We start from the raw sequence: 129,298 nt of genomic DNA on the forward strand, positions 1-129,298 counted from the left end.
TGTCTAGACCCCATCTGCCTGTGTGCTTGTTTCCATACTGGTTGATAGCCAGGGTTTAAGACCGCGGTATCAGCTGCATCAGCCTTTGCTGCCTGCCTGGAGAGGGGAGAGGGTTGCCACGCAGGTCTCTGTACAAGATCTGGTGAGAGGCAGGGTGGCAGCCAGCACATGTAGCAGAAATGCACACTTTAATTGGCCAAAGTTGTTGTGGTCCCCCAGGCATACAGACTCAGAGAGTTGCTGAGGTTGGAAGGTACCTCTGAAGGTCTCTTGTCCAACCTCCATGCTCAGAGCAGGGTCAGCTACAGCAGGTTGCCGAAGGCCATGTTCAGTTGGGTTTTGAATATCTCCAAGGATGGAGACTCCACAGCCTCTCTGAGCAACCTGCTCCAGTGTTTGAACACCCTCATAGTAAAAGGGTGTTTGAATGGAATCTCCTGTACCTCAGTTTGTTTCTGTTGCCTCTTGTTCTGTTCCTGGGCACCACTGAGAAGGGTCTGACTCTGTCTTCTTTACTGCCCCATCAGGTATTTATACACACAGATAAGATCCCCCTGAGCCTTGTGTTCTCCAGACTGAACAGCCCCAGCTCTATCAGCCTCTCCTCCTATGGCAGGCTTCGTGGCTTTCGCTGGATTCACTTCAATATGGTCACGTCTTCTACTGGGAAGCCCAGACCGGGGCACAGTAGATTTTGGTGATCTGGCAGTATTCAGTTTAAGCTCTCAGACCACACCTTGGTGCACACAGCCCAGGCAGGCAGGATGTTGCCTTTCTAAGCTGAGAACCATGTAGAAGATGGATTCAGCAGCTGTCCAAACCCACACGGATGTCTCTCTCCTGAGAAGGGGTGCGATAATACCTCTGGCTACATTAATGCCTGGTTGCCCCGTGCTAAGTGGGTAGCAGTAGTCCTCTGTGTAGTGCCTGCACATCTCTGGGGGTACCCCAGTGCAGCTCTGACCGTGCACGGAGACCACTAAAGACATCTCGCTACTGCACCTCCTGGTTTGGCACTCCCCTGCGTGGGCAGAGTGCGGCACACAGCAGGGCACAGGGTGCCGTGTCCCCCCTCTATCAACATCATTCATAGCTAACTGTTGACTAGTCTTAACTGACTGGTTATTCTAAAACTATTATTCTAGCTTCAGATTAATCTTTTGACTGAAAGTATTTCCCCTTTATCTTTCTCTCTTTTGGTTAACACACTTCTAGTCCTATCTTAAATTTTCTTGGACACAAGCCATGAACAGAGCTGCCACTACCCCTCCTGGTTCCTGATGAAGTATCTGAGTGGTAACATTGATGGAGAAATGATGGAAGTGCTTTGAGCACAGTGTTTGCAATGACTGTCCATAACATGGAGGAGGTAATACTCAGGATACACCTGTTCCTCCTTATGGACCACCTGTCTCTCTGAAAAGGTGTAGTCTGAGAGGGTGAAAAGAGGCAGATGTGAGCTTGCTTATACATGTACTTCATGCTTATATGGTTGAAACACCTATAAAAGCTGCATTTTGCCTAAAAAAGGCGGCCTTCTCTAGAAAGAAAACGAACCCTCTTCTTTCATTGGTATGAAGTAATTGAAATGCTGTTAAAAACCACATTAGCAGGATCAATGGCAGTGTGGGGTAACTATCCTCATGTGAGGCAAACCGCACTTCTGAAGAAAATAACCGTGCATGCTGATCAAGGGTCTGTCAATAGCAAGTGGTTCAAATTTTTATGGTCTGCCTCTCCTTCATCCAGCACCTCCACAAAGCCTCACGTCCCAGCTGCACCCTGTGCTCTTCGGCTTTTTCATCCATGCACAATATCACACAGCTTCATTCCCCTGAGATTTCTTCCCCCATATACCCTCTTCCCACACTCCGCTGCCCACCCCAGTGCCCTTCTCCTCCCAGTGCCAGGCACCATGGCATCACAGCCCACCAGCCTGTTAGCTCTGGTCTCCAGCTCTGCATCCGCACCGTCTCATGTGTAGTTCGGCCAGTACTGCATCCACCAGCACTTGTGCTATGCAGTCTGTGGAAGAGACTATCGCCTGACAGGAGAGGCAGGAAGGAGGAAGGAGCAAAGCAAGCATCCCCTGGTCTGCAGAGCATTGCAGGTCCCCTACAGGTCCCCATCTCTGTTTCATGGGATTGGGAACTGAAGAGAAGCGGCATACTGGAGACACGTGAAATAGGGGCAACAGTGGAGCTAGGCCAGCACTGAACCTGAGCTATGATCGGCAGATTTAAACACAATTTTACTACTGAAAATAAAATGAAAATGATCACAAATTACAGATTGCGAATGTAATATTCCAAACCTGTTTCAAATCTGGAAGCACTCCAAGACCAAAAAAGTGCAATTTTTTTTTCTTATCAGTTAGGATTGCTCTCATTCTTTCAAAACATGTCTTCCTTTATGAGGTACTCTGAATTAAGAATTTGGCTATAGGAACCAAGCTAAAACAGAAAGGAATGAAGTTCCAGAGATTTAAAAACAGTCACAGAGAGAGCAAACAGAAAAAGGAACTTGAAGCAAAATGCTGAGTGTTTGAAATTATTAGTTTATACTGGGGTATCAACTAACAATTCCAGTACTGTGACTACTAAGCTCTCTTGGACAGGAAATTTCACGATGTTATTTTAAAATATATTTTAGAAGGACTTTACTAATAGAGATGTAAACACAGCAGGTCCGTAGAGGCAGAATGGAAAATCAGCTATAGATGTTACAGCAAAATAATGACCACTGATACCACAGATGAGTTGGATCCTAAGGCAGACATGTTGTTAAGTGTCTGATGCATGATGTATAGAAATAGACAGTCCTCCTCAAGACTACAGGACTAACAAAACACTGCACTTCTCCCTTTATCACAGAGAACATGCAGGATGAATGTGATCTGCCAATTACTTTATTCTCAAGACTGAATTAGCAAATATCATCTGCTCCTTCCTGCTTCTCTACAGGAGAACAAAAGACAGGGATCTTGTTCCCCCCAGCTCATAGTTAGATTTACAGTCCGTCCCAGCAGTTTACAGATTGAAGATGTTGCATGAGGAACACATGTGTATGAAAGTCAGTCAGGAATAGGGCAGGTAATCACAAGTGGAATTGTATGAAGTACTTCAGGGTGGAGATGTACAACTGCTCTTTAGGTAATACTACTTTTCATTTCTGAAAAATCTCTCCATCCATAGACTATCACAAATGAATTATTGCTATAATCACTATAGTCTGTTCAGGCTTCAAATGTTTGAAATAGCAAGTCATGTCCCAAGCAATCATGACTTTAAAGATCATTCTTTGAGATTATAAAGCATGGTTACCAGATTGCACAGAAAATGCAACTCAGTGGTGGAACAGGACCTTTCCAGTCCTCTGTTTCTAAAATCATATAATTTTTCTATCAGTTTACAGGTTCAATCACCCCAGAAGCTGCAAGTGGTACAAATCTGATGCCATCCAAGGGATGTTATGTATCACTCTGTGACACTCTGCCACTTTGCTTGTGGACTAATAGAGACCTCATTTCCTGAACTGACAAGCAGCAAGGATTTTTAACTATATGACCTGGTCTACAAATGAAAGCCTAAGTTTCATATTTGCTAATGGCTCTGTTTATATAAAGTCTGTGATTTACTTAACAAAGCAAAAAAATGTGCAAAAAGTACCTTCACCAAAAACTTACAACTATTAAATGTAAGTAACAATTAAGGGATCAAATAATTTTGTCTCTCAAATAGAATATAAGACAGTGTATCCAATTAGTGGGATATACTTTGTGGGATTTAAGTGAATGTACCGGGTGCGGCTTAATTCAGCATTGTGGAGTTTTTAAGAATTCCTAAGATTTGGCTGCATTTTTAAACAGTGACAGCATCACAATCAGAGCATAATGGGGATAAAAAATATTTACCATCGCCAAGTCAGAGCAATGACACAGACTTTTATGACAACCTGTGCAACACTATGAGCCACTCTCCTCTTAATTCTTAATCACCTGAATGTATCCAGCACAAAAGACCTCCTTACTGGAAAACACATTAGAAAAAAATGAACCAAACAGCCATTTCTCTGCTTTTGCATGTCACGCTCTCCAGAAATGCCATGGAGCCAGAGGATTGCCATTAAAGAAGGAGTTTCTCCTCAAGTTACCTTTCAAGTCCCTGGTGAGAGCTCATCTTGGACTTCTATACACCCATTCTGGGAATGAAAAGAATGACCTTGCTCAGCCATCTCACTCCAAAGCGGTTTCCTTGCTATTGTGTGAGTGTAATTGAGAAGCATAGCTCTAGAAAATAGCCTTTATCGTTAAGAATATCATTAAGAATATTTTGCTGTATAGCATCTAGGAGTTTATGGCACTGCAAATTGTTGATACTTTTGCAAACCACTGTAAAATCAAAAATGTAGCGGTTGCATTAATTTTGGTAGAGGCAAATGCTTTCATAAATTACCAGGCTTGAAAAATCAAGCTGCTACTTTCAAGGCTAAATTTTTAAAGATATGTCAATGTATTTTCCATTAATGCTGTCACAGTTATTGGGGGGTTGGGAGGGTTTGCCCATAATTTCTTCTCCACTCGGGTAAGCCACAGACTGTATATAAGCAATACTATCAGTATGCGCAAATTGGATATGAGGTGCACCATCTGTAGATGCAAATGACAATTAAAAAAGACATATTCAAACAACTGTGCATGCACAGAGGCAATATTGGAAAAATTGGCCCAAGATTTCTATATCTCTTACAGAGGTAAAAACATCAGATGCCATACTCCCCTAAGAACTGTGAGGAAGTCAAACTTCTGAATGTAATGCAATTTCTCCTCTTTCATTATTAAGATTTAATACATTTTGAGGTTGGAGAAGGCAATATATCTCATTACAGACTGGTTAGTACAGAATGTAAAAAAAAAAACCCAAACCTGCTAAGTATTGAAATAATGAGGCCATTTTCCTCCTTCTACATGTAAATTGTCTCATATTCCAATTTATTTCCATACAAATTCATTGTTGCATATGCTAATACACAGAATTGAAACAAGAAAAAAATAATTAAATGCATTGTAAAACATATGGAAACATACAGATTATGTGATCTTTACTAAAAATCCATCTTAATGATGAAAGCACCATTTAGCATCCACTCTGGAACTGCACTCCTTCATTTATTTATGAGACACTACTTTCTGTAGACAAAGAAAGTATCTTCCAAAAATAGAAGTGCCATATTTTCAAGGCATACTGTATATTTTATTTTTGTAACTAGTAAATGTCAAACAATATTCATACACAGTATTGATGCATTAATGTTTTCATTCAACAGTGAAGATACCTTTCCTTGTGACATTATATATTTATGACACACAGAGCTGTCAAATAAATTATGTCAAAGCAGCTAAAGCCAGACCTTGTGACACTTGAATCATAGAATCAGGGCAAATAACCTTTAAAATGAAAGACATCTGATGAGAATTAGAAACATTTAATTTGCATAAATATAATGTTAACAGTCTTTTCCTTATTACATATTTTATGCCTAATTTATAATTGTCACTATATTCATTTCTTAACATCAGTTTGCACTCTATTTTTTTTCCTCATTGCTCACTTTGTTTTGGAATGTGTGAAACACAAATTCTGTAAGAGGCATATGATCAGATCCCCATTTTAATATACTCTGATTAGCACATCTTAAATTTAGCGGAAAACTCTTCATTCACATAACGTACTATCTAACATTTCGAATTAATTCCTAAAATAGCTAAAAATTCCTAAACACATCAAGCAAATATAACATCTCAGAAAGTATTGGGCCATCTCTTGAAAACAATCTTGTATGAATGTTTTCCTATGAAGTGCAGAATACACTGAAATGTGTAAAATTGAAGCACTGATTTTCATAAGCTAGGTGATTCATATATTTTTAATTTAGGAAGGTAAAATCTAAGCATCTAGGTACACATATAAGAATCAAAGTGAATGGTTAGAGTTTCAGAATTGCTTGCTATTCAGAGTAGTAAACTCATTGGTTTCATTAGTTGAAACCCATTAGAAAATGAGAGACTTCCTTGGGCCTCTGCTGGAGGGTGCAGTCTCTCTCTCACACCTTCAGGAATCAGTAAGAACAGAGAGAGGTCTGCACTTTGCAGGATCCTGCCCTTATTGCTAACACTGCACAAGCTTACGTATGCAAGCACAGTTAATAAAACTTTGCCTTATTCTGAAAACTCCCTAGGGATATTCAAGTGAATAAGGCTGGAAGGTACAAAGATGAAGGTCTGCCTCAGGTGGGCACAATAACTAAACCCCTTATTCTTGCTGGCTGTAATTCACCTCTGTGTGGATAGTGAGACCAGGACCTGTACCACCGTAAGGAGACAGACTTAGTGCAGTCTCTTTGCTACAGGGCGAGTTTGGCTTATTTGCCCTTCTGAATCAGAAAAATAAATATGGTTTATTCTATTCTATAATATCCTATTATTTTATAGTAACAGCAGTTGGACTAGATGATCGTTGTAGGTCCCTTCCAACTGAACTATGTTTATTCTATTCTAGTGAAGCTAATTGAGATGTTTTGGATTAAGCTCCTATATATTTACATAGTAATTCTTCCTGAGAGCCAGAGGGAAGCCAGTGGACAGTCTATACAAAGAAGCATTGAGGAAAGGGTTGAAATTGCTAGTAAACTCCAAAAGTTAATCTGGAAGGTTTAGGGTGTTTCCTTAAATCTTCACCAAAGAATTGAGCAGTTGTTTGTCAGTTGATTCGGCAAGTGAAGCAAACTTACCATCAGCAGAGATTTGCAGAGAGCAACTCAGGCAAGATGCTAAGCAACTCCCAGCCCACCAGCAGAGTGACCAGTGATGTCCTGGAGGTCGGTCACCTGTGCATGAGATCTGATGGCATGTCATCCTGGTCATTTGAAGACAGGCAATGTGTAATCACCAGTTTTAGTAAATGTCAGTAGCTCGGAGGGGTGGTGGTAGAGAAATGGAAACTGCAACAGTAGTGAAGTAATTTGCCCCCCTAGGTCAATGGTGAAAAATGAAATTACCCTCCCTCACCCACTAAACATGGTTCTGTAAAGCAGTTCTGGTCTGACAGAGCTTAAACTAAGTACAGGTGTTTTAGAAGCAATTGAAAGGGCAGCTATCTTCATGGGTCCCTTGATCACTCTGTTCTGCTGAGAAACAATCCTAAGTGTTGCCACTTGCCAGAAAGGGAATCTAATTAACAATGTATATTCTCAGAAATAGAAAAAAATTAGGCTAATTATACAAGGTAAAATACATTACAGGACTATTTTAAGTGTCCCAAAGCCCATTTTTGGAAGGCTAGGAAATTTAGAGTTGTAATTAAATGTTTTAAGGGAAGAAATGTATTTCATCCCTTATTCTGCCCTGAGAGACAATCAAGCAGTAATCACAGCATTAAGACATTTTGCATTTGAAGCCTTACACTGATGAAACACTTTTTAAAGTGACACTGTCACAAGAAGGTCTTTGAGCTAATGGGAGATAAATTTCCATCCCAAAACGGCCATTTAGCTGTGGAAAAGTTATTCCTATTGAAAGCAGTGGAAATTGGAAGCCATTTTGATTAGCACTACAAAATTGTTAATTTGATGCAGAGATGCAGAGGGTTTCATCAAGGGCTAACACCACAAAGAATTTTAAAAGTATCTGTGTTGTTCCATTTATAATATCATTCAGAACAAACCCGAAAGTCTCCTGGTAGACGCTATCTTTGCTAAAGACCCTATTTGTAACGATTTCATTCATCAACTTATCTGTAATTTTTCAGAAAAAAAACATTTAGCCATCAAAGAACAAATACTGAACTTAGTAGAAAAGATACCATTTATTCATTTATTCATTTTGCAGTTGAGATCTCCATTCAGCTGTGACATAAAATTGATGCTTCTACAATTAAAGTACATTGTAAATAGTTTCTGAAGTGTTAATAAATTACTAAAACTGTTTGAGGAAATTATTAATCAAATGTTATAGCCTGTTATTGAGTCTGAGGATGTAATGAGTCATTTGCAATCAACTACAGCATCTGAAATGAATGTGCTTGGGACAATGTACAGAACTTATTTCTCCTGCATATAACAAGCTTCTCACAGTTACTAATCAACCCTTTGCATAGTAATTATGAAAGCAGTCTCAGAAGAACATGTACAGAACACTTCTGGTCATCTGTGGGACAAAGTGGGGAATAACTCCAAGAGTTACCTATAATTGAAAGGGTAAAAAAACCCATGGCTCTCTCCCATTATCTTCTAGTACTGTGGAACCACCAAGACCAGAAGAAAAGCCTATCAATGCCTTAACATAACTATGCAGATGTGAAAATCACTCCATGAGCCACCTCATCTACTGCAGGCAGCTGCTTTGGGCAGACAGAGCAAGGAGAGTTCAGACAAGCATACATATGTAAGTGCTGCTGAAGAGGATCCTTAGCATTAGATTTTGCCTATACATTCCAGCTGCACAAAGCACCCTTGCACTTCTCTCTTCTCTGTAGTACTAAGATGGCCATTACGGCTGTGCCATGCTCATTTACTTTTTAGCTTCCATAGGTTTTTTTTAAGTTGGTGAGGAAAAAATCCTACTTCCTCATCCTTTCTCATTTTTTTGATTAATTTTTGCTCAACTCACACTTTACAGCTAGTGTTCATGTATGGCAACAAAAGCAAGAGGAAAAAAGTCATACATGTTGCCACATAACATGATACTGATATGACAGCATCATCTAATGTGATTGCTGCAATCCATAATTACAAGCCAAATACTCAAGCCATGAATTCCTCCACCCCATTTGTGTGCTTGCACAGAGTACTGCATGTCAGGATTGGGGCTGAAATGTGGCACACACCTTATGTGTCTCTCCACTGCCGTCTCTCAGCTGCCACAGCTGAAGATTTCAACAACACCAAACAAATCACAGCTCAAACTGGAAATGCAGACTACTCTATGCTGGAAACAAGAACAAATTTTGGAAAAATATTACAAGTTTTTCCTCTTTGAGCTGAGCTAAAGAATACCTGTGGCTTTGAAAATGTAGCAAACCATAATAATAACTCATGACAACTACTAGAGGGGGAGACAATCCAGTGCGCTTAGCCAACGTATTCTGCCTTCGCTGAATATACAGTGCTCCTGCTGACGTTGGCAGGCATTAAAAAGCATACAAAATCAAGTACGAAAAATGGAAGCATTTGTTAGCCGTGATATGACGCTGTTATTGCAAATGGCTGTCTTGAACAGAAGAAAGGGTAAGAAAAGCCATTAGAAACAATATGCACTGGTATATGGCTTTCTGCATATACTGTACTAATTATAACACATTGTTTTTAAGAATTCATAATGTCTCATTATTCCATACACAAAACTACAGATGCGTATTACAACTAGTGTTACAATAGAAGATATCTAAAAGAATATACCTCACTGGTAAACACAGTCAGTACCTCATGTCTGCTTTCTAATAATTTGTATCTAAATGTATATAAAAATATTATATAAAACTACTATAGAACAATTGCATGAACATTCTCTGAGTGATGGCAGCTGAAAGATTTTTTTTCTGAATGGCAGATCAGTCATTACTGAATGTAGTAAATATATATGGCATACAAAAGACCATCTATGAGATCCCCTGGAGAAAAAAGCTAGGGAGAAACCATGATGTAGTTCATTCTGAATATGAGCAGATGAAACTAGCCATATTCAATGGGTTGACATCACACTTCACTCTGTTCACTGAACTTGCTGCAATTCTAAATTGGGAGAAACAGAAAAAAATGTATTATAATGTTTTCCTAGAATATAATGTAAAATTAGCAGATGAAGCAGTGCTAGCTTGAAAATGCCACCATTATAAAGACTAGTAAATCAAAAAGTTATTTATGATAAGGATGAACTGCGTAAAGCAACAGATGAGTTTCTTATCAACTTATCAACATAAAAATGAGAATTACACAACATTATCCTTGGAGGATGTAGATAAGAGCACTTTTGCATTTCCGAACAGCAGCAGAGATGAAAAGGAACCACAAAGTCCTCTTGCCTCTACCTTTCTGCCAGTGAAAGACTACTTCCTGCTCTGGGGGGAAGCTGAAATGTAAATCGGAACAGATCACTTTCCATAAATCTCCAACTCCTTCCTCCTATCCTATCCTATCCTATCCTATCCTATCCTATCCTATCCTTTCCTATCCTATCCTATCCTTTCCCATCCTTTCCCATCCCATCCTACCATTTTTCATTTATGTAAACACTCAAAACTCCTACTGACCTCAGCATCTTAAAAGGCACAGGAAGAGTACATAGACAGTGTTAGTTACAATGTGGTGCTGCTATTGCAGTAACCCTGGCTTTTTACTCCTGTTCATTTGATCTCCAGGTGTTAAACACAAGGAACACATAAAAAAAAAAAAAAAAAAAACAAAAAAACCCCAAATCACATACTTTGAATCCTCTGAAGAAGCATCAGCAGCATACATACACTGTTCACAATTACATTTAAAATTTGAGGCAGTGTGCAAGCCTTTCGGACTAATCTGCTAGGCCACTATTCTGCTTTGATTTGCCTCGCAGCTCTGGTAGAAACATGGGATCAGTTCCTAGAAAAGTGGGCTTCTGAGCTCTAACTCCCCTTTTTTAATTTGAACATTTGTCCTGGTCTGTCCATGTCCCATTTACATAAAATGGGAATGCTAGTACATAACTATCTTACAAGAATGTTAGGAAGGTTAATTAATGTCTATAAAGAATACAGACAATTTATAACACAACAATCATCCTAATTCATCTAATCAGACCCAGACAAAATATACAATAGCCATCCCCATTATTTTTGCCCTGCAGTTACCATTTCAGTAAATTATTTTTTTGCAGGGCAACAAAATGAAAAATGTTGAAAAGCTCTGAAGAGAACATGTTTTTCTGGTCAATCCTCTAGACCAACTGTGCCATCTCACCTTATCTGGATAAATCAATGGAAACTGATTTTGTCCATAGGCAACTCTAATTTAATTAGTAAAATATAAAGTGAAGGAGAAAAAACCCAAAACCACAGACCATGATGGGTTTAATGTCTCTTGAAGAAGGCTGTGAGCCAAGCTCTAGCCGTGTTTGGAATCATAAATAAAATCATGGGAAAGCACACTACTTGTAATGTACACTCAGTTACACTGGGATTACAATGGAACAGGCTCACACGGTTTATGAGGAAAGCCCAGGTTTACAGCCTTTTAACAAGGAATGCAAGAATTATTGGGCAAGTAAATACATGTTCAAGCAAATGCATGTTCAAGCTGCAAGCCTCATTTCTGAGCAAAGCCTTCCTTCTCCCTCAAGCTCTCTCTTCCACTTCACGCAGTTCCTCTACCTTCTTTCCACCAGTGAGCCGACACAGCACACTGCAGTGCATGGTAGAGGGAAGCTTATTAGCTAGAAACAAACTTATTAAGGATCCAGAAGTGTTTCGGTCAGAACAGCAGTGCTATATGAAGTAGCTTTAAGCAGCCCAGGCTGAGGAATGGAGGAGTGTAGTTTCAGTAATGCAGAACTGGGTTCGAGTTAATTTGCCCCACCAAGAGGCTATGTTAGGTGTTTCTAGATGACATTACGCTTTCCAGTGGAGAATGCACCCAGATTAATGCACCACAACACAGCGCCTCTAGATCTAGCACAGAAGACTGAGAAGTTGTTACTAAAGGAGAGACGGTGACAGGAAGACAGTGCTAGCAGGAAAAACTTGGTAACTGCAGTCCAGAGGCTGAAGACCAGTTGTAGAGAATATACAGATAAAAGATTTCTACACAAAAGGTTCACTGGGTAAATAAGATTTCCCCAGACTTTAACAAATTGCTGTGAGCATCCAGGCAGCCCTCCAGACTTCACCTACCCCTGCTGCAAGTCTCACCCTGTGAATTTGAATGGCATCGATTGCTGAAGAAATAGATTCAAAGAAGACAGGGTTTTCAGATTCAAGATTTCCACCGTACTGCATTGCTTTTATCAAGGAAGCTGCAATAAAACAAACATATGAGCACTGATAAGGTAGTGAGGATATATAAACTGTCATATTAAAAATTTTGCTGTAAGCTGATACTTGCCTTTGCAGTGTGCTAGCAACACATCGATGTGTCTGTTTTTACAGTCCATGTAAATCTATATGTGCAAAGAAATGGAAGTAAAAAAAACTGTTTAAAATACCAGCAGAGAGTAAAATACACAAAAAGAACATTCAAAGCACTCACAGCAGTGCTGCTGTTGAAGCTATACTGCCAGCAGCCACCAGAGTGAGCCCTTCTATAATGCAAACACCACAAACCCACACCAATTTCCTCCCCCCTTCTCAAAGTATTCTACAGCTCTGCTGAGAATTAAATCTGAATTTGATTAACAATTTTGCATTTTTTAGGTTTTTTTTTTACTGTTCTCCTTTTTCAGCAAGTTTTCGCATCTCCTCTCCATATGCTTACCTACCAGCCCACAAAGACAGGAATCAGACCTAGGAAACTTTGAGACTTCCAGCAGTCTATCAGAAAAGCACCATAACCATCAGGCTACCTTCTGCAGTAAATTGTTCTTTATTCTTTCTTTGAAAATTTTCAGCTTCACAGAGACTAAATATTCAATAAGCTAGAAAGTAAAAAAATAGTGAAAATAACTCTAGAACTAGAGTTGGGCCTTTTTCTGGCAGAGGAGGAACAGCCAAAGCAGTCCCTGCTTCAAAAAATGTTTAAATAATCCATGTAAAGTGGAACAATTTTGAGAGAAGAGATTCAATAAGAACCACATCAGAATACCCTATTTTTAAAAATAAACAAAAAGCCTGACTCAGTATAAAAATCCCTCCAACTCTAGCAGCAGTGATGATATTTCGGGAAGGAATGTAAAATGAGGACACATTGAGTGTGTTCTTCCTCTGAGTAACTCAGTTTTGGACCAGTCATTCACTCAGAGGCTGCACTCCCAACCTGTCCACTTCACAGCCCATGATGGACTTACCTCTCACAAATTTCTTGAACACTTCTTTGATGTAATTTGTAGTTCTGAGGTCTCTAAGATCTTTTGGAAATCAGTTTCACAATTATTTTTTTTAATTAATGCTTTATTGAATGCCCTATGTTTTGAGGGGAGATGTAATAAAGAGTAACTCCCACTAACCTTATTTTTCCAGTTTTCCTTTTGACTATCTCCCACCTATATATGTAGTTTTAATTTAACATTTTTAAGGCAGCACTTCACTGCTTAATCACTGCAGTAAACTGGGAAAATGGTTAGGATAAGAAAAGGCCTGGGCTGAGACCCAAGTTCAAATCTAGTCTTCTATCTTACTCAGAAAAACTATATGAACCAACCCTTGCATACCCACTTAAATCTGTACCCACTACACAACTATTAAATGTCAGACCCAATGGAAATGTAAGAAATAGCTTTTGATCATAATTATTAATCCACTGTATAGAACTGCTCATTATGTGGAATCATAGAATCGTTTAGGTTGGAAAAGACCTTTAGATCATCAAGTGCAACTGTTAACCTGACACTGCCAAGTCCATCACTAAACCATGTCCTTAAGCACCACATCTACACGTCTTTTAAATACCTCCAGGGATGGTGACTCAACCACTTCCCTGGGCAGCCTGTTCCAATGCTTGACAAACCTTCCAGTGAGGAAATTTTTCCGAATATCCAACCTAACCCTCCCCTCGTGCAACTTGAGGCCATTTCCTCTCGTCCTATCACTTGTTTACTTCGCAGAAGAGACCAGTACCCACCTCACTACAACCTCCTTTCAGGTAGTTCTAGAGAGCGATAAGGTCTCCCCTCAGCCTCCTTTTCTCCAGACTGAACAGCCCCAGTTCCCTCAGCTGCTCCTCATAAGACTTGTGCTCCAGGCCCCTCACCAGCTTCGTTGCCCATCTTTAGATGTGCTCCAGCACCTCAATGCCTTTCCTGTAGTGAGGGGCCCAAAACTGAACACAGTACTGGAGGTGCGGCCTCACCAGTGCCGAATACAGGGGGACTATCACCTCCCTGCTCCTGCTGGCCACACTATTTCTGATACAGGCCAGGATGCCGTTGGCCTTCTTGGCCACCTGGGCACACTGCTGGCTCACATTCAGCCAGCTGTCAACCAGCACCCCCAGGTTCTTTTCTGCCAGGCAGCTTTCCAGCCACTCTTCCCCAAGCCTGTAGTGTTGTACGGGGTTGGTGTGACTCAAGTGCAGGCCCCGGCAGTTGGCTTTGTTGAATCTGATAGAGATGGCCTTGGCCCATTGATCCAGCCTGTCCAGATCCCTCTGTGGAGCCTTCCTATCCTCGAGCAGATCAACACTCCTGCCCAACTTGGTGTCTTCCGCAAACTTACTGAGGGTGCACTCGATCCCCTCATCCAGATCATTGATAAAGATATTAAACAGAACTGGCCCCAATACTGAGCCCTGGGAAACACACTTGTGACCAGCTGCCAACTGGATCTAACTCCATTCACCAGAGTAACCAGTGGTTACTGGTTTTAGTCTTCCAGGAGCTTCTTGGAGCTCCTGCAATGCCTGAGGAATCCAGCCTGCTAGATATGTAACCCACAGGAGAAAACATGGAGATCATTAAGACCACTGGGTTAGCAGAAAGCAGTACATACAGATAAAATCACAGAATTAAAAGCTGAAGTTTTAAAGGGGTAAATCTACACTTGGCTCCACTGCAACTGACATGACAGGGTCAAATATGACCTAAAATAACTTTAAAATTGGAAAAAAAAAAAGGTTCAGAAACTGATTTGTTACATACAGATATTTACATTTGCACTGTCACCCAAAATCTTTACAATTGGTTTTTTATATAATTCTATATATAAACACAATGCAGTTTAATACCAAACCTGTGTTAACCTTTTCCACGAGTGACATGTTTATCCACTGATATATGAGGTGACTAGTAGTTGGCCCAAAAACTCATACGTGTAATTGTATTTCTATGTACGGAATTTGTCTGATGCCATGAATACCTGAAGCAGCACTGAGACTCCAGTGTAGTCAAAGAAATTCAGTCCACTGCAGTCTAATATCAAAACACGTCGCTCACTGTGACATGACTGCAACGACTCACCTACACATTTGATAAATGAAAAACTTTAATTAAAGTGGAGAATAGTCAAGGAATGCATGTAAGAATAATGATAGTTCAACAAAATAAGCCCAAACTATCACAATAAAAATTCTACTATTATGTACTGGGGTATCAGTCAACCAAATGACACATTTTAGAAGCACAAATGAAGGACCTTCAGAGCAAGGAGATGAAGTGATGATGGACAGAATGTATTATTAGTGAGATGTTTTAGACAGTGTCCTGGTTTGAACTGGAATAAAGTTAATTTTCTTCCTAGTAGCAGGTATAGTGCTGTGTTTCGGATTTAGGAGGAGAATAATGTTGATAACACACTGATGTTTTAGTTGTTGCTAAGCAGTGTTTATACTAAGACAAGGACTTTTCAGCTTCTCATACTGCCCTGCCAGAGGAGGCTGGGAGTGCACAAGAAACTGGGAGGGGACACAGCAAGGACAGCTGACCCAAACAAGCCAAAGGGGTATTCCATACCATATTACATCATGCCCAGTATATAAACTGGAGAAGTTGGCTGGGCGACACTGCAGCTTGGGGATTTGCTGGGCATCAGTCAGCGGGTGGTGAGCAATTGTATTGTGCATCACTTGTTTTGTATATTTTTTTTTTCCCCTTCCTTTTCTGTCCTATTATTTCAACCCACAAGTTTTACTGTTTGTTTTTTTTTTTAATTCTCTCCCCAATCCCACTAGGGGTGGGTGGAGTGAGCAAGTGGCTGTGTGGTGCTTAGTTGCTGGCTGGGGTTAAACCATGACAGACAGGAATAGTATCTGAAGAATTAAAGAATTGCTTCTTCAGATTTGAATTTCTAAATGAGTCAGGATAATATCTTGGCTTGTTTGGAAGAGTTTACATGGGATACACAGAGAATATATCTCTCTTTTAAGTTCTGATACAACATTCATTTCTGTAGCACCTAAACACCTGCCTATGGCTTAACTAATATCCACCCACAAGGAAGAAAAATATGTAAAAAGTGGGGTGTTTCACTTTCCTAAGGTTTTACTCTGCTATTTTTTGTTTGGTAAATTTTTTATATACTATTGCATATTGATGCTGGAGAAAAAAAGATGTTGGTAAGAATTGTGAAGGTCTTATATTCATTCTTCAACCTCAGGCCATCTTGTGCTTAAACTAAGCACACTCTGTACTAAATACATCCTGTACTAGCATCTAGATAAATGATTCCTGGCTTCCATAAAGTGAAAACCAGAAAATAACACACATCTTATTTACTTTACTCTGTGAACAAATGTTAGTTATCATAATGCACAAAACTAAAAAAAAAGTACAGAGGAAAGGAATTCTGAATGTAAAGATGGGTTAAGCTAAATGTTTTTGACGGAGCTGAGGTAAATATTTTAAAGTTTTGAGAGGACTTGGAATTTCCCCATGGTATAGATTTATAATGGTGTTAATTCCTTTCTGACAGTAGTCCGAGAGCCAGAGCCTTTTGGACTTGCACCTCCAGAGATTTACTGTCTTTGTACTGTCCATCGTACATTAATAGATATATACTAAACAAAAATACAGAATTTTAAAGGAAACCTCCTGCCTGACATTACTATAATGGAAACCCAGAAAGGATATACGAGACCTCCTAGGCTGCTCACTGTCATCATTTCTACACACCTCCTCTGCCTCCAAACCAAAAGAACTTAGTCTTTCTCCCTGTTACCTACTCCTGCTACCTTCCCACCCAGCTGGCATCGTGCATTGCAGTAGAGGCTGCCTGGTTTCTAAATGGAGGGGGTAGCTACAGACCTGCTCCCTCTCTGAACCAGTGGCAAGGGCAACAGCAGCTGTTTAATGTGGTGCTGATACAGACCAATGGCAAATCAGTTTTCCCCAGAGGGAGAAAGGAAAGATTTTGACAAAGATGTAAGTTGCCATGCTTTCCAGGACGACTGCCATAAGGATTAAGGTTTATATCCTCCTGCTCCCCTTTTCCTGAAAATTTAAGCCCCACATTTTGTTTTTCTTTTATAAGGATTTTTCTTTTTTCTCTCTGTTTTTTATTTTAAACCCCCCATGAACAGTCACCATAGACTGGTTTGTACAAGGAACAACAGAGCATTTAAGTCCTCAAGTCAGGACTTAAACAACCAGAAAAGAGGTCTTGCGCTGTCTGTCATTTCTGTAACATGAGAAACCAGTTCATCTAAAAGAATACTGAAATACGTACTGGCAAGATCTTCTCACACATAGGGTGCTGTGCACTCTTTTAGTATTTTACCGCATAGCGCTGTATAGTCTTCAGTAGCCATTATCATTATATTGCTATGTGTTACAGCAAAGCACTCTGTCACCCCCAAGTAAACTAAACACTGTAGTATCATAAAAATGTCATGAGTCTAGTTAATAAATGTAAGCATTCAGACAACAGCCTCCAAATCAGATTCTCTACTGTGGCCTTAATGCTTATAAGTGTTTTAAATAAACACAGTGTTTTAATTCCATCTACAATGAAGTCATCTGTATAAAGTATCTTCTGCAAAAGGTTGCTGCAGCTCTCCCATGGGAATGCATGTGCTCTGTTTTGATTTAAGTGTTATAAAATGTGGGAAGAGTGGAATTAGCCAGCTTAATCCTTAATTGAAAACAAACCCTTAGGTTTTCTTCTTTATTCTATACTGTATTGGTATACTGTACAATATTGGTGGCCATTGTGATAATTCAGTTGACATTTTCTGAGATTTTCACCTAAGTGGCTTTAAAGATCTCAAAGATTTAACATGGCTCTAATCTTATTTTTACTTTTGCATACTAATATTCAAGTCCCACTGTAAATGCAAAAAACCAAGACCAGAGATTAGCAAAACAGCCTCCTAGTCATTTGTCTGAAGACCAATCCAGACAGTAACGCGGGAAGTGGTTCCCCTTACTGCCTACCTGTCTCAGTAAGCACACAGTGGTTCCTGTGAAATAAGCAGGGACTCCTGCAGAAAAGGTATTTTCATGGGTTCCCTGCTTTTGAAATCTTAAAAAGTCAGTCAAGAACAGAATAAAAATAGCACTTGCTAGGCCAAGGTTAACAGAGTTTAACACTGTTTAGCACTCATGCTTCATTGAATGTTTGGTCTAACTGAAAATATTAGTTTCCAGACAACTTGACTTCACCTAGAAATAAATAGAAAAGTGTTCAGCCATTTTGCACACTTACATCCATCTTGGTTTTTATATCATTTAAAGATAATAAACTCACCATGACAACTTCCATTGGAAAATGAACAGAGCAATGTGTTCTGCTCACACTGAAATAAAACCAACAACCATTAACATACCAAGGAAAACTAGTCCAATGCATAGTAACCAGAGAAAATCAATGCAATACATAAGAATTCTGTTTCTCAATATCAAAGTTAACTCCTTCTCTCCAAAATCATTTTCTATGAACAGCCTGTTGGATGTATAGTATTTGCTGAGTATGTCTCTCAGTATTCTTCTAAAGTTATACCAAACTGATACTTTGCTCTTCTTTTTAGATGACTCAACCTCTGTCATGTTTGGATCCACTTGAAAGCATATTATAAACATGATGTTTTGGGGGAAGCAGGGGTTGGTTAAGAAGTGGTCAAAAGATGGGAAAGATGTTCTTGAAAAGATAAATTATAGTCACTGATTTCATAAGATTAACTTTTGATTAATTTTCTACTTGCTGCAACCTCATCTGTTACACTAATATTTTAGTGAGAACTTTTTTGACATGTAAATTTATTAAAGAATTACCTTTATCTGGAGAATTTTTTTATAATTATTTCAATATGAATGTTAAGTTCTCAGTAGAAACATGAATTAAAACCAGAAATAGAGCACAGAAACAAAATCCAAAGTGCAATTTTTTTCACTCCCATTATGTGCTACAGAAAGACCTTTATTCCACAAAATAAAATTTATGCACGGTATTTCAGGCAGCTGTACTTTCAAGTACCTTACATAAGAGACAAAGGATAAAATCTCCCTCCTAAGTAACTTTTAAATTAACTTATTAAATTAACTTATTAACTTTTACACTTATTAAGTTAACTCATAAATTAATTCCATGCAAATCCTAAGTAATTTCTCTCTGTTTGGGGGTTTGTTATCATATTAATCCAAATCAGTTAGTCTAGCAGGACCAAGGGAAAAAGGCAGCACAGTTTCTGAGCTGAATTTCTGAACAACGAGGGGAAGCCACTCATCAAAGTAGGTACGGGTAGCACAGCTCTTTGGCAAGAGGCAGCAGAGGTGGAAGACACACGCTGTTGAACACTGTCTTAACAACCCATCTAAGAAATGGCTGTGATTGTCTCAGCCCAATTTGCTAAACTGGATGAAATTCCCTACAGTAAGCATTGTATGGTATTGGAATGACTTCACTGTAATGATAGAAAAATAATAAGATTTCTTTTTTCCCTTTTAGGGAGTGTTGTAGGAAGTTGCAGTAGTTATGTGCAGATAAACTCAAAAAATACTATACTTCTGGAGATTTTCTCCAAAACTGCGTTATGTATAATTTGTACACTGTTTATTTTTCCAATACAATCAGTGTAGAAAATGAAAAAGAAACACTATCTTTGAGAAAAACTTTAGCCAGTTTGTACCTTCTTCTTAATTCTCCTGGAATTTATAGTTAGAAACAGAAATGTCTATCTCTCATGGACTCATCTCCAGGAAAAAAAAATCACATTTTATTCAAGTAGACTTGTAGCTACTCATTGTCTTTTTAAAATCACAACCTTATATTAGTTGAGGTTATGTAAGTTCTGCCAGAAATTTTGAAGAGTTTTGAATCAGTGTTTTAATGTGTCTTACAGGATCATATGCAGAAATAGTAGAGATATTCTTTTCAAGTAATAATACGAAAATAATTCATATTGAATCTGATGAAGATAAGGATTAACTTTATTCTATTCTAAATTAATCATTTGCAATATTACCTTTTTATATCTGTTTCAGTATCTGATTGCATTCTCTAAGAAATGCAAGGAAAGCAATCATGATCTTCAACACTGCCACCATGATTACTGAAGCATATAGCACATCCTACCTTGTTTACATCTTCACATGCCTGGCTGCTTGTGCTATCCTTTTGGATTATCTTTATCAGGTCAGCGTGAAATTTTCTGGCATTCAGAAAGACTAACGGGTTGTTGACTGAAACTATCTTTACCTGTTTTAATGATTCCTGTGGAATGAAATAAACATTATGCTGAAAAGGTTATCTTAGGTTGGAAGACTAAAAACCAAACTAATTTCTTTAAAAATCCTGAAAATTCCTGTAAATCAACCTATTGAGAATGTGATTGAGAACCTGTGAGAAGGATTTAACAGATAACTGTCTTGATCAGTCTTCACACACAACTGAAGTAAAAAACGAAATATAAGTAACATATAAGGAAAATTATCCTTAATTCAAGTTAGCATGAAAGAAAAATCATATTCATCACCATGCATTATACTAAGAAATATTACCTGGCAAATAATAGTAGCACTGTTTCAATAGGTAGGATCCCCAAACATAGGCAAGACAAGGTTTGCAGACAGGGAATATCTTTTATTAGACAAACACATGTATTGGAAATAGTACACAAGGTTTTGGGGCAAACACTGCAGGTGGTTTGGGGAATGCTGAAAATATTCATCTCAGTCATCTGAAGATGACTCTAGTACAAGAGGTTATTTCTCTGTGGAAATACTTAGTGGATCCAGACCAAGCTTGAGTTATACATTTAAAACTCTGCCAGAACATATCTACAACCAACACAATAATCTCTAAGAGTACCATCAGCCACCCCCAATCCTGTCCCTGCACTTCCTTGAATAAGTTTCAACCAGTTCACCAGGTACCTTCAATGAAACTGTGTAGCTCAAAAGATGTTACACAGCAGAACGATTTCTGAAGGACACCAGATAAAGCTCAGAAATCTCCACGTACCAGTGGGGAACATTTCCCACAAAACAGGCACTATTTCTCTCATTCTCAAGGTGGACTTATAAAACACCTTCAAAAGCCAGTATGAAAATTAATATTTCTATATAAATATATTGGATATCAACAATCACACGCTCAGCTGAAATATTGGTTTTGTAGTTAGGTAGAATTAAGACTCAGCAGACCATGATGGCAGATCAACACATCTGTTTCCAAGAAGTTCTCAAAAAGGATTTCAGTCCACAAAAGTGCTGTATGCAATAAAGTATCCTATTACTAAGTGCAAAAAGGGGTCTGGATACAGAAAATATCCATTTACTACTGAAATAAAATACCTGATTTATGTGAGTATCAGCTCTCAAAAATTAATTACTTGTGACAATGGGTAACAGGAAGTAAAAACTAAGAATTCCCAAGAGAATACAGGTTCAGAAAGCCTCTCTTCTTCCTAACAAAAGTCAGAGACATGTAACAAGGTCACGCTCAAACAAAAGTAAGTGGAGCTGACACAGACCATTTTTTAAGTAGTTCAAAAAAGCGTGGGATTGCATTGAAGATACGCAGTTTTCCCAACAGCCTTCAAGCAAAACAGGAATGGAAATCTTCACCACAAACCACACAAACTACCTCCTTATTGTAGACTGTTATTCAGACTTCTGGGAACCAGACGATCTCTCAGACACCACCGCAGCAACCATCATACAGACTAAGGAAACATTTTAAACAGCCAAAACTGAGGCAATGAACCCCAGACTATGTGTAGGGACTTTGCACAATTTACCTATGAATGTGATTGTGGTAAATATCACATCACCAACAAACCTTGGTCAGTCAAGTGGCAAAGCCTAACTGGCTATTAAAATGGCTAAGATTATACAAAAGAAAGCTCTAAAATAAGGGCAAAACAGAGGGCAATATGTGCTTGAATAGAGAATACTATGACATCCCACAGATTCCCATAAAAACTATGCTACACTCAGCTTGGTTTGGAGACAAGTTGGTACTTTGGTACCATACCAGGACTGGCAAAGTGGAAGACAAAAATTAAGAAAAAAGGAAGACTAATGTGCAAAGATCAAAGCCTGTGATGATCAAAAAGCTAATAAGCTTCCAAAAATACAAGGTGGAAAACTTGAAAGGCTCAGATCATAAGGCCAGATCAAGCAGATGGCAGACTTAGGTATAATCTTTTGTCCAGGATGGGCAAGGACAATTGTGCCAAATTTGGCTCGGTTATTCCTGGCTGTGGTTTGGTTCTAGCTCCTTTGTTAATAAGAACTGTTCCGAGAAAAATGGACTTCCTCTTTGTTGTGTCCTTGCTAAGAAAGAAAGAAAATTATCTCAGGTGGCCTATCCCCACTGTCACTTAGAAGGATACCAGCAATTGCCCCGTGCACTCTGTACAGCACTGTTTATGCTTGGGTAAGAGTTCAGTTCAGTGAATGCCTATGATGCAATGTGTTTCACATAAGCTTCTAAATAGCCTCTTGATTTTTTCCATATTAAAGTGTCTTTTCTCCTATTGATGAAATAACCCCTATAAATCCACAGACCTTAATGGCAGGGTAGATCATTAAGCTTGCATATTTTCATGTTTTAAGGTCCTGTTGTTTATGTCTAAGCTGTTATTTACCAGGGGAACTTGGATCAGTCTAACATTCATACATTAAAAATTACCCTAAATGCCTGCTGCAAACCAGTGACTCTAAATTCAATTAAAGGCATTTTTCTAAATCTTAAAAATATTTTCCTTCTTTGTTTTGTGTAATAAGCTCTTGAGCAATTTGCTTTCTTAACAAAATGTTATTTTCCCCACTGTCTGCAGACACTAGTTTGTTATTACTTGGTTAACGGCGTTAATCTTAATGATTAAGGAAAAAAAGCAGGGGAGCAGTTCGCTTAAGAAAACAGACGCATAAGGATTTGTCCAAAATATTTTATGAACTGATACAGAAAAAAGCAGGCAAACCAAATTTTGGTTACCCATCTCTGACAAAGTTACTCCAAAATTTTTCTTAAGAATGAAATGTGATATAATAATTGACAGCTGGGCCAGCCTCAACAGCAGTGTTTTTAATTCACATTTCAGAGTCCTCCCTATTCTCATGTACCTTTCACATTCCAGCATTGTTCAGCATGCCAAAACAGTAAACGTTCCTGAGCCAAGTCCAGATTTTGAGCCCAAGATAGCTCTGATGGAAAACATTTGCCAGAAAAAATAAATTCTTTAGAGGAGAGCTTCTTAATGGTGAGGTAATAACTGCTGAGCATGGTGCTTACTGATACGTAAGACCCTTCATAAGCATTAGGAAAGGAAAGAGGGCATAGTAGAAACTGCCACAGTGGAGAAGGCAGGACGTGCTAGTGAGGGGACTCAGTGCTGAAAGGACACATGGTCCTACCTTCTCGGCTGCTGACCTACCATTTCATCTTGGAGGAGGGAGTTCACCTCTCTGGGTCATTACCCTTCTCTTCTTACCATAGACCTGACCACAAGCAACTTCATGATAATTACAGTGAAAATAACTGAAAGAATTAAAATCTCTGACTAGTGGGTTTAAGTTTGTAAGAAGCCAAATTTCAAAAGCACAGTCTTTGGGAGAGATTCTTCCATCCATTTTTCACGTGAGGGTACCCTTGTTTGAGTACAGGTGAGATGTGTGAAATACTCTCTGACAACTTCATGCTGCTGTCCCTCTTTCCCCAGCCTCACACGGTGTCCTCTGGGACAGTCCGATCATAAGGGGCTGGTGGAAGAAAAGGGGTCAGAAAAGAGATCGTGGATGATAAGAATATCAAAGAACTTTCAGGAAATGAGGAAATCTGATAAGAATATAGAGACAGCTATTGTCTGCGCAGATGGCCCTTGCTGCCAAGAAGTTTCCTTAGACTTAGGAAACTTTTACAAAGAGCAATTCCTAACTTAAATGTAACAAATAAACTAAGATAGACAGATCTAAGAGGACTTGCCTAACTTCACTTTGCAGACCAGCAGCAGAACCAGGAAAATATTCCAATTTCTGATGCCCAGACTAGGTTTGTGTTTATTACGTCATACTGGCTTTAGATTTCAAGTGGTCATATCGTAAAAATGTTCCATTGACTCACTGATTACAATCTGGTAACCAAGTAGAGAAAACTAACAAAACTGAATTAGTGGAACAAACACACAGACACACATAAAAGATAACTTAACTTACACAATTATCTTCTGTTTTGTATTTATATTCCACTTCTTTCACATTTTTCAAATTCAGTGTCTTTGCTCTGTAATCAATACACAGAGAAAATCTGTAAGGCAAATCATTAGTAGTCTTGAACAGAAACAGGAAGACACACACCCCAAAACTACAGCAGAGAAGTTTAAAGTTGTGACGATGCAATCTGTACGTATTTTCATGCATATAGAGCTTATTTTTTGTGATAATGATGTAGTTAAAGAGTAAAAAGCACATTTTAAAATTATATCACTTTGAAAATATGAATAATGGACATTTTTGGTAAATAAAATCTTAATTTTAAGTTTCATTACTGTTTTGTAGCTGGCCAAAGACTATTCTCAAGTCAAGGTAGCTAATATATAATCTACAGCTTAAGAAGTACAAAGGTTTAATTAATACTTTTTACCTGCAAAATCATATTGTAAGGAAAGGAAAAAAACTAGCTATGGGTCATAAAAACTAAGGTTGTTTTATTTGTCATTAAAATTGGCACATCTTTGTATGATGAAGCAGAACATTGCACTGTAACTATGAAAGTGGGGGACTTAACTGGGAAAGCCAGTATCCCTACGCTCTCTACACAGTCAGTGGAAATAGAAAGTTGGCTTGAAAAGGCAGCTCAGCGTAGGACCTTCTGCTTCAATACATCATTTGCAGGAACACATTTAACTGCAAAACAAGACGACTATGAAATTAGCTATCATCTGAGCTCTGTGCCTAAAGCTAGGCAATGGAAATAATCCCAGAATACAAACATCGAATAGATGCGTCAATGTGCAAGGAGTATTTGCAGGTACTGGGGTTGGCTAAATGAGGCTTGCAAAAGTCAGCTGTTCTCTGCTGTTTGCATAAATCGGGCTGTAGCTGCTGCTGGTTTTAATACATTCTGATACATAACATGTACCACATCCAATGCTCTGGCATCTGAACAGAAACTTCACAATAAATTGTCTACGGTATTTTTCTTGCTTCACTTTTGCTGACGCTTTTGCCCACGACTGGATGGCTTACGACATGTTCTCTTGCTAACCTCATCTGCGCAGTACAGATTTTAAGGCTATTAGCTTGTTCAGTGCCTTCAGATTGAATAGGCAATCATGTGCAACCTGACTGAAGACCACAGAAATCACTGGGAAGAGTCTTATTTACTTTAATTAGTGCAGGTTCAGACTGAGGTCTCTGTTGGATCAGAAAACAGAGGATCATGCTCTTTTGTGTCAGATATCCCTCCCTTTCTGCTGTTGAGAACCTCAGACATCCAGGCACAGGGTATAAACAACATGAAAACTTGCCTTTCCTTTACTAGAATTTAACGAAATTTTAGATTGCTGAATAGCAGAAGGTTATCAAAAAGGTACTGATTGATTCAAGTAGAAAACATGTTCCATAATTTGTAATTGCCTTTCAATTTTGAGCTATCTTCACGCTGGTTCTGCAACTTATTGTATGAGAACAGAGCTATGCACAAATGGTTAACACCATTAACTTTAACACACATTAAATTGACCTGCCTATATTGTGCTTAATTCCAGTGGGATTCAGTGTTCATGCAAACAACTGCCTGCAAGCAGCAAGTCATTTCCAGGAATGGTGAGCTATGCATTAGTTTTGTAGCACAAAATGATCGTGAACCTCAGCTGATATTTTCCTTTACTCATGATCCAATGTAGCAACTGTAATATATACAAAAGAATATATGAATTTGTGTCTCCCGTAGTTTCTTTGTCCTGGCTTTTCTGATTCATACACAGTATTTATACCTTTCATTAGACATTAGAATAGTTGTGCAGTTATGTTTAATATATATTAGCAGTGCAAATATCAACTATCAACTCCTGTGCAACATGGTATCTAGGAGTTTATAAAGGTGCTTAGTTACTAAGGCTTGTCAGTCATACTTTCTCCTTAAGGAGCAAATAAATATCTAATGGAAAAAAAATTATATTATTGATCTTACTGTTGATCTTATGCTACCTTCATCTAATGAGTCATACAGATGTCTAATACTAAGAGAAATGACAAAACAATGCCATACTATGGAATGTTTTAGAGATCCTTAGCCTACAGTAAATGCACAGGTGTGACTTTTCCTTTTAAATTGTCTTATCTTGTAATTTTCTGCAACTAAAAAACTGAAGTTTCATTGTTAAATTTAGTATCCTGTATGTCTATCCTGACTGTGAAGCAATATGCCAGAAAGAGGACATAACGATGTGCTGCTAGAACATTTCAATAAATTGTTTCTCACCTGGGAAAGCGGAAAATCACAATTACTATAGTGCAGACAACGCCATACAACAGTCCCACGTTAGCAGCAAAGCATATTGTAAACACGTAGGTACTAACCCATATGCTCTTTAAGGAGGGAAACAGAAAGAGGTGATTAGTTTTAATTTTTGTAACAATGTGCATTTTATGAATCAGAAATAAAGATTTTTAAAACTAGGACAGTTTCTCAGAGGTGAACACTTGGATCTTTGAACTGGCAAATATTGAAGACTGAATTAACAATTTAAAAAATGCCTCCCCATGGGAGAACACATATGACATGGCACTACTCATCCCAATGCTCACAGAGGTTCTTAAAATAGCATATGTAGTTGCGCTAAATGCATAGTTCAGAATGAAATCAGTTGTTTTGTAAAACCTGTATTTTATTTTTCACATTGCAAGTTTTTGTCACCTTCACTGCACACATTTAAAATCCTCCTTTCCTTTTACACAATGAGGTACCTTAAAGATCACATAGAGAGTTCTCCCACTAATTCTGTAAGCGGGAATTATAATTTGCAAGGAGGTTAATTAAAAGTGGCATTTATCAGAGTACAGCTGACTAAACTAACTCTATAACAAATAAAAATTATTGGGGAATGAATTTCTTCACATGGAAATGGTGAGATTTCAGATTACTTCCCCATCTTTCAATATTTGATTAATAAAACTGGATTCATTTTAAATGCAATTTAAAAAAATACAAAGGAGCGTATCTGAAACAAAAGTCACTCTGAAAAGGCATTTAAAATATTAAAAAAAAATTTTAACATTTCAGATTTTTTCTTAATTATTTTCTAAACAGAAATGATTGCTTATATTTCCATTCTACAATTATGTATGTGGTTGAGAGATACCCAGATTTAACAATTAAAAGGACAAAAGTACAAATTATTTGATTTCTTATACCAACTTAATGTCAGCACATATTTCTTTCCTTGAAGGAGCCTTTGCAAAGACTGCCACCTAATCTTTAAATCAAAAGTGTTAAAGAAGAATGGAAAGTCTTTTCAGTCCTCTGGATATACTGATCTCCACAGGTGCCTGTTTCAACAATTACATTTCTTCTTGTTAATGTTTGCAGAGGAACAGATCACATTACAATGGCACAATCAGTGTTAAAATTATCCTTTCTGATGCTTTGACTTAGGTCAGGAAAGCCAGAGACAATAGAATACTTTCAGCCTAACCACAGGAATTTTGCTCGAGCAGATTTCAGAACTATTATTTTATGAATTATAAAATGTAAGTCATACCATACTAATTTGTGCTTCGCAGAGGGCAGAGTGTTACGTGACTCTACTGAGAAAACTTTTCCTCCCTCATCTTCAAAATTCTAAACTACCGCAAAAGGTTTTACAGTCTCTTCAACAGCACAGCTGCTAGATAAAGAGGTAGTTCATTCTTTCAAACAGTGCTCAGTCTCCAGCTATAATTTAAAATGACATCTTATACAAATTGTGTATATATTTGCAAAGAATACCTCTATGAGCAACAAACATTGAGTTCTGATTAATCAGTAAGAAAGTAACTAAGATTTACAAATCCAATATGTATTTATAAAGGAGCTCGCTGGACATGAAAGGGCTAACAGAAGTACTACAAACCTGAAAGTCAGGCAGGATCAAGAATTAGCCCATCCTGATGAGGCTGAACCCTTGACAACACCTGAGATCAAGCAATCCACTTCAGCTGCAGACCTGAACCTCATCACATCTAACTAAATCACTACTGCAAGACCTGCAAAATTCTTCTGTCTCAGAAGAAAACAGAAAACATGAAAACCCCATACAAAGTCTCCATAGAAAGAGTCAAAGCCAAAAATGTTTAAGTACTGCTGAGTACTGAGAAAGCTAGTTGAGTGCCTGTTTAGCAGCCTAGTGTCTTACATCTTAACTGTAACCAGAGACTGCCATTGTTGTAGAGGATGAGCCAAAACAATCATATTCTCATTTGTCAATCACCCATTCCGTGCTTTGTATTGGCCTGGAGTCAGTACTTTTTTAGGTAGGGTAGCATCAATCTTGTAGAAAGATCTGATGTTGATCTGATAGACATTTTTTTAATTCATGGGCTGTTGCAAGGTTCAACAAAGAAGTCATAAAAATATCAAAGTTTTCTTTGGCAACTTACTACAAGATGGCTATTATATATCCAGGACAGATAGAATCTAATCATTTTTCAAACCTTAGCAATAATGTGTTATAGGCACATGTTATTCTCAAAAGTCAAAATAAAATCCACCTTCAAAGTATGCTTGTACTGTACTAATTTTAAAAAAAAATCTAAAGAGGGAGAAAAGAAACAAGCAGAAGATGTGGATTTGTGTTGAATCCTGCATATATCAGAAAGTATCGGAAGCACTGAGAGGTACAGTGACTGTGTATATATAGCAGCTGCCTCCAAAACTCTGTGGACAGTGTGTTTCCATCTAGACCTTTTCATTTCATAGGGTCTACACATCCACCATTGAGGGGAGTCTGAAGTGGGAACTTGGTAGGAAAAAAAGCATATAAATAGGAGAAGTGGGAGAATATTCTCTGAGCCAATGGCTAAACAATGCAATACTACGGTACTGTGATGCTAAATGTTTCTGTACCACTTTGAAATCAGATTATAAACTTCCCTTTTCATTGCCAATGGAGAAGATGATCAGATATTGCCTGAATGGGTAGGGTTCATTTCACTTAGCATTAACTATCTATAGCACAGATGTCTACAGCTGGGTGAGCTGTCTAGATTCCCACCATAATCAGTGGAGATTTGGTTATCAGAGTGAGGGGAATTTAGGACGCAGTTCATCTAACTCCTACCTGATTATGCTGGTGCCTACTTGAGCAAGACATGAATCATACCCTGACATGACTTGACTGACTAGCTCTGTACTGTCTATAACATGAGGCTGTGATGACTTGCTCAAATAGAGGCCCATGCTGCAGTTACCAGCACATAGCCAAAAGAATAATCCTATTAAAGTCCTGTTCATTCAGGGAGTGCCTTGGCAGGGAAGATGCTGGAGGTCCTGGAGGAGGCTCTGGCTCCAAGGAGGCTGACTAGCATGCCCATGCTTCCACATTCTTCTGCAGACAAATGACTGATGTGTCCGTACATCCTCAGGGCACCCCTCATCAAAGCTTACAATTCAAGTGCTGAAGTGAAGACCACCACAGCCATAGAGCAGGAACTGCTTAATAGTAAAGTGGTATGGTAGCTCTTTAATATAATTTTTCACAAGCATTCCACACACAATTGTTGAGACGGTATTTGTTTGCAAACTGCCTTAGAGACAAGTGGACTGATATAAATATTATTCTTTAAAAAGAATTTATATGGCAATCATACCTTCAATGGATTAATCATTTGTAAATTCTTTCCCACCCCACTGAGACTAACTACAGCAAAAGTACTATAACTCAGGGTAGCTTATTCACTAATGCAGGAAAGGTAGAAAATCTCCCTAGGATGTCATAAGCTAGAAGCATTCATGTAAAATTATTATCATAGAAGAGATGGCTTCCTACTCTGTGGGAAATTGTTTATGTAGCAAAGCCCTCAGAGCTCTCCTAGCCCTTTCATGAATCAGGGCCCCTGTGTGATGAATACCTGAACAAATCTAAAAGGCCATCTCCCTCCTGAGGACAATATGTTAAAAAGTTCTAAAAATACATGAAATTGCACCAGTGAGCTCCACAATTCCATGGAAGACCCTCCTTGGACCCCCTCCTCCAAACTATTTTGACAAAATAGACTGACAAGGTGGTGGATCTGTTTCTCAGAAACTCACATTGGCAAGATCTTGGAGGATACTTGTTGAAAATGAGGCCTTCCTTGTCGGTTCTACTTTAATTGCTGAATTAGTATCATTCTTTACACCCTTACATATTAATATATGTGCATACACTTACAATTCATACATCTATAACTGCCTTTCACATCATGACACCATGCAGGAAATGTGTAATTTTTACCATAAGTTGTTGCCATTCTTTCTGCTTTACAAGTCAGGCATACATCTTATCTTTGTCTCATCTGTGGCCATTTCCTGGCCAAGTCATTTGTACAATTTTTTAACTTTTTTTTTCTCTTTAAATGCCGTAATATTTCTCTGTTGAATACCCCAAATCCCTGTTATATAATTAACTCATGAAAATAATCCTTATTCTATCGTCATTTTTCACTTAGAGCGTCACCTTCTGAAATACTTTTCCCCATCTTTGGTCACTTTCAAGTCCACCTGTTAACAGCAAAAAGAACACTTTCCTTCAGCAGTCCATTACCAGGCAGTAGTCTTTGCCTAGCTTAAATGGCTGCAGCTTATCTGGGATGCTCAGCCTTAAAAACATGAGCTAACAAGAAATGCACTGGCCTTTTTATTGATACTATCAAAGTGCACTGTCAAGCTGGAGAATAAAAAAAGCAAGTTAGTCAAGAAGAAGGCTTGCGTAAGAAATTAAGCTTGCAGGCAGGATATGGAAATCAACTTTTTATCTAAGGATCTGAGAAGTGAGATACTTTTACAGACAAATTCCAGATCAACATCCTGGTAGTTCCCAAAAAAGAGGTAAAAATTCAAAACAAATTGTTCTCAGGTTAATGTACAAAACACAGATAACACAGGAATCAACACCTTGGAAGAAACTGAAAGATGAAGGCAGCAGAGGGAGGACAAATACTGTTATGCATAGTTATATATATATAACATATGTAGTAGAATAGAGCAATTATTGATCTGAAACTGTTGAAGTTGTCCAAGAGGGTGTAGGGACTGACAGAAGACCTTAACTGAAACAAGAGACCTTTGAAGTTCATATGAACGCTGTGAATGGCAGGAAAGGGCTCTCTAGAGTAAGGGCAGTGGGGTTCTAGCTGGAAAGAAATTGAATGTGATTTGAAAGGTGGGATGTAAAAACAGCACATTACTGATGGTTGATAAAAAACAAGTTGAAAGAAAACCAAAACAAATATATGCAATAATATTCAGCTGATAATATTTGGTATTAGCTACTTAGGCCTGTCAGCTTAGCTGCTCCTTTGAATTCAGCTGTTCCTAAACATTAAATTTGCAAGTAAAAGCAATGCATAGCTGAAAGGAGAGATTTCGTAGAATCACAGAATATCCTGAGATGGAAGGGACCCATGGGGATCATTGAGTCCAACTCCTGAGCTGTACCTTTCAAGCTATACCTTTTACATTTAAAAGGATTGTGTTTTATAGAGAACAAATCAACAAATAAATATTACTCAACCTGTTTGTGTTCAATGAGAAGCTTAAAGAATTGTGAAGGAACAAGGTAACAAACACCATGATATTCCGTTTCCATGCACTATCATTTGCCAGCCCTATAAGCATAACAAACCTGACTTCTATGCTACATGACACACACCCTTCGAAGAATCAGTTCCAGAAAGGACAGCTGCTAATTGTTTCCAAATGTTTTGTTAGAGTTTCTATCTTCAAAACACTTTGGATAACCTGGGTAATGGAACTGATACATTTCCAATGTGATGTCAATTGCTGGGGTGAATCTCTTCAGGCCAAAATCAACACTAGTGTAGTTACTCAAATCACTGGGCTTGGTGGGGCTCCTCAGACCAGGCAGCAATGTAAGATCAACATTTACAGCCTTGCTTTAGATTATGCTATTTAAAGCAAGATGATTTACCCTGTCAGGCTAAGGAATAATGGTATACTCTCTACAACCTCTCTCAGAAATAATGGCAGATGTCAGAGATGTAATAACTAACTACTCACCCATTCTTTTCTGCCAAAACCACAAAAGCAAAAAAATCAATCAGGCTAGTCTATCTGTGAAGACGCATCAAGTCTAGTGAGATTACAGAATACCCTGCTGGAAAACTTAACTACTTATTATCTCAATGCACTGATAGAGAAGCTATATCTCTCTCCCATAACTACCAATTTTCTCAAGTCCACTGTCCCCAAAATAATTCTTGATCCACATCATCCACCATTTGTGTCAGTGGCAATATGGGTTAAGCTGAAGACAAAATGCAGTACAAGTGGTAGAACATATTTTCAGAATTTTGCTGCTTGAAGAACATAAGATGTCATGAAAGACAGAGCTTTTCTTCTGAATGACATAAAAAAAATAACTTTAATCTTCTGTGACGAAATGTGAAAAATCTCACATAGCCAAACTTGATGTTGTTTACTCAGTTCTGCTTTCCATACTGAAATCCAGTACTCTATTAAAAAAAATGGTTTATTCTGTCTAGACTTACCATTACTGCTGTAGAATACTAAATCACTGGTTGAGTTCAACAAAGTCTAATATTACCTCCAGTAACCTATATCTGCCACCACAGAGAAGTAGGATATGGCCGAAACACTTTACTGAAACTGCATAAACAGAAGTTCCAAAAGCTTTATGGGGTGTCAGTATGTATTTATGTAAGTGGTTAGAGGTTTTAATTCCACTAATTGGCCAATAAATTCAAAAACTCCCTCAGAAGAGAAACGTAGGAGTCTTCCTAAACATGGACTCGTTTTTAATATTTGCTAGGAATTCTGTGCAAATGTATGTCAGACTATTCAGACTTTGCATTAAACTAGATTTTCATGCTATGTCTCTTTCCATCTGTCTGCTTTTTCTGAGAGTTAAGGCAATTTACCTATAGCACCCTAGGACATGTATCTTTCTGCATGTGTAGTGTTTCCCATTCTGTTTGTCCTGTACAGTCATTCCATATCCCCAGAGGACAAAGATACCAGAATCTCTTCAATAATACTACAATAGCAAAAGCATGCTAACCAGCTAGAGAAGGCATACAAAATTAGACACACATCTGCTCAGATTAACCTGATCTGTCTGTATACACATCTTTAGCAATAAATTAGGTTTGATTCTTCATCATTTGCTAAAATTCCATTTTTTAATGCAATTGACATTACAGATGCTGTTATTCTGAGATAGAAGATAAGCCAATAGTATACAAAAACCCTAATAATAATGGCTTGCACTTATGTCTTCTAGGGCCTCAGAACTATTAATGTTTATTTAGCAGGTATTTATTAAAGGGTCTCAGGAAAACCTCCTTAGATTAAGTTTCACTTACCCAGTCTATTTTATCCACATTCCAGTATTTTTTTAAGTCACGGAACTGCATTAGCATCCCCTTCAAGCCCACAACAATAATGCTTGCTAGCACGCACTGCAAAGAAATAAGAAACAAAAACTATTTGCAGAATTGGTAGTGAAAACAAATGCTCTTTCTTCAATTTAGCAGTCAATATTATAATTAAATTATCAAAAAAACTAAAGTTAGTGTTTCAAAAATGGGATAAGCACCTGTGTCCTTGTGACACAAACGTAACAGTATCAAACCCAATTTTTTTTCCTGAACACAATCAACAGGCCACCTAATTGTGAGAAAAATGACAGAAACTTCAGGACTTCCCAAGACTCTCCATGCATCACCAGGTGAACTGCACTCTGCCATAGTCTGGGGAGACTCAAAAGCATATCAGCACTCAACTTCTACATAGTGAAGAATTTTAGTTCTCCTTCTTCACCATCTAAAGAAGGCCTCTAGAGGAAAAAAAATCCATTAACTTTGAGGCAAACAAAATAATTTATTGCTCTCCAAATCGGAAAGGGGAGAAGATGGATGAAGAAATCATCTGGAGCCGAAAAGGATGGAGTACAAAGTGATGGACTTGCAGTGCATAGGTAGGGAGGGCTGAAAAAGCATAGTAAAAAGGAAATAAAATATCAAGAAAGCAACATAAGAAAAGTTTTTTTAAAATATGGGAAAAAAAGCCTACAGGCAACCAGTCAAAATTTACATATAATCCATATAAAAAAAGGAAGGAATGAAAGCAGTATAGTAAAAAAAGGACATATTGTGCACTCCTCTTCAAATGTCCTTACTTTGCATGGTTAAAATTAGCTATAAAAGGATCTGTGTTTGAAAAGTGAGAACCTTCATGTGACACTATGTAAACAATGGCACAAAGTAAATTTAAAACACAGTTGTGTTAAAATTTCATGTACAAACATGGCAGAATTATGGATCATTTTGGAGCTGTATTTTGCACCTTTGACATGCCTCTAGTTAAAATTAACTATTAATATGTAATACCAAAAGCTAGATATAGTTTATGTGAAAACACACCACGTTGCTTTACCGAGTCTTAGTATAGAAGATGTATTCCATGACAGAGATATAAGAATACCTCATAATCCTTCTGTAATTAAGCTTAGATCACTATCTACAATCATTTTTGTCAAATTTATTTAAAAAGCAAAAAGTCGTACATCATATGCATAACTGGAGAAAAATTGTGGATCTTCATTAATTTCTACCACACTTCGTCAGTTTGCAGATCCACAGCAATCTGGATGTATATTTTTCATAAACTATGTGCCAAAAGTAAGTAGAAGAGAAATGCTTTCTTATATACTTATGTGATAGCCTATATAAGCAACTATATATGTGTAAAATCTGTATAGTATTATGTTGTCACCTCTGTATTTTATGATTTTGAGACTTGCTGTGCCCTTACTGCTCTCTCCCGTTGAAATTAAATAGAGCTGTTTTAGAGGTAGTACTGTCTTTCCCTGAAAGAAATTAAGTCATTAGAAAATGTTTGACATCATAATCTTTAAAAAAGAAGATAAGTACCGTACCATAGGCAGCCAGTACAGCATAGGTCCAATTGCATAGATCACCACAAGAATTAATACACAAGAGATAAGGCAAGCCACCTAAAACAATAAATAAGAAAAGCAGATCATTCAGTCTAACAAAAAAATACATTAAAATGTGTGAAAGGGACTAATTACTAAATATTGTAAATAAAGCCAAGAATGAGATGTTGAAGATGTTAGCTATTAACATATCTATGGATTGCAGATGCATATCATTTCAGTTTTAATCTCTGGTGATTACCTTCAGCCAACCACAGTGAAAACATTGTAAGAGATCTTAACATCTGTGCTTGACCCTGCTGACAGCACACAGACACAGACCACAACATCACTTACACACTTGGTTATTAAATAGAGCGTGTGCGTGCAATATCTCATCCCAGAAGTTTTGCAGCACCCACTGTCATTCTGTAACATATTTATAGCCATGCACCCTATGTTGCACTAAATAACAGATCTGTCATAGCACTCAGCAAAAATTACATATGGAGAACTGTGCTGTCATTTTTGCACAAGAGAAGATTTCTAATGTCTTTTACTGGGATCAACACTAAAAGGAAACTATTGTGTTAAGTCAGAAACCTCCAATGATTTCACATTTCTATCAGTGGACTTGACTTTAGAAAGTGTAGGAACAATTTTTTTTAATATAGTAAATATTATAATTAATGCAGGTACATGAATCCAGACAAATATATGGTCTAAGAATTATATGTTTCTTCACAGTATTATATGGTATTAATCTGATGGAAAACTACAGTAAAATTGCAGTCTCCTACTCCACTCTGACTGCTCACAAAGTAGAGTACTTCTGGTCTCATTAAGATACGGTCCAGATTCACAGAAGGTTTTTGATGATAAGTAGACAGATGCTCACTTTATTTTTATATTGATAATATGTTTCTTTACTAAAATAATTAGGTTTCATTTTAAGAGACAAGTTGTTAAAAACAAAACCAGACAAGTTGTTAAAACAGTAGAAAATTAAAGCCATGGTGTACTTAAAAATACCATCAAGAAGGATAGACAGAGTGTTTACAGAAAAAGGGACACAAAATCTGCTGGTAAAGTCACAAGGAACTTTTCCCTCTTTCCGCCTTCCCAAAAAGCAAAAAAAAAAAAAAAAAGTGTTGATTCTATTTGAAAGATACAGTCCCTCACTTCTGTTTTCTCCCAGGAAAGATATCACTGAAGAATAAATGACATCACTGAATCCCAGGTGTAGATGTTGGGAGAAAAAAGGGCAGCTCTGAGCCCCTGAAAGGCTCTTTGCATTTCTTTCATGACGTATGCCAAAGTAAACTGACTTCTCTCTATGTAGTCAAAGCAACCCCTCACTCTTCTTTTTGCCTATGATCTGACCAACATTTATTAGTGATGTTCTTCTCATCTCTTCATCCTGCCTAGACAGCTCCAAAAGTAGAGGATTAAGTGGATGTGTTGCTTTCCAAAGAGAAGGCAGGAAAGACAATTTTATGTTTATTAAAGTACTGTCATAGTGCTAACACATGGCCACACTAACTTTTGGATGCAGGCTCTGCTATACTGTGAAACCAATGGATAAAACCAAGAAGGTACTTGTTATTTTTACCATGTATTTCCTACCTTGAAATCAAACTATGGTGGTTTCTTTTTCCATTTCATACGATGAATAACCTTCTATCAGGGCCTTTGCCTACATGTACCAGAGTCAAAGTGCTTAGATACCCTACATGCCTGCAGGTTATAGGTCTTCAGGTATAGGTCTTCAGGTTACCTTAAAGCTTCCTTGGAAAAGCCATGATGAAGAATGACTGCAAATTGTACAATCAATACATGAACAGGTAACAGAAGAGGATGTCTGTGAGGATGAGGGCACATGGTATGATATTGAATCCAACTCAAAGATTTGAAATAGCTAATAGCAAAGTGGTAGCTAAACTATTTGCATTAAAATGCTTTTAAAGATTATTATTGGATGAATTATTCATTATGATTAATTGAGTTCAGAGTACTGTGTAGGCTAATTAGCAAGTAGTTAATATGTAAAGTTTTGAAATACAACCCTGTATCGTTTCTTAATATCGTGGTATCTGCATGATAAATAATTGCAGGACATGGTCAAGAAGAAACAGTACCTATAGACTGTACTTAGCTTTGTCAGTTGTACCTCGTTACCTTTTTCCTTGGAATTTATGTCCTTCACACAGGCGAGAGCAAAGGTTACAAAAAGACAATAGCAACAAACTCCAAAGGACATAACATGTATATGGCAGGATGCCACTGATGGACTTCATCAGTGAGGATGTTTCAGAGGAAGGAGGGAGAGGCAGTGCTTAGGGGGCTGCCCCAGGGGTGTCCCAGCTGCGGCATCACACGCAAAGGTCACAGATAAGCAGTTTGCTACCTCTCTTGTTCACGAGCTCAATTCGGACAAGTAACAGCCTCGCTGGGGCACAGCTACCATTTTCATCAATTGCAGTTCCCTCTTTTCTGAGCTACTGCAGTAAGAACTTGTGGGTTTAGTTTCCAACAGTAGAAAATAGCCCCAAAAACCCTCAAAAATCTGAGTGTCATCTCTGTGGGCTCAGCGTCTACAGAGCGACAGGACAAGTACATCATGTCACAAGGCAGAAGTTGGGAGGTTACTTGGGTTTTTTTAACAAGTATCTCTTAAGGTTACTTTCCTTCTATTTTGAAAATCAGATAGAAGCACTAAATTAAATCTGATTTTCTTCTAAAACTTCAGTTTGGCCTGCACCACTAAATCCATTAAACACCATTAGAGGGCACTTTTGCTACAGTACTGACAAATTCACGTAAAACTGAAAGGGCTTGTATGTAGTTTCCCGCAGTCTGAAAACACAACTCATAACCTCCTTACTGCCACAGACTTTAGAGTTTATAATGAATGAAACAGGTAAAAATTAGTAAGTGGAACCTTTAGCTTTTCTAGTAAGACAGTTGCTGATCAGATGCAATTCCATGCAGACTGGAAAAATGGCAGGGCAGAGTCATTTCCCAGGATAGAAGAAAAGGAATAATAGGGAAATGCAATGGATAAATCAGTAGAAGTTCCAGTGAGCAGTATCATAGCCTTAATTCTCCTACGTACTTCACTCTAACCCATTACCTGTGTTTTGGCTCCCGTACTGTATAAAAGTGCCGTCCGTCCCATTGCTGCAGCACTTGGTATGCAAAAGAAAAATGAAGGAATCACGTTGCTGAGGCCATGAGCCAAAAATTCCTGCAAAGTTGTTAAATAGAATATGTTGTTTTCCTATTGTTCTGTCATTTCAATGCTTCTTGCCAACAAAGGAGTCCCCTATGTAAATATTAGCAATGACAAAGGATGGCCATACTTTTAAGGGAAAAAAATCACGTATGTACATGATAAAAGATCTCCCAACATAATATATCTTCTCACAACTCAGAACTAATTTGAATGATAGAGCTCCTGAACCAGATTCATCAAAAACAGAAGGCACATTTTGTTCACAGAATAAATGGTATTGCTAAGTTTTGAAGATGAAGTTCAGCCAAAATATTTACATCTTGATCCACATCTGCTTTTTAACAGGCCAGAGTCTCAAATGGTGGGATCTGGACAGTGTCCAGGTTGTTTCTGGCTTATGACTCTACTGGAAAAAGACAGCCACCAATTTTTTGTCTTTTAGAGCATGCTTTAGTGAAAGTGAAGTATGGTAGCCATACTATCTGCATGCCGTCTTTCATGACAAATATATTTGGTGTTTATTCACAGTCAAAATGCAGACATGTCTGAACAAAGGTCTCCAGAAGAGAAAGTGGAGAAGCCACCCGGTATCTGCAGCCTAAGCTGAACAGTGTTTTCTGTGAAAGTGCCCCAACTTGGCTACCCAGCACCAGTCTCCTTCCCCAGACTACAAGGAGCTCATTCATCTGCTGAGGGCAATGTGTAAGAGAAGACTTCAGCACTGCTACAAGTGCTTAGAACACAAATGGTATTGTATCCGTCCAGGGCAACACCTGATCATAAGTTTGCCTTCACAGCACAGGACAGCACCACCTTAAAGCTCCCCAGACAACCTTGCACACCCACATGCCACCATGCGGAGCCCTGGGCCTGGCCCCTGAATGCAATACAGCTACACCAACCTGCTGCCATTGTAGTCTCTGCTCTCATGGAGGCTTTGTTCTTTTGCTCCATTATTTGATGCAGACCTACACATAGTTTCCAACACCGTAGTAATTAAGCTGTGTAAGCTACAAGATTTCCAAAGGTGCAGAAAGACATACAGCTTGCTGTGCTCCGTTTAGGGCCCTTGAGACAATGCAGCATATCGCCCTGAAGTCTGACCTGTATTAAGCTCAAAGAATTTTCCCTCTGCTCCCTAGAAAACATGGCTCTGAAGCATCAACAGAAATTCATGGCCCAATGTATTCATTCTGAAAAATATTTTAGAGACCTGAGTAGCCAAGAACATTCCCACCATATTTTCCAAGGACATAAGAGTTGTAAACCGACAGAAAGACTGACCCGTCTAGATAGGGTGTTCAAATAGACCTCCAGCTGCAAAACCAATTGTTCTTCATTCAACCTTACGTCATTTACCCCAGATCACTTAAGACAAAGGCAGGGGCAGCATTTTCATCACACAGCACTATTGCCAGTTATCTAAAATTGAGCATTTCTTACCACAGTGCTTGAATTATTCTCTCCACAGATTTCCCGTTGGCTTGGAGTTACCCACCTGCCATGACCAGCAGTGGGGTAGTGCAGAAAGTAACATACCATTTTTATTTAAGCGTGTCTACTGTAAAGTGGAACTCTGTACGGAAAGCTCCTATGGCTGTAAATTTGGCAGCACTTTCTGAACCCATCCTGTTTCTTTTATACAAATAAACCTTTATTTCAAATGAGACTTCTACTTTGTGTAACTTCATTTTATAACATCAGATATGTCCTAGGGCTATAAGTACCTGGTTTATTTTTAGAACTGCTTTGTTTCTTTAGTCAGTGGCTGATTTAACTTCTTAGCTGGTCTTTAAGAGCTCAGCTGCCAGAGGAGAAGCTGTCTTGTCTTAGAGCACTGGAAAAAGCATTAACACCCAAATACTGCACCGAATGCAGCATTATGGGATTATCCTGAAGGATGTGCTTCCCCAAAAGGAGCAGCTTAACCAATTAGGCCATACTGCAGAGCTGATTTGGACTAGATTTGGGGTTTACTGTAATTACTGGAAGGCTTCAGGATGCTGTATGGAACTCACCTTTTTGTACTGGGCGTTCATCTAGAATACATTTCCAGAAGAGTGAAGCAATTGCAAGACTAACTGACAGTAAGGAGAAAGAGCTTTACCTGGTTGTCATCCACAGTGTACTTAAACTTTTTAGCAGAGCCTTGGGCTAGAGCTAGTGACGCTACATAACCAACCAGTGCTACTCCAAAAGCTTCAGTGACTACTTCAGGCAGGACATTCATGGGTGGTGTTTTTGGTGATGGTAACCTACAAAAAATATAGACAGTCTTTTTTGCAAAGCCTGTTACATAGCCTCAGTAAACCTGCAATTCATGAAAACACAAGACAAACTATCTTTGCATGCACAGCTAATTTTTTTAATATTTGTGAAGTGACATTTTTCAATATTTTAGATTAATACCATCTCGGTCTGTTGGGAACTGCGAGGGAGAATTTGTACAGGAAGATGAAACAGTTTCAGATGAAGTCTTCCATTTGCAAACTTCTATTTGAGAAATTGTGAAGGGATCCTTACAAATTAGCTCCCCAACTGACAGATAAAATCATCAACCATTCCCTAATTTTGTAATATGCAATAAAAGAAACTCTACTGAATATTTTTTTCTTTTTTATAGTTGGCTTTCCTGTAAAGTTTAATTTAAACCTTTTAAACAGTTTAGCATTCCTGTAGGTTATGGACAGTGTGGACATTTATTTCATCTAATGGAGACCTTCTAATGGGGACTGCAATGAAATGCCCCAGTTAAGTACCGCATCACCCCAGGTTGCCTCTGTACTCCACACAAAGACTTCAGCCTCTCCAGAGCACAAATCACACTGCCTAAGAGCCAAAGTGCATTCTGAAGGTTTCTAACACTCTCCACTGACAAGGCAGTTAGATATTTCAGGTCAGTGCTTAAAAATACATAGGAATGATCCAGGCTTCTGCTTGTGTTTTTCAACACTACAGAATCTTCTCATGTGAGGTTAGACAGAAAATAAGCTCCAGATTAAAGCTGCACCAATACAATTTAGCTGTTCATAACACATATCAAAAGACAATACTTAATCCTGTTTTAACCTCAGATACATAGCATGTAATAGCATGCCCTACATACTTAAAAATATTTTTCTTTCTCAGCGACTTCCTTTTTTTTATTTCTATGAGTGCAAGCTGCCACACATACACGTATGCTGTCTTGGACTACTTAGAGTCTACTTTGTGAAATTTAGGGAAACCCTACAATTTCCAAAAGGGAAATTACACAACAGCTGTGTTATTCCCTACCAGCCAAAGAAGTTTGAACATTGACTCTGACACCCAATCTAATTTCTCTTTCCAGCTAATTACACTGAATATTTTTTTTTAACTTCTCTTCAAGGTCATGGAGAAAAATGGATCACTATCTGTGGTCAGAATGATCTTTTCTAGATCAAGCATATCTAAATCCTTTACATTTCCTTAGAAACTACATTTCCTAAAATTACTATATAAGCAAGTGGAGAAGAATGAAGTGTAGTAATCTACAAGCCTTATCTCATTGCATGTCCTTTCTGCTACAATAATCCAAGGCAAACCTTAAAAAGCAGGTTGCAATAATCTTGTCGAGTGCTCTGCCCTTCTGTCATACATCCAACAGCCATCATCAGGTACTTAGTATCTACTTTTTATTCCATAAAGTAATAAAAAACCTATGAAAATGTACAAGAAAGTCTGCATTTTTACAATTATATCTATACAGATATACCTTGTTAACATGGGGTTGAATTCTGAGAGAGTATTTGAGGAGGTTGGAAACGGACATAATAGATTTTTGCCATTTCTCATTTCAGAAAACTACTTTGACCTCTTCAGAGGCTGTTCTCAGAAGTAAACATATTTAAAAGCCACAAGCTAATAAAAACCACATTACCCTTCAGGAATATGTCCCACAACTTCTAGCCTGTAGACGTATTCCATATCAGCATAGTAGCAAGCAACGGATGTAGCAATTATCTATTGATTCAACACAGAAAAAGTTGTTACATTTCTATTGTTTTTAGCTTCTCACATGGTCATTATTGCCATACCTAAGCACATGACAGTGTTCATGCATTTATCCTTAGATCTTTCTAGTAAGACAGGGAAGTATTATTACAAATATTTTTGCAAATGTGGATGGTCCTTATTATTGCCATACCTAAGCACATTGACAGTGTGCATGCATTTATCCCTAGATCTTTTCAGTAAGACAGGGAAGTATTATTATGAATATTTTTGCAAATGTGGAAGAGAGTCAAAAGAAACTCAGATCTGGACACAATAATGAATTTAGAAAAGATGGCTGAAGAAGGACTATGGTGAAGTTTGTGCATTCTGTGTTCATGAAAGGGATCTGTACAAGTCTCTGTAAAGCCTCAGAAACCTTGCCAATTAGTGTCCAAGCTGCCTCTATGCAGCACGTGCCCCAGACCACTGCCATTCATGTGAGCAGCTTAAAATAATTCATAATTTAAGTACTCCTGAGAGGTCTAATTCAGCTGCTGCTCTCTGAGCACATCTAATCTAGACTGGCAGCGTCGACTTCAACACAAAACACAGCAGAAGATGTGGTTGCCTCTTATTTTTATGTTCCAGCATGTATAAATGTTGCTGAGGGAGTGGAAAATTTGGCCCTGAGGAGGTTCAAACTCACTTCCCTTACTTTTTATGAGATGAACACACAAATCCCAATAGAACAGGCACAGGTTCCAGTCCATGATCCTCAGCTTGCTGGTACATTTTATCCAGTATTGTTTAAAAGGTAACACAGAAACAGAGCTTAGAGTAGGGAACAGAACTACCTCCTTTTCTAGCATTTTGCCCAAGAAAAATTATTCTTTTGTTAATAACTTTTTCCAGCAAAAGAAGAGTAATTGTGATGACCCACTCTGAAAAGCACCCACCCTTCATTTTTTAAATTTTCTTTTAGAGGTCTAGAGAAAAACAGAAACCTTCTGTCCTGGTGCTGATTATTTGACTACAGCTTAAGCCTTAAAGCAAGGATTTACAACGCAATAGCTAATTTCAATTTAGCCTATGCCCTGTGAAAGGAAAACTTTAAGTAAAAATATAGCAAACAATAGCATAGCTATTTAACTTTGTTGCAGATAAATAACAAGCAACATCTAAGCCACAACTACCCAGCTCAAGACTTGCCTGGAGTTACAATGTGCCGGTTATTTTTCATTTTCTATTTCAAACTTCTTACACTTCAACATTCTAGGCGTCATGTTCTTGTGATTATGTAAAAAGTAGTAAACACATGAAAAATATTATACAAATTGGGAACGTATGTCAGTTCTTTCTTAATTATTTAGCCAAACTGTTTCCTGTTCTTACATTTAACATAGAGCCATGAAAATTAGCTATCCATTTAATAAGTGGCAGGTGTGGCTGTGAGTAACTATAGACAACAAAGTAAACTTCAGCAGACTACTTGAACCACTGAAAGCTTTGTAAGCAAAACGTCTGATATTTGATTTTGTACTTACCAAAAGTAGATCGATGGGAAGAACAACTTTAATGATTCTCTGAAATTTCTCATTCAGTTCTTTGACAAGAACAAGCACCACTATGCTCAGCAAGGAGAGAAGTAAAGCTTCCAGCTGAACTGATCTGATATTCTCAAATATGTAGGCATAAATCTACAGTGAATGGCAAATAACAATCACAGATCAAAAATTGTATCATTTTGGGTCACATGCTATGGCATATTCTACATGACTTCAGACATCTTAATCTGTGAGAGATGAATCAATATTGCAAGAGCTGAGTCATCTGACGAACTGGCCTACACTTAAGATTTTGCAAGGAAGAAAATCACCAATTTACTACTACTATGGACTTTTGAAAACTCAAAAAATGCAGTCAATATTTGTATATATGAATTTATAAATTTCTATTGGTAGAAGCAAGCAAGAAAATTCCAGTCTCATTAAATTCAGTGAGATAAATGAGTGTTGTACAAAAATGTTGAGAGAAACTTCCATACACAAAGATTTATTTTCAGTGTCCACAGCTCATAACATCCATCAACTCTAATAGTAAAAGTTAATTCTGAGCACAAATTTTAAAAGACGGGAAGGAGGGGGGAAAGAGAAGGAGACAGAGGAAGAATGAAAAGGGAAAGAAAAATGCAGTAGTGGCTGGACAGGAAGAGAAGCAACAGGAATCCTCTCTAGGTGGGCATCCTCTTCAGGACATCCTCTCCAGTGCAGGAGGGGGTCCATCCGAATACTTTTCCAGAGTAACTGTATAGCTTCAACAGGGCACACTCAGTCTCCCTGTTGGTTGCTCTTGCCCATTACACAAACGGTGCTCCATGGAGCATGCTTGGATCAGGTCCAGATGCTGCACATGCTAATTAGCTGTAGAGCTTTGTGTACATATCTTATTCGCTATTTAAATAACTAATACTTAGCCCTGTCTTTTTCCCTAGCAAAAAATTATAAATTAAAAGCTGCAAATCAAGAGGTAAAAAAGGGGTAGGGGAAGAAGAGGTGTTTCACACATCAGTGGCAAGTGCTTTCCAGGGGAAACCCTCCACAGCAAGGTGCAGGAATTCCAGGTGCAAGGAGTGGGGGTGCAAGGAGTGGGGCATGCTGGACCACGAGGTTCAAAGTCCTGCCACGGCAGGCTCTGGGAGGTTGGGGAATGGCTGCACCGCTGCACGAGAGGCAGACTGCAGTGTTAAAAGAGAAAGAGGAGACTGGAGCAGAGCTACGCAGCTGCAAATGGGAGGCCTTCAGCTTTTCAAAGGTTAGGGTGTGGTGCAAAATGCTGTAAGACATGGTGAGAAAAATATAGTTGGGTCTATGATGAAGAAAGGAAATATAGTGCTGAATATAAGGAACATGTGAAGTAGAAATGTGGAATAGGAATAGAATGATCAATGGTGATGAGTAACAGGCATCTCTGGTGATGAATACAATGTTGTAAGTAACAGATTCAGAAGAGTGCGGTTGCCTTCACACCAGCACAGATGACAGAGTGAACTGTACTTTCAGTACTCTGAATTTGAGTGTCCAGAAAATGAGGCATAAATCAGTATGATAACAAAATAACAGAAAGTATTGAAAAAATTTACAAGTTTACAGGAATGGTCAGAAGGGGTGAAGAAAATTAGAGGGAACTTCTGTTCCGATAAACAAAGAAATAATCAGATCCCTATCACGAGTTATTTTCAGGCCTCATGAATAACAGGCAATAGTCTATTGCCTGGAAGAACAGAGCGGCACGAAAATGGATATAATACACATGCTCACTAAAGCTGCAGGGGGAAAAAAAACCAAGGTAGGCTCAGTCCCTTGAATTCTGCATTTATATTCTGGTAACTATTGTGTAGCCTGAAATGTAAACCACAGAGAGAACAGAAGTTAGAATCTAGGATGTAGATTTAGACTGCATCACAAGTAACTTCTTTTTAAACCACAACATTAAGGATAAAAAATCAAGCAACTGAGGCTTGAAATAATAATAATATTAAAAAAAAGGTGTTTTCTCTGCCAATGCTTAAGACGACCACTAAAATAAATGAAAAGTGACACTTGTAGTTTTATCAAAATAAAGATTAATAATTTTCTGCCCCAGAGAACCTATTCTCAAATACATGTATAATGCTAACAAGGTTTGACAGTTTGGAGCTTAAACACATATATTTATATTGGACAGGAAAAAGTACTAGAAAAAATTATCTTAGGAAAGATCCTCGTTCTAGCAGAAAGGTGGTCAATATGATGACAGAATTTTTTTCTACTGTTCTGATTCTGTCACTTCTTGAAGAGATGATCCTTGTTTTGAAGAATGAGTAAATTAAAATAACTTCCTAATTTTTTCTCTCTCATACTTTCTAAGAATATTTTCATCATCTATAAGGGGAAAAAAAATTTTAAAAACCTAAAAATAGTTACAGAAAAAGAAGCAAAATGTAATTTTCCTCACAAAGAGGAAAATTTTGTCCAGTCCTTTGAAATTTAGCCCTTGGACGTTTGATTAAGGATGCACAGTATAACCCAGCACAAAGGTTTCTCAGAACCCAGGTAAACATTTTAAAATGTTTAAATGTTGTTAAATAATATGATCTATATATGTCATAAATCTGAAGAATGGTAATCAAACCACAGTTTGTAACCACATATTGCCCCACTGTAATCAGACAATATGTGGATTGTGTCTTGAGCAGCTTGGGACTAGCCTCTGTACTCATAATTTTCCAAGAATGCATTTTCAAGGGAGCATTTTCAAGGACTTGGCTCAGTGCCCAAGCAGAAGCTGTGATTAATTAGGACAAAAGGAGGCAATCTAGAAAACTATATTGCAAAATGTGCCCACAAACTCACCAAAGGCTGAGCTAGATCTAAGGTGAAGCAGTAAGAAAAAGGAAGAAATGGATTGATTCCTAACTCAGGAAATTAAAGTCAAAGAGATGTGGGTTTGTTTTGAAATGAACGGTGTCTATTGAAGTGTCATCCTAAATGTAAGCACCAAAAGCTCAAGCTTTAGGCACTGGCATCTGATTCAAAAGAAACATTTACAAATGTTATCATCACAAACATCATTATGAATTCAGTATTTTACATATTTTATTGATGCACTTACTGAAATAATTTAGAAATTGTATAGCAGAATTTAGTTTGATATTGCAGTGTATGAAGCAATTTTTTGTGTTATTACATAATTAAAAAAATTTAAAAATACATCAATAATATATTAATTGAGCTGTTCTCCTCTTGTTTTTTACTTTTATTGCTAGTTTTGTGTAAAGGTTTTTAAAGGAAATGATGTGGCAACATTATGAGGAATCAGTGAACTTCTTGCCAATCAATGCAAGTTTGCACATAACTGAAAAAAGCAATATTCTAACTTTGGACACGTATATGTACAGACACTGAATGTCCCTATTCCCATGGAAAATTAATGGCTTTGACTTCCACTATATTTTCACATACCTTCATAGGGTAATAATGAACATTTTAATAGTTTATATTCTAGAAAGAATGTGTATTCTGATATATTAATGAGATACTCTGAGTTCTTTTTTTTTAAAGTATACATGAAACCCCAAAAGATTAGTTCTGAAATGAGTATAGAGGCTGAAGCAAACAAAAGAATTAAAGGAAGATATTAGTTAAAACACTTAATACAGTTTAAGAGTAGACAACCTCATTGAATTTTCAAAAATGTTTCATTCTGATGTTTGTTAGACAAATAAAACACGCTGTGGGAAAAAAGTATAGGCAACTACTGTGAACTGTATAGGCAACAAATTGGAAAAAAAGGAAAAAAGAGGACTGAGAGAAGGAACATGAAGGTTTTTTCAGATAATTGCAGTACAACCACAAGGATTTTGCAACAAACTTGCAACACAACCACGAAAGACCCCATTTTGCAAAGTAGGTTTGTTACGTTGCAGTTTATTTTGCAGTGCTGCATTTTCTCAGAAACTTGTGGAAGGATAAATATACCTATGCATGCATAAAGGGCAAATATAGATATGTTTTTCTGGTTTCAGATACTAAGTAAAACTTGATGACACTTTTCTTGTCCCTTGTAAAAATTAGATCTCACATGTAGTCTTCCCTCACTATTTTTCTTCTTCACCTTCACCTTGCCTTTCCCATTTGCAAAATACCAATTGATGATGCAATATGCAGCTCAATTGCAGTGTTACAAACCATGTACAGGGAAAATGAGATTTAATAAATTACATAAACTATGTGTAAACACAAAAATCCCACAGGCTCAACACCAGTGTAGTAGATTTGTTCTCCATATGCAAAGTTCATTTTTACATATTTAATCATGATCTCACTTGCTATAAAGAATCCATTTCACTGGCTTGCTTTACTTTCAACTCTCCTATCACACTTTATTAAACATTCTTATTCTTGCTTTGCCAACCCAAAGGCCGCCTGAGGCGGAGTAATCAACTTTGTGAGTGGGAGGTGTTCTGGAGTCGAGAAAGAAAAAAAAAGGTAAGCAAAAATACCAGTCTTTGGGTTTCAAGAATTTGGAGAAATGAATATGTCCAGAGACATGCCAAATTTGCCTTTCACTCTCTAGTTACACGTGCACACTAACATATATCTAATTAGAATAATTTTCATATAAAACTACCACCACAGAAAAAAATGATTGTTAAAATCTAAATCTGGTGCTTCTGACTGAGATACTGGACTTTCTTAAAGCAACCCATAAGTCTGAACAGGTACCAGAAACCTTTTAAAATACTTGTATGGTAAAGTTGTCCCTTCTAAATATGGAGCGGTTTAAATTATTTTTCTGAGTTGTACAGAGGTTTTTTTGCTTGTTTATTTGTTTTCACACAATCCTACAGAGCAATTCAGAACCTTAAAAAAATCAGGAAAATTTTTTTTTGGAAAATGTTCAAAGAGATTTGATTTCAAAAGTGAAGTGAAGGGCAAAGAACTTGCTTCAGATTACATTAAAAAATACAAGGGATAAGGGAATAGATTTCTTTCAAAGCATTTGAATGACCTCATTTATGATATCATCAGCACACCAACATGGAAATATTTCTTCGTATCACTGCTGTTCTTTATTATTGCTCATAATGTATATTTTGATTATGTCTTGGCTGTGGTACGTAACACCAGTCATCTGTACAAGATGACAATATTCCTATATGTAAGTATAGTCTCCATGGAAACTCCATGAAAAAGAGGCTAGTCACATTTTATATTAAGAAGTATTTATGAAAAGGTTTTTAAAGAATTAAAAAATATTTTAATATCATGAATAATTTGTAATAGTCTCAGAGGCCAACTCGTAAAAATGGCAATGACACTTTTAGTTATGTCCCTACAAGATACATTACTTGTGTTTATTACATGCCCCTAATTCTCATTAATAAATTGTTCCTGTAAAAAACTTACCAATGGATTATCCATACAAAACGCTATCAAAATTGTAAAATAATATGAAACAACATTCTAAAAAGCAACATCTTCTTATCACAGAGTTCACATTAACAAATTTCCAAAAATAATAGGAAAAAGTAAAGAGCAGAGCAGTGCAAGAAAATATAGTCAGTACTTTTAAATAAGGTGTCCTAATTTATTGGCTAACTAGATGAAGCCTCGCTTTGTCTGGTAATCATTTATTGCTATCGGTGCAATGTAAATATCATCACCTCAGCAAGTGAATAAAGCTTTATTATGAGCAAAATATCATTCTGACATACTATTGTCATACTACTAACTCTTCTGTCAAGAGATTATGCTCACAGCACCTAAACTCAGGGTTTGCTGGAATGTTACCATAAAGAATATGTTCTCATATCTTGTATGCAATAAGATTATACAACTTTGCCCTTTAAGGTTTCAGCCAACAACATCTACTTTCCAAAGGGAGTAACCATGATACTGTATGAAAGGCTGTACGCATTTTATAAAAATTACCTTAAAACTGTACACTTGCTGTGTTTATGGCAAAGTAATATCATGTCATAAAGCAATAAGTAATGTATCTAGGGTAATTTTTGCACAGGAGATCCACAAATCATGGGTCATTTTCCTTTTACCACAATGATGGTTAGGTTTCATTCAGCAAAAAATGAAGAAAATATGTTTAGAATTATATTTGGATATATCCCTCCCACATGCTGATCCAGAAAGAGTTAACCTTCCCCGTAAAGTTGTGTAATTGCGCAGGATAATAAATGGAATTATTGATGCTGTAATACACATTTTAAATTGATTCCTGTATCCTTCCAAAATAAGACCCATTCCTGCTAATTCTTCATCAAGTTTTCCTAATCTGTTCTTACAAACACAGACCTAGCAAGATGAAGGTTTGGGTATTACACCTTCTGTTCATTCACACGCATGCATAACAAACGTCTTACACTTATACATAGCTAATTAGCAGAGTTAGTTAAGAAAATGTTAGCTAATGGAATAACCCATCTCTCTTAATGAACTCACATGAAAAAATCCCAGTGGTCCCGATATATACGGCATTTTCATTCCCAGCAGATACTTCACTTGTGAAGTCACAACATGTGTAGCTGCTCCTGTCGTCATTGCACTTATCACTGGTTCCGTTAACAAGAAAGTGGCACTGCCCAACTGCAGCGTAAACATCGCTACCTAAAAGGCAAAGGCATGAGTATCAGCAATTATAAAAACGTGTGGCTTCCTGGTGATAGGACAATGACAATTTTAATAAACTGTAAGATAAATGAGATAAAAATAAAAAGCAAAAGTCCTTTGAAGGACAACTATAGCTGAAAATGGAACCCATTGAAACTCTGTGGGTTTACCTGCATTATCTTACTCGCATCACCAGTTTACCAGACTCTAACACTAGTTCAGTAACAAAAGCAGACTCAGAGAAACTGTCTTCATGGAATTCTCTCCCACTCAAATACATGAGCACAATAAACGCTATAAAAACATCAGCTCAGCACAGCAGCATGAAGTAAAGCAACCCAAAAGGTGATGGTGGTGCTAAGACTCGTTCCTGCTCCCCTGCTATTCAGCCCGAGTAGGCAAAGGGGTGTATCTTAGTCCAGCTTACCAGTTGCCAACATGTCGATATCAGGATTCCCAATGTTAGTAATTTCAACGCCTACCACATTTATTAGGTGCTAAAACTACGGAGAGATGAGTCTCATGGTGAGAGCTCCGTCATCCCTCAGAGCCCTGCCCTGCCCCCGGCTGCTGCACCATCAGTTTTCCCTTCCAGTGCAGTCACACAACTGCTTTGCCCCTCCTGCGGACCCTTAGCCTCCTGATAGTCCACTGACCCTCTGCATACGGTTCAATATACCATGACACTTGGTGCTCTCATGATGCAATATCATAACATCAAATACATCAAATAACACCAGTCTGCTACCTCTAGTTACATCAGCTTCGTATATTGAGGTTTCTGGTTTTACAGGTATTCAGATAAGGAATCAACAGAAGTTGCTTCAGAGGGTGGAGGATATAAAAATATTTATCTTCTTTACAGAGAAACAGGGATATTTATATAGTTATGTCTTTTGTATGAACAAACTTTATAAACTTATAGTAAAAGTAAACGATTTTAAGGAACTTTAAAATCTAATTCCTAGGTATTTGGGAAATACCTGAACTAACTTAAAGTAGAATATCTGTATACAATCAGAAAATTTTTAAAATGGAAGAAAAAATTCAACATCCAATTTCATAAACATAATCCCATATACAATTGGATGGAAAAAAAATAGACTGGCTCAGCTATATTTGACCTTGAAGATTATTTCAGCTTTGTTGCAACTTTTACAGAAGTTATTTTGAAGTACAGATATAATGAAACAATAATATTCCTCTCTAATCCAGGAATCTGGACTACAGCTGAATCTATAACTACTGTAGATACTTCGTAGGAATACAGAACAAACACCCAAAGTATTCTTGTGTCCTCCTGTGTTTTCTCTCCTTATTCCAGACTGCAACCACTCTTCTTCTCTCAAGAATGAGATTTGACAGCTCTCAATTCTTTGAACAATGTTTTTACATACCTATAGATGCTACTGTGGTTTGCATAACACTTAATCATTTTCTGATCCATATTAAGATATTAAGTTACATTTAAATTATCTCCCCTTACAATGAGTTCTGCAGATTCATTAGATAAAAAAAGCAGTTTCTTACTTCTGTAGTCTTCTGCATTTGCTATTCTTCTGCCTGAAAAGTTACATGCTCTTGGCACAGAGTTGTTTGTTACAATACTTTCCAAGAGGATTATTTTGTGTTTACCATACTAAATATCATCCTTTTGGAATATATCACAGTCTCCTTTGCTTTATTTTGTTTTGTTCTGAAGCTAAAAGAATAGTTTCCAAATGTTATCATTCTTTACGCCTGAACACCATTTATTTTTTCACCATGAATCTCACCTGTATGCAGTAAGGTATGAGTATAATAGCACAAAAGAAAACAAAATACCAAAGTGAATGGCTTTTAATTTACCACAAAAACCTCTAGTGAGCAATTTCCTCTTCCATCTGAGAGATTAATTGTGAGATTATTTTTTTCTATTTCCCAGTAATAGCATGTGAACAGCTCTCTACTACGAACAATCAGAACATTGATTACCATTCAAGATTGGATCCCAATAATGATAATTACTGTTATACCCTCAGTGAGTAGCAATTTAGTTAGTCAGGCCTAAAACAGATAATTACTAACTTCAGATATTTTTGTTTAGCTGTTTGTTCTAACAGTGTGCCTATTCATATATTTAAAACTTGTTCACAGTAGGGAAGTTCAATAAGAATTAAATTCTCCCTTCCCTAGTGAATTTTTGTTTGTTTTCGAAGATCAGTTTGTGTTGTATAGATGTGAAATTTCTAACTGTGTAATAGCTTAGTTTCCAGAGAATGAGATGGATGGTTATTTAGCTGTGGAACCAAAACCACAGAGAGAATTCTATGAACTATGTAATATCACAGAGAAATATTAGTTAATATTAGCATTTCAGAGAAAGTTATTATGGTGAATTACAGGGAAATGTCATGATTGCAGAACTTAGCAACTTCAGCATCACTCTCATTTACTTTTTTTTTTTATTTTAATTTTTTTACTTTAAATCTTCAGCATTTTAGGTGGATGTTTCACAGGTAGTAACTAAAAGGTCACATATCGAACATAATTTTTATCGTTTGTTTATAACCGTGGGCTATGTGAAATACATCCAAACCATGAGTATGGCTTCAGGTAGGCAATTTCTGTAGCCACTCATTTAAACAAGCAGCAGCCTACCCTTGGTCCCCCATCTCTTACTGCAGAAGGTAGTTCAGGACTTGCAGAAACAAAGGCAATGCTTCATCAGCATGTAGCTCCTACTCTTTGTTTACATTATAGTTAAATAAATATAATGTGCACCCATATATCTTCCGCAGTGAAGATCTAACAATGAAGCAACCAGAACAGAAACATCTGGGGAGGAGGGTGTAATTTTCAGCATAAGCTGGTATGGGAAACTCCTGCAGTCCTTGCAACACGAGTAATGTAGAGAAACTGCTTAGATCAAGAGGGGGCAAAAAGTTTTATTGAAACAAGCCTTCCAAATCTGGTTGCATGTGACTTTTCTTGATAGATGTACTTAAAATTTTTAGCATTTATACAAGTCCAGATCAACTCTCCAGTTAACCCTCTGTGCTGGGCAACAGGCATATAGCTTGGCTGCCACTGCTTTTTGGAGAAACACTGTTTGAAACTAAGCTGACTGACAGCACACAATTACATCACATTGCATTACGTCGTAAAATCCTTCACCCACAAAGCAATAACCAAAATGTAGTAAGATCAATATTCTTAAAGAAATTTCTGATAATCTACTTTATCTTCGCTGTGGTTGTGATGCTCATTTTTGCGGGTTTCCCATCTTATTTTCTGATACACTGTATGATTATTCTTCCTTCTTGATGCAGAAGAACTACAGGAAAAACTTACAGTGAAGCGTCAGAACAGCAAAAACTTAAAGTACAAAAAAATGCCAAAAGCAAATAGTTTTCTCCTTTCATTATTTGTACTAATACCGAGCTTTCTTAAACTGTAAAAGGAACAAAATTTTCACTTATTTTAGGATTGTGTCCAGAATTTTTCATTTTTCAAAATTTAGTTCCTAGGGGATGAAGGAATATTTCCGAGAGAGAGAACAACAGTAACAAAAATGGTTTGAAAGGTGCATGGCTAGTTTCTTTGTGCTGCTTTTTTAATACATCACACTATGTTAAAAGGCTCATTAAGAAGTAGCTATCTTGAGATGAGTTTTGTTTTCACCAGGTATACAGTCTTGATTAAATTCATATGAATGAAATCAGGAGCTGTCATAGAAAGGAAAAAAAACACAGGAGAAAGTGAGGGAAAGCAGCCTTGAGTTAATGCACAGTAAAGGAGAAAAGATCATGGAAACAAATTATAAAACCAAGGGATTAGACAGAAGCGTTGGAAGGTGGGATTTAAAAAATAAATATAGAAACAAAATGAAAACTGAAGTTGAGAATGGAAGAAAGATAATGCAAAGGGAACCTTTTCTTGCAGCTCTCTTTACTTCTCCATAATTTTACCCTGACAAGTAGAAGAAGAGAATGGGGATTTAGCCAGGAGAAGAGAAATGAGTAATTGCAAAAACCAAAGCTCTCATGTTCATTAATTCAAGCCCTTTTGGTTCTTGTCCACTTTCAATACTTTCTTCCCATGACAACGTGCTCAGTTTATTATTGTTAAAATTCCACTCTCACTGTGTAGTCAATCTAACTTTATGGCCAGTAAAAATTTTTATGATGTAACAGGCACTTTGGAAATCACTAATCTCAAACTTTCTGTCCACAGTAATTGAAAGGCTATCATGTTACCTGCTCCATGAATTCGGTTTTGGAGAAAGAATTTTAAATCCCTCAAAACTCCACATTCTGGAAGGTGCAGCTTTTTTTCACTGTTAAACCAACCAAAAAGTGGTGGTACTCTTTCTGATCATTTGCTGCATGGGCTAAGAAGACGGGAAATATCTCTTGGCAGGAGGCAGTACAGACCGTGAACCTCTCATTTAGTATGTTGTATCGGTTATCTCAAAATCAGAGGCTGCAAAAGTGAAGACATCTATGGACTGTCTGGAGACCAACAGTCAAACACGCACAGTTCAGCTTGACTGAGTCACCAATTTAAAACTCTTTTTGGCCTGTTTCAACAGACATTATAATTGGGAGCTTTTGGTCTTTTGAGTTGCAGCTCTTAAGTTCACTGTGGGTGGCTTGAGAGTGTTTGGTAGCTTCTGACGGTGTGTGGAGTGAGCTTTCCTCACCCCAGGACCTGAAAAAGACTTCTTTCTGTGGTCTTTCTGGACTAACACATAGCATGCTGTACCGTAATTGTGGGAACCAGAACTCACATCCGGCCTAGTTGTACTTTTCAAGATACAGAACATGAGCCTGCAAGAAGTTATTTCCACCGTGAAAGAAAAATGAACTCTTTTCCTGCTTATCACTGTATAATAAAGACTCATGTTTGTACCTCATGAAAAACTATGCATAACAGAATAGTGCAGCATAATCTTCCCCACAGGGAAACAAAGCTTCAGACAAGAATATTAGCCTTACAAAAACACACTTCATATTCAGATGTGCTCCCTCATTATTAAGCAAACTGATAATAGACCATGTAAATTTGTTCTCCTGATAACCAGAAATATTTTTTATTTCAACTACTCTACATAAGCAACTAATTATATATAAGTTTTAAGAATATAGTAGCTGAAAAACTTACCAGTAAAATGTAGAAGACTGGAATGCATTAACCAGCTATTTCTCATTCACAGAAGAGTAGCACAACTGAAGTCTGTAGCACTACAGTCCTTAAGAGAATAAAGCTTTTTTCCTAGGATAAATTTTTTTTTTCTCACTTTGAACTGCAAGCAGCTTTCTTCTATTTAGTCAGCAAATTTAATGTCAAATTTCAGTTTAGTATGTTGAGGGTTTTTATAGACACATATATTTATGCAAGCATTCTTGCACATATAATAAACTAATAGGAAAAAAAAATCCAAAAGCTTTTTTTGTGGATTTTTTTGGTGCTATAAAGGCATCATCCAATTCTAATTACAAAATTCTTCCATAGGCATCTGTTATGTTATGTCATTTCCTCTCCCCATCAATACCTACAAGGTATTTAGTATCAGGGAATAATTCCATTGACTTGATTAGCTTTCCATGCCTTGTTTATCTTTATGGCCCCTCACTACAGGAAATACATTGAGGTGCTGGAGTGTGTCCAGAGAAGGGCAACCAAGTTGGTGAGGGGCCTGGAGCACAAGTCTTATGAGGAGCAGCTGAGGGAACTGGGGCTGTTTAGTCTAGAAAAGAGGAGGCTGAGGGGAGACCTTATAGCTCTCTACAACTACGTGAAAGGAGGTTGTAGTGAGGTGGGTGCTGGTCTCTTCTGTCAGGTGGCTGGAGATAGGACGAGAGGAAATGGCCTCAAGTTGTGCCAGGGGAGGTTTAGATTGAGCATTAGGAAAAATTTCTTTACTGAAAGGTTTGTCAGGCATTGGAACAGGCTGCCCAGGGAAGCAGTGGAGTCACCATCCCTGGAGGTATTCAAAAAGTGCGTAGACAAGGCACTTCAGGACATGGTTTAGTGGGCATGGTTGACGGTTGGACTCAATGATCTTGAAGGTCTTTTCCAACCTAAATGATTTTATGATTCTATGATTTATAAAGTTGCAGTTACACAAACATTAAAAAATCTGCATTATACCTTCTGTTCTGCTTTTAAAAATGAAATAGTCTCTGTGAATGCATTATATTAAAAGGTTTTGGTAATTACAGTTTTTATTTTATGTTTACTTATTTTCTATTTTAATACTATGTTAACTTCATCAGAATGCCTCTTAAGATAACTAAATATATTCCCTCTTTTATGAACACTCCCTCAAATATTAGATTTAAAAAGCAGTTTAGGAATCCAAAATTTATTACCTGAAAAAACTGAAGGAGCTACTCTCCAAATTTCAAATCTTATAAGCTCCACCTATTCTAGTCAGAAACCAGTTCTAATTTATTTCGTGTTTAGATGGCACTGAGATTCACAAAGCCTGCTCATAGCTTGCCTCACACACAAATGCACACTTATGATCTTCACAAAACATAAAGAAGCCAAGAGCAGTTCATCTCAAAAACACCTCTTCCCTTTGCCTTCCCTCTGTGACTCACTATTTTGTACATTTTTTCCTTTTTTTTCTTTAACATTATTTGCTGATTACAGTACTTAGCCAGGCTACTGGAAAAATAGTATCAAATTGCTTTTCTGGCCAAGGAGGTTCAGGTCTTTACCTACTATTTCTAAGGAACCAGCTGTTTTGGAGAGGGACTTTTCATTCTTTGTGTGGAAGCTGCCCAAGGTATGGAATAGTCATAGCATCAGTCATTTTTGTGTAATTATTGGCTGGTTAGAGCACTGCATTTTTACTTTTTTCAGTATAAAGAAACAGTCTTATAGTAGACACCATAACCCAGGTCTGCTCCCTTCCCAGAGAAATACCATCCCAACTACCAACTACACTGACTATTCCACTTCTTTTTGTATTTCAGGATGTCTTCAATAAAAAACTGTTGGCTCAAAATGCATCGCATTATTTTTCTTGTCCCAGAATACCACATCTATTACAGGCCATTCATTAATTTCTAGTTTAATCTGGTAAGTAGAAGCAGGTCACTGACTTAGCTCTCCATTACCAGCAAGAGGTGCCCTGTCACCTTATCTGGGAATTGCAGCAACTGTTAGCCAGGAGACTGGAATCATGATGAGAAACATGGATTCCCACACTTAACAGCCCCTGGCAAGATGGCAAAGTTTAATCACAGCCTTGATTCAGACTTTCACTTGCATATCGCGTACCAGTAGCTTCAAGGTACTCCTCTAGGAAATAAATATTTTAGTCTGGTCTCTAACCATTAAACTCGCATAAAGGACTAGCGGCAGCACTACAAGCACCAGCTGTATTAGTATGACTCTAATGCAAGTGACATTACTGACCTGGGAGAGGAGCCCATGCACGTGGCGCAGTTCCCTATCAGACCTGCTTTGAAGATGCAGGCAGAGGATTTTCTAGTTCTTCTCATTCCAATCAGGCTTAAACAGGACAGAGGCTGGTGCGGTTGAAGGCATATGAAAAAGCAGAACTTTTCAGAATGAAAGAGTAAGAGATCTAGAGGATTTACACACCTAATGGGATTCTGCAGCAGCTAAGTAAAAAATTTCTGCAACGGATTTTGAAGTTAGATCAAACACAGGCACCAACTTCCCGCTTGAGGCATTTTGGCCTCTGTGGGGACAACGTAGGAGATTGTCAGGCTGTGAGCACAGCACTCCCACATGAAGGGCTCTGTGCGTGCTCAAAGGACTCTGCTGTAACAAGCACCCTGCATGTGATGCAGTGTTGTGTTGCACACACAGGTGCAACAGGACAGCACATGCAGCAGCCAGGCACAACCAGCATCAGCTCTACTCTGTATGTTGCCTGTAGGATTTCCCTTATGCTGCTACCCCAAGTCATAACTCTGTAACCAATAAAAGAATGAAAAAAATGCAACAGAAATGACCACGCTTCTTGATATTTCCTACTAACATAAGCATATGGCCCAGTTCCTGCCAAACATGCAGGCCACTGGAGACCCCATTCTGGGCTCCTTCACTTATCCTCTGCGTGGTAGAGGGATCCAAAGCACCAAGCGCAGGGGTCTGGGTTTCTTTCAGGAGGCCAGGTACCCAGGAGATGTTGCAGTGTCAAGTGCTGGAACATTTGTTCCATTTTAATATTTACAAGGAAAGAGGGAAGCCTTCTTTGAAGACCTAAGCAACTGGCAACGAATAAAGGAAATTAGCGCTTGTGGTCAGAATAGGAAAAGAAAAGAAATTTAAAAGACCTCTGATCATTTGAATAAGCTTTGGAGAATCATTTGAAGACATCTGTTTTACTAATTTATTTTGCTTTAATGATGGGTGTGTGAACTCTAAAGAGAATGTAAAGATATTTTCCCTACTGTTTTTAATTATTGGATATTGTATAGTATTTCTCTTCAAGCCAAGAGCAATAGAAAACCTCAGGAATATGTCAGTGCTTACCAGGCGCTGATTCATGTTTTCTTTCTGAAGGAGAAGGAAAGAGAGCACCATCAGCAACTGAATATTATATTAGAGCTGATGAATGTGGTTTTACTTCATATTGCAACACCCTAGGAGCATGTATACAGACAATTACTACATCTCAACAAAGGAGCAACAAATTCTTAAGACATTAATTTCATCAGTCATGAACATCGGGCCAGACCCATGGTCAGTTTTTCTCAGAGAAGTGAAAAAAAAAAAAAGTATTACAAAAGTCATAGCTGTCACAAATGCAATGCATCAGTAGCATACAGAGTATTTGTTTGCCACCAACCTGAATGATTCCTCCTAGAAATGAAACTGCTGCTGCAACTCCAATCCTCTGCATTTCAAACTCCGATAGGCCCAAAACTCCCGAATTATTATTTGTAGTGAAATTAGTGCTGACTGAAGGAACAAGACGCTCAACTGCGTTGGCAGATATTAAGGAAGTTAAAGCAAAAGTTCCTATAAAAAAAGCCACACATTAGTTGCCAATATTTCTATATCTGTCTGTACTCATCACTCCTGGTCTCTTTTTCAAAACTTGGCCATTATGAGTAAAAGTGCCATTTTGTGCATTCCTGTCATAATAAGAACAATTTTTAAGGTAATCTTTTTAAGTAACACACATTTCTTCATGTAAAATACCATTTGTACAGGCGAACTAAATGTAAATTTTTTTGTGACCACATTCATTTAAACATGTTAACAAAAGAGGTTCGAACACAACAATTCACAATGATTTCAAGTTACCAGAAATGCTTTTAACTCATCCTGGATGTGGCGAAACAGCTTTTTGTCTGAGAATCCCAAATGTTCAGCATTCAAATTTCCAGGGCAATTAATTCACACACTATATATAGTACCTCACCCATTATAGTTAACAGATGTGTAAGTTCGAAAACTCAACAATCTGCACTCTAATAAATGGAGGCAGATTATGAAAGAAACATTTATTTGCTGAGAGAGGCAAAGCAAGTTTAACGACACACAAATAAATAAGGATAATAATTCAATATTAAAAGGCAGAGCTCTAAGAGCATAAGAAATGCTCTACTATGTCAGACCAATGGTCCATCTCACCCAGTACTCTGCCTCCAGCTGTGGCAATTGGAGGTGTTACCCAGGTGAAGCACACAAGCCTGGCCATTTTCTGCAGGCCATTCCCCTCCTAATCCCCCACCATCCATAGCTGTTGTGTTAGGGAAATACATCCTTATTTGGCCCTTTTTTATTTTGTTTATGGACTAGCATTCGTGAATTTGTCAAAGCTCTGTTTGAACCTGCTTGTATTTTCTGCCTCCACAATGTCCTCTGGGAGCAGGTTCCAGAAGTTCACCATCTGCTGTAGTGTTTTCTTTAATCTATACTTTGAAAGTCTTTTAAACTGATCTCTCACCAGTTTCATTGAGCTCTCCTTATTCTACTGTTGCAGGACCTGGGGAACACAGTTCTACCTTCACCTTGGCCTTCATAGAGTAAACCTCCCAGCATGAATTCCTTGGGAACCTACCAGGGTCGCCTCCACCCTGAAAAATGACCACCAAGTAAGTCCTACCTTTTGCTTCTTATCCTTTAACCTGCTAATAATTAATAAAAGGACTTTTCTTCTATCACAAGGGCAACTTGACTTCTTTAGTAACCTTTGGTGTGGAACCTTATCAGTAACTGTTTGAATATTCTCATATCTTATATTCAAAGTCTTTCCTTTTTCCATGTGCTTACTGACCCTCATACAGTACTCTAGGAAGTTAGTGAGGTAGGATTTTCCTTTACAGGAGTCATATTAACTCCTCTCCAACAGACTTTGATTATACATATCTTTCGGTATTCTTATTTTTATTAAAGACAAGTCTGCAATTCCCAAGATTCCCTCCAGAGCTCTTCTGGCAGTGAAATTACACTGATAACTTAACAATCCTGTGGCCTTGTCACACCTTTGTCAGAAAGGTGTCCCACCAGTTTCCTTCCTGGAGTCCTCATTTTAATATATTTAAAGAACCTTTAACTACCAGTTTGATCATCCTCTCCATGGCATTCTTCAAATTCCTTCTTTTAGCCTTCTAAACTTCCTGCATGTGCTTGACCTGCCACATTTCATGGCTTTCCCGCTCACTTTATTTGGCCAAGCTTTCCATTTTTCAAGTGCCAAGCTCTTCCCTGTGACAGTCCCCTTAATTTTCCCATTGAGCCATGAGGGAGTTTTTTGATGACATTTTCTTTTTCGAATCATGGTACACATTTTACATGGGCCTATAATACATTTTTTTTCAAGCAACACTCAGGATACTTGTAGTTATTTGCTTTTCAGATTGCTTTTTTTTCTTTTAAACCTGTTCTGTCCTTTTTAGTTTTTTCATTTTTTTAAAAAAACCGTTTACATAAAATTGGATTTGATAACAGTTGTCATAAAATTCTATCTGATATCAAAGACCTATATGTGGTATTATGACAGATTAAACTGTCTCAGAGGATGCGCCAATTATACCAAAAACAGTCAAGAAAAAGGTGTAGGGGTCGGTTGCTCAGGTGAGTGATCTTTTAAAGTAGAACAACTATCTCACAGAAGAGACATTTCAAGTGAGTAAAAGTTGACAGAACTGGGCCATTGATGAATTTTCTATTTCATATGAACATGACTGACTTTACTAACAAAGGGCACTTTTATAGTCTGTATACTTATGGAGAGCCCCGCTGGTCTTACAGAAAATGCTGGTAGGTGAAGAGATCGTCACCAATGTACCTGAGGAATTATGGAGCATTTGGGGATCTGAGGCAGGCAGTATAGCTCCAGTTCAGCCTGCACACCACAGCACCTTAATCGAGGCTGGTGGGATGAATGCATGAGACATTTCTACTGAAAGGATCAACAGCATGTGTCACAGACATTTATTAAAATAAAAAAAATCTTCATGACTGCAAGAGAACTGTTTTGTTGCCTTTTTTTCTTAAGATTAAATTCTGGAATATACACCTGTGAAAGGAACAGGTTTCCACACCAAGGACTGTGCAGGAATCCACAGCTATGGAGCTGTGGGACTCAGCAAGTCATTCTCTGAAGGGTATTACCTCCCAAGGATAAAACAGACTTAACAGCTTGTACTTACCCATTCTATCATCTGTTTTCATTACTGGAATTATGTCATCCAGGTACTTATGTATCTACTTTCTAACATGTGATCGTATGACGGATTCTTGTCTTCCTAATAATCTTACACCAACAAACTGCTGACAATACACTACTAAACTACTCAGTTTTGAAACAGCTTTTTAATATATTTTCATGTTTTAATAAGTATACTAATCTATCTCTACTTAAGAATCAGAATTATTTTCCAAATTCTAAATTTTCACTTGTTTTTTTTAATGCTTCTCTCTTTTACATGAGCTGAGTACATTCCATCACTCACTACAGCATCAGATCACTAACAGCATCCACAGAACCTTCTCAGACATCAAAAGGCTCATATACTTTCTGTGCCCCTAGGGAAAACAAACTTTCAGTCTTCCTTTTGCTCTGTGACAATTTATAGCTGTTCAGCAATTTTAAATAATTTAACTGAATATTTTTTAAGAAAAAAGGTACTCAAAGTATGTGGCTAACTTCTTACTAAAACATTGCATACACTTGAGTGCATACACATGAGCAATCAGATTCTGCAGAGTTCATTTTGTGTGTGATTACTCAGAATCATCTTTTCTCTTTTCACGAGTTTTTTTCCTCCACAAGGAGAACATGCCTCCTCCCTGCTTAAATCTTCTGACAACCACAGAAGCTGCTTCCCTTTACCCAGTCGTTCCTACCGTGCTTTGCTACTTGGTCCGTCTCATCCTTCCTGCAAACTTCAGGGGCCACCAAGTGCCCACTTCTGCACACCAAAGAATTTGTGGTTCAATCTCATGAGTATTATTTCCAACTTCCAGCTACAATTTGGTTTCTTTGGAGTCAGAAACAGAGCATTCGCCAACCTAGTAGGAGATCAAAGTCATTCAAATCTTGCAGCTGCTGTTGGCTCTGCTGAGAGTAAAGTAGTAACTACTAGCATAGTAGCCAGGGAGCATCTTCTGCTGCCTACCTAATTACTCTGCAAGTGGACAGGAGCTGTACTGAACTCATTGGGAGAATCTATAGCTTTAATACAATAGCAGGTAATAGGCACGGAAAGCTTTTTTTCTGAGAAAGGCAGGGTTTGCGTTTCAGACAGGTGAGAAGTAATGTGTGTTTTCTGTGGTTTAAGAAGCAGTCGAGATTTTTTCATTCCTGTTTCCATATATCTTGTTGGCTGAGCCCTTTGTTAAAAACTTAGCCTGAAGCAGATTTCTAAAGTAGAGTTAAAATACAAAAGCCCTTAGTAAACTACCTTTACAAAGGAAGTGTCAATGCCGTATTAAATTATAATGGCAGGAGTAACTCCAATATATTCTTAATGAGGCTCTTTAAAGTATTTAAACTGGCAAAAAATAGTTGTAAAAGAAGCACAAAACCAGCTTATTTCTGTTTAGTCTTAGATAATTTTCCTTCCATTGATCTTATAACAAACCAAATAAATGTTCAGTTTCCAATTCCTTATTTCTGAAAATATTTAGCAAATAGACACTTACCTGTCGCAACATGACGTCCCATTCCAAATATGGCATAAATAATGACAGGGAAGAAAGAGCCATATAAACCAAAAACTGGATGGACTGAAGACAGAACAGCAAAGGCCAGTCCTATAGAAAGTTAAATGGAATTACTTCACTATATGAAGATGAGACTGTTTTGCATTCTTTTTTTTATTTTAATGAGGAAACATCTACAATTTTATTAAGAGCAGGAAAAAACCTACCTTCATTTACAAAAACTTAGAGCATAAGTCAACTACTGTACAATTAGGAACAGGAAGAACTGTGGCAGGTTTTTTCATCTATTGTCTCTCATCAAAACGCTCACACTTTCTTCTGAGTCTTGATCACCGGCAGAAACAAAAGGGTCACAGATACAATCTAATCTATGGCACCACCTATCATGTTTCCAGGTTGTCACCATCAGTGGTTCCAAACTCTTTTTTAATAGCCAGTCCTCACAGGAGGAGGCAGCACCATTTCACCCCCACCCTCACAAACAGGGGTTTGAGACTGCCAGGGCTCCAGGCAGTCAGATGGTTATTTCTTACAAAGAGTTCAAAACCTATAATTTTGGCTTGGATGGAGCCCCTTCAGTCAGCTTTCTTCTAATTTCTTAAACAAAAAAATATTCCAGAGTTTGTTGTCTTTGGGTGCCTTGGTTTTTTAATCCTTAATTTTTTTTTTAATGGTTTTTTTTTTAATGTAAAGCTGTCAGTCCAGAAACAGAAAGTATTTGACTTTCATGTTGAGATGGAGAACGAACTGAATTGATTAGGATTTAACTTCACAGACTTACTAGTTACCTTCATTGCTTAGCTATAGAGGACAGCATCCATCTTCTTCTTAGAAAGTCTCAGAATATGTCAAGAAATTCTCTCTTAACAGAGACATTCCTGCAAAGCAGCTTTGGTTGCTGTTCAACTTTAGATACCTAAGTCTGCATTGGCTTCTTACAAGTCAGCAGAAAGAGAGACTCCTCAGACTGTTTCAGACCAGCAGCCTCTACTGTCATTTCACAGTTTTTTCTCCTAGAAACAAAGAGTAGGAGAAATTGCCTGGCAGAGTTTCTCCATAAATCTTGGTGAATACCTTGTTGTGCAGTAGGGAAGACAGGACTGGCTTGTGTAACACACAAGGTGCCTTTCTGAAGTCCACCTTCAACCTGAGTGACCAGTCTCAGCTAGTGTGTACATGTGTGTATTGGGAGAATGACCACACGTGGTCTGGGACAGAGGTGGTTCACATTATTGAAATGTAGTTGCCTTCTGTGTACATTTGAAATCTCCAAAGAAAATTAAGTATGTAGGATTCACTGTTTGCACCAGACTTTCCTGACTGCTCCAGAAAGCATTTTTTACTTGAAGCACTGGTGTATGGTGTTCGAATAATATGGAAAGGGCCAAAGAGTATCTTTGGGTTTAGGCTTTCAGTGGCAATTCGGAACATTTTGATTCAAGAGCTCTCTTCTTGAATCTGGATTTGAGTCTGTGACAGAGCCCATGGTGGGGCAATAAAATGCCAAAAGGCCAGAAGTGTCAAGTTCCCTGTGAAGCAGACAAGGCCTAGCAGTTCACCTGTTCTTAGGAAAACATCACGGTGAAGATTTTGCTGAGATGGATCTTACACAGATCATCTTCATCCACACTGCACTCAGCTAAGCAGCACCATCAGTTGTGACTTGGAGAGGAGATATTTTAAAACATGTCTGTTTAAAAACATTGATGGCTTCTTTTAAACAGTAAGGGACTTCATTGCTCTTTTGCCTTTTAATTAGCATATCTACTGATCATCACTTCTGCTTTTTTCTCTTAGCACACCATTATCATGAACCAGGAGGTCTTTGAAAAGAAATTATAGTTCTACATCCATGTTCACATGATCAATAGATGTAAAAGAAGATTCTGACCCAAGAGCAACACAGAAGGGTGTGCTTGAGGAGAATAAAAACAGCACAGGAGAAAACTGCATGAGCCTATCCAGACAAAAGTGAGCATGGGGAAAAAAAGAGAGAGAGAAAAGGAGAAAGAGCTTTTTAAGGCTTGTTCAAAACTGAAAAGCTCTTCCATTATAACCATCTTATGAACAAAAACTAACAAAAACTTTGTAATTAACTACCTAGTAGAATTCCACTCACACAGATATTCCAATTTTACAAAAAAGCATTATTCAAGGCTAATTTATATTCCTCTCCAAAAATACCAAAAACAGCAAAACCAGTATAAGTGCAGCTACACTTTAATTATAACAAGATAACTGAAATGAAGTGACCTTTCTGAGTAGACAATTGTAAGGGAAATATACAAAATTCAGCACTGAATGTTGAGCCAGATATGTACTTTAGAAGCACTATTGGAAGAGGTCTCTAAACTCTGGTTAAGATGATCTGTGAAATTCTGTATGTTTAAGATCCTCACTCATTAAATGAAGGAAATACTCTAACACTTAACCAGAGAATTACAAATATAGAACATTTTCATCTGAACACATTCCTATTTCCAAAACCTCCTATTCACACTGCAGTACAGCTACACAATGCACAGAGAACTCATCTCGGTTAGTTCCTTTGTATGCTTTCCTCCTTGCATATTTTTTAAAAGGTTTGGACTCTATCAGTTATTACAAGGGAAGCACAAAAACTCCCTCTTTGCTAGGAAAGGTTAACAATTTTGAAAGAAATGTTTTAAAATATCAAGTCCTTTTTGCCAAAAACAGATTATGTTCATATGATTTTTAACTTTGCGCTTGCATTGTGTTAATTTTCGACCTTGAACTTTTCCTTATAAAATCTACACAGTTCACTTTTAATAGGTTTTCACCCTAAGTAACTTTATCGCTCAGTTCAAGAGGATGTTAGGTTAGAAATTGTACAAAACAAAACCGAAGGGTATGGTAATACACCACAGGCCAAGCTAAAATATTTCCAGAAGAGGGACCACTAGCTCTTTTGCTATTCATTATTTCCAGTTAATACAGGATTAAGAACAGTATACATTGTTCTTTCCTCTCAACATTTACAAGGAAAACAAGGGTTCGGCTACCGCAAAATATTCTGTCACCATCTGGCTGTAAAAGCCATTTCTCGCTTCTCTACATGTGTTTACTTTGGGTTTATGTTCCCTGAGACCTTCTGAATCTAAAATATTTGATAATTATGGCCAGACCGTGTTTGATCCAGCACAAACTGTACATGTTGTGGGTAGAGCACAAGAAGCTGAACCCAGCCCTAGATCACGCACACAGAAACTGTGTCAATGTCTCAATTCAGCTCTGTGAACAGGGCTGAGGGGAACAGAGAGGCACAACCCAAATGAACCCTTATGGCCAGAACTGGCTGAAAGAAATCTGGCACGAGTCCTGTCAAACTGTGGAAAAGGGGTTACCTTGCCCAGCAAACCCCCAGCATCCAACAGGAATTTTGCTTTGCTCACAGACTTGTCGCTAAGAAATATCTCTTGTTTACAGGCAGATAATCTAAACATAATTTTGGCCCTTGTTTTGTTCCCTTTCACAGTGTTTTTGTGTTAAATTTCTAGAAGCGGTGTCTCATTCTTTTCATTGTGAGGTCATGGCAGTCAGGACAGAGCTAAAATTACCAACCTTTGACTCTAGTCCTGGCTCTGTTTGTTAGCTTTTTGCTCCCATTACTGAAGCATGTCAATTGTGTGCAAGAGCAGAGAGGCATTATAAAACAGAATTAGTAAAGACTTCAGGCTTTCTGATTAGGCACATAATGTTCTAAAGGTTCAAACACTTTTAAAGATATAGTCAGTAGTATATTTCAGCTCATTTCATTAATTTTCATATTAAACTTCACTAAAACGCATTCCATATGCTCAAGAACTAGTCAAAAGACAGGAAACATTATTTTATTTTTTTCATTCCAAAGAGTAATAATACTCAAAAGAAATAGATCATAAAATAAGAATCCCACATAATCTTCACTGTAAAATGGAGAAACCTCCATGGCAGTGACATTAAGGTTTTCAAATAACAATATAAATTCCATGGAAAGAAATGCAAACAAAGAATGAACAGTAAGTTCAGATACAGTACATTAATATTGTGCTTCTTTGTTTTAACTGCCTCCTTCTCATAAGATAACATTGTGCAATGCAGTTTCATTGAAAACCATGCTTTCTGACTAGGATCAGATGCATAACAATCCTCTGGCACACCACACTGAAAAGCAAGAGATGTTGCACCACTGTTGGTAAATGTCAAACGCAGATAACTGCAAAATAACACACTTGATACAAATAGAAACAAGGCCATGTCCTGCCACAGTAGAAAGGTCTCAGTTTAAGTTGATAGTTTCTGCTAATTAGGCTAGTGCCAAAACTATAGCAATAAAAAAATATTTTCCATAGAAAGAGCTATGAATCATCAGAGTATGGTCAACAAGTTAACAGTTTTCTGCATCTGGAAATACACTCATGATATATACATATGGTCTGACGAAAGCTATACCATGTTTTTTGAAATATGATATGCAAACCAGAAATTTAAATGAAGAAGCAGGAGAAGTAGTAAGTCTATAATTCATTTGAGGAGTTTCAAAATTTGTATCATTTACTATTTACTGTGAAAAGCTATAGATTTAAAAGTTTTTCTGGTAGTGTATATATTCAAATAGCTTTTTGTTATTGTAACCTTTTATTCTTAAATGTGACTATATAAAGATGGTCAGACCCCAAGTTTAGGGAACCCAAAATGACACTAAGACATCTTATCCCACTCAAAATGCCATCTGCAGTTGTGGTCACTCTCTGATGATTCAGAAAAAGACAATTTCTCCCTTTGTTCACAAAGCTGAATTATGTAGTAAGAAAGGTATTTCCTGTAGATGCCCTAAAATGTAAAATTAACACATATTTAATGAGTGTCCTATCAATCCTTCTTGGAGAACCAACAAATCAGACACCAATGATTCATATCTCAGGCTTTCATGTCTAACTCCAGGATAGCTAACTTTTAGTGAAGAAAAAAAACACAGAAAACATTTTTAATATTATATTTCATAACAATTTCCCTGTACAAACCTACAGTTCTGGAAGGTTCTTTGACATTGACTTGTTAAAAGCTATTTACACAAAATGATCCTTTGGAAATAATGTCATTTACCTCCAAAAACTGGAAAGCTCAGTATCGGTTGTCTCAATGGTACACACGTACACCTCATGCTTACAAGAATTCTCTTTCCTAATGGCACCATTTGCCGGGGCTACACATGTGGATTGTAGCTTCTGTCTGACTTACTTATTTAAAGACAAAGTACCAAAGTACCAATCATTCCTCAGTTCTTCTGTCATTCAAAGCCTGAGGCAAATGAAGAATGTAAAAGCAAGATGGGAGGACAGATTCTGAAAAATGTACCATGAATCTTTCAGAGACCACACAATGTTGAGTTAGCAACCATTCTCTCTTTTTTGAAGGGTGCTTCAGTGCAGTTCCTTCCCATGGAACTGCCTCCTTCAGTCTGGTGACAATTCAGCATCTTAGTTGTATTAGTCACAGTACCTGAATTCACAGTATCTGAAATGCAGCTCTGCCGGTGTACAATCTGACAACTACATCAAAGGTATATTTGAGAAAGCACTGTTCTATTTTGCCACTTTGCAGATCTCCAGATGCTGACACTTGTGTCTTGATGTTCGAAAGAAAGGATGTACAAGTATTATGGTAGAAGAAACAAGTGGACTTTGTGACCCATTTATGAATCCCCTATTTGAGACAGCTCGACCCTTCTGTACATAAAAAAGCTTGGATACACCCAAAAACAGACAGAAAAAAATATCTAGTATTTTCTTTTCTTTTAATGGATCTCCTGGAAAAAAGCTATGGCTCTCGGCAGACAATCAGAGATTAAATGTTTAGACCTCTTCAGGATGAATTTGACACAATATCTGAACACCACAGAGATTTTATAAACTATTATACAGAGAATTCAGTGAACTGTTATACATTGGTTAGCCATAATACCTGAAGAATTTGGCCATCCCCAAAATATAATTAGAGAGGTATTTTGAAAGTAGATTATAGGGAAATTCCTCTGCATCTCAGTAAGAATAAACAGAGAATGAAACCCATAAGAATCTTCCGGCAAGCAGGTAACTATGAGGTAGTCTTCTGAGAAGCATCAACGCTGTGGAGAAACAAAGACCAATCGTGACTGATGACAGGCCTTAATCCAGATGAACTGGACTTTTTGAAATCCATGAAAAAGGCAACCATTTTGACAAACTGGTGGCCAAGGATCTCAGCACTAAGAGTTTTCCTGATCTCTCTGACCTGGAAGACTATAGGTGAAGTAATTTCTTCTTCTCCTTCCTTCAGGGAATCAACATTCCCTGGGTTTGCCAGTCTCTGTCCATGGTGCTCAGGCACCCCCCAGATGCAGGGATCGCACATCTGCACAGCTTCTCTGGTCATACTAAGACAAGTGTACCTGGATGTTAGGCTCCAAAGGATTCAGAGGTCATTCAGAAGCTGAATTTACATTTCTAGGAGGCTGTCAGACAGGTCTGTATTAGCACATGTGTAACTTGAAAGAATTTTAATAGACATTAGAAATGAAATACTGCATGCACAGCAGCATCAGTGCCTTTCTCCTCTGCTGGAAAGTTGTATAAATATGAAACATTGCCCTACATTTACTTATTAACATGTTACATTTCATTATCAACTTACATCATTATTCTTTGTATGGAAGAACTATAACAGAGTTCAGCTGGACGCTCTCTTCCACAAATCATTTATGAACTACATGGATTCTCCAATGCATTCTCTAGGAGATTTTTCTGGCTCTGTTTCCAAATGTGCTTATTCAATTTCATCTACACATGCTATTTGTATGCCAGATGTATATTTACAAGACAGCTCTACCCCTTAATAAAATTATTAGCTCCAGTTAGTCTGCTCAGAGTATATTTATGTCTACATTTATGGTCAAAGCCTGAAAAAAGACCCTGGCAACCATCACCCTTGAGAAGACACAGCTGGGGTTCCTCCATGAAAAGCTAAAAAAAAAAAAAACATAAGTTTTTGGCATCATGCCTTCCAAAACACCGGGCACCAGTTCTGGAATGCATGAAGGCAGTATAGTTCATTTTTTTAATGGCAAGGTCTCCAGCCAGTGTTAAGGAATTAGTTGTTCAGCAATAAATCCAGCTCGAGATTAAATTAACTTTAATTAAAACACACAAAACACACCAATCCTCAGTGAGTTGTTATTGGGCTTGCAGAATGAAAAAGAAGTTGGCAGGAATAACAATACTGATTTCATCAGATGCCATCTACATATTTCACTTTTAGAGGAAATATGTCTCAAGGGCCCTCCACCCCCCAGAAAAACAGTCCACCAAAACCCGCTTGAGCCAAAGCATTTCTTGTTCATGACAGGTCATAGGAAAGGCAGCAAATGTATAATACTACATATAAATTCTATATGAAGTATATCCATGTACTAGCTGACTACAAAAAATACATTTTTTCAAAAATTACAAACACTGCTATTGTTCCAAATCTGATAAATTTGAAAGTCCAAATCTTATACCTTCATGCTTCCACATGGGCAACTTTTGAGTGGGCATGGACAGATGTTTATTTCAATACAAATACCATAGTGTTTATGAATTCAGCCAAATACCAGGAACTTAGCAAGATAAAGATCGAATCCAGAAATAGTGTGACAGTATTTTAGTTTGAAAAAAACCACACATTTGTCTTAACTTATTAATTGATACACCTGAGTTCAAAACTTCCCAGTTTTTTTGAGCAGCAGCAGATATTGAAAAGAAACATAAACTTATGAAGGAACCCCCTTGTGCCCTGTGTTCTGTTCCCTCTTATGACAGGTGAACATGTAATTTAGTACAGCTATGAATGGAATTATGTGATAAGGAGATACATCTTCTTATCCCAATATTTTAATGGAATATTTTTAGAATTAATTCCAATTTTAAGTCTAAACATATTCATGCTACTTTATGTTCATTTGTTCATGTGCTGCAACTGTCTTCTACTTTAAATGCCTTTCCTGATAAGGAAAAACCTTCTCAGGTTTTAAATAACCTGTCCAAGCCATTTAAGTCTTCTCCCAAATATAATCTTCGTGGTTCTGATCCTTCTCCTAGCTTTTTCTTCTCCTAATGAAGTTTGAAATCATCTTCCATGAACAGAGGCAAAGTTACACACTATATTTCAGATAATGGATCAACAGTCAACACTACCTGTGGTCATAATCTTCTTTCCAGCTCCTAACCCACCTAACAACCCTTTTTTTTTCATATTTTCATAATTATTTTCCAGCACATCATTAAAACTAGCCCCAACTGAGAGCATCAGCAGAGTTATCTTTGAATGCATATATAAATCTGAAGCAAAATCTACTAGCTGTTCTAGAGCCTTGCTTCAGAACTGGGTAGCAGAATCAATCACTCTGGTATCCTTTATTGTTATACATACAAATATTATTTTATTATCATTAAAGGGAAATACACCTCTATTGCTTGCATTTGGTCCAGTCCCTCATCTGTAATGCAGACTTGTTACTTGGATACAACACTATACCCACAATGGTCCAATCATAGAATATCATTCCAAATTTGTTAGAATCATTAAAGGTACTTGTTACTGGATCTCCAATGTCACTTACTTATTCTTTCAGAATTCTGAGATGATGATTACGCATCTCAGCCCTTGATCTGAGTGTGTTTCATTTTCTATGTTTAATCTCAGGTACATACCCTTGCGCTTGACTATTTCCCACATGGGCAAAGTCACCATCCTTCAGGAAAACTGACACAAAGTTCTGATTTTGTACTGAGGATTCAGTTTAGAACAAATGCTTAAGCAGAAAGTACTATGTCTTTGTTTTGTCCTCTTTTTTCCTAAGGCTAGAAATAACATTTGTGTGTTTGGGGTTTTTTTGGAAGGGTCTACCTCAGTTGTGATGTTGGACATTCATATTAGTAGCAAACAATTGAAACCTGTATTCTTTGCACCATAAACTGTCAATACGATATTGCATGAGTCATTTCTGTGTTTCAAGCAAAGCACTTTTGTGTTTCTAATTTCCCTCCCCATATACTTTTCTATTACTGGACAGTGTAAAGAGCTCCAAGATGTTATAATGAAAATATTATCCTGTGTACAGGATACAAGTTTTATCATCACCCAGTGAATGACAAAACAGAAATTAAGTCATGTATTTGTCTAAGCAGGAGTCTTTCTGGTAATTAATGGCTTGCAGAAGAGCATTATAAGTATAAAAACCTCAAGTGAGATCCTGGAAGAAGCTTGGGGGGAAGGGTTGACATTGTCTGAAGTTAGGTACCTACATTAGGATTTACATCCAGAAAGAGTAAGACGTAACACCTTCAGGTGTTAAGCAGAGCACTTAATTTTCACATTATATAATGTCCTAACCAAAATACTTCAGGTATATTTGTGTCCCCTAACTATATAGAGAACTGATGTACAAAAATAAATTATGTACACTAATACACATATTCAAGCAGACTAACTTTGGGGATAATTTCTCTGGCTATGAACTCAGCTGCACAACAGAGGGTGTATTTGTATAGACTTTTTCAAACAAACTCAGACTTACTTTTTTTACAGTCCATGACAGTCAGAGAAGCTTACTGATGGTTTGCAGTATTACATATACGGCTTCTAGATGCCAGTCTTTGTGGACAGTATGCATAGTTCTACCCAGAAAAAAACCACCAAAACAAACAAACAAAACCAACAAAGAAACACATTTTAAATAACAATCCAAAAGCAAATACTGAGTTGTGATGTACCAACCAACATACATTGCATAATTTAAATCCTGAGAGAAAGCACAGAGCTTTTTGTTTGAAAAGACAAGACTGGGTGAAGAAGGCTAGCAAAATGGATTAATGAGAGATGGATCAACAGCTTGGTAATGAATAAATGATGCCAGGAAAGATCACCTATGAAAGACCTTGAAAGTAAAGATGAATAATTTCCTTGGTGCAATAAAAAGTTACCACAGACTGTGAAAATGAGCTAAGCAGCTGCATTCTGAAGAGATATGAAGGGGCTACAGCACATGTTCAGAAGGCTACAGAAAAAAACATGATGACAGCTTTATGAGATTTAGCTACATGGAAAGACTGCATCATAATGCATCTTAATATTATCATGCAAGGAAACTGAGAAAAATTCAGACGCAGCTTGATCAAAGTATGCTTCTTGTACAAGCAGGTCACATGAAAAAGCCACAAAAGAATTCTACTATTATTGTGACAGGTCAATGGATCAGTTACAGGAAAGAAAACAGTAAGACCTGCCTTTAAACATGTTGAAGGTGAACAGTTTATTACCCACAATGCCGCAGGTATAATGGCTGAGACACATCTCACCTAAATTTTGATGTCTACATTATCAGTGTCTACACCTGTGCCAGTCCCCTGTTACACTCAATGGAAATCTTACCAATATAATCAATCAACTTTAACAAAGTAGATTATTAGATTTAGTCAGATGAATCATGCCTGTAGTGGGTTGACCCTGCCCGGCAGCTAAGCACCCACCCAGCCACTCACTCCGCCTCAAAGGATGCGGGAGAGAATCAGAAAAGCAAAAGTGAGGAAACTCGTGGATCAAGATAAAGATAGTTTAATGAGTGAACAAAAGAGAAAGAAAAAAAAGTTATGTAAAGGCAGTCATTCACCACCTCCCACAAGCAGATTGAACACCATAAATTTCACTAACTCTTACCAACTAGATTGTCGATGACTAGTAAGGAACATAAAAGCCGCTTGCTAAGAACTAGGTACCTACACTGCAGAATCTTTCTTTTATTAGCACAATTTCAATTTGGAGAGAAAAAAAACAGATTAGACACTTATGAGACATCTACATGGAACTAGCAATTGAATTTGTGTGTATGGGTGGGGAACGCAGAATGAAACAACGAAAAATCTTCATGTGATGACTGTTGATGGGGTAATAATAAGTTTTAAAGGGAAACGGAAGAAAGCAATGAAGTGCTAGTCCAAAAAGCAAATCAAGGATTAATTTGTTAATTTAGAGACATCTTGCTCTAGTCTATCAATAACAGATTTATGAGAACACAGAAGAATTAGATAGTGATTACCAAAACATGAAAGCTCAAATTTCTCAACTATCTGTGAAAGTATATAGGAAACTTCAAGACCGGATGACAAAGTTCATTTTAGATTCAAAGGTTATTTTTCAACCTTAGGTATCAGAGTAAGAATAAGGATTCTACTTCTGAAAAACAAGGTGTTGAGCTCTGTATTATTAAATTATAGTTGGAACTAATATTAAATGATAGCTGGAACTAATGAAGCCTAGTTTCATTTACTGGTTTTTACTCATGGCTGACTGACTTTGCAGTCTGAGACAGTGCAAGCTCCAACTGAATCTTTCCAGCAATTGGTATGTTTGAAAGGGTTTGGGGTTTTTTTTGTTTTGCTATGTAGATTATCTAATGCTTAATGAGGTATGAGTTTCTATTATCACTTTTTAGAACTTGTAGGGTCTGTTTCCACTGGCCATTTTCATAATATTTGTAGAAACTTAATTATCTTTGACACTTCTTTCTCCATCTTCTGTGGAATTAGCTAAAGGACTAAAATTAGAGGACATACACAGAGACCATACAAGTATTATCTCAATACGTAAATAGGACAGAAGAGTTCAGCAGTGAATTTTGGGACTCATGAATTAAGATTAATTTGGTATTTTTAGCAGACAATGAAACAACTGTAGAAACACTTGGAGAATGACTGCTTGGTTTCAGCAATGACTCATCACAAATGCCAAGCAGCACATCAAGATAATCCCATGCCTTTCCTTCTCATCTCCCTACACTCCTCGGTCTCCTCTCCCCAGCCCCAGTACTGGATCCATTCGTTGTACTGAATGCTATTAATCAGTGGAGTCCTTCTGAATGGTCAAATATGACTTGGGCATGTTTTAAACAGGCTTCAAAAGCATTTGAAAAGTAGCATCAGAAGATTCACTCTCTGCAGAAATTATTACATAATTTCTTATGGATTCTTTGATAATTATTATATTCTTTAATGGATAACATTGTGAGAGAGTAAGGATAACACCTTAGGCACAGAGGCAAATGGTTTTACCTTAGTTCAGTGTTAGGCAAGGTAACACCGTACCTTCTAAAGATCCATTTCTTCCACACTGTACATGGAAGTAAAGACAATTGAATACTCAGGTAGCATGCCTTGATTGTACACCATTCCTAGACTCTGTCACCACAGGACATAGTTTCTAGTTTCTGTGTGTTGTGATGGAAGACATTTAAACCTGAACTGATATATGAGTTCAAGTGTTTCAATTTTCAAGTAGCTAACTTGAAGGTATCTTACAGGATTTTGAAGGCTTAAGTCACATTTAGAGACTAATAATTTCAACCCTGAAAATCAGAACATGAATAGTAGTAGCTCTTTAAAACTTTATCCAAAATAAAAAATGGCATAAGAACAGCTTTTCTGAACTATCCTATAGCTTTATAAAAGACTTTTGGGAAACAAACATTATCTGTATACATTGATTGCTGATATTTCTATTAATTTGCTCTTTTGTTTTTCTCACTTATAAGGCAGACACCAAAATCTGCTATTGCATAGGAATTCACCAGAAACAATTTCTGAAAATTCTGTGAGGAGCAGTTAGGAGCATTATCTTTGTTGCATTCACTACGACACACTAAAGGACAGTGACTTTCCCCTTTCCTTCCTTCCTTTACAAATGGAAGCCATCTATATCATCTGAAATTTAGATTAGAAGTTGGAACACAGACACATTACACCAGATCAGAGCAGTTGCCAACCTGAATAGTCTGAACATGGCCAATGCCAGATGAGTAAGAAATCCCACAAGGAAACTCTGAAAAACACAGCTCAGTTGGAAGGCCTTTCCAAATTATTCTCAAGCTACTGGACTGCTCTCTACCCTGCAGTATGCATCTTTCATCACTCAGAAAACTGTTGCATATGAATACAAGTGCAGATTTTTCCATATACTTCCATAACTCAAGTTGATTTCCATATACTTGAATTTATTTAAACATGTTGCTGCAACACCAAATGACACTGTGCTCTGCATGTCAATTAGCACTGGTTACTAATTTTTTCCTACCATTGTTAGAATTTCTGCCTTTCATTTCATTAGAAAACTTCTTGGTTTATTTTGTGGATGGAAGCAAACAGACACAATAAGACCTCTCAAAATTTGGGGTCTTTTACCTTCATCTTGTATAACAAATGGGCCATTTTATTTTCTTGCATAACCCTCTCTGTGAAAGCATTAAAGGATTGTAGTAGTAACTGGAAGGTTTACAACACGAGGAAGAAAGCTAATGCAAGCAGGGTCTAAATAAATATGTTGCGTTCAAGTTAAAGCACCACAAACACAATAAAATGCTTTGGTATCTAGCTCTCCTCCTTCTCCATCCCCTAAAATCATTCTGAAATCTTGAGAAGCAGTGAGGAGAGAGAAAGGAAAAACAGGTCAGCAGGACGGAAGAGTTTCAATGTATTTGCTTTTAAACAGCATAAAATAAGGATAAAATTATTTCTAGAGTACTTAAACATAATCTAGAAAACAAAACCAATATTTCCTGTCTTCACTGGATCTTCTTAAATTTATCTGTTACATTAAATTACTTCTTGGTACAAGCCTCGAAAAGAAAATCCTGTCTCAAACTACCAGCAGTGCAGAACTGCTGTTTAACTTAATATTTTTGATTAATTTCAACACACTGTTATTAGCAGTATTTTAATTACAATTGTTGTATATGCACATACCAGTGAAATTAGATACTTTGCAGTGTTACAGTATTAAGGTTCTTAAAGTTAAATCATGCCAATGCAGATGTTCCTAATTACTTTAAAAGAACAAATACTTACACAAATCGGTTGTTTCCAGCTACAGCATAATTCAATTAAAGGAGTGCTTATAATTTAACAACAGGAATGATAGTTAAGCATAGCTAATATGGAAAATTGTTAGGAAATAATATATATAGTTTTCATAAGGGAAGGGTTAAAGTCCATCTGAGGCAGATAAGAAGCTGTGATTTGCCTGAGACAAATATAAAATATTGCCAAAAGAAGGTGACACTATCAAAGACACATCAAAAACCGATAAAAGCATTTATTTCTCAGTAGCAATCACTTTACAAATACCTATTACTGGGACTTTAGGTTTCTTCAGGTCATTGTGCAGGTTTTTGTTTTGGGGAGTTTTTCCTTTTTCTTTTTCTTTTTTTAAGCTGCTAAATCGAGTCTAGCTCCACCCCTGGTTTGTATTGCTGATTGAAAAGAGTTGTGGTAGGTAATGTAATACAGCATTAAACTAACATAGAAGCCAAAGTATGCAAGCTGCGGATGCAGGCAGATCCTCTCCCTGTGTAATGTCTCTGGCAGGAGCAGCCTTTATGCACAGAAAGTTGTCAGTTTTTCCTGCTGCGCTCTGGGCTCCACAGGTAATAGTATAATGCCAATGTTTTTTCCAGAACAGCACCTCTTACAATGCAATTATCACATAGATATATTTTGGTTTTCATATGAAATAGAGAAAAGGGTGGTCATTTAACTGATAAAACATTGTATATAACCATGCACTGTATGAATAGAGTTACTGCTCTCTTATCTTCTACATTAAGTCTTTGAAAAATTGTCAAAGGGATGGGATATATAGTGAAGTTCCAGCTCACAGAAATTAGCTACAATAACACAAGGCATTTCTATCCACATCTGCACATCCGCTATATACACATAACAGTTAATACTATGCTTTTTTTCCTTATATTTTTAATTAGATTAAATCAATATTAGATACATAAGCATGTCTTTGTTTTAACCAAAGCTTTGTGATAATATTAAATGAGAAAGAAAAAAAAGAAAGAGAAAGAAGACCAGACCAATTCAACATGACCAGATTTCAAAATATGAATCTGAAATGAGTTAACTGTACCTTGAGTCACCTGTTGGATGGCTAGCATCATCCCAGAAACCATGTCTGGAATCAAATTTTCCTTCCAGTTGTAGACGGGCACCCATTTCAAGATGGGCAGCCTTCTCATACACCAGACTTTGATATCTTCAAAGCGAACAGCCTGGAACTTCCTCCAGACTGCACTTCTTTTCTTTTTTGTTCCTGTCATCATTCCCACACCCCAAAAGCAGTTGCTCTTTCAGAAGAGCGCACAGTTGAGGAATCACCCTGATATGTGTCAGTCTCCAGTTTTCTTCTGAGATTTTGCAGTTCCAAAACTACAGAGAAAAAAAAAAAACGAACAGAAGCACTTAAGATTTCTGCAGCTGCTCTCTAACTATACTCAATAAAAACACTTATTAAATGCTTCAATCATATAAACAGCTACATGAAATGCAAGAACTGTTTATAGCAAAGATCACATTTTCTGCTTTTTGCAAAAATTTGGTCTAATCTCACGTTAGTTTGTGATTCTTTCCAGTAACCTCCCGCTTTATATTCCCTGTAATGCTTGTGCTTTTGGCCTCAGTCCAGTGGCAAAATGAGGTATTACTGGGGGTGTGTGTGCGATATAGGCTGGGCTATGCTAATAGGAGCGGGAAGTGCCCAGCAGAGCAGGCATCTCCCTGCCAAGCCCAGGAGAGCAGCTTTGCCTCTCCTGGGGGGAGCTTTTCTGGCCGCAGTCAGAAGGCATGAAGTCCTCAGCAACCCTGGTGCTAGCAAACTTGTTTTACTCCATCAATGTTTTGTCTTCTAAATGACAGTAAAAAGCTTATTTATGTAGAAAATGCAGAACATCAGGTAGCAATAAGTCCTGCTGAAATCATACACAGAAGCCTCAGACCAAAGCGTAACAAGCTTAAAGTGCAGTGAAGGGCTGCAGTGAAGCAAGCTATCGGCTCCACGTGGGAAGTGCCAAAAACGCCTGTGACGATCATTCTTCAGAGCTACTCCTTTCTGCTCTTGGTAGTCCACCCAGCAAAGGCTCTCTCAACGAAGACAGTTCACCGAGTAACTTTTGATCTTGTAATAACATCATGCACCTTGTGTACGATACAAAGTGCTCAGACACAAAGTGATAAGAGCATGGAAGAGCTTTACATGCCAAGACATTTAAATGCCTTGTCCGACATGGAGCAAGGATACAGTGGCTTTCCTTCAAGTTTTTTGTATCTCTGGATGGCAAAGAAATGTAAGTTAAAATGTAAGATCCGTCATATGGTTGAAGTGTCTTCTCAATCACTGTTCTGCAGTAGGCAATAAAAATAAATATTTTTTTTTAAATATTTCCATTTGATTTATATAAATTAATTTGCATTTTATTGTTTAGATTAAGACAAACAAAACTAAAGCATTGGCCATCCAAAACAACTTCAGAAAAATGAGACTTTGTTTCCAAATGCAATAGGGAGAAAAGCACAAGGGCAAATGCACCACAGTTCATTCTACTGAGTGACATTCAGGTGGTGTCCACTGTTGTGTCCCTTAGAAGTGCAAAAGGAAAAATAAAAGAAATACCAGGAAAACATTGCTTAAGACAGACCCACACTTTTAACTATTCCAGGCATACTTATTCTTTGCCCTGCCCATCCTTTAACCATGTACACTTTTTAAAGAACAGAAGAAACACAAGACAGGTTTAACAGGTTTATCTTACTTCTGTTCACTGGAATAAACCTCTATGCATCAATTCCTTCTTTCTTTCTTTTTTTTTTTTTTTTTTTAATGTGAGGTTTGTGTTTGGGGGTTTGTGTGTGTCCTTGCTTTTAGCTTGAAAGTGCAGTTCAAGGACTTCATAATCAAAGCTGTTATGACTGCCAAGTGTTTCACAACACAGGCCTTTCCTTACTTTCAATGATCAGAAGTGGACAGGAATCCTTCTAGCTACAGCAAGAGTTACTCAGCTGTCAGGGGGTGCTTAGTTTTGATAAAATGTTCAGTACCTCTAACTGCCATAGCATTTACTGCAAAGAAAAAAAATCAAAATACATTTCTACACATAGATATGTATGTACAAAAATGTACCCAAATGGGTACTTGTATAAAAGAGAGTAGTCCCATCTTTTGGGGTTTGCTAGAAGCTCTGAATATTCTGAAACAGTCAAAAAAACCCCAGACCATTATGAAACCAAAGAACCATCACTAAACACACAGGAACATACTCTCCATTCTTCAAACTTCTCGCATCAAAATGCTGAAGCTGTTTGAAAAAGTCTGTAATTGAGATTTTCCCACCTCATATTTGCAGAGTCAGTAAATCTGGACAGTTTACATCAATCCCAGATTCGTATCTGAACTCCTAGGATTAGCTATAACAACAGACTTTTGTCCCTCATAATGACAAGGGATGGTTTCTTTCTATGGGTGTGCGCATGCATGAGTGCAAACACCTTACAACTAATGCTTGAAAATAAGCCCTGTTAGATGCAGACAGAACTGCACATGCAAAGTCTTCGAGATGTCCATGCTGATGTGGAATTTGTAAGGAAGTTTTGTTTTACTCCAGCAATTACTTTGATGAGTAAAAAAATTGCATGATCATTAAATCTGGAGTCGATAACATCAACACTAGTCTTGAAAAACACTGTACCTTGTTGTAACACTGAAATTAATAAAGTACTCTTAGTTAGCAATGACATAACGCAACATATAATTTACAATCCCCCAGACAAAGAAATCAAAATTTTTTAAGGGAAAACAAATGTACAGATATGCGTAACAGCAAGCCTATACCTTGCTACACAGTAGTCCAACATTTAAATCTTAAAGAAACATCAAAAAATACTTTCCTAAACCACATCAATATCCTAACTGAAACACATACCGTATCTCACACACACAATGTTTAAGCATTTTCCCATCAGGTGGCTTTCATTAACCTATAAACCTATAACCTATAAACTCCTAGACCATGCAGACTTGTCATACTTCAAAGTGTATCATGATGTACCTGAGCTATCAGGACTATGAGACACTCTCCTTTCCTTGAACAGGCATATAAAACTTAGTTTTCTGGAACACCAAAGGATAAGTGTGAGGAACCTTTGTTTTTATACATTTAAGTCAGTGTATTCACACACACACTGTTGCAAGGTTAGATTTTTTAGTTAGCTCTTTTGATGATCTTATGTAAGTAAAGCCTATTTTCAAGTGATTAGATAGGGGGTTTTTTCTGAGAAATACACAAAAGTATGATTCTAGTAGTGTACATATGTACCATGCTAAAATAATAACTACCATAAGTCAAAATTTAGAATACAGGTAGTATATAAAAGGAAAGAATTATTGTATCATAGATCAGATCTGGTGGGCTTTTCAAACCTGATTTATAACAGATTCCATAAAAATGGGGTAACCTCTGTGGGGGCAATCTGTATTTTCATCAGCTCCTCTAACATTTACATACATTGGATATTTACACACATGGTAGATACGTGGAGGTAGGAGGTTTAATTCTGTAGCTCTGGCCTCAAAGGATTGGAAAAAAAAAAAAAAAACTAACACCTTGCTTCACCCTAGACCTCAAAAAGAAAAACTTCTGGCAAACTCTGATACAGAAGCCCTAAACCTCACTTCATATGGGAGCAGCTTTTCTAGGAAAACACTGGACTCTTGCATAAGAACTGCTTTTAATCTTCACATAAACTGACAGGAAAGTTCAAGAACGATAGTTGTGTTTATATATGCTCACGGAAGTTAAATGAAGTTATTTGTACCTTAGGCAGGCATAGATGCCATGATGGAAATAATGTGACTTGCTCTTTGTAAGTTTTCTCAGAAAGACAGATCACTTAATAAGTATCTGCAAACTTCCAACATTAAACCAATTTGTACTAACTAAACTTGTATTCCTGCTGATGTACATCATTTGCTCCCCAAGAACACCCAGTGCATGGAAGTTACTTTCCCATGTTCTCCCTTCTACCCTCACGGGGCAAAGGAAAGTAGGTGCTATCATTAATCCAAAGCTACATGCACCTTTCTGGCTGGCTGGCCACTGCTGGAATATATATATGATTGAGCTCTGAATATATAATGATTGAGCTTTCCTTACCTTTTCTTCAATGGGGAAACTAATTTCTGTTCATCCTTGTCCTCTACCCTGACCAACAATTTCTATGAACTCAGTTTTGATACTGCTATCTTTTTGTCAAATACAGATAACTATGGTTAAAGACTTAAGAGGATACTAGATGAAAGACTTAAGAAAAAAAGACAGGCAAAAATCTTGGTCACACAAAGCTTGTGTCTTTAGGAAAGGTGGCTAAAATTCCAGAAGAAATCCTATGAAAAATTCCAAGTATTCTTGACAAAGCACAGCTGGATGGGAATGGAAGTCAGATGTAAAATAAGGGGCAATAGGTACTTGTTCAAAGAGACCAAATTTTGCAGTTTGTACGTCACAGAACACAGCACATGAGATTATTATACAAGCTACTGGAATGATAATAGAGTGCTGACAAATGGAACAACACAAAAACAGTGACAAAAATCCAGACCTTCAAGAAAGCATTCCTGAATTTTGAGAATTTGTAAAACAAAAAGATTATCAATCACATGTATTACATAAAATATTAAACAAGGCCACAGAAGAAGCATACATTTAAGTATGCAAATTATTTACCACTGAAATTTAAGGAACTTCCCCCTCTGAAATTCTGGTGCATCAAAACCAAACATAATTCACAAATACCAAAGCTTGCCAATGTATCTTCCACAGTTGGATGCAATGCATTTATTTTCAGTAATACCTAACTTTAGAAGTACTCCTGATTTCCATCATCAAATACCTAGATGTGCACCTGAATTGAAAAAGATATGACTTTCGCCGTTCATAAAACAGATCAAGCTAAAATCTCCATCCCTTCATCATACAGGACTTTTAGGAGCCACTATGGTGACACTAACACCTCCTTTGCCATAGAGTAATCAGAATTATCACAAGAAAAAGGTGAGCATCCCGGCAACACAGAAGTCATGACTCAAATGGCTCGGGCTCGACTTTAACATCTTCTCTGTAAACGGGCTTTTCAGCACTTTTAATGATGCTGTGCTGCGCAAAACAGTGTGAAGCAACACTGACATCGAGTGGCTTCGCTTGGTATTTTTCTTCGGTTATTGCAGGGCCCAAGACCGCTGTCTAGATCCGATACTGCCTCATGGACATGACGCGTTTTGAACTGGATAACATTAACTACATAGTTTAATAACACAGCATGTTAAAAATCAAAGATCTGTAGCTTCAATAAAAGGTTTACTCACTACATTTCAAATGTATTTACTGGTCAGAAATTTAAGACAGGAGGTCAACTGATAGATTAGCAAGGTACTGAACCATGGAAGCTCCTAATGCTCAGGTACCATCTGCTCGCAGCTCATCTAATGAATGAGAAATGCAAGTGCAGAACAGGCAAAAAAAAGATCTTCAACTCTGTTCCTGTTGAGATACTTACAGCTGTCTGCTAATAAATTGCCACACAGGTGCTAGTGAAGAAAAAACATTTAAAATTATTGGACAGTTATTTTAAATAATTTTAACACATCTAAAATGAGCATAAGAAACCCAGTAGTGTCCATCTCTTAGGGAAAACATCTGTAAAGAAAAATCTCATTTTTTCGTTCCCTTTTAAGGTTGTTTCTAGCAGCTGTTTGAAGGTTACCTTCAAATTTACCTTCAAATTAGTAAAAAAAGCTTAATTTTCTTTTCTTTTTAAACTGGGATAAGTGTCGTGGAATGGACTGGAAACTGATATTTACAAACTTGTACATTTGAGAACGCATCTTCATAGCCAGAATACGTAAATATGTATACACATACACTGACGTTAAACACAGAAATGTTTTGTGGTAACCTTTAGCCTTGACACAGACTCATCTGTGCAAGAAAGATGCTGTTTAAGGTCTCAACATCAAAAATGCATTTTGAAAAAATGTTTAAATCACAAGCATTAGTCTCTTCATATTATTTCATTTATCCAAATGTTAAGACAGAGTGCATAAAACAGATTTTCTGATTATTTAGTGCACAAACCAGCCTATAAGACCCACAACGAAAGGAGACCATCTTAACCTTGGAAACCAACAGATCCAAACTTAAGTGACCCCCTTCCCCTGCGTACCTTATGGGCTGGTGGGTGCTCAGCAGCCAGTGGAACGGAGCAGCCACGCTGCAGAAGCAGCTCTTCACTGGTTTCAATTCTAGCCTTGACCACCAGAGAATGAGGTTCAAAACCTCTGCTCGCTCCAGATCTCCTTTCATTTCAAATCGGTGGGTACTAGGCATTTAAACACATCTTGAAGAAGTATCCATCCTTGCGTCTGAGACCTAATCTGTAAATGATGGTGCTGAGACTGGGCCCACCAAAGACTGTGGGACACTGAGGCACTGGTGCAGCTGGAAAAACCAAACCTGACCTCCCATGATAGGCCTCCATTTGTCCTGGAATTCAGGTGCAACAGCCTTGTGAGTTAGACAAACAGCAGACAGGTCTAAAATGTAACCATGTTCAAAAAGTGCAACCCACTGTTCCCAAGCCACCAAAGGGTTCATACATCAAGTTACTTTTTACCTGAATGAACATAATGTTCTCGTCAACCACAGAACATTTAGGTGCCCACTGATTACGGTTTATCTCATGAGAGAATTATTTGGGAAAAACTATCATGAAACAAGCATTCCTGAAGAACTTTATCTCCAGATATCCTTAGAATCATACAATAATTGAAGAGGGGAGGGACCTCTGAAGGTCATCTCATTCAAACACTTCCTCAGAGAAGAGATAACTTCAAAGCCAGATCAAGTTGCTTAGGACTTTGCTCAGGAATATTTTGCAAATCTCCAAGGATGGAGATTCCACAAGTCCTGGGGACAAACTATTCTTGTGCTTCACCCGCCTTGCTGCATTTTTTCCCTGCTATGTATTCAAACAGACTTTCCCTTGCTACTGCTTGTGAGCATTGCCTCTTGTCCTTCTGCTATTCAACTCTGACAACAGGCTGGTCCTGTTTTCTCTGTTACCTTCCTTTATTTGTTCCTCAGATGTGAGACTCCCTTGCTTCAGTTCACTTTCAAGCGGACTCAAAAAATAAAGCAGTCTTACTAGAAAAATAACCACACACAAAGCGAACCAAAATAGTAATTGCCTTTTATATCAATAGACAACATAAGCTGATTCCAAGCCTTCAGACACAAAAAGTATATTAAAGGTAAGTGCAACAAACTTCACTATAGTGGAGCAGTAGCAATGTGTGACTAAAAAGAAAGCCACCCTTGTGCCACAGTAACTCTACTGCCTGTGAGTATGTTGAAAACAGAAGAACCTTAGCTACCATCAGGATCATGAAAAAGAATAGCTTTAATAGTCATATAATAGATCAATAAAACAAATTTCAAGTAAGAGGAAAAGAATGCTGAAATGTGGTATCGCTGTCCTTTTCCTTCGAAAGTGGTGCAGAAAGAATCACTTTCCTCTAGCATCTTCTGGGTTACCATTTCTTCCCCAAAACATACACTACATTAAACACTGTGGGCAATGTAGAAAGTTTTTCACTTTCTCTTGAGTGTTACATCATCTTATGGCAGAGGAATGGATACTAAATCAAAGATTATCCCAATTTACATAGCCTTCCTTCAATAGTGAGTTTTTGTTCCGACACTCCTACAGAGTCTGAATAATCAGTAATACCTTGCCTCCAGACCCTTCAGCAGATAAAATCCCTTCTTTTGCATCCCATGATAATCTTATCACACTCCTTTTCCACTGTGTGAAAACCTCTAAATGGCCCATTTCTACCCACTCTTACAACACACTGTGCTGCTGCTAAGTATTTTGCAGAGACCCATCATTCGGTGCAAGTGTTAGTTAGAAAAACCTGCAGTTTTAGAGTGTCCATATACTTTACTCATTGGCTTAATTTCAGCCAGATGAAATGGATACTTAATCACCTCACTGAGGAAACTAAGTTAACAGTGTATTTAAAAAACAGCACATTAATCCAGATCTGTAGGCTGTCATAATATGAATCACAGTGGTGATAGATTTTACAACATATGACAGAAAATACGGCTATTCAAAAAGGAAAGCCTATGAAATGTCATAATTAAAATTTAGTATTTAATAGCTGGTATCTTGCTGCTCTCAGAGACGGCAAACCGATGGAACTCCAGGGCCGCAGCCAAGCAAATTCCATGAAGCCTGTGGGACAGCTAAAACAGTTCTTGAAAAATCCAATCTAAAAGCATTAACAAATTCACATAGTCCTCTGTTTCCTCATTTTAATTTAAAATATCTGAAAAGGTATTTTATTAGACTACTACCTCGTAGTCTGCATACTTTACAGAAAGTTTCACATGAAGAATGCACAGTGCATACTAAATAAAAAAGGGGTTACTTTTCAAACATGAACCCCAAAAGACTTAAATGCTTTCCCTCCCCAAAATTGTTGTTTGCCAAACTGACTTAATAATCATCAGCAAGTACACATGAAAATCCCCTGTATTGTACACAATGCTACTCTTATGGCTAAGAAGTTAGAGGGAAGACAAAAACTTTTGTGCTAATAATAATCTGAATTGTAACATCAACTTTTACTGGTTCCAGAAATAAACCTGAAAGATATATAGAGGCATAAGAACATTATTTTTCTAAACAACTTTACTACTAAAAAGGATAGTAACCTCAGAAAACTCACACAACAGACAGTTGTACTGAACTATCTTGCTTGCTTCAATAAAAAGTCTCATCCTTACTTGGGACTTAGTGAACTAGACACACACAAAATACTTAAGTTTGAAAGAAAGTATTTTAAACTACCCCATACATGTATCCACAGCTTATTAAAAAAAAAAAATAATGCCAATAGTTTAGAAATAAGTAAAACTAAATCCCCTGGTATACTTGCCAAGTGCTGTGGAGTCAGGAACCTTGTTGCTACTTCTCCAGCACTTTCTTCTAAAGTGTCAGGAACAAAAACAACCCAATCTGTGTACAGTAACTCAGAACACAATGACTCACATGCCAGGTCCTTAAGAAGCCATGAAAATATATTAAAAAAAGAGATTGCTCATTCAGAGATGTCCTCCAGATGAGTCCCTATATTTTATTCAAAATTCCCGCTGCACAGATCCATATTCCCTGATTCCTAAGCCACAATCCATTTTAATTTGCATAAAAAATACAGAATAATTGAGATGACAACCCAACCAAATGCAGCTACTTACACATTTTATACAATTGATTATGTAAGAAAGTACTTCCATGTACAATCCGACTTGCATGGCCTGGACTCTATCATTTGGACATTTTTGCCCTAATTATTACTGGTCTATAATTACTGCAGAAAAATCTCTTCTAGGTGATCTTGAGCAATGCATTCTGTCTTTATACCTCTGCTTCACATGCTAATTAAGATATACTCGTGTTCTCTTCTGATATGATTGCTAATGACTTCATTGATGAAGAAAAGGCCATCATTTTGCTGCTTTCTTAAGTATCGGCTGTTACTCAGAGTAGACAATTTAACATCAGATAGGAGTAAATTAGGTAGTCTCAGTAAAGGCCTTATGGCTTTGAAACATGTTCCCTCTCCTGGGGTTCTAGGGAAATGATCTACATCGCACAACACAGTATGCCTCTTTTTTTCTAGGAATATGAAAATGGCACCAACTAGAGGGTGGAGAACAGCTGGTGAAGATGGAACAACGTGCTTGGTGTGGCTGCGGCGTACACCATTCCGTCCTGCTTGAGGGAGTGGGGAGGAAGGATAAGACCTTCAGCCATGATCTGCTAAAAAGAAATGGTTAATTCATTGTTGTGACTGAATTGTGCACACTTTATTTAAATCACACTTTTAAGATGTTTGAAAAGTTTGTTTGAAATGTGCTCACCTGGGCAAGAGAAAAACACCACTGCTACTGGACAACTGTTGCAGAACAATTGTCGTTTTCCAAAATAATCAATATCTGCCCTAGACAGCTCCGAATCTTATGACATTGTCATCCTCCCTGTTACAGTGAGGGAGCACAGACAACTGAGATTGTTCTGTGCCAGTGCTCTCTCCTAAATACTTTAAAACCTGTATTTTTAAGATGTATTGCCAAAACAGAACACTGTCAACTGATTATATGCAATTTTTTCAAATACATTTTGGAAGATAATCAAGAAGACTGTGTTTTTCATTGTATATGCATTTAAGATTTTACATAGACACTTTAAAAATCTTTTTTTTATCATTTTCCTAATTTTCTGTAATCCCATAAACAATGGGAACACAAGACCTGCGTCGTCCTGAATTTTAAAAAAAAAAAGATTAAACTAATTCTCATAGCAGTTATGGAAAGAATTCTCCTGACCCCAGTGATTGCTTAATTGACTGTGGAATGCTTTGTTAAATAAAAATGCACTTGAGCATATGACTGGATAGTTTGCTGATTCGGGTGCTTAGCAGTTGCTTTTGTTTAGTTCCTTATTTTCACAAATGACACAAACCATTTTCTTTTGCCCTTGCCCCTCATAGTTCCTTTTCTGTTGCTACTTTTGAAATTTAGACTTTTTAGCTCTTGTGTTGATTTTGCCTTCTCTTCCACTGGTTTACAGCTCATTTTCCTCCTCTTATGCAAGATTTCTACATTCTGATTCTTATACTCCATACAGGCATTTCCCTTCCATCCCGTTAAAACCTGTCCCGTGTGCTCAAATGTGCTGATACAATTATTTACTGGGGTTTTTTCTATCACAGATCAGTTTTGCACTTTCCCAGTTTAGAATTACTTCCCTCAAATGAATCTTTCATTCAGAAATTTGCAATATTCGTAAGTTAGACTTTAGGCAGAACATTGCATAAAATAAGGCATATATAGCACAGATTTGTTGTTTCAAACTGTAATTACTTTGAGTTAATTTTGCCAAAGCTGAAATTGCAATAGGATTTCACTGGAGAGAGGGGAAGCTTTCTCCAACATACAGTAATTTAAAAAAAAGCCGTGCTTTAAAATGTATGTTGGGATAATTTCTACAGAAAACCTAGTAACCAGAATGAGAGGGAGAAACTTAGATTAATTCAGAGAGTGCCTTTTCAGACTTCAAAGAAATCTGGTGTTCTTACTTACACGTTTTAAATGAGAAACAAGACTAATTTCACCTACATGTACTGACAACAGTTTGTCATATTCAACTACCATTTCTGCCTCCATGGACAGAAGAGCTCTTATAAGAGTATATATATTTTCCCGAGGTTTCTAAATTATAAACCTGTACGTGTGGATGTCTTCCTACATATAGACAAAGTTTGTGCAAGTGCCCACATGGACATTTTCTCTGTGACTGCATTTGTGTAAACTTCAGAAATATATTTTTCTCCTCATCATAAATGGATTTTGATTTATGCCCTACCCAAAGGAAAAGCACTATATAGATTACATAAATTAGCTGAATGTAAAAAATAAAATCTGCATAGGTTCTCTTTAAAATTTTTAGGTTCTCTTTAAATTTTTGAAATAATTGGCTTTTATATTATGCATGTTATATCTTAGACTAGGCATCTATGAAAGTAGCCTGACTCTGATCTTCTTGTATTTGGAAATACAATCTGATTGCACATAAAATGTTGCTTTCTAAAGACCTTAAAGGGAAAGCACAGCTAAGGTCCCTGACCAGCTCTGGTTTTGTCATTTCCATACATTTGGGCACCTCCCATAGCCTTCTTAACATCCTCTTAATGTGGTAAGGATATGAATTCAGTATGCTGTATTTACATTTTTATTCTACCTCAAAATCAGAGAGGAATTAAGTGCTTTTAAACCACCTTCTTGCTGAAATGTTCAGATTCAGGAAGGTGTCAGAGTATTTGAAGCATTACCAAGATACCACTCTCAGTTTGCACAGCAGTATAAAAGAAGTTCATCGTCTCTCAGCCATCCTCATTGTTTGAAGTGAAAAGATCATGCCAAAAGTCTCCATTGGCTCCATCATGGAGTCAAAAGTCTATGGAAGTGCTTGCATTCCAGCAATCCTTTATTCTAAACAGAAAACCTACAGAAAAAAATCTGCACCTGTTTAGGGAACTTTTATTTACTTATTCTTAAGCCTTACAAGTGTCTACTATAGGAGTAGTAGATTTAGTAGAATTATTTCAAAATAAGTAACTTTGGACCACTTGAAGAAGCTTACTAAGCAGATCCTGAAATTCAAGCACATTGAGAATCCCACTGAAATTACTAATTATATCCTTACGTTTACGAATATGTTTCCTGAATCAGCTTTGTCTTTGTAACATCATGATCATTTCAAAAGGGTGAGAAATAACAAACAACTGTAACTTCAGGGGAGAGAGAAATGATGTGAATAATCAAATTCTTAGCATAAAAGAAAGTAACAATAATCTTGCTTCCACATGAAATCATCCATAGGAATAAAAACAAAGGGAGAGTATAAATATAGAATTTCTAAAGATAAGCTAATTCATGCTTTCTTAATGTTTTCCATGAGATATAAGAGCCTCTTAAAGTTTAAAGTTGTTCCAGAAAAAAACCAAAAACCTCCAAACCTTTCAAACCTGATCTTTTTTCTCCATTTTTAGGAATGTATCTCTTTCTATATTACAACACATGGAAGAAGCCAGTCAAAAAGCAATTATATATCAGTTGTTTATGGTTTACCCAATAAAACCCTGAATAATGTTTAAGCAATGTCATCTGCTTGATCTATCTGTTGCTGGAGTTTAAACAGCCAAAACCACCACCATTACAGAGTTACAAGGAATAATTATGTATATGAATAGATTACTACATCAGAATTCATTTTCTCTCCATCTGGTGTACATTTTATTTTGACCACAAATGAGGCACTATCCTAGGAAACTAATTAACAATTATTGTAAACAATACCAAAGAGAGCAATCTGATTGATCTACCGAGTGCATTCCTTGCTTGCTCTATGGCACAGCAACAGCAACGAGTCCGTGACCACGCTGGGTAGGAGCACAGCACTGTCCCCATAGGTAGCAGTGTACATTTCAGCTTATGTTCAGAAGAAAATGAAAATAGGAGACACTGTACGTACTTTCTGAAGAAAAGCCGTAACACCAATATTTCAAAATCACTTTCCACAAATACTGTTGAATTCTTATTCTGTCAAACATGCTGTAAAGTGTTAGTTTTTTTCAAACAGTTTAGAAGGCACAAAGGCTTTCAAGGCCACAATTTAAACTCAAATCTTGTCTTCAAGACTAATATTTAAATGTAAAGATTCTTAGGACAGGGACCACTGTTATCTGCTCTGTCATATGCAACACTGAGTGAGAAGTGGACAATAATGTTGCTGCAGAAAAGACAAGTTTTCTGAGACCAAAAAAACAACTTAGATTATTTTTAATTTAGGAAGAAGGAATTAATTTATTATTTGTACTACAGTACAGTACTAACTGGGATGGGACTTCATGGGAAACATCCACATTGATAAATAACTGAGGGCCAGAAAATTAACTTATGCATCGGACCCTTCAGCATGCACGCCGCTTCATTTTTCGCTTGCTCCCTGGATCTTTTGGGCTGTTCCAGGTAACTGAGCAAAGTTTGCAGGAGAGTTCACTTCAAAAAACACAGCCAAAAGGCAGTATGGATAAGGTTACATCAGTTCTGTCTTTTTCTGCATACCTAGTCCTTCAATGCTGTATCCCAGAAGTTTTTCCATCTCCACAAACCTCTAAAAGTCCTCATGCTGCACTCTAAAACATGCCTACATACCTTCACTTCTATCCTATAAACACGTCGCCCTGGTGAGCTGGACAAAACCCCCTCGATTTATTTCAGAAACTTTGCAATGAGAGGAGCGCACAAAGAATAACGGCTGTTTCTGAGAGCCGCAGGCACCCCGCGCAGGGGCCGGCAGAGAGCCAAAGGCACGCAGCATCGGACGGGATGCTGTGACGAGCAGCACAGCCACCAGCCAGCCTGCGGCACTTGGCTTCACGGCCAGGGGCTGACTACCCATATAACTAGAGGCAGTTTTGATCCCGAACAGCCTCAGGCTAAAGAGACAGGACAGAAGAACAGTCAGAGCGGCAAAAGAGAAGGACCACCCCGACTCCTGGCAGTGGGCTGCAGCAGCCTTCTGCCCTGCTTTCTCTGTCAAGGTCCAGCTGTGTGATGCATCCAGCAGATTAGCAACTCCTCACTTCAAAATTCAAGATACTGTTAATATTACTCTCTATTCAACATCCAGTTTAACGTCTTTAAAAACCTGACTCCATTTCTACCCATAGCTAACATACCAAGAGATTTCAATTGCCTGAGCAGGGGTTTACACTAGATGATTTCAGGAGATCCCTTCCAACCGGGACGATTCTGCAGTTCTCCAGCTCCATGAAATGGGTGACTTGCCGGTAATAACGAGGTAAGTACTATGCAGATGCCGTAAACAGACCCTCAAGTTTCTCACTCTTTTTTTATAATGTTAACTCTGTCTACAGAAATGGGAGCAGAACCACATCCAGCTGGGAAGTTGTTTAAGCTGTTGTGAAATCCAGCTGTTACTGTTGGCTGGGAGCAGTTCCAATTTCAAATGGCTCCTAAGAGATTCGGTTTTCCAAAGTGTTGACTATCTTCAACCTTCACTTCCGTCACCTACATTGGGACCCAAAATGCATTCATATTTGATGTCTTAAAAATGCCTTATAAACCTATAAATTATAAAACAGAATAAGGCCTTTGATTTGGCAGCTGTATAAGGAACCAACCAAATATTAAGTCCTTCAATGAAAAGTACTGTAAGTCCTCTTACCTAGGATCATCCAGAACCAGAAAAACAACAGAGCCTTAAAATCCAAATACCTTGGCCACTTTAAAATTCATTTACTTCCATAGAAATGTATGCTCACGCTGAACAGTACATGTTCAGCATTTCCTGTTTCTCAGTATTGCACATCCAAATGCTTCCTAGAGATTTACAATACCACCTCAATTTCTCATCCCACATCCACGTGTATCCCAATTCTCTTTCCTGTTGTATGATTCATCATATTACAGACAAACCGTTTAACCTCTATGACCTTATCTACCATAGCAAATCAGTGGCCTGTGTGACAAGCACAAAGAGGCACCTGTGTGCAGCTCATAGCATAGAAAAAGCAACCATTAATTCACAATACCTCAGAAAAATTAGGCTTGCGTAAGAGCACATCCTTTACAACTCAGTCATAAACAAAAACTAAGTGTAACCGCAAATAGATTGTCAAATCAGGCCTTTGTTTCGAAGAGATTTGTCTTTTCCTATATTCACTGGTGTACAGAACGTAAGTGCTAGTGCGCTTAAATGACTGTGTAGCTGTTTGAAATCTTGGACTAAGATATTGCTCCAAGTTGTTACAGAATGTCAAACAATGACAAAAAAACTTTAAAAACATATGGATTTACTTTTCCTCCAAATTTCAGGTTTGAATTACTGCTTCTATTTTTTTTAATGAAATTGCTTATCTGACTTCCATTATGGAACGCTTAAAAAAATTTAGTGAACTGACAAGCTTATCTTGCATATTGATGCTACAAAAACTGTCCTGAAGGCCAAATCGAAAAGAAAGATACTGTTGGATGACGAAATATAATTATCTCATTTTATGTTAAAGTGCTTGAAAACATCCTTATAAGTATAAATGCTGTACATTTGATCTAAATAATAATTATCTTCAAATGGAAAGGGTAGATGAATACACAATTTGATTTTTCTGTTATTACAAAGATTTCCAGTTCCTGTCACCACCACACTGACTTCCCTCGGATGAGAAAAGATAGCAAGAAAAACACCTAAACAAAATTGTCCTCTCCCGAGCAGTACAGACAGAAACATATTTTAAAAAACCTAACAAACAGTGAAGTTCTCTTGTTTGTTGCTTTGCTTCCATGAGTTATCAGAAGAATTTCAGGGCTGGTGGTATTTCTTAACCTATAATCTTAGCACATTCCAATGCAGCTCTCCAAATGAAATAAAATACTGTGTATTTACTGTTATGAAATATCTGAAATATGTTTTGTTTGAACTCATCCACAGCAGAACCAATCACAGCTAAAAGAAAGGAATTTCATGTTGTCCTTTAGCACTTAAATAAATTACAATAACATATATTAAGCAGTAAAAAATCTACTTGCCACTTTGTCTAGCTTCATTACCAAGCTTAGCTGCTTTTCATGGTCTTCATTCTATCTAACCTGGTGAGGTAATATTACCTTGCATGGCATAAATCTTTGGCAAGATTAACAATACATGTTAAGATGATGTATGTTTTATTGCTGCTCAGCTAAACATGTCAGCTAAAGTAATTATGGCTATGAAGTTGCATTTATTTTTCCATAAAGGGATCCTTTAAGTCACACACATTTGGAATGAGGCATATCCACTTCAGTCTCTTTCAAGAGCAGTTTTTAACTGCATTACATCATTTAATATGGGGTTGAAACTTCATTATCCAACACACAGATCGTTTACTCCCAAAACTCTGTAACTTTAAGAGGATCTAGGGAAAAGGTAGGATTATCAGCGCTACGGAAAGTAAATATATATGAAAGTGTGTCTTGAGGACTGGATGGCTGAGGGAGATGGCAATGGAATTTAGGACCTTCCATTTCCAAGTCACTCTTTTCATTATGTACTCTATGAGTAATAATCGAGGTTGTTACTACAAAGTATATGACATTAGCTCCCTGGCCTGAGTCCAGATACTCATGGACAAAGTCCAGATTATGAAAAAAATCATCATATGGTTGGGACTCTTACTGGCAGTCGCAGCAGAGGCGGTAAGAACTGCACGTGCAGAGAAATCATTACCTACTCTGAGATGGAGAAGTCCTTTCAAAAGAGGTGAAAGTCATATTAAATGAGTGATTTCTGTGTAATAACTGGTGTAGTTTATGTCCAACTAACAAAGTATTAGATGCCACATAAAGTCTGCCAGAAAGACTCCATACTTGTTGGGATTGGTGCTCCGTGATGTAGACAGACTCAGGGTGAATTACAAAAGTTCAAGGCATCCGCCGAGCGAGATAGCTAATGCTGTGTGACAAAGTCCATTACTGCTGTCCAGTCCAGTCCTATATAGCCTTCACTTAATGAGGCTCAAGAAGTAGAAAATGCTTTAATGAGATGTGCAGCGGCTGCTAAATTGGAGGGAGGTGCAATCATAAAAAGATCATTGGAAATACAAACGAAAAATAACAAACTGAAATTCAAGTGGAAAACGAAGGGTGTGTTGCTCACCGTCTGCCTAAATGTGGTAAGAAGACCTCTTTGCATGGGATCCATTCATAACGGCCGTAGTATACAGGTGAGAGCTCCGGGAGTCTCAAGCAAGGACTGAGGTCAAATGGGTGAAGTTCTTCAGTAACAACTTCAACAGTCCCCAGTCCCAGCCCCAGCCCCAGCAGAAATGGACTACAGTCCATCACTGCAATGCTTCAGCTCTTTTCCAATAAGATGATTTATCTGAAAAGCCCCAAGTCTAATAGCTCATGTGAGAAGTGCACAGCTAATGATAAGAATGGAACGGAAGACTTGTCTAAAGGAATAAGCATCAGGTGAGTTAATCCTACTGAACACAACACACCAGCATCGTCAATAGGCTGAATAACCAGAAATACCTTTAAAGCTGCTCTAGTCTGTCAGCTGGCTCTATCAGTCAAAGACAAAGTGAGGAGAAAACCTCAAACAAATGTCTCCCTCACTGTGACCTAGGAGGCTGAACCTGAAGGAGCTGTAAATCTCAACTCAAACTGAGGAAATCCTCAGCTAAAGAATTTCAGAGAGGTGTGGTCCCTTTGACCAGCATGGTCAAAGGCCTGCAGCCTGACGCAAATGCACAGAACAAGCGTTTCTCTTCTGTCTATGTCTACAGAGTTCTCAGTAGCCTTTCCTCACCTTTTTCCACATACAGAAGGACGGTGCTCACAAAGTGAAAGACAGAATAATCCAACCTATATGAAGTTAGTGCCACTCTGAGCTGGATGTCAGTTTGCAGGACCACCAGAGATCCCTTCAAAATTAAAATATTCTACAAAAATCGTGCTTCATATTTACTCATCTGTTTTGCACTCTGCATTTTAGAAAAGGGTGATCAAATTTTGACATTTTGCAAACCAACTGTTGGAGGTACTTGCTCAGTTTTTTAATGATGTGTGTTATTGAGATCACTGATAACCTTCTCAAGAATTTTTTGCCCAGCTTCAAGACCCATATTCCAACCCCACATTCCACCACATTGCATTTTGATTTACACTATTTTAAAACCAGGTTATTATACTTAAGAGATAAAAAGTAAAGGATATTTAATACATATCTCTAATCTTGGTGTACGGTCCTTCAAATACTTGGTTAAACCATCCTTGAAGCTATTAATTGAATGAACAGGATATCATGTGCTTTGTGTGCCAGTAATACGTTCAGCACCGACTCCAGAAATTTGCTTAACTATTGTTCTACTTTAGCAAATAAACTGGAAAAAAAAAGTACCAAATATGTGGAATATATATATATTTTTTGTAATATGTCTCCATATTTTTATATTTCCATGGGCAGATGAGCAACATGCAGGAGCACAGTTTTATAATTTAAAATTTAATTTGAGTTATTTGGTTAGTTATGGGTTATCCATTCCCTGGCTTCTATATTTCAAAAGCAAATATTTGTGAGATGTATTATATGCAAAATTAGAAGTGAAGTTTCTTCTGTAATTTTTAAGGCTCTTCAATTAAGATTTACTGACAGTTTTATTCTTGACAATATATAATTAATTTGTACAGTGCTTTAATAAATAATTTGTCGAGTTTCATTTGAAAAATTGGAAGTAAGAAGTGTCTCACTGCTGAGACAGTCTACTGTTAAAACTGCTCTGTGATTTGCACTGAAACAGAGATAACAAAATTAAAGTACATCTAAAATCAGTCAGTTAGAAGACATTTTTATGTGTTAATCTCAGTCTGATTGTCTTTGGGTCTTAAAAGGGCTGAGTTTGACAATTCCTAGCTCTCCAGTAATCTGTCACTCAAGTGGCAAGCTTAATCTAGTAGAGCAAGTGAGGATTAGCTGTCTGATTAAAATATGAGAATTATTTATTAGAAGCACAAGGGGACTATATGCTCCTAAATTTTTGCAAAGGAAGATGAGGTTTAACTTAGCATACTGCATAGAGCATGTCTTTTTTTCTTTATCCTTAAATAGCTTTTTAATTTGTAAAACAGTTGATGTAAACTGAAGCAGCAAAACTGCTTAGTTATTAACTGTTGCAAACTTTTCTGTTGAAATAAAGGCAGGACCTTGGGTTAAGGTAATTACACTGTAAGAATAACGCACTGCTTTAGAAACAACCCATCAGTATCGTTTTGAAAGAGGAGGTTTTTCCTCTGAAGACTAGTAATGTGATAATTCAAATATTCCATGTGCTATAACTAAAGTCATTCAAACCCAACTATTTAAAAGAATTCTTCAATAATAGAGAGCATTTTAAGAAATTTCAGATTATCTTTTGTATTGATGTACTTCTGTGCTATTTTTTCTGATGATGTTGGCTCACCTGATTAGTAGGAAGGCATCCACAAATAGAGCAGTTAAGCGTAGACAACTGGATGGAGGTTCATTTTTTCATCATTCTAAAGGTGCATTTTGCTTAATTTTTAATGTACTGTTGTCAGTTACAGATTTTTTTTTTAAACCTATTGGTGTAAATGAAATCAAATATCTTGTGTCAGTGTTTTGTGAGAAACAAAGAATAAGTTTCTACAGATGGGCAAATGGCTTTAAAGATCTTTGCTAAGTTTCTTTTAAAATTTAATTATAGAAACTTTAGGAATTACTTTTCTATGTAATATTATATCCTAATTATGCCTTCCTATTTAAGCTAAGATAACTCTTAGTGCACACAACATATTTTAGTTAGGCATCTTATACATAAGCGGTTATGCATAAGAAATTCTGCTACAAAAATTAAGCTTACACGTTTACCAGATATCCTGTTTGTTCTCATCTTGGCCTGTTTACTTAGCTTCTATTATGATAGTAGTCAGCAGTTCTCATCTCTTTGTATGGTGCACAGCACAGGGTTGGATTTTTTCCCCTTACTAAAATGTGTATTTGATTACACATTTGTATTTGATTGTCCTTGAAATTATCTTTTATAAGTGCTCTGATCTGGAAAATGTTGCATATCAATGCAGTTGAAATTTATAAAGACTATTTCAAGACTCTTAAATCATGTAACATTTGTTACCGGTTTTGGAAAGCTCACTCTTTGAAGGCAATACCTTAGTTTGTGCATCTGACAAACTTTGATGTTACATGCATCACTATGATACATACCATACATTGTGCGAAGCAAGTGAGAATATGAGAAGCTTCTACTGAGACCTGGTTTCACCTGTTGTACAAATAGGCTATCTTGTGCGTTCTTCTTAAAATACATAAATAAGTCTTGCAGGGAAAAGACACTGAGTTTCATACACAGGATTTAATAGAGACTTCATAATCAAATGTATTTACTAAGCAATAGTTTTCAAATTTAGCCTGCTTTGTCTTATTTTTAGATTAAGGCTCTGGAGTTGGCCAGGGAACTCGAACCGTGCAAAAACCCCACTGTTAGTAAAATTAGTAAAAATATGTTGGTTGGTGTGTGGCAGGCACCCACTACAACACGCCCCACGTAGGCCACCCCTCTGATCCTGACTCGTAAGCAATGAACAGACCTGTCACCTGTCCCACAGCCGAGCGCTAAGCTAAACCTCTCTTCCTCACCTTCCCAGACCGTCCTTCCTAAAAAGCATGTATCCGTCCAATGCACCGCTCCAGTCACGCAAGCTATTCCACATTTCTTTTTCTTCCCAGTGATGTCCTAGATCTGCAACAATCCACAGGCTTCCAGTTCCACTGTCAAAACTCTGTAGCTAAAAAGTTTTTTCTGAAGGGGCTATCATGTGGGACAAGTCAGCACATATCCTACGATGTAGAAGATACGTTGGTATACAGGTTTTAGATGCACGATTTTCTCAATACACCCACATAGTGCCCAAATGTCTCAGTTCAATTATTACCTAGTTCAGGAAAGCAATCTATGTCCTTCCTGTCCCCCCTCAAGACCCTTACTGTTAAAGGCACCTTTTTAAATTAAAAAAAACTGAACAGCTCCATTCCTACAGACAGCATCAAGGATGTTTCACAAAAAAATGTTAGAAGCTCAAAATGGTCTAACTAGAAAAAGGCCCTTATCATAATTTTTGCAATGTGCCCTTGCACTAGAAGGGGAATATCACTTATTATGTGGGGCAAAGCTACCATTCTTTTAGAAATAACAGAGTGTGCAAAACCTGAATACACTATCAGAGGTGTGACATCCAGTTTATTCTCTATTAAAAAACAACGAAATAAAACTTTTACTTGATAGTCACAACTAAAACATAAAAACTAAAATGTAAAGGTATAGAATATCAGCAGGGTAATTTTCCTTAAGAATCTTCTCATTATTGTTTTTACCGAACAGCACATTTTTTCAAGCTGGATTTAAAGCATTCTTTCATTACATTCTCCAGCTTCCTGTCCCATGTAGGTTTTCTCAAAGATCTCCATGTAGACTCTCAGTCTGCAGTTGTCTGCAAGAATTGTGAAAAAATGTTCAGAAGCAGATGGATAACACACTCAAGCAGCAGATCAAGCAGACAGCAAATACTGCAACTAGATCAGTGACATAAAACACAGTATGTCAAATACTGATAAATATATCAGAGTTTAAAATAAATTAAAGTTTTTAAAATCCACTGAAGTAATCTGCAGTTCTACCAACTGGCGAAGAAGGTGCAGTGAAGGCTGCCAGTGAAGCTACAAAACAGCTCTCTCTTTCAGGGAGCTCACCGTACCCCAAACATTTGAGACTGCTGGTTGGTTATATGGTGCAATTCTTCAGAAGCACATGAGGTGTAAAGACACACACAAGACCTGTACAAAGATGTATATTGATATTTTTCACATTATTAAGTAAATTATGAGCTAGAAAAAGCAGCGAATACTTGCATTCTTTTCTTTCTGCTTTCAGAAGCCTATTTTAGCATAAGAACAAATCCCATGGAGTCACACACAATCCATCCCTGTTTTGTTTCTGGAAAACAGGCTAGTAGCTTAGTTTGCCATCTCTCTGCTTGGCTACCCCTATAGCTATTCTAGCCCTCACATTTGTATTCTCTCTCACCTCACCATCCTTAGCCCAGATATTTTTGCACATTTCATTCAGGTATCCCCAGTTAGCAATACCTTTCCCTATTCTGCTTCTGGCTTTTTGTGCTTCAACGTTCTGCTTACAGCTAAGAGAGAAATCTTCATTAGATATGCCAGCTTTTGTCCCTTGCTCTTTCCCAACTCAGTGGAACCTTATTAGGATTTAACAACGAACTATTGCCTATTTATACTGCTGAGGTTTTATTCATGTTTTGAGTTTTATAGGATAAATATGTACATAAGGAAGAATTATTAGTTTAAATTCTCTATGTCCTTAGCTTCCTCGAAAGAGTATTCAAATTCCTTCCAGAATGCAATTATTGAAGTGCATCTTCATGACTTACGTAATAATTTCAAGAAAAGATACCTTGCTCAAATGTTTTCATAAGACATTATTCTTCAAAAGGAAAAAAAAAAAAAGCTTTAAAAAATAAAAAAGCATTACTCACATCTAGAAGGTTTTTAAGTTTGTTTCTGGACAAACACAGCATCTTCAGACTCTTCATGTATCTAATCTCTTCAGATATCATGACAAAATATTTGCAGGACTGATGAAGTTCAGGAAGCCTTTGCAGAAAATATAGCTCCCTAGGAACATTTTTTATTTTCTTATTATTTAAGCTTATGCACTCCAATTTTTCTAATTTGTAAAGAGGATAAAGCTTTTCAATCGACAATGTATTTATTTAATCTGGAACATAGAGACTACATCAGCTTATTTTGAATTTTACTGAACATTTTTTTGTGCGTGAACAATTCTTTTTATGATATACCTGTTTATAACATAGGGAGACAATTGCTAAGGATTTTAGTTGTATTCAAAAGTACATATATCATATGCTTCTAGTGATTAATCACAACCCATCTGCTGCTTTTATCAGTCTCTCAAAACAAAGGAATTGGTGGGTTAGTGTTCTTACTGGAGCCAAGGAAAGCACAGAAAATGGCTTCTGTATTTCAGATCCTATTTTTAAGTCTGCTCAGCTACTTACATAGATTAAGTAATCAACATAGGCTGCTTGTCATTCATAAATACATCACAGGAGATCAGCTAAGAGATAGAGGAAGGCAGGTTGTGTCTTAAAGACTAAAAATTTGTACTTGCAGCAGTTCCATGACCTATGAAAGAAGACGGCCCCAAGTGTTGTTTTCTCTACCCAGGTGATGCAGATGGGACATTCTGACTTCCACTCTCACCCCAGCCTTCGGGGTATCTCTGTGGCATTCAGCATTCACTCCTTTGGCATGAAAGCTGTTGCACCCCTAAAGATGCCACTTATCCAGCACACCTATAGCAGCATGTCTGGTCAGGACTTCCCAGAACATACGCCACAATTTGTTTGCACTACGACCACCTGTATCATCTAGGAAAGAGACGCTGCCTATCTCCGCTTACTCAACTGTCACATCAGTGAATTCACAAGCTGCAAGGTGAGCAGTGCTGGTGAAGGAGGAGGAAGGCTGGAGAACTGAGCAAAACCCATAACCCCAATACCAACAGCAAGATGCAGTGCCCCTACTCCATCTGCTGCCAGTGCATTTCGCTACGGTAATTCTCAATTTTGTAATTCATAACAGTATTACACTCAAGCATAAGACAGCAGGGAGAGACGACCATCCCACAGCATAAGATCTGCCCAGTCAGGCCACTGCCAGCACCTCTTATTCCTTGAGACAGAGTGGGAACAGAAGGGATGTGCTCTGCCTAGACCTGAAATTTCAGCCTTGTTTTTTTCCCAGGGCCTGTCACAGCTCCTGTTGACTTGCCTGTTAAAAAGAGGAGACGGGAAGGACAGAGCATGGACAGGAGGCAAAAAGTGCCTTTAGTGATAATTTTGCCTCGAGGCAAGTGGTTGTGAAACAAATTTCCCTCTTCACAGTGTTTTAGCTTTGGTGTAATACTTTAACATATGTAAACACAACAGGTTATGAGAATTGTACAAATACGCACAAGGAACATCAGTGCTTCATTGCATTTTATATTATTTATTTCTTTTAAAAAAATCCTTGAAGTCATGGAACATTTAAATGATTTATGACAGGCCTGCGCTCCCTCCTGCTGCCGCCCACCTCCTGCCCGCTTTCTGGCACTGGCTGCAGCCCACACTACCCGGGACGCACGGGAGAGCAGAGACTGGGTGCGGACTAAGCGAAGGCGACAGGGATGAAAGCTAAACTCCATCTGTGGCTCCAAGAGGAGGCCAGTCTCTTCCATGCCCTGACTTGCCCAACTGTACCCATTGCTTTCAACAAGGAAGTTCTTCCCTTTAAGAATATTGTACACAATTTATTGCAGACCACTAGACAGTTTCCTTCCCGTTCATGAGAGCATTCCTACCGGAAACTAAACTCTAATCTTGCAAAAAAATTACCTAACAGCCCTTAAAAGAAATAGTGGCTGAATAAACCGATGTCAATGAATTGCAGATAAAAGGAAGAAAAGCTACTTAAATACATGTAAGCTGAAAATAAGTAGTGCTATTTTGCAGAAAAAATGTGGTCTGACAAAGAGGTTAAAAGCTAAATTGTGAAAAAACCCTCTCAGTTTCACTTGATTGTTTTTATGTATGGAGAAGTTCAATAGTATTTATTTTCAAATACAGCTTTCTAGAAGAGTTCAAGTTTAACTGCTAAAACACTGAGGATAAATTTTGTTTAGAAGCAACTTCATTTCACGAAGAGAAAAGCTTTGTCTACTTGAATAGGAATAGTGAGTTGTTGGAGAATTCATACTACAGTAGGACCCTAAAGCCATAAAAATTAAATGGGAAAACTTATTAATACTAGGAATTAAGACATGAACAATCAAAGTACAAAATAAAAAGTGACCACAATATTTGCCACAAATAAACCGATTTATTACTTTTTGGCAAGTCCCATACAGCATGAACAAGGATCTTTCACTCACTATATTAAAACATTATTTCGCTTTATACAAACTGTAAACATCTTCAACAGGACAAACTGTTGGTACAGGCATTCCACAATTCTGGCATCTTTCCTCTGTCAGTTAATCAAACAAGAATGAAAACCCAATAAACTAAAGAATATTTTTCACAGGGTATCTATAAAATGCAGCATGTGCATTTCATATCATCTCAACTCTAAGCAACACAGAGAAGAGTATTTCTGATTATTATTTTTAGTGAAATTAATAGTGGTATTACAAATATAAACACTTTTTCCATACTGTTGTATCCAATTCTTTGTTTGAAATTAAAAACATCACTTCATACAAACAAGGTAGTAAACCAAATTCTACAGTAAACTAGCTGCTATACAGCTATATTTGTTATACTGTGTCAGATAAATAAGGATGTAAAAACTCCTGATCTGGTTAATACTTTGTTTTCCTGGCAGGCACCAGTCTAAAGAAGTCATAATTCAAGTTCTGCTTGTCCAAAACCTCCTGCTATAATTGCCTGATTTTCTTCCTCTCCCTCTCTCTCAAAGTGCTTTAAATCAGACATAATCTGATCCATAAAGTGAACACTTATCTCCTTCTTCTTAAGTAAGAACAGATTTTTCTTTCTAATTTTTAAGTCCCAGGAATGTCAATCTGCTCGCTAGCTTTACTGAAGGACTACAAGATGCACAGTTAGCTCATAATCCTCAAATCAGGGCAAAGTTGTTTAAACTTGACATGAACCACTTTTCTCCAAACCAACTCATCAGCGCTAAAATACAGACAATATGTTACTGACTAAGGCTTTAAAAAAAAATAAAAATAAAATCACTTCTATTGTTAAAAAAAAATTGCATTACAACTTTGGTTTCAGTATGCTGCTAATTTTGGAATCACATTTACAGTGACTTAAAGACAAAAATACATGTTTCTAATGTAAAAAGTCAAGCCATATTAAAAAACCCCACCTTTCAAGTGTCTCTGTGCATCATAAGGAGCAATGAAAAGAAACTTAATTCTTCTGCAGATCACCTTTAAAGTTACTCACAAAACCCAAGGTGGTTATTTTCACACCTGTATGCAACCAGCTGTTTTAAGCATTATAAAACACCACACTTTATTTAGATCACAAAGAGCTTAGATCAGCAGATCCATAAATGATGAGTTCAGGTGAGTTTCACTACCTGAACTGAGGACACTGAGGAGCTTTTTGTTTGTAAGATTTCTGTATCATTGAAATGCACAGATAAAAGACTACGAAGGATGAACAGCACAGTTAACTTGCATCAATGTTATGATGCATAGTCATAAACAATGCTCTTCCTACAGATTCAGTACCAGGAACAGCATCAAGCATTAGTTCCTACTGTCAACTGCAAAAAAATAAAAGAGAAGTCATCAAAGCTTGGTAAAAAATCCTAGACGGAAAGTCCTTAAAATAAAAAGATTGTGCAATTCATCCAGCCAAGCGAGATATTCTACTACTGGATTTGCCTCCAGCTTTTCTCTGCCCAAATAAAGGGGATCTCTACTACAGCATTAAAGCTAGATCCTGATAGAATTAAAGAAACACTGTAGAGGTTATTCCATCAATCAAAATAAAATAAATTATTTTAAATGCCTTAACTCTTCCATGATCATCAAAATCTGCCAGAAATAACGTAACAGGAACCTTCAAATAACCTTAATTCTTCAGCAGAAATGCGGATTAACCGAAACACTTACTACTCGGTATTTTCACTGCAGCATGGGATGAAGCTCTATTAAAAAAAAACAAACAAAAAAACCCCCCACATTCTGCTCTACACAGCCACCAATTTAGAGAAGATTTTCTAAACGTAATTAATACCAACAAGTTCAAAATACTGTTGTGTGGTTTTGGTTTGGTTTTGTTTTAAATCAAGAACTATTTCTGATTTATAGTCAAACCTTGTATGTCTTTTTTTCATTTTTAATCCATTCCATTTAGTTTCACTTTCCAGTCTGTCTGGGAATTGTCTGGAGCCCAACACACCAAGATGCAACTGTTATCCATGTGGATTTATGACTTTTATATGCTAGCTGCCGTTTTCTGTAGCAGCATCTGTTAGAAGTTTTACCGAATTGTAATGTTCTCCTAATCCATAGGCATGTCTCATATACCTAAAATAAAAAAGTAGTTACAGAATTAGTGTTCAGCTTAACTAAAAGTATACATCATGCCAAATATTAACAGCACTGGAAGATAGCTTAAATAAATTCAAGTTTTAGCACAGAAAATATATAGGGTCATTAAATAGGTCAGTATTAATAAAGACAGTTTTTAAATTCTGGTGACTTCCAAACACAGCGACATAAACTTTGAAAAGAAAAAAGAAGTTTCCTGTTGCATCTTATATCAATTTCAGTATTATTTTGTAATTATCTAACAGGTAGAATGACCTCGTAGCATTCTATAAAGCAGTGACTGAATCACACTTCAGACTGTCAGCATTTTAAGAACTCTAATTACAGTATCTTTAAACTACATGTGTCAATCATAAACTTAATTTCTGACCTGCAAGATCATTATTCAAGCAGTGTTTCAACATCAGATAGGTAACAGAAAATAAAAGAGCAGGTAAGAATCAAAGCTGAGCCCTCTGCTATAGAAATCAAGTGCACTAATTTTAAAAAGGGATAAAATTACATACTTACACAAGTATTATTGGTTTCCCTGAATATTCTTCACCAACAATAATGGGAGGGGAATCCATTTGCACTACTTCAATAGGCGTTTGCAAAACGTGCGACAAAGCCCTTAGCTTTAAGGCATAAAAACAATTCAATAATAGGATTAAATCCAATGTAAGGAGGAGAGAGGAAGGCACGGCATTTAGTTTTAGCAGACACGAGTTCAGGCATAACATTTCAAATATTGTTAGAAAATAAACTTTATTAAAATAAACAAAATTATCTTAACTTTTTAAACTTTAATTGAAAACAGGTTGCCTTAAATTAATCATTGTTTTGAGGATACAACACAGGTAACATTGGCCTAGCTTCAGTAACTTGTGACCACTCTTTCATAAAACAATAAATAAGACACAAACTAAAACAAATATGTATTTTCTCAAGCTCAAGTTCTGGTTTACATTACAAAAATCTAACATTGCTCCACTCTAGTCAGCTTTCCTACCATCTAAGCCTGCATAATAAAACACTTTCTCCTTAGAAAGTCTTCCCCCACTTGTATTGTCAATCCTTCTAATGATATTTAGAACTACTGAATTCATTAACTTGCATGTTGTCAAATACATCAGAATCAGAACAGCAGCACACCATCAGAAAAACTACTAATCTGGGAAAACAATTTATAACCATAGGAGAAAGTTCTTGATAAACTATTTATGACTACGTTCCCTTATGCCTTCAGCTATTCTTTCTCAAGCAGCCCTTTTTTGAAGGTATATTCACCCACTCCAGAATTTCACAAATAAAAATTATCAATACAACACTTACCTCCAGCTGACCACCCCATGCAGCTGTACTTGCTATATCATCACAGTATTTTTCAAATTCCTCTGGGAGGAAAGAAAAGACAACTTTTAGTACTTCTCTTACTTGAGAGCAAGCAACCGAGGAAAAATACTGATTGTACAATGAAGACCTAGAACCTGAAAAGTCTAAACACATACTACAGGAAAATAGGTATGTTCACTGAAAAGAAGGAAAGGAAACGAAAAAACACTAGAGGCCAAAAAAACCCTGCATAACTGTTTTAGAAAGAAAAATTAAGACTGAAGACAAGAATAAAAGCAAGTATGGGAATAAAAAGAAGTACAGGTTTACATTTTCAACTTTTTGTTCAGGGTACTGTTAATAACAAGCAGGAAATTGCATACAGTTTTCTTCATGTTAAGTTTCAGAGTATGCTGTTTTGACACCCTAGAAAAGAATGTGATAGCAAGTAGTATGCTTACTTCTTACTTTAGCTAGGTGTCAGGTATGTTTTTAAAATCTTGTAACTGTATGTAGTTCAACTGTTGTTGTTTTGTTTGATTTTTTTAACTTTCCAAATTAGCTGCCTTGTTTTTAACCTCTGAAGTACTTATTCCCAATGGTTCCTTTGTCAACCGCTAAATAAACCTCTTGCAGATCATGTTCTACAGAAACCAAGCTTTCAAATTTATAAATTACAACCCTTCAGGCTTCTGAACCCTATGAATAGATTCTGATAAAGAAAGAATGGATTTTCTGAAGACTGCTCAGAATAGTTTTTCATACATTCCCCTTATAACAGACTTAAAAGACAAAAAAAAACCAATTCCCTGCTGCTCTGCAGAACTTAACATTGAGTCTTCTCTTAGGACACATTTATCCTGTGACAATTATCTCTGTCAACATGGGAGAGACACCTCCTACTTCACAACAGACCCCAATCACCAAACGAAGTCCACAGCAATAACTATGAAATGAACATAGCAGTAAGTTAAAAAAATGTATAAAGTCATTTGCACAGTGTTCCAGACATGCAGTAAGAAATTAATAAACCATGAATTGCTCAAATAAGTACATAAATTCCATTTAACTGCATTTACTCAGCCTACACCATTGCTTCACACTAAATGCCTTTATATATTTTTTAGTTTAGTTTGTTTATAAGAAAGGGCGCCAAAAGACCTAGCATGAACAGTGAAAATAAAGGGTAGAATAAGAAAAAGCATCTATGCAAACTATTATAAAATGGGTTTGCTTGAATTCCACACTCATTTTTAACAGCTTTCCTATGTAAATTGAAAACACCAATACAAAAGTTGACAAAAAAATCATCCGTAACCTGGTAGACAAGCTATTTATAATACAACTTAAATCACATCCCAGCTTATGATTACCATCTAGTAACTAGCAAGTTCTGATTATTTTTTTTTTAATGGGGAATAATGTTTGCTAGATTACTTAAAAACAAACAAACAAAAAAAAAAGATACATTGCGAAGATTCAGGTGTACCAAGTTTCACAGCAGATCATAATTCTGTGTTCCATAGAAAGCAGCCGAACCAACAAAGTAACAAAGTTCAGGAACAAACACCATAATGAGTTAGTCCCAATTCAGCTGTAACTGAGATCAAGAATTATCAGAAATAATTTTAACAGGTTTTAAAATCTCTTATGCCATAAGTTTTACCTCTGCTATACATGTCTCCGGTACCAGGGTTTGTAAGAAATGGCAGGAAGTCATCAAAGTGACTTTGCATATACTTTGCTGTTTGGTTCCTCAGAGTTGCAACAGTCCAGGAATTTTGGCGATCCTTGAGCTGATCTTCAATAGCTCTGTACATGCAATGGCCATCTGAAGGGATCTGTTTAATCTCCAAGTGCCTTGCTGCCAATAGGGAGGCAAGTTTCTGACTTTCAAGATGTCTAGCACCCGTTAAATTTTCTATCTCAGCTTCAGCTATCCTTTCTTCTCTTTCTCTCTCCAAGGCAGCTTTTTTTTCCTTAGATTAAAAAACACATAAAAATTACATCAAATGTTAAAATTTAGAAGATGCCTGTACAGTTCTTGGCTTAGTGCTTGCTTCTAACTCTTCAAATGTTTTCTCAGTCCATTCATATCTGTGAAATGTTCTCCCGAATCAGCACTACCGAATCTTAGAGACTTCCTAAACCCAAACTTTAGCAAATGGTTAAGTGACCAACATAGCCTAACTGCCTCTGACACCACACCCGAAGTTATGTGACAGGAGAAATCTTAATTATATCAACGTGCAAAATAACACTTTACAATACCTGTACAAAGGCTATTAATAGTAGTCATTTCTTCAGGATCACCTATTTCACCACACTGGCGAACAACTTAAGTATGGAAATTCTAATTAAACAACAGAAAATATTGCTCTTCCGTAATAAGTGTGAGATCTACCACTTACGCATATGATTGCATAATGGCGCTCATGTCATGAAACTGAAACTCCCTCAGGCTAGCTACTATACTTCATAAAAGACTGCTTCTAACCTAAAGGATGGCTAAGAATGCATACAGAGAATACTAGAGGGGATGTAATAATGCATAACATGGCTTTTATAGAATACATTGTAAGTTTACGCTTAAGTTAACAAGGGACTATGAGTCAAAATAAACAAGAAAAATAAAAAAGGAAGCAGTACAAAGAATGATCTTTTCACTTTCACACTTAAAATTCACCACAAATCAAGACCAGACTGGTTTGGGCGACCGCAATAACAAGAGTTTCTAGTTTGCCTAGACATGGTGTGATGAATTAAGAACATCCTTTTATCATGTTTGTTACAAGGCAGCTCTGCAGTAGTGATTATGTACCAGGGGATGGACTCTGCAATAAAGCAGTGCTCCTCTGGCCCTGAACCAACGTTCATGCAGGTACAATGAGAATGTTAATCCATCGCAATTTAGCATCTGAAGTTTAAAAGGATTTAACCCTAACAGCCTGGACACCAGGTAGTGTTTCTTAACAACTCAAAAATTTACAAGAATTTCAGTATTAATGTTCTTTTGTTAAATGTGTAAATTTCTACTGCTTGCATATTTTCTATGTGTATTGTACATTATTTTAATTCAATTACTTTATTTCTTTATGAACATTTTTAGTGAAATTCTTTTAAAAACATTTGCTTTACATTATTTACTTTTTCTGGCTCCCATCTCCTGACCTATTCTGACTCCCAGCTCACAGCTGAGGGTAAAAAAGTACAACTATTTATAAAATGCTTACATATCTCTAGGTAGCAGATTTACAGATTTTCAAGGCACCCAGTAGGTACAGCATCAATACTGAATTAGCCAGGTAATGCCCCCTGCAAAATTGTTTAACTTTGGTTATTACAGTTAAGTCAGTATAACTTCAATCAAATATTTGTAAAATTTTTAAATGTTAAGCCATACCCGCCTCTTCTGCGCTTTCGATATTCGAGGATGTTGAATCTGTTGCTCTACTCCTTCGAGCTCTAAATTTGCAACCCCATCAGCTATGGAATCTGTCTGAAAAGAAGAAAAAAAAAATGTTAAATGTTCTTATTAATATAAATGATAACCAAGATGTGCATCTCCTAAAACAGTTTTAAGTTCTGTTCCTAGGTAATTCCAGGGTATATTTATGAAGTTTAACCACAAAGATCTGTGTACAGCACAGAACCTTTCAAAGCCAAAAGTAAAGCATTTCACATCCTAAACCACTGTCATGCATTTTATTACTTTTTCTGTAGTCTCAACAAAGAGACAGTTATGAACTGTGCATCTAAACTTTAATCTGTATGTTCTCTTGTAAGCTTCCACACTGAAGTGTGAACACTGCTTACCAGCTGAAAGGGAAAGTTTTCCTCACCATACCAGCCAGCTGAAGAACCCAAACAGCCATTAACAAGTTCTGTGACAATTAAAGCAGGAGAGGGCTCCACCTTCCATACCAAAGCACAACCAGCAGTTGGAAAAGACAGGGAGTTGACACTTCTCAAGAAAAATGACAAAGCTAACCCCATAACAGAATGAAGTAGATGTCACCCTTGGAAGCATGGACATGTTTCAATCCAAATAAAAAAGCTGAGAAGTGAAAGAAACTACGCATCTCAAAACAAAATCCTCTCAGGCAAAGCTACGTCTAGGGCAAAGATTTTAGCTTGAAAGGTCCTCCATTGTAAAGTCTGGACAGCTCATTTAGCAAAATAAAACAAACTCTTGAAACTAATCTAAGATACAGGTAAACAGAAGCATTATGTTTAATGCTTATGCATTAATCACCTGCTTAAGCATCTGATTAAAAACTACTACAGAAGATTGTTATAGGGTCATAACTCTTCCAATTTAAACCTTTTTTTTTTTTTTTTTTTTTTTTTTTCCTCCCCCACAAGGATTCTCAACAGATGCTTCTCAATCAAGTCTATTTCCCTAAAAGTCATTCAGAAATGTTTCCATTCTCATTTTCAAACAAAGTACTTTCTGCTTAACTCTTTGTTAGGTCACTAATCAGAAAACAGTTAGTCCAGAAAGCATCATGCAGACAGGTCTTTGTGTTTGGTTTCTTTAAAAAGACTTAAACAGCCAAAAGAGACACACTGTTAGGGAAACACTTAAGGAGATGTATGAGCATGTAGCATTAGCATCATTCACAGATAACTGTATTGCACCAATTTAGCCACAAGCTCTATTCCCGTTTAGAAAGGAGAAAGTATATGAACAGGCCTACTTGCACAAACGGTCCTTAAATTCAGGCACATGAGACAAATAGAGTTCTTTCCAGTACTGGATATACAGAACTAAGTCTATGGATTGCAGATTCACTACGACAGGAGTTTCCAACACACTACTTAATTAATTAAGTGCTAAAACAAAGGTGAATTTTTGTATGTCACTCAAGTATTTAATAGTATCTAGTTTACTCAGGTGGTCATATTTCCTTCAGCTAAATTTGAATAATGCTAAGCCTCTGTTAAAAATTAAATGCTTTGCCATCAAACAGCAAACCGGAAGTACTTAATATGTAGCTATGGCAGAACAGCAGCATTTAAGACAACAATTCTCATCATCACAGAAAGTGCTTCTTACAAAAAGGTCAGTTACATTCTTGACAGAATTGCAAAACAACACACACTACATCAGTCAAATGCCTATTGAATGCCAACAATAACCTAGTAGTCTACGTAAGATAATTAGAGAGACAATATAACGAGAACTTAAAAAAAAAAAAAATTTCTTTAAGACAACTGAGCTACTAATGTAGCCTTAAGAACAAAACCAAATGCTGCTCAACAACAAAAAAATCCCCACTGTTAAATGCCCCTCCACCCACCGTATGCAATGCGCACCCACCGTAACAGCTGAATCTTTCCAAAGATGAAAAGAGTTACTAATACTGTGAGGAAAAGGAGAAATACTTTAAAGTGTTACTTCATTATAATTTTTAAAAGTTAAAGAAGCCCTAACAAATTGTATCTGTACAACTGCAGCTAAAGTTAAGCTGCCTACCTTATTCTGTTCAGGTGAAGCTTCCTTCAGCTGTTTTAATTCCTCCTTGTGCTTCTCTTCAAGTTCTGCCTCTAATTTGGCAACTTCATCAGCCAGCTGTTTTCGTCTCTTTTTATCATTCTTGGGAACGGCATTTTTCATGCCTTGAATTTTTGCTGTTAGAGAAGGAGTGTAATAAAACATTACCGCTAAATATAGATACTCCACAGTCATTGCAGAAAAGAGAACTGCAAGTCATACAGAAAAACATTTACAAGTATCAACATATCAGTATGCTTTAACAGTTTAGCTATGAGACTGCCCATTATGCTCATTACATTTTAAAGCAGCTACAATTTTCTTAAAAGATGCAAACGTTTTATCTGAAGAAGAGAAAAACTTGTGCCAGGTTACTATTATTAATACTTATGAACTTTATCAATGCAGCAGACCTCAGCCTGTTGCCTTCAAAAAAGATTATTGTCACAGGAAAGATGTGTAAATTTTTAATCACACAAGCAGCAGATTAAAAGTAAAAACAGAGTTGACCTGTCCTTAAAATAAAGTTTCTAAAAGCAAAATGGGTATTCAAGAAGAAAAAAAACCTTCAACCTGCTTAAATTCCACACGTATTTTTAGGCTGTAAGTCAAGGCTCTATTTCCCAAATCATAGAATAGTTTGGTTAGAAAGGATGTCCAGAGGTCATCTAGTTCAACCTCCTGCTCGAAACAGGGCTGAATTCAAAGCTACATCAGGTTATGTTAATTCAGCTTGATCTGGCATTTATTCAGATGACTGTGCAAAGTCTCCGGGGATGGACATTCTGCAACCTTTCTGGTCAGTTTTTTTTGCAATATTTAACCATTCTTATTATGAAAATATTTTCCCTTTTTCCTCCCACGAGGAATTTTCATGTTACAACTTTTAGCCATTGTCTCTTGTGCATTCTCTGCACTTTACTTTGAAGAGTCTGGCTCCAACCAATACACAGTGGAAACTACAACCAGATCCCCCATAGTCTTCTCTTCTCCAGGCTGAACAAACCCAGCTTCCACAGCCTCTGCTCTTACATGAACACACCCTGCTAGCTCTCCTCACTTCTGTATTTACTGTTTTAGTTACAGCACCAGTTATTTAACACCCTGCTCGCTATTCATCACCTGTACATTTTCCTGTCCTTCACGCTTGACTGACACAATTGAGCTGAAGATGATGATGATGATAATGAAACTTTTCAAGAGGAGGCAGCAAGAATGCTCATACTGAAAGATTTATGTTAAGCATTCAGCCTCACAGATGAATCAGCTGAGTCTGACAGACAGAAAAGCAGTTTTGTTCATAAAAATTAACATAATGGAGGAAAAGGAAATCCGGGACTTAAGAGGCACACACAAATACACAAGAAGAGTATATGGGGGGTGGTGGAGACAAGGATCATCAGCTGGAGGAGATGCTGGATTTTCAGATACAAAGGTCCATCTTATGTTAATTCTTACGAACAAACTGTTTTGCTCTCTGTCAAACAGTTAATCATTGCACTTACCAGGAATGTATTTTTCAAGTAGGAAAATGTGTGCCTATAGGTCACGTGCCTCTCCTACCTGGGAAGACTGGGGCTCTGTCTTCTGTGTACCCCTCCCACCTTTAGGTAGCAGAGGACTGCAATTAGATACCCTCTTATAACCTTCCCTAGGTAGAAAACCCCTCTGTTCCGCAGCCTCTCCCAACCAATGTGCCATGTGCTCCAGCCACCTAACCACAGTGCTTGATTTCTACCTCTCTTTTCAATTTCAACCAAGTTTGAGGGAGGAAAAGGCATCTCAAAACAGTAAGTTCATATAGATTTAATAACAAGATGCAGCTCAATAGTGTCTCTCCTCTTCTTTAACCCTCCAATTGATAAGAGGCTGCAGATTGGCCTATTTCATTACATACCAAAAAAGCCAAAGAGGAAAAAGGCCGTATCAATACGCCAGCAACGAGAAAGGCTTAACAAAAAGGTTATAATCAACTACAAAACTTAACAGAATCCAGATAATTACTTAATTATATTAATCTACTGTAATAGGGTCATGAACAGCTCATATGCAGCACCATAAGACCACACAGGTCTTCTACTATAGATGCTTTACTGCGGCTGGACAGAACGTGAAAGCTCATTTCAGATCAACTGCGCTTTGAACGAAGAAACACAGCTGTCTGGGCAGCAAGGACCCTTATGCGGGCCTTTCAATCTAAAACGCCTTACAAAAACACACCTTCTTTAACTTAAAAAGGAAGCAGCAAAACGCTAGCCTAGCGTTGACGGCTCTAGCATTATGTGACGGTTCTCACGCACTGTGCGGCTCCCAAGATCACAGCGAGGCACGCTGAGCAGACCGCCGGCGTGACGAGAACCACCGCGCCCGGGAGCGAAGCCCGGCTTTGACACCTCCGCCCAGGCGCCACGCTCTCGTCCCCGACGTCCCCGTCCCCTCGCGAAGGCAGCGCAAGGGCTCCGCTCCCGCCCTTCCCAAAGCCCGGCGCTGCCGAAGGCGCCCGCCCGCCCCCTCCGAGCTTCTCCCGCCGCCGGCCGCGGCTTCCAGCTTCGCCGCCGCGGAGCGTCCCCCAGGTTCCAGGCTGAGAGCGGCGCACCGGGCCGGGACCGCCCCGCGTCTCCCCGCCACCTCCCCCCGGCGAGGCGGGCGCCTGAGGGATCGCTCTCCCCTCCCCCGCCCGCCCTTCGCCGGGCCGCGCCGCCCCTCACCCTGCAGCTCCCGCTTCTCCTTCCGCTGACGCTTCAGCAGCCGCTGCAGCGGCCCGTCGGCCCCCGGCTCCTCGTCCCCGGAGCCCTCCATGGGCGCCCGGAGGCCCGCGCCCGCGGGACGCCCTCACCCCGCGGCGGCGGCGGCGCGCATGACCCCCGACCCCGGCGCGAGGCGGGAGCTCGCCAAGCTTCCGGTCGCGCCGCCCCGCCTGGCCCCGCCCACCGCCCGCCGTCCTTCGGCCGCCACCTCAGCCGTGAGGGGGGAGGAGCGGCCCGGGATTCCCCTCCGGACGGGGCTCCTCCGTGTGCTGCCTGTCGGCCCGCCTGCCGCCCGCCCTCCGGGACCGGCCGGTCTGCCGTCTCCTGCGGCCGCCCTATGCGCTCCGCCGGCGGGACAGGCGGCCTCCGCCCCCCGCTCCTGAGCCCGCACGTTACGGGCCGTGAGCTCGGGCCGTGGTCGGGAAAGGGCAGCATTTCTTTTGCTCTGGGGTTGTGAGAGCGCGAGAACGGCGGGGGAGGGAAGGGCCGTTTTTGCGGGGAAAGAGACACCCGCCCCACCCCCGTCGTTTCGGTCCTCTGGCGTCACGGCGGAGCTGCTTGCTCTTCTCTCCTGCCCTGTAAAGGACTTCTGTGGACGCGTCTTCACTGAGAAAAAAACGTGGTACTTTTAGCCCAACTGGAGGCAAATCCTATTAAAGAGGAAGGCTAGAGGCGAGAAGGGAATTGGTTAGGGGTTTTGCGTGATTTATCGCGTTAAGGAAAAAAATTATTTAACCTGTTTGCTTTTGCGCCAAATACACAGTGCCCTGCGGGTGCAAGTCTTTTACCTGAAGTTACCTAAAGCTACAAAATACCCAGAAAGACTCCCGATTTTCCAAGTTGTGATGTTCGTGATTTGTGCCTCCTCACCACTGTGAAATTATGGCTCAGAAGGTGTTACGTTTTTATTACAGGAAAATCCAAACTTCCTGGTTGGGGTCAAATCCCCACCTCAAACTGGGAACTACAAATTCTTGTTGAGTGCTAGTGTGGAGTGAGATGCTTTTCTGTTTGGTGCAATCACCAACATTATTTTGTGGAACATTTGGTTCATCTGGGCAAAATACAATTTATAAACTTTAATATTTTAATTGGGTTTAAAATTACTAAACTGAGAAAATCTTTGGTAATGGAAGCCGTAAGTTTGTGCTTAACTGTTACAGCATTGCTATTCTACGTTTTTATCAACAGAACCTCTACAATAATACCTTGCTGGAAGTATTTAAAAGACATGTAGATATGGCGCTTAGGAATGTGGTTTAGTGGTGGATTTGGCAGTGTTTGGTTAACTGTTGGACTTGATGATCTCAGAGGTCTTTTCCAACCTAAATGATTCTATGATTCTATGAAGGACACTCTCAAGTGCAAAGAAAGGAAACGGATCTGAAGCTGAATCGTAAGATGATGGATCAAACTCTCTTGCTGTATAGAACCACCCAATTTGTAGGTTTCCTTTACAATTCTGTCGAAATGCAAATAATTTTCAGATTTGTATATCAACACCTGGAAATATATTTTTTCCTTATGTCCACCTGCTTTTTCCAGCCTGTTAGAATAAAACAGATCACAGACCAGCTAGGAAAAAAAAGTCTCATCCAAAAAGAATGAAAGGGGGACAGTTGGTTTTTAGCTAGGAAAATAGGTTAGCACTGGAAGTTACTAGGGTGGCCCTGTAAATATTTCTGTATACTACCAGCAAATCCAGAATAAGGGCAAATCCGGGTTAGATTTGCCTTGGCTAATGTATATATGTGCTCTGTATCAGTTTGTCAGTGACATATATTTGTCCACACATATACGTATATATGAATATGCTGGTATTTAATACATGTTCTTAAAAATGCTGTATATTTAAAAATAATAAATACTGTTTTATACCTTCTGCATTTTAGTTTCTTTTAGAACTTTATAAAATTACAGCAAAGAAAAAAAAAATTATCTTTTTACCATAACAAGATGCTGTAATTAGATGTTCGGACATATGACCCAATCCATCCTTCAAGCAAGCTGAGCTCTCCAGTGTTTTGGGGGACTACAGGCTTAAATCTTTCACAAAAAAAGGTAGCAGAGGCTCCTTCCCTCCAGCGCAACTATCCCCAGTCAAAGGGGATACATCCAGTGAGGTCCCTTTAGCGACTACTGTTTTTAGTCCAGACTTCTGCCATATCTTTAGCAGTAACCTGAAAGAATATAAAATAAATACCAACAACCAAATAAATAAATACCTCAGGTGACCAAATGTGAAGTGCTAAGTGATGATGAAGGTAGGTTGATTAAAATTATCTTAAGATATGCTAGCATCATTTGAACAACACATATCTTAATGCAGATGAACTCAAGGTTACGCAGGAATGGAGATTTTAGGGCACACCAAGTATGAAGGAGTACATTTTAGAGAGTAGTGGTATGATAAACTCGGGGCCGGGGGCAGTCATGCTGCACAGCCGGCTAAAGATGAGTTTCCTCTGCTGCTGTGAAACCTAGAATAAATGAAAGCTATGAAGAAGAGCGCTACCCTTGCTAGCAGCAGGCCACGGGCTCAATGCCAACTTCACGAGGCCCCAGTCCTGGCCTGTGGGGCTTGTTAGCAACCTGTGGTGAGAACCTGCCCTGTGAACTGGAGCTTTGTGCCAGATGGCTATTGTGAACTGGAGTTTCACATGGAATAACAGCAAAGGCCTTGAAAATTTCGTTGAAAACAGAGGACCCAACATTATAAACAGCTAACTGATGGCCAATTACTCCTTGAAAAAACCACAACATCGCAAGTTACGAAGATGACTGCTTTGAGCATAAGCAAAGGAAAGCAGCAGCTGAGCTAGAGAAAAACAATGAAGCAACAGGAGGAGGTTATTTGCTGAGACCTGAGAAAGTAACGCTCTTCAGTATCACAAGGTATGCATATGGCTTAGGAGGTGGAGACCAAAGGCTGGTGGCTGTTCAGAAATCCTCTTATAAAAGGAAAAAATTCTGAATTTGGGGCAACTGTCATCATGGGGACCTGCACTCATGACGTCTGTGTGGGATTGCCAGGGCTGCAAGCTGCCTGCTCCAGGGGCCCTGCCTCTCCCTGCCTGCTTGCCCCAGGATCCCTGTCTCCTCAGGGGCCTCTTGACCTGCCTGCTTATCAGGACCGTGTACATCAGGATTGTGTACATGCATTCTCCCCCCCCCCCTCAAATTCTGTGTGTTTTTCCTTTCTGACACTCTTAAAACACTTAAATAGAGCCTTACTGCATGTAAGCACAGCTTGGCTAATTATGATTCCTGGGTAGAAACGGTTGTTTAATAGATAAGGTTATAATGAAATATAATGGTTAGAAGCTGAAATGAAAAAAAGAAGAGAACTGAAATCTGAGGTAACTGTGAAGCACTTTATCTAGGATGTGATAGGTTCACTGTCACACAAGTCTTTAAATCAAGACCGAGGGGCTTCCCATGGATATGTGTTAGCTCAGCTGTAAGTTATAGCCATGCAAGCAACATTTACTGGCGTTCTCTCAGAATTCAGAGAAGTGTGGCTGGATTACCATAACAGCCCTTCCTGGTATTAAAGTTTATGACTTCATTAATCTGTTTTGTAGGAACTTGAACCTCCCATTGAAGTCAATGATAGCTGTAAGATGCTCTGTACTAAGCACAGTCTGTGTCTTGCACACTATCAAAATTGAAACTTTCAGAATTAAGGGGCACTTTAGAAATGTGACTGAATACTGTCGAGTTAGTCACTGAAGTCAATGACTGAGGGTTACCTTTGATACCAGCTGACTCTGGCAGTGAATTAACCAGCTGCTGTGTTCTCTTTCTTGCATATTTCTTTTCTGGGGAGGAAAGCATGCATGGCTATTTAAAGTATTACACTTTGACATCCTTTCTAGCATCTTTCTCCCAGTGGTTTCACAGTGCTTAGTAAGCATGTTGAAAATCAGGGAGGTCATCTGTTCATTGGTATTTTATAAGTAAGTAGAGGCGGAACCCCTGGTACTTCTGTCACTCTAAAAATCTTGATTTTGTTTCTTCAGTTGCAAACCCGGTAACATTGTGTAGCAGACAGTTTTCATGACAGCAGTAAAGAATATCCAAATCTTACTCAACTAAATGATATAAAATATTGGTCAAGCAAAGAAGCTGTCTTACTACTTTTAGGTCAGTGTGTATCTCATTCCCCTTCATTATCTTCAAGATGTTTCTTGCTGAGCCTTAGAGTGAATTATAGACTGGTTGTAGCCATACTCAAAACTCTTTTAACGTGGCTCTGTTGTTTCACTGAGGTTTTGTTGAGAGTTTTCTAATTTATGTACTACATAACCAGTCAATCTGGGTCACTTGATCCCAGATATTGAAGCAAAAGTGGCTAAACTTTCCTTTACTCTATGCCATAATGTTGGCTAGTACTAAGATTTGCAATTGTGCTACATGAATTAAGGAGTATACATAACCTTGCAATGAAGCCTCCACAGAACATGAAGATCAATATGGCACGTTCTATTAGGCTCCTCAAATCTCCTAGCATGGTATATGTACTATATGTTTTTGTCTGAAAGTTCACTTGTATTGGTAAATGAACTAGCTGAGCTTTTCCTGTTGTTCATTTGTGTTTGCTGGAAACAGTGCTAACAGGTTTTCGCAGCAGGACATCTGCAGCTAAGATTCCTCATCTGTGAAACTGTTTTCTAATAATTTTTCAACACAGATCTATCTGACAAGCGTCAGGACCTAATGCAATTCCAATCACTTAATAAAATCTGTAATGAGTCATATTTATCAGTTAAACAAAATGGTTGGTTTTATTTCTGGATTTGACATTTTGGAGCTCACAAAAAGCAATGTATTTACCTTTTCTCTTTGTAGCACCAGAAGGTGTAAAAAGAATCTCAGGTCTCTCTTAATGCAAACAGATTCAGGGTCACTCATTATTCACAGCTCTTACAAACGCTGGGATGCAGAGAAACTGTGGCTGTTACCTGGAGATGTCCTTGATTTCTATGAAGACTGCTATTGGGAAATATGTGTGTTAGTGCTAGCACAATTTTGGCAACCTCTGCACATCTTGTGAGCTTTGCAGTGTTTTGCTTTCTTACATCTCAGCAGCTGGAATGGAGAGATTTCATGAAAACCCATGAGTCTGGATTTTTAAGCAGTTTTCTTGGCTATATGACTGAGCCGTGACCTATGGTTGACAAGAGGTGACTTGAATGCATCCTAAATGCTCAGAAACAGTAAGCAAAAAGAAAAAGCCCAGCTCCAGCTCTTCACACTGCTTTTCAGTAGAAAAAATTGTAAAAAATTGGACACTTGGGATTTCCAGTACTTAAGTACAGTCAATGCATTCAGCAGAGACTGTCAGTCGGGTTTCACAGGGTTAGCACTGAATGTCATTACATTTTGCTGGTGTAGTCTTGGCAAGAATCTTGGCCAATAATCCATGCTCTGCTAAACCCCTTGAAGCTGCTGTCATTTTCACTATGCTCTTTATTTACTTTCTAGACTGTGGAGTTGCCAACTATAGCTCGTCTTATTGCTATAAAACAATGAAAGAGAGTGTCGCATGTTAAGCAGACATTTTTTTGCCAGGTAGTTTTCCCAGATCTCATGATAATGAAACAGAAGAAAAGAGGGACCCTAGGTACACCTTAAACTGCTAAAAAATATAACTGGATAGTTACTATAATCTCTGAGACTCTCAAAGTAGCATTCAATAGTGAGCATTCCAGCTAAAATTGCATTTTACTTGTACATAGACTTCAAGACAAATATATGACTAAATATTTGTACTGTGATTCGTGCAATATAATTTCTTATGCCAATAAAATACAATTACACCTTAGTCCAGACCATTGCTGTCCAGCATACAGACCACTGGTTAATTCTCTCCATCATTGTCACAACTCAACCAAAAATACTTGCCCATGTCAGACAAACTGCTGATGTACTTGGGGAGAGAACCTACACATGCATGCATGCATACTCAACAGCAATGGGGGGATTATAGGAGGGCTCAAGAGTAAACCTGCTGGGTGACAATCCTGAATAAATCCTGCTGGGTGGTCTGTGAACAGTTTTAAATCCCACCTAGTGTACAGACCCCCACACGTTTAGATCTGTAAGTAGGACCTTCATCTACAATACCATGCAAAGAACTTGTAGCTAGGAGTAAGTTTTTTGCCCTACTAATTTAATGTTTGAGCACAAAAATGAGGAAGCCACCAAAACAGATCCTTAATTAGCTATCATACCAGAAGGACCTTTAGTATGGACATGGCAGATAGTACGATTACCAGAAAATTTTTATTCTCAGATTCATTTTTTTCCAAGTTGATTGTCAGCATGCAAGGTTCCATCAGCAGCCCTGGCGCTGCTCCATTGGGTATGATTGGTCCCACAGGCTGGTGGAGCATGGTCTGGCCAGGGATGAAGCGCCAAGCTAGACCCATCCTCTAATCCCAACGTGGGGCTGCTATTACCCTTCATGGGGCTGAGTACTGGAGCCCACCCCTAATGCTGTCATCTGTTGGGTACCCAGGGCGGGAAGAAAGGAACCTGCCTAACCTAAGTGCCCTAAGGACAAGGAAAAGACAAGCAGAAGATTCAGAAAAGGAGTCTGGAGACCCAGACATGGGGAAGGGAAAGGGAAAACTCTGACCGAGACCTGTGAAAGGAACATTGGCCTAGAGAGATGATGGTTGGAGAGAGAGATCATGGCTGTGACAAAAGGAAGGAAAGCCTGGAGCTAGTACAGAAAATGGAATAGGGAATTGGAGAAGGTGTGTTTGACAAAGGGAGGGGAATGTGGGGGACAGACTTTTTAATAGGGCCTGTAGTGATAGGACAAGGGGTAATGGTTTTATACTGAAAGATGGTAGATTTAGATTGGACATAAGGAAGAAATTTTTTACGATGAGGGTGGTGAAACACAGGAACAGGTTGGTCAGAGAGGTGATAGATGCCCCATCCCTGGAAACATTCAAGGTCAGGCTGGACGGGGCTCTAAGCAACCTGATCTAGTTGAAGATGTCCCTGGTCTTTGAGGGGGGTTGGACTAGATGACCTTTAAAAGTCCCTTCCAACACAAACTATTCTATGATTCTATGATTCTATGAAATTTAAAATAGGGGATGAACAATGGGACTAGGACTAGTCAGAGAAGGAGACAGAGAATCACTGATGCCTGTCACAGATAGGTGGAGTTGGGAGATAACTCTGGCAAGAAGTAAGGCTGCAAGAGATAATTGGGATAAGCTGAGTGAGAAGCCAGAGAGAATCAAGGAATCGTGCATGTGGAGGACAAAAACAAGAGGTAAAACAGGGTAAGGACCTGGACTGGAAAAACATGAGTACTGGGGCAAGGAAATGGTTAAAAGAGATTAACAAAACAGATGGACGAACTCCAAAACTCTGCAGTGCAATCCCAAAATGAGTGGGCAGCACAAATATTTTGATTGACATGCAGAGACATTGCTGCACACGCTCCAAAGAAAACTATCGCACTATGTTCAACATTTACAAACAAAGAGCTGATTAAGTAGTTGATGAGTTTGGCAACAGACTTTTGTTTGCTCTTGCAGCATGTTGGAGTGAACACCCTCTACATGGAATGAATTATGACTGTGTTGTGGAGAAGGATGAGATGGAGTAAGCCAACAAATGATTAGACAACGAGCACAATTGAATTATTTGAAAAGGTGCAGAACATGGAGGATAGAGCGCTTGGTAAATGAAGAGAGTAGGTCAAAGGACTCATAAAGCTGTACATTATAATGATGGTGCTGAAGGTACAAAAGCACTACTTCAAATGTTTCAAGCCAGTGTCAGTACTTAACATCAGCCATCTTTCAGTACTTCTCTCAAACTGCTTTATGAATTTTTATCTCTAGATTCATAGAACCTATTAATAAGCACCTGCCAGAGCTCTTATACCTTTGCAGTCTATCATGCAGGAGAAAAAAGAAAATCCAGCAGTTTCTCCAAAACCAAAGCAATAAATAAAAAAGCTGATGTGTATTTCCATTCATCTTACTAAACATTTCACAAAAATCCTTTTCCATACTTACAAGAAAGTGATACTTATAGAAACAAATGGCATTATTCCTTCTGGGGTTTGGGGGTTTTTTTTGGAGGAGGAAAGCTGCTTTTAGGGTTTGAATCTGTGGCAGAACTGAATTTTCCTTTTCCTTGGAAATCCTAAATCAGTGCCTTTGAACTCCAAACTCCTCAACTTCCAATGGCATGCTCTCAAAAATATGTTGGAGAGTTGTATTCATTCTTACTCTGTCATCTGTTCTATCAATGTGCCCGGAGATGATGCCATGTCTGATCACTGTTAGATGCTAAGGACATATCGGAAAACATACATATAAATTTCTTACAGAAGGTGGTTGGGTTTTTTTGTGATCTGTAATAGATAGCATACTAGAGACCTCAAATGGTTATTGCAGGTCATCTGGGAGGGGTTGTGGGAGGAAGGCAGAGCTGGAATTGTAATAGCTGCCTGCGGGAAATTAAGGAAGTGGAAGTTATCCATACTGCTATATGCACATTAAATAGGAGCATGATGCAAGGTCTTCCAGCTCCGCAGGGAGAGAGCAATATATTATAACTTGAGTAACCTGATAGCAAGATCACAAGAAAATTGTGTCATTGGCTCCCAAAGCTGATGCAAATCAAAACAGCTTTTGCAAAGATAGACTAGAGCAACTAAGTCTCTTCCCGCCCACCCCCACCCCCCCCAGATAAAAAGATCACAGGAATCATGTTTTGTGCATAATATGCTGAGTAACAATGTGCAAAGACTCCATATTTATTAGCTCTTCATTAGGAGAACTAACTATAAAGATGCTGCAATGGCATTAAGTACACTCATTTCATTGCACCTTTTTCAACTGTATGGATCTCAAAACTTGTTTGTAGTACTGGTAAAGGGATTTTTTTCTATTCAGTTGTTACCTTAATTGCACCATTTTGCATTCTTTCTCCTTGTTATACATCCTGCATCTTTTCCTGACAATCTTAAGATTGGTCAGTTGATAAGTAGCTCCCGCTCTGTTTTGACCTTTCCCAGGGGGATATTGGATTTTGTACCAAAAAGCTGTAAATTATTGTTCTGCTGAAAATCACACTACTATTGGCATGCTTCTCACATCTTTTCCATCAATGGGAGAATAATGTATGTTTCCACTTTTCCAGTTTCAACCTGTACTGATAAGATCTAAATACAGACAAAAAAAAATTATTTCTGTTATTTTTATTCTTATAGCAGGAAATTCAGCTTTCTAGTAGCTGGAGTCCCTCCAGACTTCTAATTTGTCTGGTTTCTCATTGCTACTATGTTTTGCAGTTAATTACAATTTCCTCTTTATTGGTGGCTGTGATTAGGCTAGCTGTTGCCACCCTTGCATCACATGCTGAGACACACAATAGGACTCCGTATCTGTAAAACTAAATTATTTCTTTATGAAAAGAACCAATTAAAGAGGTTCTGCAGGTGCAGCCAATATTTATATGCAAACATGCAAACAGTTTAATTTCTGGGTATCTACAGAAAACTTATCCCCCCTCAACTTCTTATCTTTCCCATCCACTTATGTGGAGGGTTCCAAAGTCACAGAAGTCTTGCAGAACCCCAAGCCATAGCAGAGCCAAGCTCCAGGCACCCGATGGTCTTTAAGAATTTAATTCAATCAGATTTCCAACATCTGCGCATTCCTTCCGCAGCAACATCTCTTTTGGCAGCTCCCAGTAGTAAAGCTTGTCTTGGAGACGGGCCGTCACCAGCACTCTCACTCTCCCAGTCTGATTTCAAATGTTTACTTCCAAAGTGCTGGTGATTCAAAGATCGCCAGTTCGATACGACTAGCCTTGATCGCATTTGAGTACTATGTTAACAAACGCAGTTAAGTTTAAAAAGCAGCACCATGCCACTTCAATCCACACGAACCGTATCTATGTGGAACAGTCTTTGCAATACCATTTGCAATGTTGTCATGAATCTACTAAGCATTAGATCATCAGCAAGGTGGCTACTTATCTGAAATAGAGATTGATGTTCACATAGAAATAGCTAGAGTAACAGGCCTTGTTACTCTTTTTTATTCTACTGGACAAATCATGAACTTTATGTTAATCGCTTCATCCACTCCTGAAATGGAGCAACACTTTAATGAACATGTTGCATGAAACAAGTTCTGGCTGAAAGTGAAGAAGGCTGCTCATTGAGACTGAAATGGCAATTCAGGTCAGACAATTAATTATCCAAACTGGAGTTTGACCAAGATGCTGCTATTCTTGTGATACGTGTCATGGGATAGCTCATGATCAAAAGCTGTTGTAACCTTGACTTCAATTTTAAGCTCCCTTCTTTATACTTAGTCTCCACCTGGTACCAGGAGGGTACAAGCAGCTCTGTTCTTCCTCAGAGCAAATCTACTGAAGCACCAGAAGTAACTTTAGATCTTTACCTATTTTTCTTGGATATATCTTATCTAGGTATTAACTAAGGCTGATATTGCTTGGTTTCATGACCAAAGACTCAGAGGTATTTCTGGCTAAAATGTAACTCCAATCGAAACTGAAAAAAATGCTCAAATGAAAGTGTAAGACAACTTTTTCCTTGTTGTTGCCCCCAAACCCCCACCCTCAGAATTAAAAATCAGAGATCAAATTAAAATTGTATATGATGCCAACATTTAGAAGTGTCTACAGATTTAGCGGTATCTAATTATGGCTATAATATCCATTCAAGAATAGAAAAGAAAGTAGAAAAAAGGAATTAAAAGTTGTTCAAAAGCTACTAGTATGATACCATTTGACTGACATTAGTAAATAAATGGAATGATTTTACAGAAGGAAGGGATCTAGATACAGGTATTTATTGAATTGCAGCCTCTGACAAATAATAAAGGAAGGAATCTTGAGTATATGTAATGTGATTAGGAAGAGATGAATATATTAAATTAAGATTTTTGAATGCAGCTGATGTCTTCAAGATGACCAAGAAAGTGCTTAGCAGTTATGGTAATACACTGATACGGAGCTGGGCTGGAAAGGAATTTAAAACCCATAAACAATTTTCCTGCCAATCAAGATTACCTTTCCCAATGTGAACTGCTTCTGAATTGAGACTGAAAATTCCTCTATTATTCTAAAAATAAGGTTAACTAGAAATAGCACCAAGACTGTAAAAGAAATGACAGATGTGCAATCAGGAAAAGATGATAACAAGAATAAGCTTTACAAGAATCACAATTCCAGTTAGGAATAACAGAAGAGGTCTTCCTTTGTGTAAATGACATCTTTACCATGATAATTTCTGTCTGTCACAATCTACTGTAGTAAAATTAATGCAATCCAGTAAATTGCAGCTTTGTAACTGCAGCCTCCATAGATACATTTGCATGAGTGCTCTGTAGTGACAAGAATAGAATATATGGCATAAAAAGTTACCAAAAATAGACTTGTCGAGTCACTGGCCAAATGCTACCCATTGCTTTTGGGAACAGAGGGTGGCAACAAGCAGAGGCTGTCAGTGCAGTGAGTGTGACCGTTCCTGCTGCTCTGGTGGGCTGCTCTCCTGCCTTCACAGCCCTGCAGGCGGGAAGGAGTGGGTTGGAAGAACAACCGCTTTCTGCAAAATTAGCTGCTGTCAACCTCCTAAGTCATCATCAAATAACGTAATGTTCTTTTTGTCTGTGTTTTGCCAGTGGGAGGGTGACTTATCACAGAATCGTAACGGGATGAGCAGTGTTGACGGGACTAGAGATAAAATTCTTCTGCACATAAGAGGTTCATATTTAATTCCTGTGCTCTGTAGACCTACTATCTGATTTCTGCTGTATGGACAGGAATCGGCCCTTTCCCAAGTACAGATAAATATGGAATTGTATGATGTTCCCATTTTCATGGTGCTTGTATACTTTTGCATGTGAATAAATTAAACATCCCAACATACTAAGAGTTCCAGATGTTATCACACGGTTGTGGATATCAATGCCAAGTTACAATCCTATCTTGAGTCAGAAGTCTGCACTAGGTTGTGGCATGGCACAAAGGACAGAAGTGAGAAGTGTTTTCAAAAGTCTTGCACATCTGTCAAAATATGCTCTCAAATACTGTCCTGGATACTGTATCATAGTTATGATATTAGATTATGTTGCATTACTTTACCTGAAACCGGATATGCAAACCTATAGTTAGTTATTTTTATAACTGGTGCTAATTATTATATCCTGCATTTCGTACTGTACACAGTAATGTAATTACATTTCTCAGACTATGTACAGTATAAAATTTTATCTTGTCATAGTCTTGATCTTGCAGCACGGGATACCTCTGCAAATGAAAATCATGAGAGGATTTTGTGTACACTGTATATGCTGCTCCTATGCAACTTTCTGTATTACAGTTTTAAAAAATAAGCCAGGTCTTGTGTTATCTTACTGTGCCTCTCTCTAATGTAGCGGATCTGGGAAAATGTAAGAATAAGCATTTTCCTTCTATTTTTATTCAATATGCTTGCCAAGTAACAGCAGAGAAATTAATGTATTTCAGTAACACAGGAAAAGAGACGTTAATACAAAGGCACAGAAAACAATCTCAGAAAGGTTTAGTTGCAATTTACCACCTTCTTCCTAGCATGGCCATATTCAGTATCTGACATCTCTACAAATTCAGATATTTTAACAGTTAGCCATAGACCATAGCCAGATCCTTCAAAAATGATTTGAACTGACAAAAATTATGCAAACTTGTTAAGGCAGGTTTGTATTTTTCTCTTTTACTCTTTTAGTATCAAAACCGGTAGTAGATGGGCTTTTCATTGTTTTCAGCTATTCTTGAGTAAGATTTTACCATCCAAAGGTTTAGGCATATAATACAACTTTAATTTCTGTCTACTTAGATTATTATACTCTTCCCATAGCATCTGAAAACTGTGCTTAGGCCGTGGTGGGGCAGGGAGCAAGGCCATGTGTGAGACAAATGATTGCAAGCTTTTGTTTTCTCTTCCTTCGGCCATTAGGAAGAAACTTGGTTTAGCAAACAGCCCTTTGACTGGACTTGAGAAAAACTGTATCCCATTTCTTACACTACGAGTGAGATGGTACGTGCATTTGCATAACCCATATTATGCCTGATTTTTTTTTTTTTTTTTTTTTAATCTTTCAAATGGTCGGGGTATTCCTCTGTGTCTGTGAACAGCTCCTATCACAATGGATTTAGGCTTGCAGTCTCTAAGCATTATTATGAAAATAAAAATAGTAGACAGATAAAAGGTCATTATTGGAGGTTATTCGCTCTTAAATATAACACATAAATTTACAAGGTTACCTGAAAAAAGTCTGCAGAACACAGACTCCCTAAGATATTTTTTGCACTTACTACTTATTAAAGAGGCAAGATTAGCAGAGTTGTAGTTGTTTATAGTATTGATACAAAAATACTGTTGCACTTGACAATGACCTTCAACATTTGCAGTGGTTTGTCTCATTCTAAACTGATTTGATTCTTTCTCTTACCTAGGGAAAATAAAAAAATAAAATAACCATTGAGGATGATATTTTCAAAATGAAGAAGAAAAAAAGCTTGAGCATTACCAAGCTTCTCAAAAGATCACACTAAGCATGGGAAATTAATAAAAATAGGAGAATATATGTTATACCCTGTTCATTTTATTTCTCTACTTAATGTAAAGCCTTGTTAGTAACTGATGTGCTGTCTTGCTCAG

At 37.9% G+C, this 129,298-nt stretch overlaps 2 protein-coding genes across 8 annotated transcripts; both read right to left on the reverse strand.

The window, feature by feature from the left end:
- Positions 1 to 8,526: 8,526 nt before the first annotated feature.
- On the reverse strand, positions 8,527 to 79,252 carry SLC26A7 (solute carrier family 26 member 7). Of its 7 annotated transcripts, none has more exons than XM_030012774.1 (19): positions 79,203 to 79,252; positions 78,697 to 78,995; positions 63,694 to 63,804; positions 59,384 to 59,556; positions 50,398 to 50,562; positions 43,945 to 44,097; positions 42,345 to 42,427; positions 40,551 to 40,698; positions 38,342 to 38,455; positions 35,209 to 35,286; positions 33,635 to 33,730; positions 26,535 to 26,641; positions 24,266 to 24,356; positions 20,181 to 20,318; positions 18,357 to 18,405; positions 15,033 to 15,133; positions 12,130 to 12,184; positions 11,919 to 12,040; positions 8,527 to 9,786 (listed from the first exon to the last, which is right to left on the reverse strand). In XM_030012774.1, the coding sequence occupies exons 2-19, from the start codon at positions 78,887 to 78,889 to the stop codon at positions 9,751 to 9,753; spliced, it is 2,013 nt and encodes a 670-aa protein (XP_029868634.1). In that variant the 5' UTR covers positions 78,890 to 78,995; positions 79,203 to 79,252; the 3' UTR covers positions 8,527 to 9,750. The 7 variants fall into 7 exon arrangements, with proteins under 7 accessions (XP_029868634.1, XP_029868633.1, XP_029868639.1 ...); XM_030012773.1 differs by having other exon boundaries at positions 79,177 to 79,241; XM_030012779.1 differs by having other exon boundaries at positions 11,937 to 12,040; positions 24,266 to 24,332; positions 78,697 to 79,235.
- A 24,536-nt stretch (positions 79,253 to 103,788) lies between these two features.
- On the reverse strand, positions 103,789 to 115,715 carry OTUD6B (OTU deubiquitinase 6B). The gene is made up of 7 exons (XM_030012305.2): positions 115,543 to 115,715; positions 112,817 to 112,971; positions 110,741 to 110,836; positions 109,004 to 109,316; positions 107,338 to 107,399; positions 106,534 to 106,640; positions 103,789 to 105,999 (listed from the first exon to the last, which is right to left on the reverse strand). The coding sequence occupies exons 1-7, from the start codon at positions 115,631 to 115,633 to the stop codon at positions 105,915 to 105,917; spliced, it is 909 nt and encodes a 302-aa protein (XP_029868165.1). The 5' UTR covers positions 115,634 to 115,715; the 3' UTR covers positions 103,789 to 105,914.
- Positions 115,716 to 129,298: the final 13,583 nt, after the last annotated feature.

Source organism: Aquila chrysaetos, chromosome 4 (genome assembly GCF_900496995.4).
Source record: "Aquila chrysaetos chrysaetos chromosome 4, bAquChr1.4, whole genome shotgun sequence".
Lineage (NCBI taxonomy): Eukaryota > Metazoa > Chordata > Aves > Accipitriformes > Accipitridae > Aquila > Aquila chrysaetos.

Bases quoted from the DNA above. Each gene is read 5' to 3' on its own strand.
- SLC26A7 (XM_030012774.1), bottom strand. From the start codon at position 78,889: ATGATGACAGGAACAAAAAAGAAAAGAAGTGCAGTCTGGAGGAAGTTC. The intron at 18,406-20,180 runs GTAGGATGTGCT...GTTTTATTTCAG, and splicing joins CATGTGAAGATGTAAACAAG to TGTGAGCAGAACACATTGCT. The intron at 12,041-12,129 runs GCAAGTATCAGC...GTTTTATTGCAG, and splicing joins GTTGCTAGCACACTGCAAAG to CTTCCTTGATAAAAGCAATG.
- OTUD6B (XM_030012305.2), bottom strand. From the start codon at position 115,633: ATGGAGGGCTCCGGGGACGAGGAGCCGGGGGCCGACGGGCCGCTGCAG. The intron at 112,972-115,542 runs GTGAGGGGCGGC...CTTCTCTAACAG, and splicing joins GGAGAAGCGGGAGCTGCAGG to CAAAAATTCAAGGCATGAAA. The intron at 110,837-112,816 runs GTAGGCAGCTTA...TCTTCTTTTCAG, and splicing joins CTTCACCTGAACAGAATAAG to ACAGATTCCATAGCTGATGG.